Raw genomic sequence first — 110,132 nt, forward strand, 5'->3', positions numbered from 1 at the left:
CGATATCAGCACCCTGACCAGAATGGAACAGAGCCTTCATTAGTATCATTGGTAACACCTGTGAAGGAAGTAAGACGAGGCCCAATTTCTTTCCAATATGGCTGCTGTGCATAGAGCCTATTGCCATCTTCATTGCAGGGACAAAGAAATATATCTTTTTTTTCTTCTCTTCTCTCCAAATGTTTTGGCTTTTGGCATGGAGAAAAGCTGCTGAATGGCTGGCTGCCTGAGTAGCACTGCAGCTGTTGCCCTTGCGGTCTTGTTTCGGTGGCTGGCAGGCAGGTGCGTGTCAATATCCAATCCATAACGTCACTTGATGGGATGAGACAATCCCATATAGCCAAGGAGTTGCATCAGCACTTTTATGCTGTCAGGTCCTACCTCATTGGTTTACTGCATGCAGCATGCTGGGGGCTTGAACACTCACGCACATTGCCCATGTCCCCCCTTCCGCACGCATGCACTCCCACACACACACACACACACACACACACACGCACGCACGCGCGCGCGCGCGCGCACGCACACACACACACACACACACACACACACACACACACACACACACACACACACACACACACACACATACACACTCTCTCTCTCTCTCTCTCTCTCTCTCTCTCTCTCTCTCTCTTTATTCAGGTTGAACTTTACTCCACTGAGGCCCCAGCAAAATCAATTTGCTGTAATTTTTCTGATGCACTGGAGGGGTTGGACCAAAGAGGGTGTGTGTGTGGGGGGGTGGGACCACTGTGTGTTGAACAAAATATGTGAAGATTCACACTCCAGGGAGTCTTAGCGCACTAACTATCTTCAGTGTTAATATACTATATGGTAGTTTTGTGTTAATCTCAGTATGGCAATTTTGATTTAGTTAGCCTACGTAGTGCAGAGTAGAGAAGCAGAAATCCAAAAGGCAGAGAGAAGGTATTACAGGCAAAACACATGCTCCTATAAGCAGGAATTACATTTGGAAAGTTACCATTAAATGGTCAGCTATCAAACCTGTCCTGCTTCCAACAAACCACTGTAGCCTAAGCCTATGGTAATTCAATGATGGAAGCTTTATCTTGATACTGAGATTGAGGTTGTACCATGGGGAAGTACCCATGGGGATCAACAGTTCCTAAGCCATGTTTCCCATAGGTCAGGAGCCTATCTCCTGTTTCCCATAGGTCAGGAGCCTATCTCCTGCTTCCTTAATGTGTGAGGCATGCAGCTTGATGTAGGCTTGGCTGATTGCCAAGCAGAGAGGCATTGGACATTTGTATAGTCCATGGCAGTGGTGGAAAAAGCACAATTATTTTTCACTTCAGTAAAAGTATCAATACTGCAATGTAGAAATACTCCGTTACAAGTAAAAGTCTGGAATGCAAAATGTACTTGAGTAAAGCTACAAAAGTATTGGTAATGGTATAAAAATATACTTAAAGTACAAAAGTAAAAGTACTCATAATGCAGAATGCCCCATTTCACAAGTTTTCAAAAATATAAAATGTATAAAAATATTTTGAAAATAGCTCACAATGCGATGCGACGCATTGTGAGCTTGTAGATCATCTATTTTCAAATGGCTGAAATGTATACAGAGCTGAAGTGGTTAATGTATCTTTTGTAATAATAAAATTATCAAAATCTAGAAAGTAACTAGTACCTAAAGTTGTCAAATAATTTTGCCTCTGAGATGTAGTGGAGTAGAAGTAAAAGTACTGTAATTGGAAATACTCCAGTAAAGTAAAAGTACCTCAAATGTGTACTTAAATACAGTACTTGAGTACATGTACTTAGTTACTTTACACCACTGGTATTTGGTATGGACAGGGACTGGACCCTGTCCTCCCAGTCTCAGGGCAGACACTCTAACCACAAGGCCACTGGGCTGGTACCTTGTACCATGTACAGTAGGCTAAGGAATTTAATTGTACAGGGGAAATTCAGGCGCTAGAGACAGCACAGCAGTAAAGGTTACAGATACAGGGCATAGAAGTACAGTACTGTACAGTAGGACTAGGTACACTAGAGTAAAATCTGAGACTTCAAATATTTTGAAAGGCAGATGTGAAATGTACAGTGTTACAAGGGTGTTTTAATAGCCTGGTAAACCCCCTCCGGAAATCGCATTTGTATTTGATTTATTCCTGAAATCAAATGCAAATGAGATTTCCGGAAGAGGGGGGTTAACAGGCTAGTATTTTAATGCATTGATCTCATTTAATTAAAGGCCTTTTTCCTCTTCAAACTGCCTTGACCTGGATTTTTTTAATGCCCATCTGGTCATGACCTTTCCATTTTCCTGAATATTATTACCTTCCATGATGAAGGTAATCATGAATGTTTGATGGATACCATTAACTAACAATAATAAAAACTAATTGAAATGTTCCTGTATTTTGCTACCTTGCTACTTATTTGGAAATAGTTTGCATACAGTATGATTTGTCAGATTACCTTCACTCTATACTGCTTACCACTATGCTACATTATCTTCTTTTATTAGCCATAGGCAATGAGGATTCATCTGTTGTGAATTCAGCAAGCTAACCACTGCCCTCTAGTGGGAAATATTAATCTTGCGCCCATACTCACACCACAAAGCAATGTCAGGCAATGTTTTATTTTATTTAACTATTGAATGATGATATATATAATCGTTTACGTTCATCAATCATAGCCTATAGTTTGTGCATTATAGCCTAGTTTGTGCATTATTTTTCAGAAAGTAGGTAGACTTTAGATGCTGGAATAGTTCATAGCTTATGTTCATATAGTTTATGTTAATTTGCTGGATAAGAGAGTAGTGTTTTCATCACTTGACAGGCTACATTCCCAAATGGTATTCAATGGATTGATTTAATGACAAAGGGAAGTATGGGTGTAAACCATGTTCCTAGTATTGTGTTATATACCTTACAATATGGTGCAATGCCATGTACTGTAGCTTATTGGCCATGGTTGTCATTTAACAATAAATCACTCTCTATTTGATTACAATCACCTGTTTTTGTACAAAGGTGCACTCAGTAGGCTAGAGTGCAAATCTCTGCCAGGGAGCATGCCCTCCCTCTGTCTATCTTCCTGTGTGTGTGTGTGTGTGTGTGTGTGTGTGTGTGTGTGTGTGTGTGTGTGTGTGTGTGTGTGTGTGTGTGTGTGTGTGTGTGTGTGTGTGTGTGTGTGTGTGTGTGTGTGTGTGTGTGTGTGTGGTACATGCATGTGATGACAATGTTGTGGGGAGGAGCCATGTATATGTAGCCTACCATATTATGTGAAAAGGCACAGGGCAATGTGGTCAAGGGCTATGATAAAGAATGCCCATTTTTTGGCACATTGTATCAGTTATGTCTGTACAGGGGCAGACTGGGAACTCAAATCGACCCAGGAGTTTAAATGTTAGCGGCCCCCATACAGTATGTGTCTAAATTCACATAAATAATAAAGTACTTAGGTCATGCTGCAGCCAAAGTATATCAACTCGCTGATCAGTCAGTGTAAGAAAGTAATACAAACTAAAGGGACCAGCATGACAGGACAAGTCGTCTATGTGTGTTTTGGTGTATGACACAACTTAAGAGATCAGAGAGGAGAGGAGGTGAAGGGAGTGAGCAGTTGTCATGCATTAACAAAAAACTATTTCTCATGCCTTTAGAGCAGGAGTCTTCAACGTTTTTCAGGCCAAGGACCCCCTAATTGAGAGAAAGATGAAGCAGGAACCCCCATATATTGTTTAAAATTGTGTTGCAGATTTTTGTCATAGATTTCATAGATAGCTTCATAGAATTGATTCATCCATCAGTGTTGGATTCACGTTAATGTGTATTTTCAGACATAACTTGACCTCTGTGCTCTGTACTTGGTTTGCTCTTTTTTCCTGTCTACACCAAACTATGATGCGATGTAGATCTGCTATTTTCGGCAAATGGTCCCACCAAAATGGCAGAATAGGGATGCTAGAGTTCAAGTAGTTAATACATTTGTATTATTTCTTGTTATCACACAAATATTTGGTGGCCCCCCTGTAGTAGCTCTGAGGACCCCCTAGGGGTCCCGGACTCCCTGTTGAAGACCCATGCCAGACAATGTTAGACAATATTGTATCGATGGAGAGACCTTGAAAGTTGGCAAAGCACTCCTGTTCTATGAAAGAGCCCTTGTTCAAAAAGGAGTACGCTGCCCGTCTCCAGATAAAAATGTTCTTTTTCACTTTTTAATGATCTAAATGTCCTCTAAAGGCTACATTCAAGGTTGTATACTCTCTCTCAGGAGACCTAAACTCCAAGAGAAACTTGGCCACATTGTGTGTATTGGTTTTATGTCAAATAAGTGTCTCATGGTGTAAGATTGTTTGTATTAATTGAGTTGTATCACTGCGTTCTCAAATAAAGTAATGGCATGGCAAAATGATCAGTAGGTCTTTCCCCTACATAATAACACAATAATGACAACATTTTCTACTGTTACAGTATATGCTGACATCTAACATACTGTATACAGCTGTTTAAAGGCTTTGGAGGATTATTTAAAAACTTCACTTAATCAGTTTATTATCACTCTATTCTGATAACTAACAGAAATGACTGCCAATGCCCAGTAACAATAATCAAAATAAATAATGAATAATGTATAAAATAACGTCCTTAATTAATTTATACTAAAAAAGTGAAAATAGCCACAATGCAACTTGTTGTGGGCACGTGAATGGGGGGAGGGTGGGCTGAGGGGGCTTGAGCACCTGCCCCTTTGCTCTTGATGCCCAAAGTGTCCTTTAAAATAAAATACAGAAGTTTTGTTGTTGTTGGACACTTGTGGTCCTTATCTAGAAGGACATTTGACAGTTAATAATAATTTCACTATTATTTATTATCATATAAATAAATTGAGCTTTTTATCTGATGCAGCGATGTGCCCTCCCACGTCCTTATGCTTTGTGCTGATTCACTGATTGATACTCCCTCCCCCATCCATCCATCCACTGTTGCTTTTATTGCAGATTACACAAATGAGATATGTGTTCATTTAATTTGTGAGCTTTTGTTAGCTTTGTACAGAATTAGGCTAATTGATTTATATTCAAATGTACATTATTGTATAAATGGGGGACCAAATAAACATATTTTTGACAATTAAGGCCTACACTTAGGCTAGGTGTTACCATTGATACTAATTAAAACTCTATTCCCTTCAGGTCAAACAGGGTGCTGCCTGGTGCTGCTAATTGTGCATGTTGTCTCACTGGACAGGCTGCTACTCTTAATGGAACTGAGCCTTAATTAATTAGTATCATTGGAAACAAACAAGGAAGTAAGGAAGCAGTCCAATGTCTCAAACTTGTTAGACTTCACTACCCTTTCCCTGATTTCTGAATCCAAATAACCCATTTACCCGACTACATTTTGCTTTAAAAATATTTACATCAAAAGACCAGTTTTTGTCAATATGTGCAAAATAAAACAGCATAATGGCAAATAAGTATTGCTTTCTATTCAATAGGTTGTGCTAATCAAGTTTGAGTGTTTTTTCTTTATTTATTTTTTGCGTATGCCTTGCACAATCAAATTATGTTCTGTAGGTAATTAAGACTCTATTCCATTTAGAGTAGCACAGTAGGAGGTGATCAATGATTAATAACAATGCAAAAGTGTTACATCTGCAATGATATGCCTGCGTAAGGAATATATTTATATTGTGTGTGTGTGTGTGTGTGTGTGTGTGTGTGTGTGTGTGTGTGTGTGTGTGTGTGTGTGTGTGTGTGTGTGTGTGTGTGTGTGTGTGCGTGTGCGTGTGCGTGTGTTACGATTACTCATTGCTAGTATAGAGTGTTTGTTCAGTAACATTAAACAGAAAATGCATTTTCAGGTCGGGATACCACTTTTATCCAATCAGGATAGAGAACTCAGACAGGATACAGATTAAACAAGTGATTAAGTGATTACACAAAGAAATTAGCAGACAAAATAGGAACTGGAACACCATAAAAATTAAACTGATAAATGGGTACTCTCTCCTGATTGGCTGAAATTTTGCAACCCACCTGAAAATGTATTTTCTGTTTATTAAAGAGCTGGAGAGATGGGGAGACCCCTGTTACTGAGCAAACACTCTATAGCAATGAATACTATCAGAATATAGTGCTTTAACCTTTTAACACAAACAAAGTTGTGTTTTAACCAAAACATATCACTTACCCACCTTCAGCTAGTGAGCATTCATTAAAATGTCTACTCCTAATCTAACCTGGTCTCCCATCATCCACATCCAACCATGCACATTTACTAAACGTTTACTACAAAACAAGCACGTTAACCAGCAGTCTGATGTTACCCTCGAGGACACATTAGAATAGCCAGTAGGGAAAGGACTGTGAAAACATATCCACTCATGCACAAATTCCTGCACGTGCCACAAGCACAACAAACTGACATTAACATAAACATGCACGCAGATATCCCCCTGCACAGATGTGCACGCACAAAGGCAGGTACTGTACGTAAGCTCCCGTGGGACAGCTCATGACAGATGCAGTGACTCTTTGGGCGGGTAGCGCATCCTCGTAGGCTATTGGATGATGGCAGAACACAGTACTGAAACTGGGCAGTGTCTGCAGTGGTGGAAAAAGTACTCAAATGTTTTACTTAAGTAAAAGTATCAATACTGCAATGTAGAAGTACTCTGCTACAAGTCAAAGTCCGGAATTAAAAATGGACTTGAGTAAAAGTACAAAAGTATTGGTATGAAAATACCAATAGTAAAAGTACTAAAATGTTTGAAAATAGCAGATCTACAAGCTCACAACGCGTCGCGATGCGACGCGTTGTGATCTTGTAGATCGGCTATGTTCAAATAGCCTAGGTATAAAATAGGGCTGAAGTGGTTAATGTATGTTTTATAATGTAATAATGTATATCCGCAAAGTAACTAAGTTTTCAAATAATTGTAGTGGAGTAAAAGTACAATATTTGCCTCTGAGATGTAGTGGAGTAGAAGCAAAAGTATAGACAATTGGAAATACTCCAGTAAAGTAAAAGTACCTCAAAATTGTACTTGAGTACATTACTTGAGTAAATGCACTTAGTTACTTCACACCACTGAGTATCTGTGTGCAGGTGTGGAGAGTCGTAAGACAGAAGGCCTTGAAGAAGTGGGCCACTTCAACAGACGAGGGAGGGAGTGGGGATGGAGGGGGCTAGGTAGAATAGTGTGTGTGTAAGGGGGATTCAAAGCAAGGTAAATCATGTGAGATAGTACAAAACAGAGAGGGAGAGAGCAAGAGACAAGCAAGAGTCTTTGTTCGGTCCCGAGATGAAGACATATACAACATGCGTCGACCACTACTGGTTGTTTGGAAGCTCTCCCAGGTTTATATCCTGTCCATTTGGTGACAATTAAGGGACAGACGCGACAGACGACAGAGTTTATCATGGTCCAGAGTGGCTCGCTGACCTGCCCCTGTGGGGTCAGGCAGGGCTGTCATCTGCTGCGAGTGTCCTCTCTCAGAAGAAGACTGGCCTTTCACAGAGGAGACAAGTGAGTCAATTAACCTGACGTTTATTTCCAGCAAAACGTGAGCCGTTAGAGCTATTGTATAGGCTGGCAGTTGATGTTTGTTTTGTTTTGTTTCTATTGGGTTTAGTTGCCTTGAAAATAGATTCTCTGTGTCTCCTTAAACATTATCTATTGTCTACTGCCAATTTGCTTTGGCTACACGGGAGGTATTAAATAGATGTAGACTATAGATATTTTTGCTGATTTACACCATTATGATATGGTTGCATGAAATGCATTTCTACAATGCACTAAATATTTTATGGTTGGCAGTAATGTAGCACAATAATAAGTCCACGTAAACACATGCACGCACAAACACGCACGCATGCACGCGCACACACACACACACACACACACACACACACACACACACACACACACACACACACACACACACACACACACACACACACACACACACACACACACACACACTGTATATAATATTTTCCCATGAACTCTAATAGCCTACATAATATCCCTTTCTTTCCCTTCCAGGTCTGAAGGTGTGGCAGGAAGGCTGAGGTGAGAACACTAATTACTGTATCTAACAAGCACACTGCATGCTGACATTGCAAGATAAGAAGATTAAACACAATCTGGAGAGAGGAGAGGACCTTCCGGCACCTTTAGCTCATTTCGCTGTAAGACATCTCGAGAAGTACTTTAGCGTCCCGGGAGAGGAACATGCCTCTGTTTATGCACTGTTTATTGTGCTGTTAAAATGTTATTTAGTTGTTCTTTCTGGGGAATGTGTTGGGGGGCTCAACGTGTTATGTTGTTTTATGTTGTATCGTTAGCATGCGTGTTATGTGGAGAAACCCTGAGTTCCATGGGTAATGGTATATGACAGGGGTAGTTAGCCTGGGACCAGACGAATCTGCCAGTGCTAAAAAAAAAAATGCCCTCAGCGATTTGGGTCTGGCACCACTCCGTTGTGAATCCATTTCCTGCTCCTGAAGTCTGGGGTGACCAATCAGGGCCCGGTATTCAAATATGGGAGACTGTAATTCGTAGTTGGTTGTAGGTCTAACCAATTGCGTCCAGAGCCATTCTTTTGATCTGGTATATGACAGGTATATGACAGGGGTAGTGGCATATGACAGGGGTGTAGTGGCATATATTATTATTATTATTATTATTATTATTATAAGGGCATGTGAGTTGTGTGTGTGCCTTACTGTCACAAATATAACATGTTTCTATATGAGAGAAGTTGTCAGTCTGCTTGAATATCATCAGTCATTACAGTACTTTCTCTAGAAACATAGTTTTGCCCTCTAATTTACAAAGTAAACCCCCAGGAAGTATTTATAATCTCAGTGCATTTAATTAACATTAGTGTATTTGCATCTACTGTTGATGTGACACAAAAAAAGAAGTGTTTTCACAGCTTCTCCTCTCCCGTAGCAGCAGCAGCAGCAGCATCAGCAGTAGCACACCAAACATCCCTCAGAGAATAGTGGAGCATCTAATTTATGTCAAACATGTTTTGAGTTTACACAAACATAAACAAAACATGTTGCTCAGATAACTTCTATTATGTCTATATCTCTCTTTGTTTTGCATCGCTCCCCATCCAGTCTTGCCTATGACGTCATTCATTCAAAGCGAGGTGCACATGCATATCGTTGCTGTCGGGCAGAAATCTTGCATCTCCATATTTCAACTTTTTATAGTTTTTCGTCGCACAGCAGTGTCCCGCAAAGGTAGCGAAAATAGCAAACATTTCGAAGCTGACAGTGAAAGTGCAAGTGTCTGTGGGTTTTATAAATATTGAACCAATGAAAAGTATTACAAATAGTTTGTGAACTTTTCCTGAAAAGTTTGGACATATTAGGTTTCCACCCAACAGAGACGATATAATGGATGTTTCATATCATGAAATTGAATTTCCACATCATATAATTGTGTGAATTGTAATGCTTTCCGTTGTTTCAGTAGCATGAAATGTACAGTATGTTGTTTGTTACAACAGTTAGGTGAATGAGTTTGACCACATCACACACGTCGCAGCACAAGAATGCTAAAAAAGGATTAGCTATTGCAATTTATCCCTTCCTAACTCTGTGAGTGTACAAATGGAACCGGTCCATTTCATTTGTACCATTTGAACACTTTGAACACTTTTACAGACGCTAACCAAGCCTGACAAAACATACCCTGTCACCTCTCATCGCAGGCCAACCAAGGTCATGTGGTCTGTGTGTAAAAATACCAAATAGGGTAGTAGAGGACTGGAGAGGTCAGTAAGCCTCTGGGCCCTGGACCTGTGGAAGTGAAATATGCGTTTGTGCGTGCGTTCGTGCGTGCATTCGTGCGTGCGTGCGTGCGTGCGTGCGTCGACTGGTATGTTTTCTTTTAAGCCCCACTAGCTGTCAGGATGGAAATGTCATCCACCTGTATGTCCACCACCACCACTTTATAATATATCTCAAAAACTAATGTCTGGATTCTCTACATGTTCTGCAGAGAATGAACCCTACTTTTTTTGAGGCCTTGGCCTTTCCTCCATCGCCATCTTTGGGTCAAAATTGGAGGATAAACCCTACTGATTTTGTGACAGCACAGGGCTATAATTGTGCCAGTGTTGGACGGTTCAAAACACTTGTGTCTGGTTGGGTTAAGGAGCAGCATTGCCATAGGAGCTGATAGCAGGCCTTTAAGTAATGGTCTTTTTTTTTTACTTAAGTAAAAGTAAAACACTGCAGTGTAGAAATACTTTGTTGCAAGTGCAAGACCAGTAATCAAAATTTACTTGAGTAAAAGCACAAAAGTATTGGCATCAAAATATACTTAAAGTACCAAAAGTAAAAGTACTCACTACGCAGAATGTCCCGTGTTACAAATGTATCTTAAAATGTATTAAATTCTTTTGAAAATAGCAGATCTACAAGCTCACAACGCGTCGCATCTAGCCTCGTGTGGCCAGACAATATCACACGACACTGCCGAGGGCTAAAGTGCGATACAATTTTGCAAAGGCAGATTCGTCTGGAACCAGGCTACGTCGCATCATGACACGTTGTGAGCTTGTAGATCGGCTATTTTCAAATAGCCAAAGTTTAAATAGGGCTGAAGTGGTTACGGTATATTTTGAAATAATAATTCAAATCTAAAAAGTAACTACTAAAGTTTTCAAGTAATTGAAGTGGAGTAGAAGTAAAAGTATTGAAAATTGGAAATGCTCCAGTAAAGTAAAAGTACCTCAAAATTGTACTTGAGTAATGTACTTGAGTAATTAGTTACTTTCCACCACTGGCTTTAATTCTTTGGGCCTTATTTTTCACCTGCCGCTAAATGACGCTAGGCACATTATGACAACTGTGCTAGTTTACAACAAACACAGTTGTGTTTTTCACAGCCAGCACTCACATGGTATAAATACCAAATGTACTGTACTTGGCTCTTCTTTGCACTGATGGCCGTTGGTGGACTTAAAACAAAGTGTGGTTTGGTATCAGAATTCAACACAGCACTCAAGTTCAACATGGTAGATAGATAACATTGCAGAGAGACTTTGAGGTTCCAACATGAATTAATGATCTGGGCCAAATTATCCATAATATTGCATAATAATAATAATTACTCTGTTTGTCTTTTGGAGAGAGAAGGGGGGAGAGGGAGATCAAAAGTGTATTGCAGTTTATTTCAATAACTAGCCTATATTATTGCTGATAAATATGTTCAAATACTTCTTGTCGTGTAAGAATGTCATGAATAGCTTCCTGACTGTCTTCAGTCTCTGTACAGAAGGTCATCAGCATGCGTGTGTGTGCATGTGCGTGTGTGCGGATGTGTGCGTGTGCGTGCGTGCGTGCATGTGTGTGTATATAGTACACACGTGCAAGTTTGCATGTAAGAAGAGCTCATACATATGTGAGCCGAGGCCCAGAGGTCCCAGCAGGAAATCATCCAGGCAAGCATCTCTACAGCTACAATTACACTGACCAGTCACCTTGCCAGGCAATGCAGGCATGACTCTCCATTCACTAAAGTCCTTCCGCCTTCAAGGAAGTTGAATGTGCAGAGCTCCCGCTTAAAGTGGTGCAGTGTAGCGTTTCGTCTCTGTCGGGTAGAAACCTCATATGTCCAAAACTGTTACTTTTCAGGATTCAAATAAGAAAATGGAGCTTGTGGATCTGCTACGAACAAAACACAAAAAGGTAGAATATGGAGATGAGAGGTTTCTGCCCGACAGCAACGATACATTCCCTTTTAACCTTCAGAGATCATTGTGGATACTGTGTCCAAAATCCCAGAGGAGACATAAAATAGCGCTATTGACCTGTGCTGGGGATAACACGTAACTATGACGTAATGTTACTTTTGTGAGTAGCACTATAGCAAAGTAAATGTTTCATCATGACATTAGAATTTAGGTAGCTTAACAACCGTGTTTTCACTACAGTGCCAGTATATTACCGGCACAAACATTATAGCATAACTTGCTGGAATGGCAATGGGAGAGACCGTTTTCACATGCCCTCCTTGGCAGAAAAAGTGCTGTTAATGCCTGGTATGGGACCGTTTTCATTATAGTCTCATTTCTAACGACATAGTGAGAGGTGACAGTATAAGCACGTAAGATTCCCATCTGCAGGCGTACAGGCTTGTAACTTCAATCCTTTGAAAGAACAGAGGAGAAGCAAATGGTTTTCTCATTCTTTTTTTTGCTCTCTATCAATTTTGATAGATTGAATATTTTATTAGTCAGAAATGTAAACAGCCCGTGGTACAGTAAGACATTAAGGCTAAAAGGATAACACATAAAAGTCCTAGGGACTTGTTTCCATTGTGATCCTACTGTATGTATTCAATTAATCAGCATAAAACATGTACACAATGCTACATGTCATCAACAAATACAAACACTATACAAAAGAGATGGGAAAATTACATTTACCTCCCGTGAGGTCCCATGATTAAAAAAATGTCAGGACAATTTTGAAACCAGTGGATGGATGATGTCAGGGCATTCCACATTTTGGTGGCAGAGTATAGTAAGAATGAGAACTTTCCCATGTCGGTTAAATTTGGGTGGTACCAGATGCATGGTTGCTCCCTCTAGCGTTGTGGCTGTGGGTGTCTCACTTTGGAGAAGTAGTTTGACAGGTATGAGAGTATTGAGGGCTCTGTCTCTTTGATTATCTTAAATACCAATCGATTCCCATTGATATTTGCTTAACCCTGTCTTCTACCTTGAGCTAACCCAAACTAGCAATGTGTGTTGGAATTAGATAGGTAATGAGCTTAGGGCCATTCATTCATTATCACAGGGACAGGTGGAGTTGACAGTTTTGCTTCTACACTAAAATCTCATGTCCAAGATAGACGACATATCTTGAAATGTCAACTTAATCGATCGTATTAAATCATATTAAAGACAGATGTGCTCTGCTGCACTTCTGTGTGCCTCTCTCTTTTTCTCTCTATCGCCCAAACTTTGTTAGTTCCATAGATCCAAGCTGGAATAACATAACATAAAATAAAACATAAAAACTCAGAAAATGCACATGGCCCACCCATCTGAGCAGATCGGACGGGCGGATGGGTGGGCCACAAACACTTTCAATATTTTGGATGTGGGCCCTGGTCCAGAAAAGGTTGAGAACCTCTCTGCTACAGCTATAAATCACAACTGGTTCCTCCATATAGTGGCCACTTTGGCCCCACGCGTGTACAACAGAGGTCTTCAACGTTTTTCAGCCCAACGACCCCTTAGCTGAGAAAGAGATGAAGCAGGGACCCCCACTACATATTGTATAAAATTCTGTTGCAGTGTCAGGGACCGAGTTGGTCGGAAGGAGAGACACAGGGAAAACTTTGTTGGTTTTAAAATATTGTTCTCTTTTTTTCCTTGGTTGCAAATAAATGATTTCATTGATAACAAAAACAAATGTGCTCAACACAAAGAAATTAAACTAAATAACTAAACAGAAAGCTGGACTAAACAACACAACTGAACTGAAAACTGAACTAACTAGAATGACACAGGAGGTGGACATATATAGGGACGGGTCAGACCACTGTTAACAAAAAAGGGGGAAAAGACAAAGACTACTATTAAACACACACACTCAAAACCCCTGCCCCACCCCATGGTACAGAGGGACTGTGGTGCAGTCCAATTGTCCAGATTAGCTGCAGATCTGGAGCAGCTGATCCCCATTCCTTTAGCCAGCCCATAATGTCCAGATTAAACTTTTTCATAGATTTCATAGATGGCTGGATTCATGTTGTGTGTAAAAAAAGAAGTATTTTCAGATAGTTAACCTTTAAACCCTTGATCTGCTCTTTTTCCCTCTACGCCGACTCTCCGAAAATAGCCGATCTACAAGCTCACAACGCCTCGCAGCGCGAGGCGGTGTGAGCTTGTGGATCTGCTATTTTCAACTAATGTCCCCCACCAAACAAAGATTTGGCTATAGTAACTCTGTAGTAACTCTGAGGACCCCCTAGGGGTCCTGGACCCCCCGCTTAAGGCCCCATGTGTGTACACAGAAGCCCCACAGCATCTAGGAGGTTTCCATGGCAACAGACTCAGGGCTGCATCACGCAAGGCCCCCCATTGCAATGCATTGTGGGCGATGTGACTCAGCACAAAATGTGTGTCCATTGGGGGACAAAGGGGAGGAATCCAAACGCGCGAGAGAGAGAGAGAGCACTAGAATGAATCAATATGCTGGGGCAGTGTAATACCACTGCACACAGCGTGTGGGCGGGAGGACTGACAGGAATTGTTTTTTTTTGCTCAAGGTGCAACTACAGTACATATATCATAAAGTAAGACGAAAATAACCTCAACAAACAAACGAAGGGAACCCCCGCACTTGACGAAATGTTTACATGTACAGTATAAAGTATAAGAGCAGTGATTCCACACTAGCATTTATGTTAAAGAAACATATCGTTGCAGTCGGGCAGAAACCTCTTATCTCTTATGTCTTATTTAGACTTTTTTTTTCATAAATGAATGCCTAACATGATCATACTATACAGCGTCACATAAAAGCATCAAAAGTAGCAGATCCGCAAGCTTTTGAGCTTGTAGATCTGCTACCTATGCTGTTTTTGAATTTGAATCCTGAAAAGTAACAGTTTTGGACACATGAGGTTCGACCCGACAGAGACGATATGCAGCCTCCTAACATTATGTTGATTGAGCCTGCAGTTCCTATGGCCTTCTTGACTGAACCTCCTGATCAAACCTCATACATGATGAGAGCATTAAGCATGATTTTAACGTGTTCTATTTTAGGCAGTTTTTTAGTTCTTCTGATGTGTTGTTGTGGGAGCTCCACACCATCTTAATATAGGATCAGATAAGACACACCTTGTGTCATAGCAGGGACAGCAGAAAGATTGAAACACAAGAGAGGTGCAGTTATGAAACTAAACCAAGTAAAACTAAATCTGTATGTATTATATTAAAATAGTAAGCTTAGATATTCTCTCCCTATTGAGTCCCTTGACTATCTCCATTTGCAGAGCTTCTCCTAGACGTTTAAGGCTCACAGAGAGAGGAACATTTATTTTGACATTAATAGTCCCACAGAGCGAAGGCAACATAAAAAATGAATGTCCATATTCTGCTAATTCAGTTCCATAACTGACACCCATACAGTTGAATACAGCACCTACTTAAGGTACTTCTACTAGTATTTTGCATGTCTCTCTCTCTCTCTCTCTCTCTCTCTCTCTCTCTCTCTCTCTCTCTCTCTCTCTCTCTCTCTCTCTCTCTCTCTCTCTCTCTCACACACACACACACACACACACACACACACACACACACACACACACACACACACACACACACACACACACACACACACACACACACACACACACACACACAGGAGATTATAGGGCCAGCTGCTAGTGTTGCTTAACACAAATACACACTCCTGCGCTAAGCCCCTCAGAGCACAGTATAGATTGTTTGGACCTTGATCATCCCCAGTAACTGTATGAGAGAGAAAAGGGTGGGGGGGTTGGAGAGGGGGGGGGGGGGGGCTTGATAGGATGATGGTGCTGTGTTCTATTAAGCAGGGGGAGGTCTTTGGGCTGAAGGGAATTGTAGGATTGGATGGGAGAGAAACAGAGCATGCTCAGTAGCTCTTTTTGCCTAGGCAAGAAGCTCAGCTCAGCTCAGTTTCATCTGCAGAGAGAGAGAGAGAGAGAGACATAGAGAGAGAGAGAGAGAGAGAGAGAGAGGAGAGAAGGAGAGAGGGAGAGAGAGAGACTGCTGCATATGGGAGAGTGCATGTGAGCAGTTGCCCCTGCTGTATTCTCTCTCACTCACACAAACTCACCTAGGCAGATAGGCATGCGCACCAACCCAATAGACTACCTCACACACTCTAACGCATGAGACCGAACGCGGCTGGGAGAGGCTGCCCCAGCAGAGCTTAGGTTTTAGCAGCATCCGAGCGAACGTGAGTGTTGGCTGGCAGCTACATACAGCCCTCTGTCCTCCTAACCGGAGCTGGGACCCCGAGGCTGTCCCTCCTCTCACTCTGCCTGCTCTAATGGGTCCTGCTGCAAGGCCCCAGGCCCCAGGAATTACCCCACTTAACACACAGCAACACAACATGCCAAGACGGACTAACCGGCCGGCTGATGGGGGAGACCTTGCTATGGGCATCGGACAGCACTTCCTGCACTAATGAAAGGCTTCAAGCTTGCCTGGTAAGACTGCAGATATACACAGTATGCATGCACACACACACGCACACACGAGCGTGCAAGCGCACATGCAGTAGGCCTACTGTATGCACATTTACATGAGACTGACAGTATACTATACACCATTCTTTTGATGCCATCAATATGTTGGTTGGTGTTTCTGTCTGTCTGTCTCTCTCTCTTTCACTCTAATGCCATCTGTTCACCACCTCACCCCACCCCACCCCACCCCCAATACTGTGTATTGCTACAGTGTGAGCTCTCATCATCTCCTCTGTGGAGTTAAAACCCTGCATCCGGTCCTTGTCATTCCCATGCACCTTCTTTCCTGAGCTTTCCCCTCTCTTTTTACTCCCAATTCATGTCTCCTCTTCCCTTCCCCTTTCTCCCCATTTTCTCCTTTTTTTGTTTTACTGTCTGTCTGTCTGTCTCTTGTTACTGTAAAGGTACAGCATTTGCCTTGTTTACATGTCATTGCACTGAATGGCATTGAATGCAGCATCGACAAGTGATCGGACTAGTTTGAGTAGCTACATGCGTGTGAATCTAGGGGTGACAAGTCCACGGTGTGTGTGTGCGTGTGTGTGTGTGCGTGTGCGTGTGCGTGTGCGTGTGCGTGTGCGTGTGCGTGTGTGTGTGTGTGTGTGTGTGTGTGTGTGTGAGAGAGAGAGAGAGAGACCTGCTGTCTACATTCTTTGTATATTAGAGTGTTCATTCATGGCAGCCGGCATTCAAGCTCCAGTAGCAACAGGCAGTGTTGGGGAGTATTAAACCACATGTAAACTACATTCATATTTTCAGAGTGGTTACATTACTTTTGATTCGATTTTTTTCCTTTTTGGTGTAACTCCTGAAACGACAAACAATTGTTGGACACAAAAGGAAATATATTATTATTATATTTATTATTTTATTTGTGTTTCTTCTCTACTGTATCCATTTGACCAGCCCAGTTGGGGATCTGAATAGTTCCAAGTTAAATATTTGTTTTCTTTACTGTTTTACTAATAATAATGTAAAATGTTAGCTTAAAACAAAAATATAACATTCCTTACAATTTTGTCCTTGTGAAAATCCCAGATGGGATAGTTTTGTTTAAAACAGTTTTAATACAGACTGTATTCCAAAAAGCTGGATTGTCACCTAACCTTAGATTTTTTTTGGCTATAGTTTTGAATGCTTTAAAACATTTGCTATGTATTAACAAATGTTAAGAGATGTTGCATTCTATTTTAGAAGTTACCAGGCTAACTAATTAATCCTGCTTGATGCAATACCCCACCTGGACTCTAGGTTCTGGAAGTTTGTTTGCCTGACCCGTGAACAAGTGCACTTTTTGCAATAAACTCAACTGCTCAACATTTGTTGCCGGCAATAAACAGTACAGTACATTCTGAATTTGATCTTTTTTTTTGTGTAGTTTGTCAAAATAGATTTCTCCCTGTAGGGTAGCTTTGCTGTAGTTCAAACTTATCCAGTGTGAAGTAACTGGTAGCTTGCAATAGCTTCCCCAACACTGGCAATAGTGGCACATAGGCCTATACTACCACCCTATGGCTTCGGCTTACTGTCATTTACATTTGAGTCTATATTTACTTACAGTAGCCTACTACATCAAGTGCAAATGCAGACAATGCTTTACCACGTTTAACTGCGCTAGGTCAAATTCAAAAAACGTTTCTCTCATAATAGTGGCCATGTGCTTAAGAGAATAAGTAGGTTGTTAATTATCTAAGAAGAGGAAGAGGTGGTGTGAGGTACTTTTTTTAGTTTTGACTTTCAAACTGAGGATTGACTGTCACTCTGACACTAGGGGACTGACAGGCTACTGTTGCATGTTGCTAACTGTTGAGTACAATGATCAGCAATGTGGTGGCATTCCAATCATGATGGCCTAACGTACGCTGGCAGCAGTGCAATCGTTACACATTATTTACAATTTGAAGGATAAGCTTGCTTGCAGACAGCTAGTGAGAAAGTTAATCCGTCTGAATTGGTCCACTCAGTGCCATTTAACGCTGTAGAAGATTAGTCCTACAAAGTTCTGTGCTGAGGGTCCTATGTTGTGATCACAATCTCTAATGCCAGTGGAAGCTGTAACTTACCCCTAGCAGAAGCCTAAGGGGGCTAAAGGGCGGCCAGCTGTCCAACATAATTTGGCAGGACACTATGCTATGTCCAGCTCTATTTTGGATACACCTTGCCTGGCTTTGATAGGATAAATAAAAATGCATGTTACAGACCAACAATTTGTATTCATTTGCTGAAGACATGCAAATACTTCTTTCTTTCTTTCTTTCTTTTTTGTAACACACATTAGAGTGTATTTCTCAGCAGTGGCTATAACTTTTACGCTGGATGCCAGTATGCACTAGCCTCGTAACCCTCCACTGCAATTTGATTTCACAAGGGAGTCTGGCCCCTTCCCCTGTGTGGGCGGGAGTAGTAGTGTTGACAGACAACCCCTTCAGCCAATCAGCGCAAGAAAACAAGTGACGTCATCTCAACGCACTGTTAGCGTCACTAGCAAGTAGCAACATTAGCAACTGCAAACAAACTAGCAAAGTACCGTATCCATTATTCGTTATGGCTGAATCTGAATTGTTTAATTGCTGTTATTTCTGCAATAACTTCACTAATGGCTGTTTTTATACTAACGTTAATGTTACCGCCAGTTAGTTAGCTCTGCCATGTTTGTTATGATAAAGGGTCGCCCAGTAGTCACGTCATCAACTACACCAGTCGGTCCCTGGTTGGCCAACGTGCGCTGTCAATCACAGAGCCCTGAACGCGGACGCTGATAGGCTTGGCAACGTTTTGAAGACGGCGGAACGCCCAGACAGGGCTTGAGACCAGACCCCCTTGTGAAATGGAAATGCATGTGATCTTCCGGGGGGGGGGGGGGGGGGGGGGGGGGGTACTAGGCACACAGCTAAAGTCAACGCAGTGGCTGTCGCGTGAACTCCACTCTCAAGCAGTGAAGAGCAAAACCTCAGCTATAGAGCTTGATTACATTTTCCCCCACACATGTCAACATGAAGAATGCCACTTAATGAGGATGAGGAGTGAACTATTGCCCTATGAGAGTGAACCACATACATGATAAATGTCACGCCAATTATGTTTAGGTGCTACTTTGATACCAGCGGCAAAGGAAAGGGTGTTGTACAAAGCAATATGACCTTTTCCACACATGGGTAAACTGGGGATTGACACAGATGAAGGTACTGTTAATATAGCATGAATTCGAATATGAAATCCACTGGCTGAACAATAGATGTTTTGTTTTCACCGCAGGAGACTTTAGATTCAGACGGACTCAGGTGGTTACATATCGTAGGCTACTATGCTATGCAGTAACACGGTAAATTAAACACACCCATAAATAATGTTATTACCTCTTCAGCATTAAAAAAGGTCCATACACAGCAAAATGGCTGTGTTAGTGTTGGATATACCCACTCAATCTACCCCGTCATGATGTCCTCCCAGGGGTCCACACAGGGTATGGAGGGGACATGTCCACCGCAATTCTTCTTTCTGTACACTCTGTCCCCCAAACTTTTTTTTTTACAAAATTCAAACTAATTTTGTGACAACTCACACTGTCAAAGTAGATAGTTTTGATAACCTGAAAAAAGGCACATGCTGACACCAATTCCAGCCAATCTGAAGGGGCTACACTGAGTGACATGGAGCAATGAGACACCTGGCCACAACATCTCTGTGGCATCTCCACTAGGCCTGCTTGTAACTTATAATTGTTCCTTGCTGTGACAGCTTTAGTGGTCTTCGGAGGTTAAAAACCTAGTGTCGAAGCACAATGACAGTTTTGGGCACTCTAGGCTCAAGAGTGTTGCTGTGTGTCATATCCACAAAGACAACCTGGACAACCTAGATACTGTGGGAGACTGATTGCTCAGTGATTCTTTGCAACAAACAAACAGCACAGACACATTTGGGTGCTTTACTTAGGCTAGATATAGGCCATTATGCTCAAATAATACAGGTTGTAGACTTTAGTTTGTTTACTTTGTTATGATGAATAGGCCTATAAAACGATGTAATTATCCCCGCCAGGCCGGAACAGTCAAAGGCTGTTCCGGATAAGTGTATAATGAGTGTTTGTGTGGATCTCACACTTCATGTGGCCAGTCTCTGACGTCAGTCATCTTTGACGTGTCTAATGTATGATGTATGACTCTCATTAAATGACTTGCCTCCTACAGAGCCAAGCTGTAAACTGGTCTTATCCCTGAACAATCACTCCTGAAATAATGGCTACGCCAAAGTTGAAATACAGATCACCTTTTACAAACAATTATTTTTTGAAGCCATGCATGTGGTCACCGCAGATGTGAGCCTGCTAGTTCCAAATGCGTTTGTTGTGTTTTGTGCCTGATACTGTATACAGTATGCAGTAGTTCAGCTCTGAGCCTAAAGCCTGACTCATACTTACAGTATGCGACGGCGACGCGTTATGACCTTGTACATCTGCTGTTTTTGCCATACACACCGTCGTATGACGAAGTATACAGTAACCAGCTCCTCTTTAATAGCTTGCATGGTCAGCAACCGAGACAGGAGGATGCTTGTGAAAGCACAGTCTCTTACAGCAGGGGTTCCCAAACCTCTCCATGCCAATACCTTCAAGTAGCCGTAACATCCCTATTGCAGCATCCCCATTGCAAAATGGCTCAAAAAACAGAAACAATAACAACAAAACGACCACGGCAAATCTACAAGCTCGCTACACTAGCTGCTATTTTCACTATTTGCTATTATAAATAACAAAATAACACATGCCCAAAATAGGGATGTTGCTTAAAAGTGGTTAAACTGGCACAATAATCGTTGTGCCAAGTTTAATTGACCGAAGTAGATATTAGGCTTTTGGTCTGCATGCAGGGCAGTACAAAAGTGTGAAAATCCTCACTCTGAAAGTGTAAAAATGTACCCTCATAGGTTTATTTTTACAGTTTCAAATTAACACTGCATGGAATCAACTTGCATTATGTTGTGGTTCGAGACCACAAAAGGATATTGACATGCTCATAACTCAAGGAGAATGGATTAATCTGCTGAAGCCAATTTGCTACAGTGTACTACAGTATGTGGTCCAATAGACTGATTCTATCAATACTCGAAGCTCTTGCCTTGGAGTTGTAACTCCATTACAACTCCACATGCAGCTACAGTACATAGCAACCTGTGTACGTATAAACTGTAAAAAGTCTGCTAACAGAGAGTGTGTGGGAGGGAATGCGATGCATGTATAAAAAATAACGATGCCATGATTTCTAATTAAGAACGCATCTGCTGGTACAACTGCTCATCATTGCACTTCTGCAGCAATCGGAAAAAAGTAGAGCTGAGATACTTGAGAATTGACTGTGTAGTGTAGTGAGTGTAATGGAAAAAGGCTGGGCTATTATAAAGCCGGCATATATGCAATGTTATGGGGGGAAAGAACGAGGAATATATCGTCTCTGTCGGGTGGAAACCTCATAACGTCCAAAACTGTTACTTTTCAGGATTCAAATTCAAAAGTAGCAGATCGACAAGCCCGAAACAAGACTTTTCTGTAGAATGATCAGCAGTGGCTGTGGAATGTAGAACGGCCGTCGGAATCTGAAGGTTCCAGGTTCTATCCCCGGCTCCTCCTGGCTATGTGTCGAAGTGTCCTTGAGCAAGACACTGACTGAACCCTTAACTGCTCCCGGTGAGCAGGTATAGGTGCCTTGCATGGTTTCCTCCGCCATCGGTGTGTGAATGGGTGAATGTGAAACACATTGTAAAGCGCTTTGGAGAAAAGCACTGTAAAAATGCAGTCCATGTACCATTTACCATCAAGGGCATACATGTTCTAAAAAACTGTTTGAATAAGGAGATAGGAGGTTTCTGCCCGACAGAAGGCTACATCTGCATGATACAGCCACCGACTGTACATGTGTCCCTCTTTTTTTCAAGCTGATAACTAGAGCAGGTGAAACGTGCCTGATGAACCGTGAAGCTCATCTACGAGTTCTTTAACCCTAACTTAATGATCAGATAACATCTGCTGCAGCGCTGACACACGTTGGCCTAATGGGTGCTGATGGAAGGCTTTTGTAGCAACCAGGAAGACATTATATATATATCGATACATCTTCAGAACCTGCCATGCTCTATAGCAGAAAATCTACAGCTTATTTCTCATGACTTTGAAACCAATTTCTATGTACTTAACTTAAAACGAAAATTGGCTGGGTGGTTTATAACATAATCCTGTGGTCAGACAAAAATGTAATACATAATCGTGTTTATACTAGGCTAGGGTACTTGAACTTCCTGGTTGCGGGATCTTTCTTTTCTTTCTTTTTTTTTTACAAAATATGTTTATTGATTTGAATAAACATACAAAATATAAACATAGAAACAAAGAACAACAAAACAGCTCAGACACAACATTATAAATTGAAAAAAAGAAGTAAATGGTAAAATGGTAAATGGTGCATTTATATAGCGCTTCTATCCAAAGCGCTTTACATTGATTGTGCAATTAACCCATTCACACACACTTTCATACACTGATGGCGGAGGAAACCATGCAAGGCACCAACCTGCTCATCGGGAGCAATTAGGGGTTCAGCATCTTGCTCAAGGACACTTCGACACTAACTCTAGGGGAGCGCCCCAGCCCGGGATCGAACTGGGAACCTTGCGGTTTTCCAGTTCACTCTACTCAGCCACTCTACCCCTGAGCCACTGCCGCCCCACTACCCCTGAGCCACTGCTGAAGTGTACAGAGACAGAAAGAATACAAACCAAGGAATCACCTCTTGGACATTGATAGCCTCTTAACAAAAAAGGATAGACACCATGTAGATTAAAATAGCCGTTACCAGTAGCACGAAGACATTAGTAAGACAGAATGCTGGCATACAGGGAGGCTAAGGTTGGTATGGAAATCCCCCAAGCACAGTGGCGGACAGCGAAAGGTCCAATATAGACTAAACATGGATCCCAGATCTTATAGAAAGTGTCCGACTTGGAATGCAACATGCATGTAATGTATTCACAAGGGATACAGTCCATTATAATATTATGCCACAATCTTTTGGATGGACCAACGTCCTTGATCCAGAACAGAAGAATATTCTTTCTGGCTGCAAACGTTAGCAAGTTGAATAACCTTTTTATGTTTGACATTTACAATGTGACCAGGGGAGACCAAGTAGAAGACACATGGGATTTAACTCGATAGGAACACCAAAGATAACAGAAAGTTCAGTTACAATATCAGACCAATAGTTCAGAAGCTTCACACATGGGACAATGGGAACGCACCGGCATCCATTTTATTTTTGAGAGCAGGAATTAAATGTATACGGTCACGGTGTCTGTTTACAGAGTCTTTAATGTATAGCAGGTACCAAGGTGCAATGCTTTATAATCACTCTTGCATTGTTGCTGTTGCAGGAGAGTAGCCTATTAGCATCCATACAGAGAGTGATCACAGACGCTGACATTTCAGCGCTTCTGCATAAACACTGTGCAGCGATAAATGTTTCATTGCCATAGATGGGGGTCCTGGGACCACCGCTTGCATGTTAGAGGAAGAGGAAGAACACGCTACATGGTGCCAGCAGGAAAGGGAGGACCAAAATGTCATGTGTATACATGCTGTACACCCGTACGGATGTGTTGGATGCATTACCATGCATATCGTCTCTGTCGGGTGGAAACCTCATTATGTCCAAAACTGTTACTTTTCAGGATTCAAATTCAAAAGCAGCAAAAGTAGCAGATCTACAAGCTCGAAACTTGCTCTGGCTTGCGGATCTGCTACTTTTGATGCTTTTGTGTGACGCTGTAGTATGATCAAGTAGGGCGTTAATTTACGGGGAAAAAAACACAAAAAGTTAGATAATGGAGATAAGAGGTTTCTGCCCGACAGCAACGATATACAATTCTGTGAACTGATACCAACGGTCCATTCTAGGAAATAACTGACAGCTGTTGAAAAGGGGTTAGATAAGGGTTTGAAAATGTACAGTAGATCTGAGAGAAGAAAAATCTCTAATTAAATAACTAATGTACTTTCACTCAAATACTATTATTTAAACGAGAGCCCGCCTTGTAATGCCCAGCAAGCGCCATTGACGTTATGATGACGTTATGATGACGCCCGGTCATCACCCCGGTGACGTTCAGGACTTGGCCAGATCACAGCCCATATGGGGCTGTGATCATTTACAGGACGTCATCACCGGGACATCATATGGACATTTGGACAGCAATTTTGGGTGATGAGAATGTGTTTAGATGACGTCCTGGAAGTGACGTTTTTGTGGTCAGGATTAATTTAGGTTGAAATCAGGTGATATTCTGGGCCAGATCTGACTTGTCTTGGTTTGACTTGATCTAGTAGCCCCAATCGAGACGTCACTGATTGGTCCGGGTCCTGACTGTGCTTGCTGGGTGGGCTTCACGCCACCAACTATAATGTGGGCTATGTACATCTGCTATTTCTGTAATTTTTGGAAAAATATCGAAAATGTTTGGAACATTTTGAATCATTTTGATTTTGTTTTTTAACACAAGTTATCTCTTCTGGTGGTCCCTGGCACAAAACATTTTCAGATGGGGGGTCCGCGGCCATTGGCCAAGTACATTCAGGGATCCTTCACATGAAAAGGTTTGAGAACCATTGGGCTATAGGGCTGTAAAGTGGGGGTGGAGGGGGGTCAATGGCCACTTCCCTACTTCCTACACACCCCTACTTCCTAGGGTACCCCTACTTCCTATGTACCCATACTTCCTACGTACCCCTACTTCCTTTGTACCCCTACTTCCTACGTACCCCTACTTCCTACGTACCCCTACTTCCTACGTACCCCTACTTCCTACGTACCCCTACTTCCTACTTACCCCTACTTCCTACTTACCCCTACTTCCTATGTACCCCTACTTCCTATGTACCCCTACTTCCGGCACTCCTTCATTGATCGCAAAAACACACCTGTACATGATCGTCACTGCATCTTGAACGTTTGTGATGCTGTCCTCACAGTCAGCATTTTTTTAATAAAAAAAAATTGCGCGAATAGCCGATCAGATTGTATATTTTTGCTATTCAACGTACAATAATTATAACTATAAGTATATAAGGCTTAAAAAGTGTGTGTGTGTGTGTGTGTGTGTGTGTGTGTGTGTGTGTGTGTGTGTGTGTGTGTGTGTGTGTGTGTGTGTGTGTGTGTGTGTGTGTGCACATGTGTGGGTGGTCTCAGCTTGTGTCAGTAAGAAGGGGTGCTCCAAGAACAAAAGGTTGTGAACCACTGTTTTAAACATCTGGCTACAGCGGCCACATTTTGCCATGATGATGCGCGTGATGATGCGCACGCACACACACACACACACACACACACACACACACACACACACACACACACACACACACACACACACACACACACACACACACACACACACACACACACACACACACACACACACACACACACACACACAGTTGTCAGTTCTATTCCTCTTTTTCCCCTTTGTTTTCTCAAGAATTTTAAATGGGGGAAATCATCTCTTTAAAAGTATGACCATGAACAGGCCCATATAGAATTGCTGCATGTAGAAAGGGCTCTGTCTGCACCGTACACATTACCATTTTGTACATCATAATCACCTTCATCATATTCACTAACGGCAACCTCCACTGGCTGCATCCTGGATGCTCTGTGATTGGCCGCTGCCTGGCACAGTGGGCTGTGCGCTGCGTGCAGATTGGCTGCTGCTGTCTCAGGCCATATCATAAGAACCTGTCCCAGGGGGGTTGGAAATCTGGGTTAGTCGACAGAATGGGATACACTGCATGCAAGGGATGGATCAGAGGGAACAGGGGGGAGAGAGAGAGAGAGAGAGAGAGAGAGAGATAGAGAGAGATAGCATTATCAAATGTATTGGTATTTGGACAATGGTTCATTAGGTTGCCTCTGTAATAGATAATAGGATGCCATGGCATGAAATTAAGAGAATAAAAATGGTATACCACCCAATACAAAAAGCCTTTTCCCCACCACAGAGCTGTCAGCTAAACAGCCATAAGAGTATCAGCAGCATCAGGGTCAAGATGTTAGGCTATTCAGCTGTAAAATCAGCTTTTTGGTTAGCAGTTTTTCACACATACTGTATAGCTGTTTTTTATACAGTACTAACTTCTATAATGCATTATTGTATTCTGTACTGTACTGTGTATTCTGACCTTAATTGTGTTGAATATAATGCATGGTGGTATATCAGTAAGTGAATAATATTTTTCTGAAGTCAGCAGAATACTATTTGTTTTTTTTTGTACAGTGGTATTAGTTAAATGAAGTCAAATCCACTTAAATACTAGATGTGTACTGCTTCAGGTTTCTTTTATAATACAATTTAATTTAATCAAATGTTTATAGAGACTTTTTAACTTAGCTATTAGATGTGGCTGACTGAAAACTTGGTGAATATAGAATTTGGTCAATATAGCCTACGTATATTGAGACAATATCACAATTAGCTGATAGCTGATATCACAATTGTGTGTATTGCCAAAACCTTTATTTGTTATCTCTGCCAGGCCAGGGAGGCAGAGTTTTTGCCCGTTTGTCCGTGCGCCTGTCCGTGTGTCTGTGTGTCTGTGTGTCTGTGTGTCTGTGTGTGTGTCTGTCTGTCTGTCTGTCTGTCTGTCTGTCTGTGCACCACTAGATTGATCAGCATAAAAAAATGTCATGCGAGTGCTACAGCAAATCTTTCAAATTGGCCTCATGGTAGCCTATAATACAAATAGTTGTCTATTATATATATATATATATATATATATATATATATATATATATATATATATATATATATATATATATATATATATATATATATATATATATATCACAACAGCCAATCAACCCCAAATTGGAAGTTGAGGGACCTCTACAGAGTGCACCTCCAAAAGCATTACTACAAATGTGAAAAGTTGCACCGTATGTCGTGGATACTATTTCCCCCGGCAGCTTCCTTGGGTCCTGACAGCTGTAACACACGACTTACACAGCTCTTGCTAGGCAGCCCAGCCTGGTGGAGATGTGCACTCTGTGTAGTGCCCCTAGTTTATTTATTTGTTTAGTACTGTGTTACACTGATACAGTACAGTAATCTCTGCAGTTCCATTGTGTTCCATATGGTCTCTGTCAGGTGGAAACCATTATGTCCAAAACTGTTACTTTTCAGGATCAATTACAAAAATAGCAGATCTACAAGCTCAAAACTCGCCGCTTGGCGCCATGTTTTGAGCTTGTATATCTGCTACTTTTGATGCTTTTGTGTGACGCTGTAGTGTGATCAAGTAGGGCATTAATACACAAAAAAACTCAAAAAGTGAAAACCTGGCGATAAGAGTTTTTTTCCCGACAGCAACGATATGGCAATTGACTTTAAGAAGAAATCCATACTTTCATCTGTAGCCTACCCCCTTATTACCAATATTCATTTAGTGGAGAGTGTCTTGGTGTCTTCTATAGATTGCTAGTCTACTCATAACTCATCGTCAGGCACATGACTTTGTTCATTCACCGTTCTTTAGTTGCTGTGCACTGCACATAGAGTTATGATATATGGCACTGCAGTATGTTGTTTCTTGTGAAAAATGCATTTCCGTGTGTTTTATTCCATAGGATAGAACAGCCTTGAAGTTAAATGAACCAGCACATAGAGAAGGTCACCAGGCATTGTAGAATAAACTCAAGGCCGACAAGCAGTGGTGGAAAAAGTACTCAAATGTTTTACTTGAGTAAAAGTATCCAAAAGTGAGCTCGCATTGTGAGCCTGTAGATCAGCTATTACAAATAGCCGAAGTGTATATAGGCTCAAGTGGCTAATGTATGTTTTGTAATAATCAAAATCTATAAGTAACAAGTAACGTTTTCAAATAATTGTAGTGGAGTAAAAGTACAATATTTGCCTCTGAGATGTAGTGAAGTAGAAGTAAAAGTATTGGCAATTGGAAATGCTCCAGTAAAGTGAAAGTACCTCAACATTGTACTTGAGTACATGTACTGTACTTAGTTACTTTACACCACTGCCAACGAGGCCAGTGTAGAGGTGTGTAGTTGAGCTCACCGCCACATGACCTCAGTGTCCTAAATTAATGTTATTGAAAGGATTTGGATGAATGGTCAGCAATGCCATCAGTCTTACCCTTCTATGAATAGTTCCGCACGATAATGCATTAATCAATGGTTGACCTTTGGCCACAGCATGCACCGTACAGTATGTCAGATATCGACTGAGAGATATATGACGTTTCAAGGCCTTCCTTGTGTTGTTAATGAAGATACATTGTTTTTACTCATTGCAGGCAGTTATATACTGTAGCCTACTGCACATACAGATGTATGTTCAGCTAATTATTAGAACCAAATACACAAAGAACTATGCATTTCACACAGTTAAAAGTTTATCAAAAGTAGGAATAGTTCTTGTAAATACTACTGAAAAGTACTGTGTAATGGACTAAAAGTGATTGATTGAATACTTTATTTTGCAATTTGCAAATAGTACAGTGGTATATACAATCATGCTAAAAGGATAACACAAAAACCCCTAAGGGCTTGTTTCCATTGTGGTCCTGTGTTCTCAATTCATTAAGTGCAAGGTATAATGTGACAGATGTTTAGAAGAGTCAATATTATTGAAAGGACAATTAGATGCAACACAATAGTATAGTATTTGTATCATTTGTCTTGTTCCACACATTGAATCAGTGGTTCTCAAAATGTTTCATGTCAGTGAATGTATTTGCCTCGGACCCCCATCTGAAAGTATTTTTGTGCCAGGGATCCCAAGATTTGTTTCAAATGATACTGGAAAAATGTAAGGTGTAATGTGAAGTACATAGTTAAAAGTACGGTAAGTGATTTTCTTTGGTTAAAATAGGTGTTAAATAGCTATATATTCTGATAGTACTCATTGCTATAGAGTGTTTGCTCAGTAACAGGAGTCTCCATGTCTCTCCAGCTCTTTTAAACAGAAAATGCATTTTCAGGTCGGGATACCAATTTTATCCAATCAGGATAGAGAACTCAGACAGGATACAGATTACACAAGTGAAATTGGAAGTGATGACACAAAGAAATGAGCAGACATTTTTTTTAACTGGAACACTGATAAATGGGTACTCTCTCCTGATTGGCAGACATTTTGTCACCCACCTGAAAATGTATTTTTCTGTTTATTAAAGATCTGGAGAGACATGGAGACTCCTGTTACTGAACAAACACTCTATAGCAATGATTACTATCAGAATATAGTGATCTAACCTTTTAACAAAAAAACGTTTTGTTTTAAACCAAAAATATCACTTACCCTACCTTTAATATTATTGAAAGGCCAATGTGATTAGATGTAACAAAATAGCAGTATTTGTCTCATTAGTCTTGTTTCACACATTAAATCACCCATCTGATCTGTTGGTGTTTCTGGTTAATTGCCTTAACCCTTAATCACCACACTTTCTCTCATCATCATGTCCCTCTGGCCAAAGTGAACAACATGTCATCATGGGAAGAAAGGAAGGAAGGAAGGGAGGAAGGGAGGAAGGAAAGAGGAAGAGAAAGCAGGTCATCTGTGCTCTGATGCGTCTCTCTATTTAAAAGATCCAGCTGTGTTTGCAAATCCATGTGTGCATGTCTGGGTGTGCATGATGCGCCCGTGCTCTTTGTTCGTGGGATCCATGACTAAAGAAACAATGCTTCACCCTCAGGCCTCACAGGCCTGACATGTAAAGGCCCAGCTGGCTATACAGTGTTTATGATCGAATACTGACTGGTGTTATTGAGAAACCTTGTCCTGAACCACTTTCAACCACGGCTTCCCTATTTTGGGGCATGTCATTATATAAAATGATATAAAACATTATATAAACATTATATAAAAATAGCGAAATAGCTAACTACAAGCTTGTAGACCAGCCATTTCCGCATTAAACTGTAGTACAAGAAGTAGTAGAAAATGGGGCTTAAATGGTATTTTATTTTATTTTGATTTAATTCATATGATTTCATGTAATAGCAATAATTTCCACACATAATGTCTGGAAATAATATTAGCTAATAATAATGATAATAATAATATCTACAGTTATTAAGGTTGCCATCTCTTGTCAACCCCAGGTCTACAGTACATTGTATTCCAGCACTCGACTTTTTCCCACCACACATTTGCAATTACAGTAACACAGGCTTTTGTACTATTTGTCTGATATCTATTGTACCATACAGCCTAATGCAGCGGTTCTCAAAGTGGGGTCAGGGGCCCAGCATAATGAGTTAATATCGCATCAAAATCAATCTAATCACTTTACCCTATACACATCGGCTCTTTGAAAATAGCGGACTTACAGTACAAGATCACAATGCTTCGCGTTGTGACCTTGTAGATCTTCAAAATCTCTCACCCAGCGTGAGAGATTTCTCACCCAAAACATCCTTCTTTCACCTCAGAAACATCTCAAAACTTACCACACTCACGCTAGCAGATTCAGAAAAACTCGTCCACGCCTTTGTCTCCTCCAGGTTGGACAATTGCAACGCACTTCTCATCGGGATCCCTAGCAAGAGCCTTCAAAGGCTCCAGTATATTCAGAACAGCGATGCTAGGGTCCTGATGACGGCCAAACACATTCATTTGGGGGTCCTTGACATGAAAATGTTTGAGAACCACTGGCCCTAAATCAAATGTACGTGCTGCAATGTGTCGTTGCGCTCTTTTGTGAGACCTTTATGTCCATGTGCTTTGAGGTTCGCTTTTCTTTAATGATTATGATGGGCTGTCACTGCAGTGAGCGTCAAAGGGAATGCCTCGTGTCATGCTCATACTTGGCAAAATGAAGAGTGTCTGAGTTTAATTTCATGCAGTCATCAGCCTCATATATGGAATATGAGAATACAACATGACGCGCATCAAAACACTGATAGAGTATGTGTCTATTTATTTGCCAGACGAACACAGAGCTTAAGGGCTAATCTGGTTACAATATACATCAACTCATCAAATACGTTTAATTAGAATCAAGGAACCGTTGGTTCATGTGTTTTCACAAGGGATAATAGGCTCATGTTACAGGTTACAGGGAAAAGACTCGCTTGACACGATTAAAGACACAAGTAAAGCAGGACATACAGTAGGGGACAAGAAAGGGGGACGTATACTGTGATATAGGAGAGTTCACCCTAATGTACATCTTATGCGAGACAGGAAAAGGAAGCCAAAAACAAGGACAAGGAAGGATGGACAGTGGGGGACAATGCGTGTGTGTGTGTGTGTGTGTGTGTGTGTGTGTGTGTGTGTGTGTGTGTGTGTGTGTGTGTGTGTGTGTGTGTGTGTGTGTGTGTGTGTGTGTGTGTGTGTGTGTGTGTGTGTGTGTGGGGGGGGGGGTGTGGGGGGGTGGGGGTGTGTGTGTGTGTATGCGCGTGTGTGTGGGGGGTCTGTGTGAGGGGGAGGAGCATTAATCATGGTGTGACTGTGAGGGTTAACTGACGTCAATAGCTTTCATTCATGAACACCATATTTCACCTAGTAAAGGGAAGGGGTGGTCTCTCTCTCTCTCTTTCTCTCCCACACACACACACACACGCTCCATCTGTACGAAGCGATATCCATTATGCAAAACGGCAACAGGAGCAGACACCTCCACACTGCTCTGTGTTGGCATCCAATCACAGCAGTGGATGTGTGGTGGCCGAGAGAGGAAAGGAAGAGGAGATAGAGAGAGAGAGAGAGAGAGAGAGAGAGAGAGAGAGAGAGAGAGAGAGAGAGAGAGAGAGAGAAAGAGAGAGAGAGGGGCTGTGTGCAGCAACAGCACCAGATGTAACGCATGTCTGAATCACCCTGCAGAACCACAGAGGGACACACAGACAGACACAGAGAGAGAGAGAGACACAGAGAGACAGAGAGAGAGAGAGAGGAGGGTGATGGAAGAGGCATGAACCGGTGAATTCCACTCTACCACTGAAGATGAATTGGGTCGCTAGCTGTCTGCTAACATCTGACCTCTTGAACGGAGCGGCTGTCAAGGATTTTTAGGGGCGGGTCTCCCTATCCTCCCTCCTCTTCTTGCCTGCTTCGTCTGATCCATCCATCCATCCATCCAGCATCCTCCTCCTCCTCCTCCTCCTCCTCTACTCCTCCTCCTCTTCCGCTGTTGCTGTCTGAATGAATGGATGAATGAAGCAGGTAGAATCTGACGCTGTGGTCTTCCATGGCTGCCAGCAGGTTGGTTGGCATCACTCCTTTTGAAAGGTCTCTTCCAGTGTTTTGCTTTTTTGTGCTGTTTTTAGTGTCTGTGTTATTCTGATGCTGTGGTCATATGATGTGGCATCAACCTTGCACCATTTTAGATTCCCGGCATGTCAGAATGCTGTGATTAGCGTTAGCATGGCTTGGGTTAATTAGTCTCAATGTAATGTTAAACACAACTGTTCATTTTCTCTGTATACTGTGCAGCATCATCGCAGTGTTTCTGAGCATCCATCGCTGCATTTAATGCAGTTAAGGAGGACAATAGGTGATGTCTTGACCTGACTATAGTCAGAGACTGAAGGACTTAATTACTCTGTTTTGATATGGTTTCAGTGTGATAACTGGTTTAATTCGGACTATGGCGTTTTCAATTCCTGTATTTTGATTTGTACATTTTACTCTGTTATTGTTATGATTTAAAAAGGAAAAACCTCCTTTGTTAAAAATTAGCACATGTGCTAAAACACTGAAGCAAAGCATCTGGTCTGTCCGTCCGATGTGATCGTGATGTGTTAAACACAACAGTGAGTGTGTATATCCTATCAGCCGTGCAGATGGGACACTAATGTGAAGAAAACTATAATTTCTAGATGGCAAGAATGTGATGATTTTTAACCACATGAACCCTCTATTCTTAGTAAAAACGTACCTGAGATAAAAATGTACTTGGACCACTTATTTTTTCCATCTACACCAAATCTCTTTGCCAAAAATAGTAAGCTCACAGCATGTGAGCTTGTAGATCGGCGAACGTTCTCCCAATAGGGATGCTGGGGTTCAAAAGGTTAAGGAAACAACATCCCTCTAGGTGGGCTGCATGGTGTTTCTACTCTGCATGTCGTGCAGTGGTGTCATTCATTCATTAACGTGCGCCACAAGTCATGACGACGTTTGCCAATGCCAGTCAATCAGTTCTATGTAACAGACGTCAGTAGCCATGGGATGTCACCTCATGAAGACCAGGAGTGACTCATCATGTGATTCATGATGTCATTTGACCTTTGATTGAAGGGTGCAGGCTGACACACGACCTCTCTGTATAATTACCAATCCCACCCAGCTCTCTAGGCTGTGGACACTGGGCCGGGTCAACCATACATACAGTACAGTGTGAAGCGCTGGGATTGGACAGTCGGTGATGCTCACATAGCACGAGGCACTGGGATTGGATGATTGACGATGCTGTGATGGATCGATTTGATTCTCCGAGGAGGATTGGGTTTGACAGATCTGCCAATACATGCTGCCACTATCTGACATTAGCTGCCTTTTATGTATCCCTATATCTTATTAGAATAGTTGTTCATAGTTAACAATGCAGTGATATTATATGGCATAAGCAACAGTGGGCCTCAGAGGCAAATCACATACTTCACTGACTAACAAAATGAAACTTAGAGAAATCGTACATCACATGAGAATTATTTGTTTAAAAGAGTGCATCGTCAGTGCATCCTCACTCATGCTTTCATTTATCCATAATGCTTATTTGTTGCTATCAGAATTGCCAACGATACATTACATAGCTGTTGCATTGCTTTTGGGATAACACCTCAAAATGGCAGCTGTATCTATTCATCCTCAACTAGGTCAGGTGAAGGCAGTGCGTATTTTTCATTCAAACTATATTATACAAGTCTTTTACAGACGATATTCTTAACAAAATAGAGTATTTGCTGGTAAATGAGCAATCTATACTGTATAAACAAACACCTTTTAAATGAACTTATATGCCAAATAATAATGTTAATTTAGATGTATTCATCAGGGTCGATGGAGTAAATTGACCACTTTTAACATTTTCACAAACCCTTAACAAACAATAAAAGTAATAATGTTTTACCAACATTTTTTACCAAAGTAATCGTCTCTACCTGAAAGTAAAAAGCAGCTAGAAGGGGGAGAGGTGTAGACAACAGGTTAGCTTTATTCTCAAATTATTAGGGATGAGATTAGTTCACAACATGTCGCATTGGAACACATTGTGAGCTTGTAGATCTGCTATTTTTGAATAGCCAAAATATAAAATAGAGCGTAAGTGTTTAAACGGTTCCTTATTTTACGCAATAGCATGTTTTGATAGTTTGTGAAACTAAGTTCAGTGTTTTGTTTTGTGGATCAGTTATAGTACCTGTGGGGTGTACATGCTGTGTTTATGCTGTAAAAAGGTACTGTATACCAGTGTTCATTTTTACAGCAAATTCTGATTTAGTCTTAGTCTTAGTCTTTTGAATAACACACCATTTAGTTTTCTCCTATTTTAGTCTTCTGAAATTGGCTAGTCTTAGTCTAGTCGACTAAATATCGAAATCTTAGTCTTTTAGTATTTTAGGCTTAACAAAATGAACACTGCTGTATACTCCTTGATGAAATGTGACATGTTAGTCGGACTCTGATGCTATGCATAATTTGAGAATAATTTGTCTGCCAAAATTGTACCTAAATCGTTTGGGTTTGTAATGGTGTTATCCTATTTTATAATCATAACAGTCTTGGCTTTCATGATCTTTTTGTCATAATGCCAAATGAAGAGTAAAATGTTTTAAAGAGGCTTTTTTACATAGCAGCAGTGTTCTCCGCTGCTTTTGATTGCTTTTTCTAATCATGGCATGGATGATTTAAGAACAGTGTGTCTCTGTCCGCAGTGCCTGCTGTGTGTAGTGATATATTTATTACTGCACGTTATAAATGTATCCCCCATGTGCAAAAATGCACCTCCCACTACAGCAACTTAAAACGACTTCCCACAGCCCTGTGTACATGTCATGAAGTTTAGAACAGCAGGTGTTTACATGTTCTTCAGAATAGCATCAATAATGCAGATGTTTACATAAATGTGCTGCTATGAGGCGAGGTTAAAAAGGTAGCTGCAGTGGCGTGTTCAGGGTTCTTAAAGGAGTAGTTCACCCAAAAAATGACCTATTTTCTATCAATTACACACCGGCGGAAAGATTCTCTGGACGGATTTCAAATTATTGGCTTAGGAATGCAACAAAAACTAATTCAAGGTTTCATGCGGTGTGTAATTGAAAGACAAATAAATATTTTTTTGGGTGAACTACTCCTTTAAGGGGCAGTTCACTAGGCCAGTATGTGCCGCAAGGAAAGCTAAAGTAAAGACCACATAGCTTGCATAGGTACACGTGCATCAGGTAAGGAAAAGTATTCCACAGCGGCCGGCCAGTCCGGTGACAGGCGGTGTTCAGGCCTTAATGCTCAAGAGTCTGGTGGTAGCTGGGTAGAAACTGTTCACAAATCGGGCATTCAGGCGCTTGATACTGGCAGTAGAGCTTGTCTGACCGTTGTCGCAGAAGTGGTGCGAACAGACTCTGGCTGGGGTGGTGATTGTCCTTGATGGTGGTCGGCAGTGGTGGACAGTAACGGAGTAAATGTACTTGAGTACAGGTTCTGAGGATCAGTACTTTACTTGAGTATTAGATTTTTTTGATCCTTAGTACTCCTACTTGAGTACATTTCCAAGACAAATATTTTACTTTTACTCAAGTACATTTGTAGGAAGGCTGAAAAGTACTGAATACTTTTAAGCCCACTCCACATCCACACCAATGATTCGCCATGCAACTCCTTGCAACATGCAACTACTTGCAACCACTTGCAACCATTATCCCCAATGGCAGTTGCAAGGAGTTGCATTGGTGCGGTTGACCTTAAAACGGTTTTGTTGCAAGGAGTTATGACTAGTTGCATTGGTGAGGTTTTGCCTTTAGGTTGGCAATTTCTTTTTCTTCCCTAAAATGCAACTGGCCTAACTTCTGCTCTCACACTAGTGTTTAACTTCTGCTCTCACACTAGTGTTTAACTTCTGCTCTCACACTAGTGTTTAACTTCTGCTCTCACACTAGTGTTTAACTTCTGCTCTCACACTAGCCGTGTTTCTGGCTTCCCCCTCCGCTCGCCTCTTTGTTACAGTACATCTTGTATAGGTGTAAAGGAGTGAAAGTATTTAGTTCTGGTTCCTCAGTCAAAGTCGAGTACTTTGTCCACCTCTGGTGGTCGGCTACGCTGAGCATTGACCATGCACCACTTCTCCTATAATTTCTGGAAGGAGGGAAGCTGACCTCCCCTTGACATAATGGTGTAATAGTTTACCATTTGAGCATTTGGGCCATGCTTGGAGGCGCATAGGCTACACCGTTTGCATTCTGAAATCAAAGAAAGAGCGACAGACACTGGGGGACTCCCTGGCATTGTTGAAAAGCAACAACTATATTTCTGTCTCCACACAGCACTGCCAGTAACTCGACTCGGAGCTCCCCTGCTTGCTCGCCGGTCCTGCGTCAGCGGTCGCGCTCCTCCACCCCGCAGCTGAGGCTGAGCCCGGAGAGCGAGAGCGGTGCCATGGTGGAGAAGGAGAAGGGCCCCTCAGCAGACCAAGCCCCAGACAAGTCGCCCGGCACCCCTGAACAGCAGCAGCACCCCCATCGCACCTACTCCCTGTCCGGACACCCCTCCTCCAACACCCGCAGCAGCGGCAAGAACTCCAAGGTGAGCGGGCGACAAACTAACTCTTGGCCACACATTAGACCAGTGGTTCTCGAACTTTTTCATGCCAAGGGCCTCCTCAAATTAACGTGTTTTTTGGCCGCAGACCCCGATCTGAAGATATTTTGTGCCACGACACCTATACAAGATTTGTGTTGTTAAAATGTCATTTTTTTCAAGATATAAACAAGCTAACAGTACAGGCTCACAACGTTGTGAGGCTTGTAACATTGGCTATTTTCGAATAGCCGGTGTGCATAGGGTTAAAGTGATGAATCTGGTTTTGATGCTCCATTCACTCTCTTTAGCTGGGAACCCCTTCAAGGACTCCTAGGGGTCTCTGGACCCCACTTTGAGAACCACTGCACAATGTGAATCGTTCCATGTATGGGCACTGATGCATCACCGCGGTAATCATTGCGCTCAGTACAGCAACCTAGTTGGACCCTTTTTTTTTGTTGATACAAGCGGCCCGCTTGTTGAGAACAGTCAGCACCAGTGAGACAGAACACTCGGCCTGCTTGTTGAGAAAAGACAACCCCTTATATTAAGTTGGTGAGAACAGACTTTATATTATGTTAGGAACTTGTTAGGCAAAAACACTTAGAACTGAAGTGGACTTTCGAGCCATGAGAGGCACCGCCAAGCGAGCTCAGGAGAGCGAGTTGCTGTGCCGAACGTTTCAGCCGACTCAGCGCCGTTCGAGCTATGACAGAATCGTAAATCATGGCTGCCAGATTTGATCAGGTCCAACTAGGTTGTTGTCCAGAGTCTTCTTGTATTCGTCACCGCCGTACGCATCAAAATCAGTTTAACCACTTTAACCCTATACGTATAGGCTAATTACAGCAGATCTACAAGTTCATTATGCAAAATAGCTGCTCATAAAAAGAGCAGCACATAGCAAAAATAACAGATCTACAAGCTCACAACACGTTGTAAGCTTGTAGATCTGCAATTTTCTTTTTGAAAAATTAATAATTTGGAATATTTTTGATACCCCATATACAACACAAATGTTGTATGGGGGTCCTTTGGCGCAAAATATGTTCAGAAGGGGGTACGTGGCCAAATACATAATTAATATTTAATGATAATTAATTTGGGGGTCCTTGACAAGAAAAGGTTTGAGAACCAATGCACTAGGGGCCTTTGGGAACTGACATGACAAATAAATTGTGAGGAAAAAAAGGGGAGTAAAGACCATAAGAATAGGGGAGGAAAAAGAGAATAATGTAGACCAGTGGTTCTCAACCTGTGGGTCGAGACCCCCATGCTTTTGGGGGGGTCCCCAGATGACAGTAAAATGACAATTTAAGGACTTTTAAGGCCTGATTAATACCAACAAAAAATATAAATAAAACTAAAGAAATGAAATGAAAAAAGACCATTACTGCATCAAAAGTAATCAACACACTATACTATAGAAACTGGTCAAACATTGGCCAAATTGTCAAATAATATAAGAAGAAAATTGTGAAATTAGCTGATGTACATGCTCCGAGTTTGTAGATCGGCTAGTTTCACCGATATGACCGAATATGAACCGAGTCCGAAAAATGTACTTGAATGCCTCAACTCCTACAATTCCAAGTGCTTGTCAGGGTGGGGGGTCCCCATGTCAAATATGATTATTTTGGGGGGTTACGGCCTGAAAAGGTTGAGAGCCACCGATGCAGACGACCAGAGACTATAGTGCTCTGCTCCAGATAGAATAACACCCACACTATAGTTTTCACTATACAAATTACACTTGATGATGTAATATCCTGGCCAGTATACCAGTATCCATCATCAAATGGTATTTTGTTACCTGTGCCACTTGTCGCTATACTATTCCATACATCAAAGCACTCAGTCACTGAAGAAGCTTGAGTATACTCATACTCATTGTCCTAACTCCATTCCATGCTAATGCTGTTGTTTTCCTTCTACAGGCAATTATTTTGTGAGTCGTTTACATGACATGTCACCTATATCTTTCATTTCGCCTTTCTTTTGTTATCTGTTGAGACATTGGCTGTTATACATTAGGTTCAGCGCCGATCACAGTCCGACAAGTCAAAAAAACTCATGTGGATAATTTTGTTTCTTCATTTTTGTACTTTTGCAGTTTATTTGGTTTGTGATTCTGATTTCTTTCTTCTTTCTCATGCATGCAATAGTCTCACAAGCGACATACGAAAGTAAGCATCACTCTTCTTTGTGGATCTTTCTCTTTCTTATTAAATTTGATGCTGTCTGCGACGGAAGCCTTATTATTCTACTATTTTGAGCTGCCCTATAGCCTGTTCCTACACTGTGCTATCTGCTGCCTCAATTAACTCAATCAGAATAGCATCCACCAATCCACCATAAATTCCCAAAGCAATTACTCTGCGAGCTGATGAGGTTACTGTTTTAAAAAGAACTTGCTATATAAAACGTGTACTAAAAAGTGATTTGAGGATTTTTAAGAACTTAATGAACAAATTATTAGGAGAATCTAACAAAAACTCTAAATAGGTCTTTCTTCTTTCCAACTGTACCCGACAGCACTGTTTCTAAACGTCCCAATTTCCGGTGACAACCAGGGCCCAAAATAGATCCTTCTGGGTCTGTAAGAGTGTACAAATGGAACCAAATTGACCATTTGGACACTCTCAGAGTTAAATGAACACTGAGGAAGTTACAGTGTACACTGGGGTTCCATTTGTACACTCTCAAGAGTTACAGGCCCCGTAAGGGTCCATTTGGACCGCAAGGTGGTCCCCGGACCAGACGTTGAGAACCAGTGCCCTATAGCCCCGCCCCACAATCCAACAATTGTCCCTTTTGTTTACGTTGTCATTTTAACCTGCACGTGTGACTGTCCATATCAACTCCTGGGTGTGGTTTCATGCGGCATGTGAACCTAACTATTCTGGTGACATCATGGCCTTTCCACTGGTTGGCTAGTGCGGGGGTTTTCAACTGGTGGTCCGTGGACCACTGGTAGTCCATGAAGTTTTTTTTTAAAAGCGTACTTTTTCATCATTTTGTTTTATTTTGCAGACATTTTACACCACAGCTGTTGATATTTCAGTGATAATAAGGACTGTGGAATTAAATCGTTATCATTCCAAAAGCACTTCAAGCTTAACTATACTACAGAAGAGGATCAGCTCATTAAAATCATTAGGGTCAGGATTGGGGAGTTTAGAACAACAACAACGTGATTGTTATTTATTTAGTATAATTTAGAGTAGTCAATAATTTGTACCCCTATTTCTCCCCAATTTAGTCATTAAGCCAATTATTTCCTCCCGACACTGTGGTTGTACCCTACTGGCTCACCTGTCTGTGAGGAGCCCCAACCGGGAGGACGCAGCGCCTCTGTCCCACTCCTCCCGCCCAACACGTGCAGTGATAAATATCAGCCAATTGTGTTTCTTTTTCTTGTTATATACATTTTTTTTTTACCTTTTGCAACTCCATATCTCTGACATACAGTACCTGAAGAAGCTTTAAGCCAGAACATTTTATGAGTCCCTGTCCACCACTAAGAATAGATATCTCTGCTGTCAGGCAGAAACCAGCTAACTCCAAAATGTTTATTTTTCAGAAAATGTAAATGAAAAAACAAAACAAAAAGTGGAGTTAGGAGGTTTCGTTTATCATTGATAAGAACAGCTAAATGGACCTCCAAGCTCACAATGAGGATGGAGGTCAAAAGGGGGTGGAGCCTAGAGTCAGCAAAACCAGCTAACTCCACCCCCCTTTGGGGGAAGTTTGAGGATCCAATGGAGTTAGCTGGTTTTGTCAGAAGTGCTTTTTAATACTTTTCATTGGTTCAAATTTTTTTTACCAACACACAGACGTAAATGGTGTTCAATAGCACTGATTTATGGAAAAAAATGCAAAAGCGTCAAAATGGAGTTAGCTGGATTCTGCCCGACAGCAACGATACATACTCTATAGTATATAGAATATAAAAAATCCTAATCTTGTAACAAACGTTCTATAGTTAGAGCTCATTGTAGTGCTAAGTGTGAATGGCCCTTTAACCCACATCTCTACCCGACACAACAGTGGTCCCAGGTTGATTCGTTGTCAGGGTGGTGGTCTCTGGTTCACAATCAGTTGAAAACCCCTGGGCTAAAGTATAAATGCCATACGGTAATATATAATAGCCCCTTGTACACAGGAGGGGCTATTGGATAGGTAACAGGATAGGTGAGCACCAAGGCAGAGTGGGCACCTCTGTGTTAAATTGCCTATTATTTTTCCAAAATGTTAAAAAATTTAATATTTTTAAAAATGTTTTTAAGTAAAGTAAAGTAGCATGATTAGAACATGCTTAAACATTCGATCATTAAGGTCTAATATTTCTTCACTTGCTACAAATTGCTGCAAAACCTGTTTAACCAGTCATTTTGAGGCATAAACAAGAAGTTAATAAAATTAAGTCTGATAATGATGTACCGTGCATGTTCACATCATGTACACTTAACACTACTTAATATTAATTTAATAATTTAACATTTTGGACAAAATAGCCAATTTCACATTGAGGTGCCCAGATGTCCCTAGTGCCCACCTATCCTGTATCGATTTGGTCTGGTTAGGTGTAAGGAGCAGCACAGCCACTAGGGGCCGCCAGCGGCTCTTTAATATTGTCCTGTTCTCCTTCCTTTCAGAAAGATTTGTCTTTATGTATGTTTGTTTACCTCATCCTCACATCTTGCATGATCCATTTTGTCTCTCTGTTTGGATTTTCCTTCCAGTACAAGCTTAAAGTAAGCACTCATCTTTCCTTTCTTCTATACTTTCAATCAAACATATTCAGTCTTACTTAAAACTCAAGAGTATAAAAATCGGCCCTTATGGGGCCACTTTTACACTCTCCGAATTCACAAGGGAATGCTATCATTACTGCAGATGCATTTGATTTATTTTCTGATTCATCCCATGCACCCACTCTTTTCAGTGCACTCCATTCATTATTCTGTGCACGGTACAAAAGATTGGTCATTTGTATTTGAAACTGGGATTGTGATATCTGTTATTCTTCCAAGTGTCTGCATCTAAGAGATATGAAGCTCATTCATTACCTTGAAATGTTTTAGAATGGAGGTTACATCTCTCTCTCTCTCTCTCTCTCTCTCTCTCTGTCGTAATTTATCCTACTGTAAAAACCCTGGAGCTCTCAGAGATACAGTAATTCGATACTGTGTGTACTGCAGATGCACACCACTCTGATGTTTGCATAAAGAATCAGAAAACCCTTGGTAACTTATTTTATTTCTGTGAGGTAACACTGCCACTTCCTGGCAAGTGTGAGTAATGCCTGCTATTTCTTTAAAGGCAGACAGCTCTTGATTCTTTGAACTGTAACCAACCTGTGGTCCGCGGCACACTGGTGGGCCGAGATATCAGCGAATTTAATTGGCAAAACACTAAGATTTTAATGATAATGTGGTATTAATATTTAAAAAGATAATGGTAAAAGAAAATTACATGGTATTTTTTCTTTAAAACCTTGAAAAAAAAACAGGTTTTCATTATGTTACTGATAAATAGAAACTTAAAATATACTATGATATTTCCATTGATGCAATAAAATGATCATTAAAATGTTCCTTTTCAAGTGGGCCCTGAATCAGAACGGAAGGTTTTTGGTCATGGCTCAAATTATGAACTTCTGCCTTTCAAATACTTTCATCTCAAATTCAATATTGTGCCTTTAAAGTATGACCTACAGATAACAGCAGTCTGTATGCAGGGCACTGCTAAAGTTGTATTCTTAATTGACTATTTGTTTTCCAATATCTAACATTTGTCTTGGTCATTGTTTCCTCCCCTTCTCACCTTGATCAAATCTACTCTTCAACCTGACAACAGAAGAGCCAGAGCTGGTACAACGTAAGTTCATATTTATTTTCTATCTCCTCCAAGTACTTCAATAAAATGAGGTGACATATCTAGAGTTATATTTAGACTTACAGTATATACTTGCAAACCACTATGGTACCGATTTGTCACGCTGACATTGGCTATTGTGTCCAATGTGTATTGTAGTTTTGTCAACTTTTGACAAACTATTTCTTTCACACATATCTGCTGAAAATGTGAGTGTTAGGCCCTGAGATGTGCAGTCTTCTGCCTGCAAAGGAATACAGCTGTTAACTACAAACTCTGTTTATAACTAGTTTCAGTGGCATAAGACAGCATGGAAATCCTTTTCACTTCAGTGGTATTAATAACACTTTTGCGACAAACACAAAACACAACCTTGAACAGTGACATTTTCTTTGGTGTAATACACTGAAATGCTTTCAAAGTAAAACCCATTCTGGCATCTGCCTCTCTCTAAAGCCATGAATGTAGGGAGGAGGATTTGGGGAGGTCTATGCGTTTCTGTTGGTGCATATTCTGTGGGTTTGTATACGTGATCACACATATTGTCATGCTTCCTGCAGCCTGGGTTTGGGGTGCAGCAGATAAACAGGAGGAAACTCTTTGTGTAGAATGTGTAGCACCAGCAACTGTAGCTGACTGGGAAGAAAGGCTAAATACTTCTGCCCACTTACTCTGTGTCACTGTCTGTCAGTCTCTCTCTCTCTCTCTCTCTCTCTCTCTCTCTCTCTCTCTCTCTCTCTCTCTCTCTCTCTCTCTCTCTCTCTCTCTCTCTCTCTCTCTCTCTCTCTCTCTCTCTCTCTCTCTCTCTCTCTCTCTCTCTCTCTCTCTCTCTCTCTCTCTCTCTCTCTCTATATATATATATATATATATATTTTTTTTTGTTATGACAACTTCTTGTGACAACTTAAAGCTTCCCTTATGTCCATGGCAGTCATAGTTATGACAATGTCATGTCAGTCTTATGCACACACCTACACATGTGTATATGTCTGCAAAAGTGTTTGCAGACATACACAGAGGTAGAGGAGTACACCCATAACCTCCCATAGACAAATTCAGAGCAGAGATTCCTAACCTGTGGACCGCGAGGATATTGCAGGTGGGCCCCCAAATAATTGGCAAAACACTAAGATGTTAATGATAATATAATGAAGGCATGATATTTTAACTTAAAACCTTGAAAAATTAGTTTTCATTGTAATACTGATAAAAGTAACTTAATAATACTAAGGTAGTCCCATTGATCCAAGCTGGAAGACAATCGATTGATTGATCATTCAAATAAACCACGATCCCTGGTGGTGTTCAGGGTGCTTGTTCGGCTTAGACGGTATCTAGCAGAGAGAAGTGTCTGTCAGTGACCACCGCAGTGAGCGTCAGTGACCACCGCAGTAGGGAATTGGCAATGACTAAATTGTGGGGAAAAAGGGAATGAAAGGCAAAAGAGCAGAAGAAGTGGTGAAAGGAATAGTAGGACATGTCAGAGCCATCATTATGGTTTTCAGTCACAAAAAGCCCAAAACCTGGCATTGCATGGCAGCATGTTGTGAGCTTGTAGACCGGCTATCCTATTCTTCTGCCTACACATACGTCATGTCCTAGTATGAGCCAATAGGCATGATCTAGTCACGTGATTCCCTTGTATGACCCGGCAAAAACTCGGATGTGTCTCAAAGAATATGATTATTGGCAGAATCGCAGAAAGTTTAGAATATGTGGCGGCCCTGTTTAAAATTTTCACAAGATCGGTGGTTGTTGCAATGACACTACTACACTACAATAATTCACCATATGTTGCGCTATGACGAAATAAACCCATAAAATGTAACAATGTGTGCGTTCCGTAATGCAATTCGAATGGTGAAAACCGTGTTGTTTCACCCGGTTAAGGAATGGCGGATTCGGCCACGCCCCAAAATAATAAAATTAGCGAATTAATGATATATTAGACATGCCAATATATGGGCATATACCGATGGCATCAGGGATCTCCATATATGGGCATAAAAGGGACAAAGACTGACAGATACAGAGATCTCCATATATGGGCACAAAAGGGACACAGACAGATGGGTACAATGGTTACCCTGATAAAGCCCCAACAATGATTTATAATATATCGGATCGGCGGTGCGAACAGTGTTGCCAGATTCTGTGAGAGAAACAAGCAACCAGGTCTAGGGCCACATGAGCACTTTAACATATACATCAGCTATAGCCGATCTAAAAGCTCACAACGCGTCGCGATGCAACACGTTGTGAGCTTGTAGATCGGCTATTTTCAAATAAAATCTTGCGGGGAAATTATAATAAGCAGATCTGGCAACCCTGGGTGCGAACCCCTAGTTTTCATTTTTTGGGGGAACATTTTGAAAAGCTGTTGAATATCTTTTTCAATGCAAACCTTGTATGGAGGTCCCTGGCACAACATCCTTTCAGTTGGAGGTCTGCAGCCCAATACATATTAATGTGTGGGTGTCCTTGACATGAAAATGTTTCAGAGCCACTGAATGCATACCAAACTGGGTGGGGGGGGGGGACGTCCTTGAAATGACAACGTTTGAGAAGCACTGGCAGAGAGGTTTTGGTTCAGATGAGGTCAAGTCGTGTTGTACATTGTCTTTGTGTGGTTCTGAGAGTCAGACCCTCCCACGCCTGTTCCTCTGACCTCAGCGGCTCTGTTGCTATAGCAACACGTACCCCACGACAACAGAGAGAGAGAGAGAGATCAGGAGTCAGCGACGTGCAAGATAATGTGGATAAGAAGTAAGAGAGAGGGGGGGAGAGAGACATAGAGAGAGAGAGAGAGAGATAGAAAGTATACAGTGGATGGAGAGAGGAGACAGAGAAAGGGAGGAACCGAGAAGCGGGCGGGGGGCGTTGTCCTTGGCAATGAAACCTTGTTTACATCTAGAACCCCACTTTTTGACACACGCACGCACGCACGCACGCACGCACGCACACACACACACACACACACACACACACACACACACACACACACACACACACACACACACACACACACACACACACACACACACACACACACACTCACGTACACACACACTCACGTACACACACTCAAACAATGGCTCTCTGTGCGGCTCTATCGCTGCAGACGAAACCTCAACATTCAATATTTGCCTTTTTCGTGGAAAACCAATGGATCCACAATAGCTGTGAGGGGGGAATAGGTTCACAGAACTTCTGCGTGTACACACACACACACACACACACACACACACACACACACACACACACACACACACACACACACACACAGAGTACTGTATAAAGAGGTTAACTCAGGTCATTGAGGAGGCAGAGGGAGATGGCTTCTTCTCCGGGAAGTCGATTGGTTCCTGAACTTCCTTGTGTTGTTTTGGTCTCCAGTTCCCCTCTCTGACAGCGGAGAGAAAGAAAGACTGGCCAGATAGGAGGAGAGAGAAAGAACGCAATAGTGGAGAGGTTGTAGAGGGGCGTCCATAATAGTGACCCCCCCCACACACACACACACACACACACACACACACACACACACACACACACACACACACACACACACACACACACACACACACACACACACACACACACACACACACACACACACACACACACACACACACACACACACACACATATCGTTGCTGTCGGGCAGAAACCTCTCATAAATTAATGCCCTACTTGATCATACGACAGTGTCACACTAAAGTATATTAAATAGCAGATCTGCAAGCACCAAACGCTGCGCAAAGAGAGGCATTTTGAGCTTGTTTATCTGCAGTTTTGGGCATATGAAGTTGAGAGATGATACAGCAATACTTTCTTATTGCTATACCTGTGAGGACATCAGCATTTTAGGATGGCGATATTACGAAAGCTGTGTCTTTTATATTTTGTCATTTTTAGCCCTAACCCCTAGCATTGTGAGCTTGTAGATCTGATTTTTTTTTTTTGGCGTATGACACTGGCATGCAACTAAGTATAAATCAGACATAACTCCAACCCTAACCACCAAACCTAATCTCTAAATTCCTCATCTTAACCCTTACCCCAACCTGACCTTTTTCCCTAAATGTAAGCCTAACTCTAAAATTCGAAGAAGAAAAACCATAAATCAAACATTTCTCGTGTGAGGACCAGGAAAACTGTTCTCACAAAGTATATTTCTCAAATTATACTATAGTTGTGAGGACGTATGGTCCTCGCAAGTATACACAATACAAGTACACACACACAAGTACTGCTGAACTCTAGTAAACCCAGTCTCCCCCTCCCTACTTTCTCTCTTCTCTCCCTACCCACAAAAACACTCTCGCTCCTCCCATTCCACTATCCTGGTAGAGCTGTTGTCAAACAATCTGGGCAGCCAGTGTGTGTGAGAGAGAGAGAGAGAGAGAGAGAGAGAGAGAGAGAGAGAGAGAGAGAGAGAGAGCGAGAGCACACCATCTCCACGTTTACACTGCAAACTTCTCAAATAAGTCACCACAACTTGGTCCACTTATCGTTCAACTGGAGGCATGCTGCTGCTGAATGCAGTGCTGAATGAAGTGGACCTTTTGGGTCTGGCTGTCTGGGGACATCTGGAATAATGCTGTGTGTTGGGAGCACTTTATCTGAGCTGATAATGGTGCTATTTGTGGATAATTGAACTATTTGTGGATAATTGTGCTATTTGTGGAATGACACAATGAAGAGTTTTCTCCCTAAATGAATGCCTTTTTGTTGTTGTTGCTATTTTTAAGGTATTTTTTAAGTATTCCTTGGATTGGATGGAAGAGGACTACAGTTTGATATAATGGAGCTGGTTTTGTGGGAGTCTGCTTCAGCATGATAACGCTGCAAGAACTCCACCTGTGTTGAGAGGGGACTTATGATTCTTAAGCAAATATTTTGTATTTCAAAACACTAGAAGTGTTCTTTTACCCCCACAATTTCCTGTGGAATATTTTACTGAATGCATATCTCTCAACGTTTCTTCACCAGTTTTTCATCTGGTTGCTCCCTAGCTTGAATCAAGAATGTTTCCTAAGCTCATTCCAACTCCAACACACCTTTCCATCTAAGAGCAAGATCCTACATGGTCATCAGTCCATCAGTTCTGTGCACACTGTCAATTTACAGCTGTCCTTAAGTATCCTTCAGATAAACAGTAGAGGGTCTACTAATATTAGTAGATGGTCCCATAATATTCAGCGTGTGTACTTCTTCTGAACAGGTATCTCATCATTATCTGTTTTAACGTCTGGAGACTCGCATCCAGGACAGGCTTCAGACTTCTCCTGCTGGAGATTTGGTTCAGATCTGAACCCATTTGAGTTGGCATTATAGGAACCCGTTGCAACCGCATGCCCTTCCTGATGTCGAATATGGTTTGAATACATGACCTTCTGCATGAAAGGTGTAATCTCTAACCGATACACTAGTCTATTTATCCTCAATCCTGTTACTCCAGTTCCCCATGGTTTTTGTGCGAGTGTGTGGACAGGGACGTATCTGTTTGTGTGAATGTTCAGCGATGACATGAGCTAGAATGAGAAATAGGGAGAGCACAAGTAGATATACTGCAGGGCACAAGAAGAGACCAATAAAATCAAGAGAGGAGATAAGAGGAAGGACAAAAGAAGACACATTAACAGACATGGGAAGTCAGAATGAAAGTAAAGCAGCGGCAGCCTTGGACACAGAGGGAGATGCAGACAGTTTGTGCGACTGGGAGACAGTGGACATATTACCGCCTCAACGCCAACAGCTGAGCCTCTGGGAGGGCTGGGACTGGGACTGGGAGGAGGTCCCCGCTGTAAGTCTCCTCCGTTTGGGTTAGGTATGGGCTAGCGGTGGCAGGAAATAGCATTTCAATTAATCTTATTTTAGTGTGAAGGCAGGAATTGTGTGTTTAGAAAATAATAATAATACTGTGCAACTTAAAACTTATTTTGGAATAATTTTGTAATTTGTTTTGACACAAATCTTCTCTTTTGGGGGTCCCTGGCACTAAACATTTTCAGATGGTGGTCTGCGGCCAAATACATACTGTAGTTTGTGGGTCCTTGGCATGAGAACGTTTGAGAACTGCTGATGTAAGGATCTTGGTTTGACAGTATTTTGGAGAAGTGGAGTGATAACAGTGGAAGTGGCCCCAACTTTGTTATACTGTGGAGTGTGGACATTCTCTAAAGGGATATGGGTTATAGCCTCTAACATGACTTTTCAAACACCCCTAAGAGGTGCAAAATGAGAGTGGGTTTATTATATTTTTAAACTGTTAGGCATGAATAGTAATTTAACCACTTAAACCCCTCATTTTCTTCCCTCTGCACCATTTTTTTGCAGAAAATACTCGATCTACAAGCTGTTTTATCACGACATGTTGTGAGCTTGTAGATTGGCTATTTTTGCCAAATATTTACCCCAGAATAGGGACGCCAGGGTTCCAGTAGTTAAAAGTAAAGTAGTTGAGTAAAATCAATAAAGCCAAAAAACATGTCAAGAGCACATTAACAAAATATGATCCCAATTCTCTCCAGCTTTCAAAGAATCTGGTCTGGTATTCATCATCATTAACGTTTTCATCCCCTGCTTGGAAAATGACTGATGATAAATCCACCCTAATCTGCATATTATGAGAATTTCTCATTGAGAAATGCTTGGGTGGATTGACCACACAGTGAGTAATATTGTATTTATACATGGCTGTTTCTCCTCTATAGGTATTGAGTCCCACATACAAGCAACGCAATGAAGACTTCAGGAAGCTCTTCAAGCAGCTACCGGATACGGAGCGGCTCATTGTGGGTGAGTCCAAACAAGACGAGTAGCCTAGTGATCAAACAAAGTGCTGATCTTCAGCAGTTCATGAGCAAGTGTCAAGTCTTGTATTCACTTCTCATTCACGGCCTGCCAACTCCATTCATTGCCTCGGCAGAAACTTTCAATTGGATCTGTCTCATCTAGCACTCCTAGGCTTCCAAAGTGAATCCAAATGACTCCAGTGCTAAGAGTTATCTCTTTACTGCAACAGTGACATTAGTGCCAATGTGTAATTTAACTGTGAACATGGGCAAAGAAAAGGATTGATTGATTGAATACTTAATTAGTCAGAAATGTAAACAGCACAAGGTACAGTACAGTCAGACAGACATCAAGGCTAAAAGGATAACACAAACTAGAAAAAGTGGTCCTCGGAGCACAGGTCTCCGCCAGGTCAGGTAGGTTATGTTGTTCCAGCAATTTTCGGAATTCGACAATCAGGATGGAATATGAAAAATTGGACAGATCCGTCTTGATTACCTGACTATAGAGATAATGTTGGACAAAATATGTTTGGACAACATTTGTTGGAGTAATATAAAAAACATGTTTTGCAAATTCGGCCTCCTGGTGGCGCTATAACAGGGCAATGTGAAAAGGGTGGTATTTCTTCCACGCCTAGCCACTCCTGAAAACTTTAGATGGCAATCTTAACCAATCAGGATGGAACATGAAAAATCTGATTGATCCGTCTTGATCACATGACTATAGAGATACTGTGTACCGATTTGCGTGATGTTTGGACAAAATCTGTAGGAGCTATATAAATAATTGTGTTGTACAAACATCGGCCTCCTGGTGGTGCTATAACAGGCCGATCTGAACAAAATTAAGCAGAGGTTCTGCTCTGGCATCCAAGGAGTGTGTGTGCACAGTGCCGGAGATTAGCTGCTCACAAACAAACACACACGTACACACGGACGGACAGACAGGGTGCAAAACATAGTCTCGGCAAAGCCTTCGGTCTGGCGGAGACAAAAAGTCCTTGGGACTTGTTCCCATTTGGGTCCTATGTATTCAATTCATCAACATAGCATAAAATATTAGGACAATAATACATGTCATCAACATAATATACAAAACACTATACTGTATGTACAAAGGAGAAAAAAGGAAAAACCTGGAGAGCTGAAACAGCCGTATAGCCTCGTTCCCAGCCTTACTCATCTGCGAAGAGAAAAGCCTGGTCACGACTTAAAGCAGAGAGTGTCTATAGTGGCGGGACTTCCGTCGTACGGAAACACTCGTTTCATTCACAGAGAATGTAAACAAATTTGTAAAGCGTCAACGTCATTTCCTTGGGTGGTACTTCTGCCAAATTCCGGTACTTCCGTTTTGACATTCAACCGGCTAGGTCTTGCCCAGTGTGATAGCCGTATAGTATGACGTCTCTGTCGGGTGGAAACCTCATATGTCCAAAACTGTTACTTTTCAGGATTCAAATTCAAAGCTTGTGGATCAGCTACTTTCGATACTTTTGTGTGACGATGTAGTATGAACAAGTAGGGCGTTCATTTTCCAGAAAACATACAAAAAGTTTGAATATGGAGATAAGAGGTTTCTGCCCGACAGCGACGAGAAGCATGTGATCCCATGGAAACAGTTGTCATTTTGTTGACCTTTCCAAACCTCTGCCCCCCACCAGACTACTCCTGTGTTGTTGACCTTTCCTAACCTTTGACCCCCCACCAGACTACTCCTGTGCTCTGCAGAGGGACATCCTCCTGCAGGGTCGCCTCTACCTCTCCGAGAACTGGATCTGTTTCTATAGCAACATCTTCCGATGGGAAACCTTGGTGAGGACACAGTTTGATGTCGGTGGTTCTCAACGTTTTTCGTGTCAAGGACCCCCATCTCAAAAAAATTGTTGTGCCAGGCACCTCCAAAGAAACGATTTGAGTTCAAAATGTTTGCTTAAAAATGATGTATTATTGTATATTCAATATTTGCACACATTTACGATTTCTCAAAAATAGAAAATAGTGCGTCACTTTGTGTAGTTTTGAATAGCCAAAGTATAAAATATGGTTAAAGTGGTTAAAATGAGTGGTTAAAACGGTTTTGTTGGGGATCCCCTGGGGATCTGGGGACCCCACTTTGAGAACCAATGAGTCATATAACTAAAATACCAATATTTTGTGGACTCTTGCAAGTAAAACCCATACTGCTAAATGGCATTAGTTAATCTGCTTAGCACATATGTATACAAGACAACCGAAGCATTCTAAATAGCTTTTGCTATTTGTGAGATCAAATTAATTGAATTCGCTCACGCTAATTTTCAGTTGAACATACTGCATAACGATGCTCCTCAAGCTCCTGAACTGACAAAATCCTGTCTCTTTTTCTCTGTAGCTGATGGTTAAATTAAAGGACATTTGCTCCATGACCAAGGAGAAGACGGCTCGCCTCATCCCCAATGCCATCCAGCTGAGCACTGACAATGACAAGGTGAGCAGCTCGTATGTATTTACCAACTTTGGGCATGTCATTATAGGCGATTTTAAAATTTTATCGCTGATTTACCTAAAATAAATTACTGATCTACAAGCTCACAACATGTTGCTATTTTGACCACACAACACAGCACACACACACTAGGTTTCAGGTGGTTAAACCGTCCTCCTGTCATCATTTCAGCACTTTTTCACCTCATTTGGAGCGAGGGACCGGACATACATGATGATGTTCAGACTCTGGCAGAACGCCCTGCTGGAAAAGGTGAGATCGATACACTGTCAATCACTTACAGACATTCATGTTGAAATGATTATATTTAAGTTTCAGTGTGTCATTTAATTTCCAATTTTGTGTATTTAACCCCATTAATCATAGTTTATACTTTGGCTATTCAAAATTAGCAGATATACAAGCTCAAAGCTTGTATACATGCACACATTAAAGAAAATGTGTGCAAAATCTTGAATAAGTTTTGATATTATAATGTTTAGACTGATTATAGGTTATTGGTTTACCTATGATCATAGAGAGGCATATACACTGTCTGTATGCGTTTGATGTAGACCTTGTGTTTACCTTTCTTACTTTAAGTCGCTTTGGATTAAGAGCGTCTGCTAAATGTCTAAATTGTAAATTGTTTATGCAACTCGTCCTCCTTTCCGTCTCCTTCCCTCTATCAGCCTTTATGTCCAAAAGAGCTGTGGCATTTTGTCCACCAGTGTTACGGTAATGAGCTGGGCCTGACCAGTGAGGACGAGGACTATGTCCACCCAGATGATGACTTCAACACCATGGGGTGAGTCTCACCCTCCACAAATATGCCTATCGTTTCTGTCGGGTGGAAATCTCATATGTCCAAAACTGTTACTGTTCAGGGTTCAGATTCTAAAATAGCAAAAGTAGCAGATCTGCAAGATGGAAACGCGACGCTTCGCACCGCATTTTGAACTTGCAGATCTTCTACTTTTGATGTGACGCTGTAGTATGATCAAGTAACGTTAATTTAAATGAATAAGATATACGCAAGGATATACATGTTTCATGTCATAGAAACATGCCACAACCTTTTGTTCAGTCACGGTGTGATGGTGACGTTTTTTTCTTTCTGTGGCAGCGATTTCCAACCTGTGTGCCACTGCCAGGGCCCTCTGGTGGGCCACAAGGGTATTGCAAGTGGGCCCCAATGATTAGCAAACACTAAGATTTTCATGATAATACATTAATATTTAAAACCTTGTGTTTTCATTGTGATACCGATAAATAGGAACCTAGTATACTATTTTAGTTCCATTGTTCCAAGCCAGAACACAACCGACTGATTTTATCATTAAAATAAGCTCTGAAATGAAACACGGCTCTGAAATGAAACACGGCCCACCCATCTGACCACTTAACAAGGCAGCTGACAGACTGCCATGTTAAGTGGTCAGATTCTTAAAGGAGTAGTTCACCCCCAAACAATCTTATTTTCTATCAATTACACCCCCCATGAAGCATTGAATTCATGGAGATTGTTTTGTTTTTGTCCCATTCCTGAGCCAATTATTTGATTGCCGGCGAAAAGATGCTAATGTGTCCGGTAGGAGACTCAATGGAGTGTCTTTGTGTCTCCTACCTGAAATACACCCGATGATCAAATTATTGGCTCAGGAATGCAACAAAAACAAAAAAATCTCAACAAATTCAATGCTTCATGGGGTGCGTAATTGATATAAAATAAATATTTTTTTGGGTGAACTATTCCTTTAAGGCTTACTTACTTCAAGATATTCAAGTGGGCCCTGATCCAGAAAAGGTCGGGAACCACTGGTCTGTAGCGTAGCCAATAGCCATGTTATTGTTGTTGAACCATATAATGCTTGTGTGGCTGGTACGACTGTTTGAACAACACACTTTCAGACAAACAACCATGCGATCTTGAACCCGGTCAGAGAGAAGAAATCATTTGTCAGAATTTTAACAACTGCTGTGTCTTGACTTATGATTCTACCAGTCCAGTAACACATTAGAATCAATCAATGCATTTTGGCATTTTGGCAATCCTGCATTTGCAATTTTATTGTTGGCGGTGGAAAGCTGTGGTTTCATGCGACGCTGCAGAATTTTCTCCTGTATCATTTGGTTGCTGACGGGCAGAAACCTCTTATCTCCATATTCTAACTTTTTGTATTTTTTCGTAAATTAATGCCCCACTTGATCGACATGCTCGAAACGCAGCGCGACAGCGACGATTTACAAGAAGTTATGACATTTGTATTGAAAGCATTGGGGTTCCCACTACAGTGTTGCCCCTGTTGAGATCCACATTTAATCACAGAGGGAACTCTCCCAGCTTCTTCTGAAATGTCAGCTTTTTTTCAGTAGATGATTGCAGAGAGTTTTCACCACACTGAAGTATTTCCTTTATGTTGGCAGCTACTGTGTACTTTATAGTATTAATGTTAGAGACACACAGCCAATCCGATTTTTAAATAGTGCTTACATGTTTAAACTGTTCCCCCCTCAAGGCCCCCTGGGGGTCCCTGGACCCCACTTTTGAGAACCAGTGATCTATGACGCTGGTTCAATTCAATTCAATTCAATTTTATTAAAGTGTCAAATCACAACAAGTTGTCTCAAGACACTTTACATGTAGAGAAGAGACCCGACAATCCCACCTTGAACAAGCAATTTTTGCGACAGTGGCAACGAAAAACTCCCTCTTAACAGGAAGAAACGTCAGGCAGACACTAGGTTCTAGGGTGGCGGCCTTCTGCCTCGACCGTGTCGGGGGAAAGAGGAGGTTCACAAACGTCAGGTCGGGAGACTACCAGAGGTCCAGGGTGGGCCCTCACAGGTCTATAACTCTCAGAGTTAAATTAGCACTGAGGATGTGGGTCCCATGCAGAGATAAATAATGATATCAATTGGGGGTCCATGGCCTAATCTGCATATCTAACTGGGGGTCCTTGAAATTAAAAAAGGTTGAGAAATCAAGTTCTCAGTTGCGACGACTGATTCCAGTCATTTGGATTCCACTGAAGCCAGCGTGTCTTGTATGGAAGCGAAAATAGACGATCTACAAGCTCTCAATGCGATCAACAATATTAGGCTACTAAAACATCATAATTTTACATATTGTGTTAATTGTTTAGGAATCAGCGCTAGTGTAGGGGGGCTCCTTTCACACTGTTTCATAAATCGCACATTAGGCCTTAGTCATACAACCTTTTCAGTCGTGACTTGCTTTAAAACATGCATGCTCTTTGAGTCATGTACATGACGCTTTAGAAACAAGACTGACATGAAATGTCATTTACAGCTTGGCTACCAATGTAAAGAAAACAAGTGCATCTGTGTCTCCGCATTAGGGTTTCAGATGATAGAATCATCTGAAAGCGAGGACGCTGATAGGAGAGTTCATGTTATGAACCCCGGAGAAACGCCCAGACAGGCCTGCGGGCCAGACTCCTTCTTGAAATCAAATGCAAATGAGATTTCCGGAAGGGGGGCGTTTACCAGGCTAAGAATCACATGCAGTAGCGTTTTCAATGTGTCAAAGTGTTGCAATCCCAGATTTGGCCACCAGGCGGCGGCAGCTTCACTGTTACCACGGGTCTGGGGGCTTGGTTCAGATTATGGGAAGCCATTGGTGACCCTTCATAGGCTGGCCTTTAGCTAATAAGGAGAAAAGTGAGAAAGTGAGAAAATTTGAAAGTGACGACTAGTTGCAGCGTCTGTTTATTGACAGCTTGTAAAAAAAAAAAGCAGCTGTAAACCTTTTTAAACCCACACAGCCAAACATGATTGATTGATTGAATACTTTATTAACAGTTTGCCCAAAAAAAAGCACAGGAAAGTAGGATTTTAAACTATGGCTTGTTTCCATTGGGGTCCTTTGTACTGAATTAATCGAAACATTTAACGACAGACAAATATACAATACTGTGCAAAACATCATATAAACAGTTAGAAATCAAAAAGAAAAATATGTACAGTAAACCCACACATGATACAGACACCGCCTCCCCCCACGCCCATGGGTGCAGTGCGGTGCGGTGCAGTGCAGTGCGGTGCAGTGCGGTGCAGTGCAGCCCAGTGTTGTACGCATCACGCTGGTAACCTTGACCTACAGCTGCTGTCCTTCTCCGTGGTGCAGGTACTGTGAGGAGCTGCCCGTGGAGGACGCCAGCGCTGAGCATAACGCTGAGGTTCTGCTGGCCAAGAGCCTGGAGGCCTCCAGGCCTGACATCAGCCCCTTGCATCCCCTCATCAAGACCTTCCCCTCTGACGCCCTGCTCGACCTGCCCGGCACTGAGCCTACGCTCCCCGTGAGTATATCAGCACCTGTCACAATCCATCTGGTTTCCTTTAAAACAAGCCTGACAATCCACTTGTCAGGAGACCAAAGGGGGAGATAAATTATCACTTCTCCCTTAGAAAGGTGATCACACCCCCCCCCCCCTCCCCTCCTTCTTTACCCCCATCACCCCCTTTTTTCTAATCTGTATATATAGTGTTTTATATTTGTGACGATATTGATTTTTTTGGTGTTATTGGTGAATTGAATATATAGGACCCCAATGGAAAAAGACGAGTATGACTGCTGTTTGCATTTCTGTGTAATAGAAATGTCAATCAATCAATCACAATTATTTTTCATAATCAGAATAATCACCTTTAGCAAAGACTTTTTGTTTTAACCAAAGCATAACGCAGAACAGCACCGTTAAGAGGTTTTCTATACAGTATTCTGCCTGGCGAGAATTTCAACATTAAATACAATATTCCTTTTAGATTCAGATTCATTACAAGCTCGGAACCCTTCATTCAGTGTTAACAAAACATGCTCAACAGTGAATTATATTATATACTCTTTACTTCTCCCATAAGGCCAGAAAATAACTCTCTTTCTAAGATGGCCGACCAGGTCTGGACATTATCAAAGTTGTTATTCACTTTTTGACAACTTGTTTTAGTCACTTGGAGACTCTTTTTTTTTTCAATGACCCCCCCCCCCCCCCTCCATAACTCTGAGAGTATATAAATGGAACCAAATGGACTCGACAAGGTCCATTTGGTTCCATTTGTACACTCTCAAAGTTACAGACCTGTAAGGGTCCATTTTGAATACCCCCCCCCCCTCCACAGAACCCTGAGGGTCCCTGGACTCCACTTTGAGATCCACTGTTGTATTTGATTGCATGTTACACATCGTCTCTGTCAGGTGGAAACTTCATAAATGTCCAAAACTGTTACTTTTCAATTTCAAAAGCATCAAAAGTAGAAGATCCAATCTGCTACTTTTGATGCTTTTGTGTGACGCTGTAGCGTGATCTAATAGGACATTAGTTTATGAACACAAAAAGGTAGAATACGGAGATTAGAGGTTTCTGCCCGACAGCATTGATATGTACAGTATATGGCAATAATATAATGTGTGGTTCCCAGGGCACACCTGGGAACCACAAACGTGTGCCTCAGCACACAGTTTGGGAACCTCTGCTCTAAAGTTTTAAACAGCTATTATGCATTTTATTTAACTTTTGTGTGAGAATATTTTGTTGCTGTCAGGCAGAAACCTTGTGTCTTCACATTTCAACTTTTATTGTAAATTAAGGTCCTACAAAAGTAGCAAAAATAGAGCTGTGCAAGCCTATTTGGCTATTTTAGAAACCTAGTGAAAGTGGAAGTGCTTAAGAGTGTCTGTGTGGGTTTTATTAATATTGAACCAATGAAAAGTATTTACAGGAGCTTGTGGTTAAAAGATAATAACTACATTGGAACAATTTTGTTCCATTTCCTGAAAATGAACGGTTTTGGACACACAAAAGGGTTTCCACTCCCGAGTCCTGACAGTCAGGATTTACAGGGTTAGTGTGATGTTTTCTAGCTAACTAAACCCTTCCTTTCTTTCCGCAGTGTGACCTGTCCCCAGAAGAGTATTTTGCCGCCTCTGTCCCAGATGACCTGTTGAGCCTTCCCTCACTTGATAACCTTAGCGGTCTCGCCCCTTCGCCCTCATTGGACCTGAACGACAACGAGGACCTGCCCACCGAGCTCAGCGATTCGTCCGAAACGCACGACGAAGGTGTGTCACCGTCGAGAGGCAGACACACGCACGCACGCCCACGCACACACACACATTTATATGTTTTTCATACAATTTCCATGTTGAAAAATTGCCATTTATTTTCAAACATTTAAAAAAATAGTGGAAATAGCTGATGTACAAGCTCAATTTTGAGCTTGTACATCAGCTATTTCCACTATTCATGTTGAGCATAACGTTATTAAATTATGTAAGTCATATCTGCCCTGTGCACTTTTTGTTTACAAAGCGTAAAAGGCCAAACAGAAATGTAATTTTCATTCATAATGTTCCAATGTTCGACGACAGAAAAGGCCATTAAATCGTTAATCGCAATTATTTGAGCTACAATTAAGCGTCAAGTGAAATGTCATAATCGCGACAGCCCTATTAATACACGTGCGTCTTGGTTCAAGAAGGTGAGATCGACCCATTCCACGAGGACTTGAGCGGTCGCCAGTACATCAACGAAGTGTACAAGTTCAGCGTGGACAAGATGTACAGCATGCTGTTCACAGAGTCCCAGTTCATGAGGGACTTTCTGGAACGGCGCAGGTTCTCAGGTACAATTCATAGACCGTGTAGCTCATATCGTTGCTGTCGGGCAGAAACCTCTTATCTCCATATTTTAACCTTTTTGTGTTTTTTTTTTTGTAAATTAACGCCCTACTTGTTCATATTACAGCGTCACACAAAAGCATCAAAAGTAGCGGATCCGCAAGCTCGTTTTGAGCTTGTAGATCTCTTACTTTTGCTATTTTTGAAAAGTATCAGTTTTGGACATACAGTATGAGGTTTCCACCCGACAAAAACAATATACAGTAGTCTTCTACATAGTAATATCTCAATGTTTATTTAACTCATTAAAACCGGGAAAGCATCTGTCATTTTAGATTTTAGCTATATATAGCGACGTATGTTTTTTCAGAAAACTCTTTTAGAACAGCGGTTTAGAACTGTGGATCTCAAAAATAGCAGATATACAAGCTCACAGCTTGTATACTGTAGATGTAAATTTTGATTGGCTGTTCACATGCAGACGTGGTGTATCACCCATGGAAGAAGGAGCACGATGGAGACCAGACCAGAGACATCATGTACACCATCTCCCTCACCAATCCCCTGGCTCCCAAATCAGCCACCGTCACTGAGACACAGGTAGGTCCCCCTGGTGGCTGTCAGTGGCAGTGCTGCCATGTCTGCTTATTATTATAAGCGACTTTGGACTTGTTTTTTAATTAGGCTTTAGTATTTCCATTTTCCAGTGATGTAAAGTGACTAAGTACATTTACTCAAGTAATGAAATAAAGTAAATTTTTGAGGTATTTTTTACTTTACTGGAATATTTCCAATTTTCAGTACTTTTACTTCTACTCCACTACATCTCAGAGTAAAATCTTTTACTTTTACTCCACTACAATTATATTAAAACTTTAGTTACTAGTTGCTTTATAGATTTGGATTATTATTACAAAACACACTAACCACTTCAGCCCTATGTATATTTCGGATATTTGAAAATAGCAGATCTACAAGCTCACAATGTGACGCACTGTAGATCGGCTATTTTCAAAGTATTTTGAATACATTTTGAACTTGTGAAATGGGACATTCTGCACAATGAGTACTTTTGCTTTTGGTAGTTTAAGTACATTTTGACACCAATACTTTTGTACTTTTACTCAAGTACATTTTGAATTCCGGACTTTTACTTCTTTTACTTAAGTAAAGAGTGTTAGTACTTTTACCACCACTGTCATTTTGAGTGTAGCTGTATTTCCGGTACTTGTGTGTAGACTCTCTACAAGGCCAGCCAGGAGAACGAGTGCTACATCATCGATGCGGAGGTGATCGCCCACGATGTTCCATACCACGACTACTTCTATACACTCAACCGCTACATGCTCACCAGGGTGGCCAAGAACAGGTGCCGGCTCAGGTGAGGGGCCGATATTATTCTAATCTCTCGTATACTTTAGGAATGTTATTAATAGGTTAATTTATTACATTTTAAAAAATCTTTGTCCATCTGTTAAAGCTGCCCTCCGGGAACTTATTTGTTAAGCGTTATTTAATCATTCTTTATGGTAGAGTATGTTAATACAAAATAACTAACATCTGCAGTGTTTGGAGGCGATCTCCCTACTCTTTCATTTAGAAATGTATAGACCATTGTTACTAGTACTGCCTCATAAGTAAAATATCAAGCGGTAGAAACGTTGGTCTCTCGTGCTTGAGACCCAGGTTCAAATCTCAGGTTGGACATGGAAGTTATACAGTTTTCAGCCTTAACAAAACAAAACAAAAAAAGTGGTAGGATGACTACAAGGCAAATGCTTAAAAACACTGAGGTGCAAAATAGCTAGACAAAAACAAATGAATAATAATTTGTGCCTTGAGCTGCACTATGTCAAACTAAAGGCCTCTTCCCGCATTGTAAACAGAAGGCTAATGAGTTTTCCATACTGTACATGGTGTTGTGTACGTGCAGGGTATCCACAGAGCTGCGGTACAGGAAGCAACCCTGGGGTCTCATCAAGGGCTTCATTGAAAGAAACTTCTGGAGTGGTCTGGACGAGTACTTCAGACACTTAGGTATGTGAAGTATTACTATGTAACCAAAGAGAGACATTGTAATAAGATACTTTAACATTTTATCGCTTTCCATATTATAACTTGTTGTGTTTTTTCATAAATTAATACTACAGCTTCACAGATAAAAAAGCAAGAGATCACGCAAAAAACAAAAGCGTAAAAATGTGTCAAAGCATGCTATCCTGATCTAGCCTACCTGACACTCTGAAATAATCAGAAAATGGAGAAACCGTAGCATTTTTAAGAATGTCTTCTAGTATAAACTCTGCAAAAGCATAGAATGAATGAACTGTAACTCACTTTCAATTGGAGGTGCGTCTTATTCAGCACATTGCACATAGTGAAATCCTTCAGTGTTTGTTTAACCCCGAGAGTTAATCACTTTAACCCTGGCAAGTTTTGAAAAGATTTCAGCAAATTATTTTAAACATTATCAAAAATGGCGGAAAATCTACCGACCAACAAGCGTGTGCTTGTAGATTAACAATGTATTGCTATTACGCCAAAGTATATTGTCTCTGTCGGGTGGAAACCTCTTTTGTCCAAAACTGTTGGTAGGGTGTTAATTTACACACAAAAAAATACAAAAAGTTAGAAAATGGAGATACCGTAAGAGGTTTCTACCCGTCAGCAACGATATAAGGGCTTAAGTGCTCAATTTTGTCACCCTTATGACCAGATATGGAACTGACCAAGGTGGAAGCGGCTCTGATGGACCCCAGCAAACAGTCTCCCAAGTCCAAGGCGTTGAGGACGGGGGCGGCGCGGAGGAGGAAGCGAGCTCTGGTTCACCTGAGACCCCTGGACGAGATGCTGAGCGCCGTCTCTACCCCCGAGGACGAGGAGGAAGTCAGCCACCACATCAAACATGTGGCAGGTCAGGTTCAATAACCCCCCCAAAACAAAGTTTTATTTACCTCTCCCAGTCCCAGACGGAGTAACAGACGCGTTTGAACCTAACATGTCTTCCTCAGCATTGTGTCTACGTTGTCAGACTATCAGAGATCTCCACTTATATGGGCTAAAACAGCTGTGAGAATGGTCACTAACAAACCTATACACCCACTGCTGTCGGCTCTCAGGTGCATTCAGCAACTTTGTTTTCACACCTTCCAACCGACTGATCTCCCGACTTCATTCGACTGCCAGTCTGTAGTAATCTGTAGTAGTCCGTTTGGTGGAGAGCTACCTTAAGAGGTTTCTGGCCGACAGCAACAGTTTAAATGTCACCAGACGTGTCAGTAGGTGGAGATCTCTGATCATCTGGCTAGGTGAGACTTCATTTTGCCCTGGCAAGAAGGACCTGTTGACAGTCTGGTTTTGGGTGTGACACCTTACATCAGTGGTCCATGTGAAATAATCATGTCTTACGTGGTTCAGAATATCCTGTCTGATCTAGGGCTGCAACTATCCATTTGTTTCTTAGCAATTACTCTGTTGCTTTTCGATTAATCGAATAATCGAGAAGCAGAATTGTTCAGTTTTTTTACTTTTCGCCTATCATACCGAACATACCGAAACATACCGAGTAGAACATACCGGAAATATTGATTTGCTCAATTAACTGTTGCACCGCTAGTCTGATGGAAGTTTTGAATTGAAGGTGTTGATTGATTGACTGAACAATAGACGGGTTTCATGTTTGTAAACATTGAGAGGATATGACCGCGCAGAGGAGGGGGAAGCCTATAGAGGGCGCCATTACCCGCAGCAGCTCTGGTCAAATGTCCATTCATAAAATAAATGATCTTCACCGGGTTTAATGAAAGTAGATTAAATTATGCAGTTTGTAATACCTTGTTTACTCAATAAAAATGATTTGTCGAAAGTTGGATCTGTTTGTATATAATAGCAGCATTATGCCTATTATGCCTATAATAGCAGAATTATGGCTATCAAACTCCCGAACACAACAACAGAGTGAACAGCGCTCGTTTTCGTTTCCCCCGAGCATGCGCAGATTGCGCATTCTGCTCTGTGATGACGTCGCGCGGAAATCCGTCTATGTATTAACAGTTTGCTAAAAGTACAGAGGTACAGTTATACAATAATGCTAAAAGGATAACACAAAAAGCCCAGAGGGCGTAATAAAAGTAAATTTACAGAAAAACAGTGGACAAGCTAGAACACTTGCCTAAGTCCAGTTGCAAATTGCAGACAGGTGCTCTTTTATGGCGGTTTTGAAGGAGGCTAGGGAGGGAGTCGCATTTTTCAATGACTGGTGGTGGTAGGGCATTCCATATTTTGGTGGCATAACAGTATATTGTATAATGAATTCATGCCCATGTTTGTGCCGAATCTGGGGGGGGAATAAGATCAGTGGAGCTCCCTCTGGTGTTGTCCCCGTGGGCGTTTCTCTCTCTTTTGAAGTAGTCTGACGTTGTCCTGTTCTCGTCTACAGGTTCCACCCAGACCAGGCACATACCTGACCACGCCCCCGGAGGCCTGGCTCTCTACAGTGTCTCTAAGCTGCTGCTCCTCATCAGCCTTGTGTGAGTAGGAATACTGTACTTTTACATGTATTTTTTTTTTACCTCATTTGTGTATTTGAGAGGGACAGAGTATATGAATGAACAAGGCATTCAAATGCAGTACAGTTGTGAAAGCAATGTAAATATAAAAGGAGTTTCATCCTCTCGGTCCCTGACATATACGTAGCAAAAGAAAACGAGATACCACAGAATGTAAAACAAATTGTATTAAAAATATTAGGTATATTACGGGCCCTCTGTATTAGGAGCTGTTAATCCATGAATGGAAATGGGTCCAATAATTATATCAAGCCTAGTCATACAGTATTGTACATGTGAACTTTACAAAATACATATATATTTCAGTGTGTAGCACACATGCAATGTTCATTTTAGTTTGATGTTATTTTGTTATATTTATTTTGGTACACAGTATTAAAGCGGCACAATGTCACTTTTTTTTGATGGCTGGTGGTGGTAGGGGTTGTATTTTGTCTCCCTACTCTTCTACTGAGACATTTAGATCGTGTCAAAGGTCATGTCTCACCTAGACACAGCATCTGACACGAATTTTGACCTGATGGTCAAGATTCAATTTATCCCAAGAGCAAGCACGCCGGCTCTATTAGCTCACTGATAAAAATGTCAGCACTTGCGCAGTGTGTTATGTTACATAGTGCACCTTTAATTTTGAAGCTGATAAGTCTCTTCTTTTTTTATATATATTAATCTGGATACTGGTAACTCTTTGTATTTCTGTTTCATTCTGTGACACCTAACATCACATGATGAAGTCTCTTTGTCCCCCTTGCTCATTCCTTCCTCACACACTGTCCTATTCTGTCAACTCACTCAGTGGTTTTCAACCCTTTTCATATCAAGGTCCATTATTTATTCGGCATTTGAGCCACGGATCCATCACCGTTTGATGAGATTTAGCCTTACAGACCCAAAACTTTGAATATTTTGTTATCGTTGGATACGATTTTGTCCACAATTCCATGCTGTATTGATGTTGGCACCATGTGAGAGATAACAGGCAAAAGTAATGCAGATGTTTAACAATAATTTAACTCTTGAGAGCGTAAAATGAAACCAAATGGACCCGTAAGGGTTTCATTTTACGCTCTCAAGAGTTAAAGATCTATAAGGGTCCATTTGGTTACCAACTCTCCATCATTTAGCTGGGGACCACCTGGAACCCCCTCAAGGACCACTGCTGGTCCCCGGACCACTGGTTGAGAACCACTGAACTAACTGAATGTGATTTGGAGGCCTTTGTCTTCGTTCCTCTGTTTTAGTGTTGTAATCTGCAATCTCATTTCTCTCTCTCTCTCTGTTCCTCTTTCCTTGTCTTCAACCGCATTCCATAGGATCTGTATAAGGTATTCAACTCTTTCATTTCATCTCACCATAGCCATAATGTTTTTCTTTTTTGTTTTGTTTTTGACATGGACTTGATTCACCAAGTTAAGCCTGATTGAGGATGGGAGTATAAAGCCAGTGATTCCCAAACTGTCCTCACGCTGCGCCGTCAGGATATTGCAAGTGCCCCCCCCCCCCCCAAATAATTGGCAAAACACTAAGATTTTTTTGAGAATATAAAATTAATTTTAAAATGTATAAAACACAAATCGATCGTTTGATCTTTAAATTAATCATGCACACGGCCCACCCATCCGACCAGTGGTCAGATGGGTGAACCGCTGACGCTTTCAAGATTGTCAGAGTATTGGAGGCCCTGATCCAGACGTTCAAAGGTTGGGGACGGCTGAATTAAGCAATAACACAAAATGTGCAGAATTGACACTTTGAACGTAGCTGTACTTGACCATCCTATCTCATCCCCTCTAGTCTGGTTCTGCTGGTGTTCTTGAACACCATGCTGTTCTACAAGCTGTGGATGTTGGAGTACACCACACAGAGTCTCACCTCCTGGCAAGAACTGCAACCGCACGAAAGGTACCGTACTAGCATGTAGGGCTGCTGCAACGAGCAATGCAATGCTGCCGGGGGGAGAAACCTCTTATCTTCATATTCTCTAAATGTGGCGCCAAGTGATGCGTTTTGAGCTTGTTGATCTGCTATTTTTTGGTATTTGTCAATTTGAACCCCCGAAAAGTAACAGTTTTTGGACATATGAGGTTTCCACCCGATAGCGATTAATTACTTTCTAGTGATTATTCTATTAATTACTTTCTAGTGATTATTCTATTAATTACTTTCTAGTGATTATTCTATTAATTACTTTCTAGTGATTATTCTATTAATCACTTTCTAGTGATTATTCTATTAATTACTTTCTAGTCATTATTCTATTTATTACTTTCTAGTCATTATTCTATTAATTACTTTTCCAATTATTCAAATAATCAAGAAGCATGTTTTTGTGTGTGTGTGTGTGTGTGTGTGCGTGTGCGTGTGCGTGTGCGTGTGCGTGTGCGTGTGCGTGTGCGTGTGCGTGTGTGTGTGTGTGTGTGTGTGTGTGTGTGTGTGTGTGTGTCCTCAGTAAACTTCCTCAGACCCAGTTGGAGTGGACACAGTTCTTGGAGTCGCAGCAGCGTTACCATGACGACGAGGTCCAAAAGTGGAAGGAGATCATCAAAAGTTCTGTGGTGCTCTTAGACGAGGTGAGACGTCACGGCAGCTCAGTTTATATTATAGACCAACGCATCATGACATCACCACAACCAAATATCGCTGTTGTCGGGGAGAAACCTCCTATCTCCATATTTTAACTTTTTGAGTTTTTTTTCTTAATCTTTCTTCTTGATCATTCTACAGTGTCACACACAAGCATCTGATCTGGTCTATTCAGTCTGCTGCAGTGTTTTACAAACAATGGGTCCTGATCTATTTGGGCTCACAGACCCATTTTTATTTTCTGTCTTCTCACTGTGTGTGTGTCATTGGTGGGCTATGGACAGTTCAGAAACCTGCCTACCAATGACATCATTTGATTTGATCTATTTAGCACAATGTAAAAACAATTTGAAAAACAAACAAAAAGAACAGTACACAGAATATAAAAAGAAAAGTGCCAGGAGGAGGCAAGAAGCCCAGATTCCAACTAATCGAAAGTACAACCTTTCTCTTCCTAGAAGGTTATCATGCTGACATAGAAGTCATTGTTCTTGCATACATAAATACAAATAATTACCAAACCTGTCTACCAATGATGACACTGGTAGGCAGGTTTCTGCACGGTATCTTATCAAGAGCATTAGTGAGGACCAATTACATGAAAATAAGGTTGAAAATGGGTGAAGTGCTCCTTTAGCAGTTGTGTATATTGTCTCTGTCGGGTGGAAACCTCATATGCCAAAACTGTTACTTTTCAGGATTCAAATTCAAAAGCAGCAAAAGTATCAGATCTACAGGCTCAAAACACGTCGCTTCGTGACACATTTCGAGACGCGTTTCGAGCTTGTAGATCTGCTACTTTTGATGCTTTTGTGTGACACTGTAGTATGATCAAGTAGGACGTTAATTTACAACAAAAAAAGACACAAAAACGTGTAGATATGAAATATGGAGATAAGATGTTTCTGCCCAACGACATATGAGTAACACACTTCTCCCCTCCACTCCCCTCCCCTCCAGATGAAGGACTCATTACTAAATCTCCAGAAAGGCGTCAGCCTCAGGGACCACGACTCCGAGTCAGAGGAGAAAAGCAATCGATATCAATGACTGATCATTTAACGAGGCATGTGCAATATGAAAAAAAAAAGAAGTAATAAAATCGTTTATGAAAGGTAGTGGATGTAGAGGAAAGGGCAGGGGCTAAGTATCTAGTTATTTAACCACTTTCAACCGTCCCTATTTTGGGCATGTCAATGTAGGCGAAACTTTTCAAAAGCTGTCCAAAATAGTCAGACATAGCTAAAATAGCCTATCTACGAGCTCACAACGCTTTGTAGATTGACTATTTCCGCTATTCGGCATACGGCAAAGTACATACTGTAGGGCTTTAAGTGGTTAAGGGGCTGTGATACTGTTCCCACACAAGCGACCTCTGACAAGCAGTGACCTCATCAACACAGGCCAGAGCACTACAATGCATCCAGGGAGAGGAAACGAATGCCAGAACTCATCAGCGTATATTATTCACCAAACCCGGTCCAAGCTCTGCATCCCTCCTTTTCAGAGAATGTTCAAATGCAAAGTTTTTATTATTATAATTATTGTTATTAAATGTGAATATCGTTTGCCAACATACTGTACAAGGCAAAAGCTATAAGATCAACGCACTGAACTCAAAGCATGCCATTGTTTTCTCGTCTTCACAATTTCCTCAAGTAAAGGTGCACAGTCACACTGTTCAAATGTGCACGCTCACTGTAAAAAGGAGCGAAAGAGTTCAAATGTTGTGCAAAATGTATTCCACCAGCTCCTTTGTGGAATGTGAAGAGCTGCAGTATATAACTTTTTACACTTATTTTAAAATTGCAAGAAGACTTATATGACTCCACAATCAGCTTGCAGTAGGCCTATATTTCAACGCATTTTGGTTGGAATAAACCCACAAAGGATTCAAATCTAAACAGATAAAGTAGGTGTGTTTGTGTGTGCGGGATACGTGTGGGATGTGAGTATGTGTGTGTGCGTGTGGACTATATATATATATAGTATACAGTATATATATATATATATATATATATATATATATATATATATATAGTATATACAGTATATGGGATTTTTAAGCAGAACTTTATGGCAGTCAGGGCTACTTTCTACCAAGCATATAGTGAATCAGGGCTGGTTTCCCTGAGGGCTTATGCCACGGTTTTGAGTTTCAATGTTATATTGAGTGTTTATGTTTTCTATGGCAAAAAGTATTCTATATATTGCTCTTCCCTTTTGATTTAGCAACATGCAGATAAAGAATGCTTGTTTTGCATTAAGCCTGATTTATACGTAATCGTATGACGTGTCAAGAGCAAATCACGCGACACCGTCATACAACTGAGTGTAAATTAAGCGGAATGGTAGCGCAAGCATGCTTAGCAGAAGATAGCACAAGCCCAAGCTTCCAATGTTTTGACAAAGAAGGAGACAAGAAACTTGTTCACAGCTAACCATGAATATTGTTTCAATTATGTTTATGTTTAGACACCTTCACTATTCCATTGCTGCCAATATTTGTGTGTCAACAACTAATATTGCATCTTTATCCTATTTTGGATACTTATCCTTATTTTAGCCACTTTTGTGTTGTATCAATTCATGTGTGGCTTCACGTGTTGGTATAAAAGAAAACAAAAAAACAATGTTGTGTTAACAGTACTGTAGGCCAATGATTTGGCCCTTAACTAAAACAACAGATGCAATGAATTTGAATGTGTGTATTATTATTTTACCCCGTGTTCTTGAAATACCATTTATGTGTGTTCTGTTTTGTTACTGTTTCTGTTACAGTACTTAGCAGCTGAAATAATTGTCGTAGAGCTTAAAGGGAAAGCCCTAACACGGATTTTTTTTTTTTTTTTAAGTGACTGTGGAATGTTTGTTTGATCTTTTCCATCCAAATGAATTAATTTCTTTGCAGTTCAATATTACAAACCATCTCAATATAACACTGTGTGCAGAATGTTTGTTCAATGAGTTGTGCTTCATGGACTTGGTTTCAGGCTTCAACAGCAAATTGATTCTGTTCAGATCAACACTGAACTGTCCAAGTTGGATAGACTAACAAATTGTCCTAATTATACCTTTTTAAACTTTGACAGCTGATCGTGTAGTTTAGAAACATTTCCGTAAGACTACCATGAAGCCAAAGCCTTGAATAAGCATTGTAAAATAGCAGAAATGCATGGACGGCAATGTTCAAATTCCAAATATCTGAAGTTCTTGAAATGTTGGCTTTCTGGAGAAAAGAAATGTGCTATGTAACTTCTGTGTGGGCGGAACAGCATTCTAAAATGTCTACCCATTTGGATAATGTGTGCTAAGTTAGAACGACATAATTATGGAAACCAAATTCACGAAAGCTGGCCATACTGTACTTTGACAATGTATTTGAAATAATGTCAACTTTTCTGTATGTTATTTGTTGAAGACAGAAAATAGTAAACATGCGCAGAATTCAAGAGGAGAACATTATTTTTTGTTAATGGAGTATATATATGAGAAAAGGCATTTATCATCTGTAACCTAAAAGGACATCTGTTATTTGTTCTGTATTCATTCAACACAGCTCACCAATGTGACCATTCTATTGTGAATGTGTAAGAATAATAATGAGAATTGGTGTACTCTTCTTGTTCAACAACAGTTGTCCACACTCCACCTGTCCTCTCATATGCCAATTCAAGCTTCTTACAGTACAATTGGTTCTTGTGATAAGTTTGGAGACATAAACCCTGTCATAAGGTAGTTTATTGAGAACCTAAAGATCATGAGAAAAAGGGTTACATGTTTTTTATTATTATTATTATTAATATTAGTATTATTAGTATTGATCAAATAATAATAATACATTATAAACTAAGTTGAATTTGCAGTTGGTGCTGTGATGAGAAATTTACTTTTATTTTTTTACTTGTGAATTACTTTTTATTACCTAGTGCAAACATCTATATAACACCAGTGAAAGCATTTAAATATTTTCCACCTGACTGCTTTATGTAGATTGCATGGCATTCCTATAAGTGCATATTATTTCAAATGTCATATAATATACATTGTTGTTGTTTTTTTTTGTGTGTGTGCATGGTGCTAGACAGCACGACATAACAGAAACTGAAGGGACATCCATATTCATGTCTGATTAGAACACTGCAATGCATTCAGACGCAGTTATGAAATGTGTGCTACTTAAAGAAAACACATATTTTATGGTGTGTGACCATTCAAAAACGACGCACAAATTCAACAGCTAATCTGAATGTCAACATGTCAGATATAATCATACACACATCATGAGTGGGTGCAAGAGAAATAGTGTTTATCAAGGGATTGGAGCGCAAAAGGTGTTATATTTTCAGAATTTTACAGGAGAGCAAAAAATAACGTTTAATTGATTGTAATTATTTAATCAAAAACAACATATTTAAGCAATCTATACTTTTATACAGATGTGGTCATACTGACATGATACTGACCATGATACTGATATGATACTGACCAAGATACTGACATGATACTGACCATGATACTGACAATGATACTGACCATGATACTGACCATGATACTGACCATGGTACTGACCATGATACTGACCAAGATACTGACAATGATACTGACCATGGTACTGACCATGATACTGACCATGGTACTGACCATGATACTGACCATGATACTGACAATGATACTGACCATGATACTGACCATGATACTGACAATGATACTGACCATGATACTGACCATGATACTGACCATGATACTGACATGATACTGACCATGATACCATGTTACTGACCATGATACTGACATGATACTGACATGATACTGACCATGATACTGACCATGATACTAACAAGATACTGGCCATGACACTGACCATGATACTGACCATGATACTGACAAGATACTGACAAGATACTGGCCATGATACTGACAAGATACTGACCATGATACTGACAAGATACTGACCATGATACTGACATGATACTGACCATGCCTTTGTTTAAAAAGTAAAAATTGTAATGACCATATTCTTTAACCATCTGATAGAGCTCATAGAGACCTTAAAAATTATATAAAAGTCAGTTCTGACGAAAATTTCACATACGCTCTATGTGCTCCAGCCCTCGTTATTTTGTCCAATCTAGCACATACACACACACACGCGCGCACGCACGCGCACGCACACACACACACACACACACACACACACACACACACACACACACACACACACACACACACACACACACACACACACACACACACACACACACACACACACACACACACACACACACACACACACACACACACACACACACACACACACACACACACACACACACACACACACACACAGGGCAGGGGATAACTATTACAGTTTAGCATTATTCCAACATACTAACATTGTATATTATATTATATTCTGTGCATAGACAATACCTGACTGACTTTTGAAATGTATTTTTTTCTCTGCATATAATGGGTCTGAACTATTTATACAGATATGATACTGTCATGTAAATGCTGTGTATAGTTGTAGTGCAAACAGACTGCAAAAGTCTCAAACCATGCAGGCAGTGGGTTGAGGCAAAACATATTTTAAAAGAAAAAAAATGCTCTAAAAGGCTTAACAAATGACAAACCGGGCACAAGAACAAAGGACAAATAAATGAGTGTAGTGTGTGTGTCATTTGCTGACTCATATTTGACTCTCATCCCTACAATGATGCTGCTGTCAACATGACCCTGTTTTTAATTTAACCCCTAGAGCATTTCCCTTTTCCATCTGTTATACTAACATGTTGTCATTCGCTGATGTTGCTCAAAGATGGTGCCTTTGTTCTGCGCCATAAAGTGGCCAAGAACTTAGCTCTGGGCAAGCTTAGGGAGGTCATGGACTTGTAAAACTCTTGCAAGTAGGCCTGTCTATACAAAAACAAAGGCCAGGTTTAAAACAATGTATTCTATTCTAAATAAAGGTTCACTGGGGGTTTTAAACATTGTTATTGACATGCAAATTGTTTTTTTGTGGTGCAGAAAAATATGACTTTATTCTTTGTTGAAAATGAAGGGTATCTACCGCCTCAAAAGCTTTCCCCATTACCTCTATTGTTATTTTTCAACCACTATGGCGTTCATAATCACAACCACCAGGTGGCGCATTGACCCCTAGGCCAGTGTTGCCATGTCGGCTTGTGTTGTTAGAATGTTTCAAAAACATTATTCCAAATACAACACCTTTTAATGCAAGAGTTTTCAAAAATAGCAGATCTACAAGCAAAAATAGCAGATCTACAAGCTCACAGCGCGTTACATCGCGACACGTTGTGAGCTTGTAGATCTGCCATTTTCAAATAGCCGATATATTATGTTTAAAGTACAAGTCGCTTCTTTTGGGCTTGTTTTCCTAGACCTAGTTGCTTGTTTCTCTCATAGAATCTGGCAACGCTGCCTTAGGCTTACATTGGTCTATCTATATCAAACAATAAATCTATACAGCCTGCTGTAACTGTTTCCTCTCCAGTCTTATCAGTGGAGACGCAGACAGTTACAGTACCTACACCCCAAAGTCCTGCATTTATATTATCGTTTCTTCAAAGGACTTTTTTGCGGGGGGCTCTTGACTTTTTCTCTGGAAGCAAATTCCCCGATCACACACAGCCAGTGGTGTAAAAGTAATAAGTACGTTTACTCACGTACTGTACTTATAAGTATAATTTTGAGGCATTTGTACTTTAATGGTGTATTTTCAATTTCCAATTATTTTACTTCTACTCCACTACATCTTGGATCCACATATTGTACTTTTACTCCACTACAATTATTTGAACACTTAAGTTACTTTAGTTAGTTTGTAAATCTTGATTATTATTACAAAACCTGCATTAAATCACTTCAGCCCATACATTTCTACGAGCTACAAGCTCACAATGCGTCCTGACTGAGACACATTGTGAGCTTGTAGATCTGCTATTTTCAAAATATTTGTATACATTTTATACATTTGAAAACTTGTGGAATGGGACATTCTGCATAATGAGTACTTATAAGTAGCCTACTAAAAGTAGAATGTTTTACTTTTGGTATACTAGCCTACTTCTAAATTTAGAATTCGAGACTTTTACTTGTAACAGAGTATCTCATACATTGCAGTGTTGATGCTTTTACTTAAGTAAAAGATGTGAGTACTTTTACCACCACGTACTGTTCTTTCTTTCTCTGGGAGCAAATTCCCCGATCACGCACAGCACAGCGGATGCCATTATTACTACATGGACGCACTAGGAGAGAGAGAAGGAGACTAACAGCTGTGTGTGCGTGTGAGTGAGAGAGAGAGAGAGAGAGGCTGCACACACGCACGCACGCACGCACGCACGCACACACACACACACACACACACACACACACACACACACACACACACACACACACACACACACACACACACACACACACACACACACACACACACACACAGCGCAGTCTTCAGTCTCCAGTCGTTCAGGAGGAATGGGTCCGACAATGTTGGGCTTCACAGCTGAAGAGCCGCTGCCACCACTATGGAAACCCAAAGAACAGGCTAATATCACTGAATAGAGTCCAATTTACCTCCGTTTTAAATCGCAAAGGAAAAAAACAAAACAAAGAGAGAGAGAAAAAACAAAAAAAAACTTGCGCTATTAAGAATAAAGAACTAAAAGAAGAACACAACCTTTCAGAGAATAATAATGTTTCGAGCGCTCGCGTTGCCAGTGATCAAAGCGGAACGCAGCCGGACCAAGGAGCGTCTGGAGGCCAGCCTGGCCGGGCTGTGTGAGCTGGAGCTGCTGAAGCAGAGGCAGGAATGTCTGGTGTTGGGAGCGCTGTGCCTCGGGGACCTCTCCGTGGGGCCGGGGGGGACCGGCGGCTGCACGGCGTGGGGAGAGCTGTGCCTGATGATCGGCGGGGACCGGGACTCCGGATCCGTGGGGACGGGGACAGGCTCTGGTTGCACCGCCACGGCGTGGGGCGGAGGAGAGCTGCGGACCTCGGGGCGCTCGGACGCACAGAGCCACGACGGAGCGTCGTCTGCGGACGATAATGGGTTCCTGAGGCGTCAGCCGGTAAGAAGAAAAGCGCAATGGAATTAATGTAATGTGTAGAGTGTTAGTAGTAGACCAAGGGTTCCCAAACTTTTGTTTGTTTTTGTTTTTTTTGTTGATTTGTTTGTTTGTTTTATTCCTTATTTTTTTATTTTGTTTTTTTTCTCTCCATAATAATCATATTTGAACGGAGTTAATTTGAACGGGGACCCCGACACCCTGACAAGCACTTTGCATTTGTAGGAGTTGAGGCATTACATTTTGTTTGACTCGGTACCACAGATAGTGAAAATAGCAGATCTACAAGCTCACAATGCTTCGCGTGAGCTTGTAGATCGGCTATGTTCACAACGTTTGCCTCTTTCGTACATACTATTTGACAATTTGGCCATTGCAATTTGGCATTGTAGACTACCACTACCCTGAACTAACGTTACCACTGTTCTGTTGCTGACCTTCTTGGGATGTACTTTGTAAAGATTGGGTACAGCCTTGGGTACAGTGGGCAGTTGTTGTGAGCGCCCTCGTGTTTTCAATTTGTATTCTTCTGTATTCTACTGTAACCGCTTGAGTTACAGATACTAAACAAAAACAAACACTCTCTTGTGTTCACTTAAAAGTAAATTGTGTAAAAGTATCACAAACATGGATCTGGAGTGCACTGCACACAGAGTGTTGTTCTATTTAAAAGGCAACTTTGGTGAATTCAGGGCTTATTTGCGATTCCAGGCTGAGGAAAACGTTGAATGTATGAACAGTGTGGACAGTAGGCTTACTATACAAGCTCACCACCACCACCACCACAGGCCATTTGGCTTCACTGAAGTGAACGTTTATTTTGTGATCATGTCCAACAGGTTTGAGGCCTAAAAACGCCTGATCTATTTGAAACATGACACCCCAAAGCTGATGGCTGACCCTTGGATTCTGAATCAGGGACTTACTTCAGCAGTTTGTTACATTCCTAAACCTTGCCACCAGCAATGACAACACACACACACACACACACACACACACACACACACACACACACACACACACACACACACACACACACACACACACACACACACACACACACACACACACACACACACACACACACACACACACACACACACACACACACACACACACACACACACACGTGCAGGCATTACGCAGTAGTTCAGGGGTTTTAAAACGTTGTCATGGACACCTAATGTCATTAGGTGATTGGCCCCCATTTCTATAGGGACGAAGTAAATTAAAGTAAATCGTCAAAATGTCACAGTTCAATTAAACCAGTGGTTCTTAAAATAGGGTCCAGGGACCCCCAGTGGTCTCTGAGGGGGTTCCAGGGGGTCCCCAGCAAAATCAGTTAATATAGCAAATCAGTTCAACCAATTTAAACCTATTGCTAGTTGCAATAACATCTTGTTTTGAAACATTTTAACAACTCAAATATTGTCCCTGCCTCAAAACATTTTCAGATAGGGGTCCACGGCCAAATATATAATTCATTTGGGGGTCCTTGACATTAAGAAGTTTGATAACCACTATAATATCAAACTACTCATTTGGCAGGGGACCCCTCAAGGCCCCCCGGGGGTCCCTGGAGGACCCCACTGTGAAAAGAAACCCAGTGCAGTAGCTGAGACTCTATCCTTGGCAGACTATTGAGAACAGCTGCAGCTTATGCTGGATTTAAGACACAGACTGTGTGCGTTGCAAGTACAGGGCTATTGTTTCTAAGTTTGTGTGTTGAACATCACAGCTGGTCAAAACTGCCCATAGGCCATGATCTATCCTTGGGGGTGTGTGCGTGTGTGTGTGTGTATGCTTGCACGCTGGCTCGCATACTATGTGTTCTGTACATTGCAAAAGTCAAGAGAGAGTGACAGAGGCTTTCTAGGGGAGTGTGACTCTGTGTGTGTGCGTGCGTGCGTGTGTGCGTGTGCGCGTGCGTGCGTGAGAGAGTCCGTGTGAGTGTCTCTGTCTGTGTCTGTGTGTTTACATGAGTGGGAGAGCCAGACACAAAGAGTTAAATAGACAGAGAGAGAGAGAGATTGGGTTAGAAAGAGTGTTTATTTGTTATTTGCTGCAGCGCGGCTGACAGCCATGTGACAGCAGATAGCAGCTGGAGCAGCACTGTTTCACTGTGGCCTCCAGTCCAGAGGGAACAACAACTCTCTGCTCCCCTGTTGTCTGATGCATTCATTACATTAAACATTCATATCCATGCTGGCAGGCAGAAACCTCTTATCTCCATATTCTAACTTTTTGTGTTTTTTTCCCCCGTAGATTAACGCCCTACCTACTTGATCATACTACACAGTGTCACACAAAAGCATCAAAAGTAGCAGATCCACAAGCTCGAAACGCAGCGCTCTTCGAGCTTGTGGATCTGCTACTTTTGATATTCTTGAATTTGAACCCTGAAAAGTAACACGTTTTGGACATGAGGTTTCCACCTGACAGACTGTATTGATGCTGTCAGGCAGAAACCTTGCGTCTCCATTTTATTTCAACCTTTTATGTTTTTTTGGTAGTGCAAAAAAATAGCCTATACAATCCTATTTAGCATATCATTTTCAAAGTGAAAGTGGTTAAGTGTGTCTGTTGGTTTTATGAATATTTAACCAATGAAAAGTATTAACAAGAGCTTGTGACTAAATAATAACTACACTGGATCCTTTGGAGCACAGATTCATTTTTTTTCCATTTTCTGGAAAATAACAAGTGTTGGACATACAAGGTTTTCACCCGACAGCAACGATATAATAACTCAAATAATAATAATAATAATAATAGTACTAGTAGTAGTTATAATAATCATCATCATAATCATAATGGGTAGTGTGGTTTTGACCTATGGCTCCTTATACTGATTGCTTATAGTGCCATCTGTGAATGTGATGCACAGGCGGGTGTATGTTGTTTATCACTGGTGATACGCAACAATAGACACAGGCAGGGCAGAGTGACAAGTGTCTCTGAGGACAGAGAGGATGACATCTGATAGAGAGAGAGTGAGAGAGAGAGAGCGAGAGAGAGTGAGAGAGAGAGAGAGAGAGAGAGTGAAGGGGTGTGTGTGTGTGTGTGTGTGTGTGTGTGTGTGTGTGTGTGTGTGTGTGTGTGTGTGTGTGTGTGTGTGTGTGTGTGTGTGTGTGTGTGTGTGCGCGCTATCCATAGCTTTGTACTGTAAAAGCCCCCAAAAGGAGATCTTTGCAGCTGTGTATAACCATGATGTGTCACCAGCCTAGCAGTATACACGCACTCACGTTTGCGAGTACACACACACACACACACACACACACACACACACACACACACACACACACACACACACACACACACACACACACACACTTACAAACACACGCACACGTGCGCACGTACGCACACACACACACACACACACACACACTTACAGAGAGAGGGAGAGGGGGGCAACAACTCTAATGTATGTTTCTCTTGTGCCTCACACCTCATTGTGTTGTGTAAACACTCCAGTGTGTTCATAGCCAGTGTGTGTGTGTAAAGACCTAGCAAGAGGAAGAGGACAGGGGGCTTTGTTGACGTTCGCCCCTTGTGGGGTCTCCTCCTGGTCCTGGGCAGAAATGATAGTCAACAACTAGGTTTCTTCTTTTCAGTGCTGAGCAGTGTTGTGGTGCTAGGGGTCTCAAGAATATAAATATGCTCACCAATTGGAAACTGTGATGAAAGGGAATAAGCATGTTTATTTGTTTGTAAACACACAGTGACACAACAGACAGACGCCATAGTCCCCAAAAGACCCTCCTCCTCTGCTGCTAGTGTTTGTCTGAAGTCCCAGAGAGCTAACAGTACACACAACTCTTCACTTTTAACCACTTTAACTTCTCAAACCTTTTCATGTCAAGGACCCCCAAAATGATATGTATTTGGCCGCGAACCCCCTCATCTGAAAAGGTTTTGTGCCAGGGACCCCCAGAAGAGATTTGTATAAAAATAATTCCAAAATTAAGTTTTTCCAAACACTTTCAAGAAATTTCTAAAACGCTCAAAAATAGCAGATGTACAAGCTTGTGTGACACGCTGTGAGCTTGTAGATCTGCTATTTTTGATTTTTTTTGTAATCTGTTATTACCCTTTGATAACAGATTTTGAGAACCACTGACTTTAACCCTCTGTGGGCAGCATTGAGGGCCATACTGACTTCAATGAAGTGATAGAAGGACAAAATTGAAACACATAGCGCCTACTAATTTATATCTTGCTAGTCATCTTACTGTATATGCACCACTGCATATCACTGTCACTAATGAAACACCATTGCATTGTTAAACATTTACTCAAGGCAGACTGTTTAACAATTATAGACATTTGATTATCAAACCAAGTTAATTGAGATGGACAAGGGGCCGGGTCTGGCCCTTGGGGTCGTGGTTTGTATGACTTAAACCCTCTATACTTTGTAAACTAATACTTAGTTGACTGGGGTCGACTTTTCTCCCTCTACACCAAATCCTTTTGGTCCCTAACCCGAAAATAGTTCATCTACAAGCTCACAACGCATCACAAATGTTCACCCCAGAATAGGGATGATGCTACAGTTGATGTGGTTAAACTGATGTCAACCAACTCGTGTTGCTCTCTCCACAAACAGTAATGTAAAATCACAGAATCATACCATTGAAAATATCATTACCAGACGCCCCCCCAGCAAAAACAATCCAGTCCGGATGGGGCTTTACGATACCATGAATTAATAGTGAAAACAGGATGAATACATTGGGATACGTATTGGTGATATCCATGTTGTGTATAGTATTGTTTCGATAGGCCTGTATATCTTTATGGAATGTCTTTGTTTTATCCCTACCATACATACTGGTACAGTAAATACCTCTGTATTGTAGAGGGAGGGAGGAAGAAGTGAGAAGAGAGCATAACAATGGCAGTGAAAATAAAGGTAGCCCCTGCCACTCTCAAAGCCCATATATGGAAGATTGTTTGGGCTTTATCTTGTGGCAATTTTGTCATGTGTGTCATATTGGAGAAAGATATTGTATTGGGATACATATCGCATCATGACTCCAGTACCGGGATACTATTGTGAGTTACCTGCCAATGCCCAGCCCTATAGCTGAGCATGCCATTAATCTAAGTAGGGATGTCCTGAGCAAATTACCCAAAACATGTTATTTTCTATTCTAGACTAGCATGCCCATTTGGCAAATGTACACATCTGTGATTTAAAGCCGCTATTGTATCATATTAGTTTTAGTGTAAGCTCTGTTGGCACTCTAAACTGCAACATCTCATTAGAGTTTGGTAAACAAACAGGAGCATGAGGTCCACCCCTGAACAGCAGGTCCCTGAGGTCAGTTTGTTAAATGAATATGAAATACATGATGTCCAAAATTAGAATTATTTGAGTGCCTAATGTATTTAGCGGCAATTTTCTTGTCAACAGTATTTACAGTTTCTCTAAGTTTATGGCTGGCCTGCTGGTCCAGCCAAAAAAATGGAAGTTTAGGGAAAAGACAGGGCCAAAGGACTTGCACAATAAAATTCAGTCTGTGTGCTTTATAAAAAAAAAGCCTAATCGTCAAGTCAAGTCACTTTTATTTATGTATAGAATGTTTAAAAAGAACAGGAGTTGACCCAAAGTGCTTTCCATTTGAGGCAGGTGGATTAACAATACAAGCACGAATGAAAGGAATGAGGAGTATGAGCTAAAAGCAGGACTAAGAGAACACATAGATAAGAGAAATAAAAGCACAAAAACAGAAAGCCTGATAGGATCAGTATTAAACCCTGTAAACCCCTGTGATTTGTTTCTGCCACAGCCGGTGATGTTTACACACTCTGTCAGTATGCGTCATTCTCTTCCACTACTTGCCAGTTATCAGTTCATCCCGCTTTTGTGTGTCTGCCAGACAGTGCCACAAGCCCCTCTCCCAGTTATTCATTTGTGGGAATTCAACTGTAGCAGGTCATCAGGGAGCAAAATCATCCCCCCCCCCCCCCCCACGTCTGTGGAAGGTCTATTCCTGGGAGAATGGCATGAGCACTTCTATTGTACAAATCCATATATCTTTTGGAGAAGGATCATTCCTTACATAATTGATAGAGGCAAGTATTGTTCTGGCAGAGCCCTACATTGGTGAATGTTCTCAGTAGCAGTCACCAGAGATAAACCACTGCAAATAGAACCTAACTGATGCTAGATTTGTGGGTCTGATGCCGATCCCGATTTGTTCTTAACCACCGATTACCAATGTTATGTGCAACGTGCAAAACTTTCTAATCAATTTCAAAAACGTAGATTTAATTAAAGTTTCTATTTGAGAACATTTAACTTTTAAAAACATAAAAACAAACCCCCAAAAAACGAAATCTTGATAAATAAAAAATAAAACCTTTATTTTTACTACTTAAGAAAAATCTTCTCCAAAATATCCAATCTACAAACTCACAACCCTTCGCATTATTACGCGTTGTGAGCTCTGCTTTTTGGGGGAAAACGTTTGAAAAATTGTGAAGGCTTTTGAAAAATTTCACGTATGATGCCATGTCCAAAATGGGGGCGCCAAAAAAAGTCATTGAGAATCGGGACACATCGGCTGCATTTTTGCCGATAATGTTGTCATAGAGGTTTGGCTCTAGTCTGCAAACAGTTGATTACGTTCTTAAGTCCTCTGTTTTTGTCGCATCAGTTTGCAACCGACAAAAACATCCAATGTTTGCAGCGCCACATGCAGTAACAGCTGTCCATAACCTCAGGGTGAAACCCAAGCAGCCGCTGTAGACGTGTAGGTTTATGACGGGTCATCATCAGAAGGCTCAACATCAAGGACAGTACTCACATTGCAATGGCCCTACAAGCAGAGCCACACAGGGAACCATACTTGGCCAAGTGTACAGTCCCAGTATGGCAGAGGCTGCCGTGTGTGTAGCCTATTGACAGTATTTTCAGAGAGAGAGAGAGAGAGAGAGAGAGAGAGAGAGAGAGAGAGAGAGAGATCCTATCCGAACAGTCAGTAGGGACAGGTAATGGGTTAAATAACTGATTGCAGGAAATAAAGGCAAAGCTCTAAGGGGATTGCCTTAGGAGTCCATTTTCAATCTTACCTTCAATCTTTGTGGTTTTCACTAATTTCAAAGTGTATTTCTTGCCAGCATGGTCTCCCCGCTTTCCAAACTCTCCCCTTTCTAACCCCATATCACTCGTTTCCCATCCATCCTTCACTCTTCTGTATTCCCAAATGTCTCCAAAATGTATGTTTTCATAATGCAGAACAAAGACACAACAGTGAACATGTCTATTAACTGTTACTGACAAGCCGCTGCTCACATCATAATGTATAGGAACATATTTACAGCTGAAAGTAAACAGAAGCAGTCATGTCCAGTCCATGGCTCCACCATAGATTAAAATCAGTCTGTGCAAACACAAAGCTAGTTTCATTAAAAAACGTTTCAATAACACAAAAGACCAAAATCCATTGCATCGACCATTTGTGCTGAATCAAAGCAGTTTTTCCACACCCAGCTGCAAAGGCAGTGCCGTCATGCTGCAATCAGTTATCCTCGCAGGCCTCATTTCACAGAATGTGCAACTGGTGCCGAGAGGCAGGGACATTAAACCCACTGGTTACAAGAAACTGATTATGGTCCAAGATATAATTATGCGACAGAATGAAGTTAGAGAGTCTGTGTTTGTTGACGGAATGCAACCCTCGTCAATTCAGCCTTTGTGTGAGAACGATGGGTCATGTTGTCCCATTGTCATTGTTAAATGTACACAGTGTCATTCAGAGTGTCCATTTCATTCCAATGGCTGCATATCACCACCCCGGGCAGTTCAAACCGGAGTGAATATTATCTTTGTCCGCCCACAAGGGAGAATTGCCCTTTAGTTATGGGCAGCACTAACCACCACCCTGAAAAAAGATGTTTCTTTATGTGCCCTATAATAATCTTTATTTCATTTGATTCTTTCTGTCTTTCTTTCTTTCTTCCATCCATCATTCTGTTAGCTCTCTAGTCCATTATGGTTGACGTTCGTCAAACATTCTGTGCCCGCTACACTACAGACTCCTTGCCAGATGTTGAGTTGAGTTGAACTTGTCGGTGGTCTTGGGAGCGGATCAGCTGAGGGTGTTTATTACGTGGGCCATGTACGCTAGTTGCAAAGCCTTTGTAGACTGATCCCTACAGAACCTCTGATTGTACAGTATAAAGCCTGATTGCAGGGTATAATACTGTACTGTACTGTACAGTACTGTACGACCTAGTCCTAGGGCCTCAATGCTACGGTGATATATATATTATATATATACACGTGTGTGTGTGTGTGTGTGTGTGTGTGTGTGTGTGTGTGTGTACTGTACACTAAAGTACTGTAAGTACGTGTATAGTGGTGTGTGTGTGTGTGTGTGTGTGTGTGTGTGTGTGTGTGTGTGTGTGTGTGTGTGTGTGTGTGTGTGTGTGTGTGTGTGTGTGTGTGCGAGCTTGTGCATGCATGCATGGATTCATGCAGGCGTGCAAGCCTACGTGTGTGTGCTGTGCAGTGGTAGAAAGTAACCAAGTACATGTACTCAAGTACTTAAACAGCAGATCTACAAGCAGATCTACAAGCTCACAATGCGTTGCGATGCGACACATTGTGAGCTTGTAGATCGGCTGTTTTCAAAAGATTTTGTATACATTTTGAAGTGCTTTGAAGTATATTTTGATGCTAATACTTTTGTACTTTTACTCGAGTACATTTTGAATTATGGACTTTTACTTGTAACAGAGCATTTCTACATTGCAGTATTGACACTTTTATTTAAGTAAAACATTTTTTACTTTTTACCACCACTGTGTGTGTGTGTGTGTGTGTGTGTGTGTGTGTGTGTGTGTGTGTGTGTGTGTTTATGTGTTGGGGAAACAAGCCGTCATTCAGGCAGTGTGGTCTCACATAAGTAGCCCCTAAACCCACACACAGGCCCTTTCATCCAGCGCAGGCTTGACATTAGCCAAGTTCAGTTTCAGACACACACATGGATCTCTACACACCCACATGCATGCACACACACACACACACACACACACACACACACACACACACACACACACACACACACACACACACACACACACACACACACACACACACACACACACACACACACACACACACACACACACACACAATAATAAGGCCAGGCTTCCTAATGCATGCTTTTTCCCCCAAGAGTCTTTGTACAGATGTTGCATAATACAGTAGAGGAAAAAGCCAGTTAATTGGATTTGGCCAATTTGTTGACTATCATTCCAATTGAGTTTGAAAATATTCAGTGCTGATGAAAACAGACTTAAGGGAAGCACGTGCGGTGTGGCCATGAAATGCTTCTATTCAGTTATTTGTGTTACTTTGAATCACATTGGCACGCGCGAGCTAAACACAGCCCAGTTGCCGTGGCGTATCCTTTCAACATGACTTACTTTGAATGCGAAGCTGCCCTCAAGGCTGAAGTGCACTTCAACTAAACATTCTCATTCTAGGTTTAACCATTTAAAGCCTAGCGTCGCTTATTCTGGGCATGTCATCATTAGGCGAACATTTGTCTAAAAATAGACAGATGTTTGGCAAAAATAGCCGATCTGCAAGCTCACAACGTTGTAACGTGTTGTGAGCAGTGGTGCACTGGTCGCTTCACACGACACCACGGCGTGGGGGCATTATTTCTTTCACACGCAGGTACGGTACAGATGTGCACGCACGTCCACGCTAGCGTCCCCCATCGATTCATGAGCCACAGACAAGTACCCAAAATGGCTACTTTGCATAACAGGTTTACAAGTTGAGTGCGCAAATGCATCCTCACTCCTCGCATACACGGTAAGCAACACCTTTGGCCACACACCAACACCGAGTTTGAAGTCGATCGGTCGGACGGTTCTGGAGAAACGAGGAGGACACATGAGATCAGGGGATACACGGACAGACACGCAGTGACCCAAAAGACAAGGCATGCTGCTACAGACGCATCATTTCCTTGTTTTCAGAACCGTTTTTCTCTTAAGACCCATTCATCCATGTAATCAACTCTTCTGTGATGTCATCTCATCTACAAGCTTACAACACGTCAGTTTGTGACGCGTTGTAAGCTTGTAGATCTGCTATTTCTGTTTTTTTTTAATATTTAAAAATGTGTGAAAACTTTTCAACATGGAGACGATTATGACGATTATGCAAAAATAAATCGTGATTATCTAAATAATTACAATTAGGCAATTATGTAATAATTGTGACAGGCCTACCAGCAATTGGAGATGCAACAGGCGTGCTCCTATGACCTCAAGCGGTTCATTGAGTGTGCCCAGACTCGAGTACAAACCGAGTACAAACTCTGTGAGGGCTTTAGTGAGGTGCTCAAACAGTGCAGGTTTGCAAATGTATGTCATGAGGGAGAGGAGACCTGGACAAAATGCTGAACTCGACACAATCTACAACATGCAAACATAAATAATAAATTATTATTTATGTTCGTATGTTGTAGATTGTGTCGAGTTCAGCACTGCATTATTAAATTATATTCAGTTCTAATCTTATAATGGACGTCAGTGGAGGTCAGAACAGGCTGAAAACGTGCCCACATAATGGAGAATACTGCCTTCATAGTACTGATGTCACAGTACTGACCTCATACGTGTCTGATGACACAGACACAGGTCACAGGAAGTCCAAGATCCACAGGGAGATTTCACAAATGTATAATAATAATCCATTCCAAATGGATTGCTCCCTTTTGTAGAGTTAATGTGCTGAAAACATCAGCCAATCGGTAGCTCTGTACAGAGGCACCCCGTCTTTGACCCGTAGCATTATGATTACAAAAACCTTTGAGGAACCCGTGGAACGTGGAACACACTCCATGACCATTTCTTAGAAGCAGAAAGAAGAATGTTGTAGCAAGAAAAGACTTGGCGGGAGCCCTGACTAATTGAGGTGAAATATGCAGAGGCCTTGATAATATGGTAATATGTTTGGCACAACACTATTTTGTGGTGATGTATACATTAAGCTTTCTGCTGAATGTGTGGTTACTTCATTATTTCCTTTATATTTGTAATAATAACCAATTACTTTTGTGCCTCCCAGTTTAGTCGTTAAGCCATTTCAACATCCCCACAGATTTCTGTGTTTTGCCACTGCTATTGCACCCTACTGGTTCACCTGCTAGTGAGGAGCCCCCACTGGGAGGACGCACCGTGGCACCTCCTCCTGTTCAACACCCCCCACTGACAGGCACCGCCGAGGCCCATATGGGAGTCGCTAGCGCAGTGACAAAGATCTGCATTCCCTCAACCCAAACACAACCAGTTGTGTTCATGTAAACCTTTTTTCAAACGAGGCCGTATTTGAAATATGCAAATACAAAATCACATACAAATGCATCACATTACAACAATTTTATTTGACTACAGTGCAATATCAATAGTCTTTTGTTGTCAGTGTAGCCAAATGTAAGCCACTCATCTGTGCTGCAAACTTAAAACCAAAAGTCAGCCTTTTTTGCATGAGCAGCATTGCTATTATATTAAAGGGGCTACACCATGAATTTCATTTTTTTTTAGGTTTTTAGTATTTTTTGGGCTCCCCAGTGTCTCTTGTACCCAAAACAATATTTTTTTTTAACATTCAGTCATTCATGCTCATTTCATGGATTTCCTGAATGGGCGTGTCTGAACAGGCCATTTCAGAATGGCTGTGCAAGTGATCACTTGCACAGATTTTGCATTGACGATGGCCAGACAGAGTTGCTCAGTAGCTCCCCCCTGCCCAATAGGATGTTTTGGTATTGCAGCTTAAAAAGCTTGGAATGACAGACAGTTAGATTGTGAGAAAAAATATCTGGATGTTTTTTAGGCTTACAACCTGTTTAAAACGTATTAGGGGGCAATATTTATATATAATATATATATTTTTAATTCATGGTGTAGCCCCTTTAACATACATAAATTGTCTTTCGTTCAAATGACAGTGTAGCCAAATGTAACCAGGTCTGAAAAGGTCTATACAAAAAATGAAACTAAAATAAAAATAGCCTTTCTTTCACATCTTGAGAATGAGACAACAAGGAACAAGTAGTTAGAAATCCTACTGAGAAATATCCCAGGTTAATTTCAATACACTCTGAGCTTTAATTGTATGAATTTCACATAACTACTGGCGGGCCATAAAAATAATACATTTTAAGAAGGAAGCCACGGACCATACAATATCTGCCCTGGTGCCACAATTGGCCCCCAGGCCGGACTTTGGACATATCTGATGTAGACGCTCGGCAAAGCCGGGTGCCCCAAGACTCAGTGGTGGTTAACAGCTACTGTACTTTACCCCTGCGCCATGTCTGGTTACTAAAGAGTCATTCCCCAACCCTGACCGTATCACCGCAGCATAGCAGCTACTGTTACACTGATATCGTTGCTGTTGGGTAGAAACCTTTTATCTCCATATTTTAACTTTTTGTGTTTTTTCGTAAATTAAACCTGATCATACCCCAGTGTCACACAAAAGTATCAGATCCACAAGTTCGAAACACGGCGCGAAGCAACACACCTCAAGCCTGTAGATCTGCTACTTTTGCTATTTTTTTTTTAAATCCTGAGAAGTAACTGTTTTGGACATAATGAGGTCTCCACCCAACAGAGACAATTTGTATAAATATTTTTAAAAAGCGTGGGCCAAACCTGTTCCTTAAAACATACAGTAAAGGTGTTAAAACATACAGTAAAGGTGTTAAAACATACAGTAAAGGTGTTAAAACAAGTATTTCTCTGATATTTTGAGACCTCCATCATCCATGCACACACATGCGTCTGTCTGTGTCCATGCACACACATCCCCACACACCCCTCACACCCACCCTCTCCTTCTAACATGTGTCCGCTTGTTTTGAGTCGTCAGCAGTGGTGTAAAGTAACTAAGTACATTTACTCAAGCACACATACTTAAGTGGAGTATTTCCAATTTACAATACTTTTACTTCTACTCCACTACATCTCGGATCCAAATATTGTGCTTTTACTCCACTTTGATTATTATTTAAAAAAAAAACATGCATTAAACACTTAAGCCCTATATTGCGACCATTAGAAAATAGCCGTTCTACAAGCTCACAATGCATCGCGATGTGACACATTGGGAGCTTGTAGATCTGCCATTTTCAAAAGATGTTTAAACATTTGAAAACTTTAGATGGGACATTCTGCATAATGAGTACTTTTACTCAAGTACATTTTGATTTCCGGACTTCATCTTGTAACAGAGTATTTCTATATTGCAGTATTTATACTTTTACTTAAGTAATGAATGTGAGTACTTTTTCCACCACTGGTCGTCAGTGATTTGCGTTTGTTAGTCTGTGTAGTGTTTGTTGCTCGTGTCTTGTGATTCCTCTCAATGTAGGAAATGCCTCAGCGGACCACCAGCTGCCTGCCATGTTGACACAGTTGATCACGTGACGCAAACTATCTACAGCATGGGTCTTCGACAGGGGCTCCAGGACCCCTAGGGGGCCATATCTCTGAACCATAGAATCCCTATTCTGAGGAAAACTTTAGCCAAAAATAGCCGATCTACAAGTCAAGTCCATTGTATTTCTAGAGCACATTAAAAACAACCAGGGTTGACCCAAGTGCTGCACAGCATATAAACAGAAAAAAACAACCCTGTTACACAAAAAATGTACACAAAATGTACACAACACCACATCAAAAATCACATTTTGGAGGGAGCAAGGAGAGCATGGGGGTTTTAAGAAGCACAAAATAAGAATACAGGCGCTTACTCCATGGAGGCAGTGGGGCACTTGGTTTTTAAAAGGCCAGGGAGAACATATATGTCTTTAGAGAGGATGAAGCCCTAACAGCTATAGCCAGGGTGTTCCATAGATTCGGTGCTGCGACCGAGAAGGCATGGTGGCCTTTTAGTTTCAGTCGTGTGCGCCAAACCTTTAGGGGCATCTGGTCAGCTGAACTGAGTGGCCTAGTGGAGTCGGGAGGCTCGATTAGGTCGGATATGTAGGGTGGTGCCAGGCCATGTAGGGCTTTAAAAAACAAACAGTAGAATGTTCTGAATTGAACTGGCAGCCAATGAAGGGAGGCTAGAACGAGGGTGATGTGATCCCACTTTCGGGTGCCAGTCAGGAGTCTGGCAGCGGCATTTTGGACAAGTTGTAGTCTGGAGAGTGATGAGCTAGCAACTCCTGAGTACAGAGCACACAACGCCTTTGGCAAAGAGGTTTGGTGTAGAGAGGGGAAAAAAGATGAAGTGAAAGGTTGAGTTTACCAAGTATTGAGGGTTTAAGTGGTTAAATGTCTGAAAATACACATTAACATGAATCCAATGCAGATGACAGTGCTGTCCAACAAGTGTATGAAGCTATCATAGAAATTGTAAAATAAATTTGAAAAGAAGAAAAACAAGACATGACATGTCATTTATACCAGCTAGCTGCATGCTTTGTTTTGCCCCGATCCAATTCTTTTTTCTCTCTGTGACCGTGTGTGTGTGTGTGTGTGTGTCTTGTTTTATAGACCTGGTTGCTTATTTCTCTCGCAGAATCTGGCAACACTGTTATGATACCATAGCATGGGAGGACGAGACCGCCGTTCAGAGTATGGGATGTCTCCCCATTGACTAGTGCTCTGTCTCTTCAGAGACCAGCCGCTCTTCGAGCTAGCTGGTAAAAAAAAAAGTAGCGAACATAGCACATCTACAAGCTTGGCTTGCCTTGTAGACTATTTGTTGTAAGAAGTACAAGTGATCCCCCCGTTTTCTTCTACAGATTGAACCCTGCATTCACATCTCTCCATCTCGTAGGCCACTCTCCCTCTGCATTACGTTTACAGTAGAATCAATCACAATGCAGAACAAAATGATGCGTCAATGTCCTCAAAAAGGTCAGTTGTTCCACACAGGAACTGCCACAGAGACAAACAGCCCTTGTGATCACTGAGTCAGTATAAAAGTAAGACCTTGTATAATGGTCATTAGCAGGACACTATTTTCCAGTGTTCTGCACCAACGCACATCCATGGATGACTGTATGCATATCTGGGTCCAAGTGGGGGGATGGAATACTCTCTTAGTCATTGTTACAAGAAGATGAGGAGGGTAAAGGTCACACATTTAGACAGAGTCCAGATGTCAGATGAGTACAGCTGGGAGGGTAGCCCTATTGCAGTGGTTTGCAAACGTTTGCTTTCCGAGGTTCATGGTGACAATAACCGATATACAAGCTCACAATGTGTTGATATTTTCACTATTTCTGAAAATATGTGAATACAATTTAATAAAATATATGATGTACATGTCTATAATGGCATACCCAAAATAGGGATGCCATGTTGAAAGTATAGATCAATATTTGTTGGGGTATAGAATTTGCCTCTGATATAATAAATACAAATAATAATTCATAACGTTTTGTATGATAATATTCAATCTGATTAAATGAATATCAAAATATTGAATCAAGCAACTTAAAAACTGTCTGGGGCCAGGCACACACAAAACTTTGAGTAGACGTGATAATTACCCCAGAAGTACAGTATAATGTTTAAATACAATGAGTTTGCTCATCTTCACAGTCGCAGTAGCATGTATTATTCTTCTGTGTGTAAAAAGCAGATTCTGCCCTTTGAAAAAGGAGCCTAAACCACAATAGCCTGCATGGTAGACCAACCCTGATCGCAGAATTCACATTTCATTTGAATCCTGCGACCAGGATGGTCTACCAGGCTAAGACCACAAGGTTTTGTTGCCAAAGCTCATTTTCTACTGTACAATAAGGATGGTCACAACAACATCTGTTGTAAAGGATTCCGAGTGAAGTAATTATTCATCAGTAGTCCAGTAAAAAGCGGTGGGATGGGATTGCCGGAAGAGTTGTACAACAACTAAATGTCATCCGCCATGCTGTGTTCATTAAACATCATCATTGGTGATGTGCAGCAACTTATAACATTAAAATGGGTTGATTAACGATACAAACATGCCTCAGAGTGTGAGAACAGCATTAGTATAAGCCATTGATATGTGTTGCCTGGCCTGGTTCACATGAACATAAAAGGGAATTATTTTTGAGAATTATTGGCAAAAACACACATAAAAACGTGGAATCAGTCCAAAAACGCAACAAAGAAAGACCCCCCTCTTCCCCCCGCCCGCCCAAGAGAGACAGTCCATTTAGATCATATCGTCTCTGTCAGGTGGAAACCTCATATGTCCAAAACTGTTACTTTTCAAGATTCAAATTCAAAAATAGAAAAGGTAGCAGATCTGCAAGCTCGAAACGCGGCGCGAAGCGACGCGTTTCGAGCTTGCAGATCTGCTACTTTTGATGTTAAACCATGGGAGATGAGAGGTTTCTTGGCCGACAGCGACGATACCCTAATTAGATCCAGGTTCTGCTGGCTCTCCATCAAGCTTTTGTCTGTTCCTACAGTCATGTAAGTAAGTAGGTCTCATCCGTGAAAAGAAACAGCCCTCCTTCCTCTTCTCCATGTTTGGGCACATTTTGGGAATCAGACTTGCGTGCCAAACCTTCATAGTTAAAACGCCAAACCTAATCCTGCCATTTGCCTCACAGGTTATATTCTTTTGTATTCTACGTATTCATACTTGCGTATAGGTTTACAGATACGCTGTAATGACTACAGCTTGAAGCAAAGCCAGTCAAATCTTTTCAAGTAGTTACTAATGGCAACCCCACTATCTAATAATAGTCGATGACTGCCTGGACATATGAGAGAGTTTGTGACTAACCCTGTTAAGAGGCTGATTTATACTCGCTTGCGCATCGTGTCGTGCACTGAAAATAGCCGATCTACAAACTCACAACACTTAGTGCTGCGACGCGTTAAGAGCTTGTAGATCAGCTATTTTTGGTGTATGACACCGTCTCGCGACCAAGCATAACTCGGGCGTAAGAGGTATCCATGGAGAGCCTCAGCACTCTCTTGCTGAAATGTGAAACATGTGAGCTGTTCTGTAGAAATCATCTGACCCACCGTCTGTCACTACAGATGATGGCATGCTGTCTGGGCATTTCTGATATTCTTCACATTCTTCTGTCAGATCTGTCTGTCTGTCTGTCCATCTGTCTGTCTCTATCACATTTCATGTTCATTTGATGGTTCATTTGTTGGTCGATTAGTGTCACATGGATTGAACAATTAGATCAGGAATGGGGAAGGGTTCACTTAAAATCTATTTTGACGCGTCTCCTCTTAAAGCAGCACTATGTAACTTTCACTCTTCTAGCCCGGATTTGAACCCGGTTTCCTGCACAAGCGCTGAATTGTTTTTACCTTTGAGCTAATAGAGCCGGCCTACTTGCTCTGGGGATAAATTGAATCTTGACCTTCAGGTCAAAATTCGTGTCAGATCCTGTGTCTAGGTGAGACATGACCTTTGACACAATCTAAATGTCTCAGTAGAAGAGCAGGGAGACAGAATGCAACCACCCCAATTGTATAAGTTATATTATATTAACATACTCTACCATACAGATTGGACAAAAGTACATTTTATTCATAAAAAAATAAGTTACATAGTGAGGCTTTTAAGGGTATGGCTTGATATTCATACTGCTCAAACTCCCCATAGCTTATATGTTTACTTATTATTATTAGTGGTTTTATCACTTTATTACTATCTTAAAGTTTGTTGTGTATTGTGGTCTTTGTTTCTACAGTAATATTTGCTCATTTTAATAATGTTCATGAAATTCTATTGCTTGTTCTATTCTGTTTAGGTTATTATTATGTGGTTCTTATCTCACCAATTGCAATTGGTCGGTTGGATGGTCGTGTGTGTGTGTGTGTGTGTGTGTGTGTGTGTGTGTGTGTGTGTGTGTGTGTGTGTGTGTGTGTGTGTGTGTGTGTGTGTGAGAGAGAGAGGAATGGTCTGTTATTGTTGCAGTGTTTTGTTAATAAGTGCTTGTAGTCGTATGTGTCTGTGAATGTGAAGGTTGTTAGTCTGTGTGTCTGGCTGCCCCCTGAACCCGGCAGGGACAGCTTTTTTAGAAGCTTTGTGCTCCAGCATTTTCAACGTGAAACATTTTTGCCATGTTTGCAACATCTGCAACTTCACATTGTATATCGTCTCTGGCGGCTGGAAACCTCACATGTCCAAAACTGTTACTTTTCAGGATCCAAATCCAAAGCTTATGGATCTGCTACTTTTGATGCTTTTGACGCTGTAGTATGATCACACACAGGGCATTCATTTACGAAAAAACACAAAAAGTTCAAATATAGATGCAAATATGGGAAGTATGTCCACATTTCAGTTTGTCCTGATGTGGTTGTTGTTTAGGGCTGCAACAGTTAATCAAACTAATCAATTTAATCGATTATATATTTTTTTTAAAGATTAATAATCAGTCCCTATTTTGTCAGGCGAACATCTTAAATCTGTTTGTGACAAAGTATAAAATAGGGCTTAAGTGGTTAATCGATAAGTTTATATAGAATATTTCCTTATTATTAGCTTAATTGAACAGTTATCAATTGAATAATTGTTAGAAAATAATCGCACGCTGGTGTTGCATGCCGTAAATAGCAGATATACAAGCTCACGCGTGGTGAGCTTGTATATCTGCTTACTCTGGATCTGCTTACTGAGCACGACACTGGCACGCAACTAAGTGTAACTGAGGCTTCAAAGTCTCGTTTATCCCATTCAAACCGGGAAAACATCTGTGTCATTTTAGATTTTTGCGTTGGCTATTCAAAAATAGCAGACAGTGCTGCGAGCTTGTACATCTGCTATTTTTGAACAATCTTGAAATGTGAGAACCACTGTTTTGAAGGCATTTGTAGAGTCGGCCTCGGGTCCTTATTCTGAATTCTGATGATGTGATGTGTAAGGAGGACAGCATCCCCACAGAGAATATAATGTCTCTCTCTCCCTCTCTCTCTCTTCCAGAGCAGTCTCCAGTGCACCCCCTGGGGGTTACTGGCCTCTGTGGAGCAGCAGGTGTCAGAGCTGAGGGTGAACGCCGAAACTAAAGCGGTGGAGTGTCCTGCTGAACCAGTCGACAGTCACCTCAGTTCAGGTACGCCTCATAGTGTTTTATATTTATTTATAAGGCCCCTGTGTGGCAAGCTCCCATTGTATTTATCTTCATTTTTATAAACAAAAGCTACGGGATATCAAACACGCTCACAGACACACATTATAGGCTTATCACTCCACGAATGAACAGTGAACAAGGAAAGACTGCTTTCATCTTTATGCCCCAGACAAATGGAATAACTCCAGGACTCCCTGAAGCTGGATCAATTGGTCTCTATAGAGACATTTAGGGTACTACTTGAGGACATGCATTACATAGGGACTGCACCTGCTTTGTGTATAGCCCTTATGTGTGTGCAATATGATGAATAAATAAATGTCAATCAATCATTGAGGGTCGTTACCCAGGTGAACATTCGGTGACAATAGCCGATATCTCAGCCCCACTTTTCCCTCCCCAGGACATAATATTGAAAATACAAAAGAAACACTGTTTAAAAAGAAATACATTATTACAAACAAGTTGGGGCCATCAGATATTTTTATGGTTTGTGTGTTCTTTTTGAAATATTTAATTATTTAACGGAAATCAAAGGGGCTCGGAATTGGCGTCATCTGGTGTCATTGGAGTCATTATTTATTTTTGCTTTATGTTACTCCAAAGCACTTACATGTACCCGACTCAAATCAATCGAAAATCTGACCTTGTGTTTTTGAATGTGTTTTTTGTCTCTGCTGTATCTATGAGCAGCACTACATGGCTTTGTCTTGATCAACACTAAGTAACGGATGATGTACAGTAAGCCGTTCATTATTGAAACATAAAAGCTGACACGGTGATGCAGGACCGACGCAGAGCAGAGGTCCCGTTACACCCTGAAGGGCTTTATTTTCCAATAATGACCGGCTCACTGTACCATATCACGCTTTATTACACTGGTGCTCACAAACAAAGTCAATATTTTGAAACAAAATATTCATCATTTATTTTTTATTAGCTTAGAGCTTCGAGATGCACGCTTCTGCTGCCGTAGCAACGTAAACAGAGGCAGAGCAGCCGTCTGTTATTCAGAGCAGCAGTCTGTTGTTCAGAAATAACAGACCGCAGAATATGCCTCGACAAATCAGAGCTGTGTAATAATTGAACTAATGCATTTGTGAAAACGGAATGCGGTGTCCACCCCGGAGACTGAGGGAGCCGTAGTGATCCTATGCTCCAGTTGCACCCGAACGCTAAGCCATCTGACTCACAGTTGCTATGAAGACCAAACATTGTTTTTAGATCAGCGGGGATGTGGTTTGGTGCCTGGCAGGAGCAAAAGCAGTGAAACAAATTCATTCCGTGTCTTTAAAGGCCAAAGAGCCCTCTTTATCACTGCAAACTTTGCAGTTTAATACAAGTCTTATCCTTTCCCAGGCCATACTTCACGTTTATGTTGCTGCGGAGGCACAAAATGGTACGCCTTGTCAAGACAGTATCACATTTTTCACACACACACACTGGAGGAGGTTACTAGAAATATTTGAAGCTATATAGAGCTATCGCAGATTGTTCACTGGTGCCTCTCTGCTATAGGTGAAAATTCAACCAATCATGCCACAGAACTGACAGTTTTGTTAAACCAATGTTTGCTTAGATTTCTTTTTTTATTTTTTTCAATTTGTCCGATGAAAAACCTGGACTTAACTGTATGTATGTATATCTGCTCTTTTAAATGGACCGAAAATAAAAAAGTTTAATTACTACTTGAATTTACTACTTTACTACTACCCAATGTAGATGATGCAATGCAACTTTGCACAACCATAATTACACCACATGGTGCAGTAAGACCAGCAATGCGTTGATGATAGATCAAGGAGTACAAGGGAACGAAATGCATTGTGTACTGTATGCTTTGAATCATGAGTGGGCTTGAACCGAAAAAATACCTACAAAACCTAAACCTATATATCGTCTCTGTCGGGTGGAAACCTTACCTCATATGTCCATATATGTTACTTTTCAGGATTCAAATTCCAAAACAGCAAAAGCAGCAAAAGGATCTACTACTTTTGATGCTTTCGTGTGACGCTGTAGTATGATCAAGTAGTAGCAGATAAGAGGTTTCTGCCCGACAGCAATGATACGTGTTTTTATCTGAGATCTGGGTCATACCAAACTCATTGGAAAGACCACCACAACGCGGGGTGAGCTTGTGGGTCGGCTATCTTGTGGGTGACTATCGTGCAACCAAGTATGAATCAGGCTTATAGGTGCCAAGTGTTAATTCTAGGATATCTGCCAAAATGTCAGCCCCAAACATTCCATTCCATATAAATCCCCTTTTAATGACATTCTTCTGGGGGAAAGACAAAGAACCGAGTTTAGTGATATTTGCAGTTTCGGGCCAAATACCAAATTCATACTGCAATACAGAAAGGAAGATCATTTAAATATAGAACCATTCGATTTCTGTCCCTCCTTCCCCTGACCACATTCCCCATTTTGTGGAGTCATGCAAAATTATCACCATACAGTACGCACACGCACACACACACACACACACACACACACACACACACACACACACACACACACCCAACTGTTTACATTTTGAGGAGGTGGCAGCTGAGTAGCAAAGAAAACTGTCTTCAAGCTGGCTTTCTTGGTGGCACATTGATTTATGATGCATATCATCTGTAGCATGTTTCACTGTATTTACAAGCAATGTCATTGAAGTTAACATCGCAGTCGTGCCAAAACACCACTCACTCCACATTCCTTTTTCCACTATGGTTTGATCTTTTGACGGAACTTCTCGGCAGGAATAGAGATACAAATCTGCCACTTTAACCACATGAACCCCACTGTCCCTATTCTGGGCATGTCCTAATAGGCGAACATTTGTCGAAAATAGCAGATGTGAGCTTGTAGATATGCTTTTTTTGGCAAAGAGATATGGCGTAGAGGGGCGTAGTATAGACCACTGTTTCCCAAACAGTGGGTCGGGACCCATGTTTGGGTCGCGGACCAATTTTTATGGGTCGCAAGAAAATATTGTCTGTCTTCCATAAAACATGGAAGAAATGGATTTTTTTCAAGTTTAATAAAAAGAAAACCACAACTTCATCAATTAAATGAATTCCGACATTTAAAAAGTAAAACAAATAATGTCCATACATAAAAATAAATGTTTAAGAAGTAGTGAAAATAGCAGATCTACAAGCTTGTAGATCTGCTATTTTCACCAGTTTGGGTCCCAAGCAAACGTCTAATTTCTCTTTTGGGTCTTGAGCTAAAATGTTTGGGAACCACTGGTTGACCATGGTCAATGAAGCTTTATAGTATGGTTAAGTGATCCTTAGGGGTAGCAGGTCATCCTGCCATTCATGTCAATGTCTAGTTCATTGTTTAGTAGACAATGTCCTCACTCAAATAACTTTATGTCTGTAGTGAACTTTTTCTTGGTTCAGGGTAAGGAATCCACAGTCTATAAGCACAGCTTTGTCTGTGAGACACAGCCACAAAAGAAGGCAGCAAAACCATTTTATGGGTCTATTCTATTGTACATAATCATGAACATGTTAAATAAACACTGAGATAACTGAATCGTGTAGTAGCCTATAGTTATACTTGAATATAAGCCAACAAAGTAAGCTTGTGTTGGCATAGTATTAACAGATCTTCAGAAAGCAATTCATTTTCATGGTTCATGGTTCATGGTTCAGCTACCTTGACTATGTAGGCGAGCAATAATTTGCAGCCGGTACTTAACTGTCCTAGAGCAAGGCAGGGTTCCCGAACTTTTCAGGCCGTGACCCCACCAAATAATCATATTTGAATTACATTTTGTTTGACTCGGGTCCACAGATAGATATTGTGAAAATAGCCAAACTACAAGCTCACAACGAGTTATGAAACTCATAACTTATCTCTATTTAATAGAAATAATTTCAGTGGTTTGATGCACTCCTTGAATAACACAAGACCCCATAAGTATTAGATGCCTACACCACTAATATAAGCTTCTTCACTAGAGAAGCCATTCATATACCGGTATTTGCATAAAATGTGAACAGTTGAGTTGTGATCTATATTTGACGTTCTGTATATCGTACTAATAATTTTTCTTCATCTTCCAGAGGAATGCGTGTCCAGGCGAGATGGAGCTCCTGAAACCTGTCACCGCTCGGCGCTTCCTCATCCCCCCTCAGCCACCTGCCGCTCCCCAGAAGCCATCGCTGAAGCAGTAGGGGACGCAAAGGCAGGGGAAACCTTGCCCTGGGACGCTAACCTGACGGCTGACGGCAAAGCCAAGCTGGTGGACACCGAAAGCACAGAACCCACAGAGGAGGACTATCAACAAGCCCAACGGATAGAAGTGTATATATCGGGATTAATCCACCGCCGTGTCGTACCCCAACGCCCCTCTAAGCCCCGCACCAGCCTGGCGCACGACACCCGAGCCATCAATGTGACCAGGCAGAGCAGCTTATGCCGCAAGGATCTGGACATCCAGCATCCACCTGTGCAGGCGTCCAGCCAATTGATGCCCGAGCTGCACGCTGCACCCCAAGGTTCAGAAGCACCCCTCCCTCAGGCTTGCCACAGCCTGGATCAGGAGCGTTATCTGGGGGCAGGCTTTCCCGAAGACCCCCCTGTGCCCTACCACCATGTTCAGCATCAGCCAGGCCTCTACCCCAGGCCCAGGCAGCCTTCCATGGCTAGCACTCAATGCTCAACCCCCCTGGACTATCCGTCGTGTAGAGTCCTGCAGGATTCCAGCAACAGTGAGCCCGACTCTCCCCAGCACTTCCACCTCTACCCTTCAGCTCCGCCCCATCCACTGCCGTACACGCCGCCGTCATCTGAAGAGCAGCTGGTCAACGCCGAGTACATCCCCGCCCAGCCGTGCCGGGCCTCCACCAGATCGTCCGCCCATCCCCATTCCAACTCCCTCAGGGGCTCCGGTGGGCTCAAGCCCAGCTCCAGCAGAAGCACGTACTCTCCAGAGAGGGGCGGCCACCATCACGACCAGCAGCCGCCCGCAGCCGCACAGGTCCAGCACTCCAGCAGATCCAGAGGCGGCCCCAAGAAGTGTCGCGCCAGCGAAGACAGAGGAGGCGCCACCAGGAAGCCAGGGAAGAAGGCCTGTCGCTCCCAGTCGGAGAACAGCCTCCAAAGAGTCCCGGAGCGGAAGTACAACACGGTGGAGAGAGACGGCGGCGGGAGTGGCAGCGGCGGAGGGGGGACCCGGGGGAGTCAGCCCCGGGGGAAGAAGCCGCCGCAGGGGAGCGGAAGCTACCGGCGCTGGAGGTCAACCCTGGAGCTCAGCCAAGACGAGGCTGACCAGCCCCCCGCGCATGCTCAACCGCCGCCCGCTTCGGCTCCCAACCAAAGGGACCATGGGGCCCGGCGTACGCGCAAATCTCGCCCCGCGCCGCCTCCGTCGTACGCCTACCCCCACGGCAACCACCACCACCCCCACTACCACCAGCACATTGAATATCAGCTGGAGAGGGACCAGGTGCCGCCGTGTCAGCCTGACGACAGCTACGCTCACCTCGGACAGGGCGAGTCCGAGTCCAGCCTGAGCGAGGCGGACTCCCCGGATTCCAGCTCCTTGTCCAGTGACTCGGATGAGAGCGGGGGTCTGGTTTGGCCCCAGCAGCTGCCTCCCCAGCTCTCACTTCCTGCACCCCCATCCCAAGCCTCCGGGGCCCCACTGCAGCCCAAGGCTTTTGTCAAGATTAAGGCCTCACATGCCCTCAAAAAGAAGATCCTGCGCTTTCGCACTGGCTCCCTGAAAGTAATGACCACTGTATAGAAGTTGAGTATCGGTACGACAGGAGACCTTGTGGTACGAAGGAGGATTATGGGTTTTATTGCTTCTGTGGGCCCCATTCTAAATGGCTTACATCATGGACAAGTAGTAGAGCTGCTGTAATGAGTGAACAGTGAATGCTATTTGTATATAAAATAATTTGTACATATAAAGTAAATACTATGATCCAAGTCTACAGCGTCCCCAGGATGATTGTGTCCGTAAATGGAAGCCTTTTTGCTGGTTAAGGCAAACGTTGATGTTGTGGTAAAATAATACTATAATAATAATGTACACACGGTAACGATTGAAGCTAAAGGTACCATGTTGATTACTGCTATTTTGGCAGGAGGTCCCCTATAATGGCATTATTGACCCCCTGAAGTGCCCTCGTTGTCAGTATTAGCTACACCCCCCCCCTTTTCACACCCCTCAACCTGCTACATATCCCAGACCCTGATGCAGTGGTGGAAGAAGTAGTCAAATATCTTACTTAAGTAAAAGTATCAATAACGCAATGTAAACATACTCTGTTAGAAGTAATGGTCCTGTATTCCAAATTTACCTGAGTAAAAGTACAAAAGTACTGGCAACGAAATATACTTAGAATACCAAAAGTACTAGTTATGCGGAATGTCCCATTTCACACGTTTTCAAATGTATAAAATTTGCAAAAACCAAATCCTTTGAAAATAGACACGTTGTGAGCTTGTAGAAAAGTATATATAGGGCTGAAGTGGTTAATGTATGTTTTGTAATAATAATCAAAATCTACAAAGTAACTAGTAACTCAAGTTTAAAAAAAATTACAGCGGAGTAAAAGTATAATATTTGCCTCTGAGATGTAGTGGAGTAGAAGTAAAAGTATTGGAAATTGGAAATTCTTTAGTAGAGTAAAAGTAACATCAAAATTGTACTTAAGTACTGCACTTGAGTAAATGTACTTACTTTTACTTACTTACTTACTTTCCACCACTGCCCTGATGACATCATCATCAGAGGAACACACAGGAGCAGCTGGGACAATTATAAGCTTCTTTATTTAAGGTGCTGAGCAGTAAGACTGACGTTTCGATGCTCCTGCATCTTGCTCTTGAGGAATGCAGATGCAGTGAAACGTCAGTCTTACACTGCTTATACTTAGCACCTTAATAAAGAGGCTTATTATTCCGCCAGCTGCTCCCGTGGGTTCTTCTGATGGTGCTGCTGTGTGTCCTACTCCTGTGGCACAGCGGACCAATTTAAAAAATTGCAGATGTGAGCTTGTACATCTGCTATTTTTGAATAGCCAGCTGAAAAATGTAAAACGACACAGATGCTTTCCCAGTTTTAATGGGTTTACCCCCTGTCAATCTCGGGGTCCCTATTTTGGTCATGTCAAGGGAAATCATTCAAAAGAAAAAATGGCAAAAATGTCAGATCTATTTGCTTCTAGCGCGTGTCGCCTTGTATGATGGTCTATGTTTGCTATTCATCGTACGATGAAGTATAGGCCTATTAGGACTTAAGTGGTTAATGTTACTGTGAACTATGTGACTCACTATTTTATTTGTTACTTAAATATGATGTCATCTTTAAAAGACAGTGATCAATTTACCCATCTAATGGACAATCCAATCTAATCTAGGACTGCCTTTTGTATTATTATTATTATTATTATTGAACAGCCCTTTAACGAGTATGGTCTGCCACCCACACTGGTGGGACCAAACTCATATATTTATGAATGTAGTCTGTACATTGAAGAAAGTGCAGGAGAGTTTGTGTTGGTCTCTCCATCAATATACAGCTTGTAACAGTAGTCTGAGCAGTGGAAATAAATGCATGGTTAAATCATTGAGACCCTGGGCTGATTCTACAAAGGCCTTCTAAACCAGTAGTTCTCATACTTTCAAGATTTTTCAAAAATAGCAGATGTACAAGCTCGCAACGCGGCACGAAGTGATGCTCTGTGAGCTTGTATATCTGCTATTTTTGAATAGCCAACACCAACAACCTGGTTTTAAAACGGAGTAAGACAAGTGTGACTGGTTGGTTTTCACGTGGTAACACAACTAGTAAAAGCTTCAGCAAAAGATGTGATTATACGTTAGCAGTATTCATACCATCCTTTAACAAGGTCAAAACATACACACAATGGACTTGAGTGTATGTATATCGTGTATACGGTGTAGACAGTTATTCCACAAATTACTGTGTTTTTCCACTGTTCCTTTGCTTTGTCTTCATGTTTGTAAAACTGTACACGTGTGTGGACTAACAAGTTAATTACTTGTTTAAAGAATTTATTTAATTTTACATGGTCACTTTCATTAACTGACAGTATTACGGTGCACAAGCCAACTTTACAGTTAGCTTCTCTTTTATACAAGTTTTGCCTGTCCAAATGCAGCATAAAATGTTTTGATTCAATAAAAATGCCAAAGACTTGCTTTTCTTAAACTTTGTTTCTTAAAAATTACAATCTATGCCATTTATCTACATTGAACCAAATCAAGTTGTGTTAAGTACAAATGTAAGGCAAGCAACATCTCATTTTGTATATTTGAGAAAATGTACCTGTAAGGTAGCTGGTAATCAAAAGCCTGACATCCCTGTGACAGGACTGTGACAGGCCCTGTCACAGGGATACCAGGCCATGTCACAGCCCTGTGACATGAAACTGACATCATCAGTGGCATGGTCAGTATATTTATGTATCATGTCAATATATTGTCAGTATTATGTTAGTATCATGGTCAGTATCATGTCAGTTATTTGTATAGTGCATTTCATACCAGGTGAACTCAGTGTGCTACACATTAAAAAGCAACAAAGAATCATTACAGACAGATATTCAGTACACCCACACTAAGTATTTATAAACCCCACCCATCCACGATTAACAAATGTCTAGTTTCCAAATAGGTTTCCATTTACATACAATATACTGAATATTAACATAGTACTTACTATCCATTTATTATGGATACTTTACTACTAATAACTATTACCATCCAGTTTCTTTGTAGGTTTCCATGTACTTAAAATTACTCACTCCATTTCTTATCCACTTGAACCCTACATCCCTATTCGGAGGCTAATATTCTGGGGCGGACCTAGTATAGAGCCCTTGGTAATCCGATCAAATAAGTATAGGGTTTAAGGGTACTTTAACTAGTAAATACTTTTGATTTGCGTCTTACTTTCCTGTTAAATTCAGGGGACTGTAAGTTAGCAATCAACCATGGAGGAAACTGCCTTATACGAATGCCAGTGTTTCTGTAGCTTTTTCATTTCAAACCCCCAGATGGATAGGCATTTGGCCATTTGTTAGCTTTTTTTTATTTTTATTTCTGGGAACCCAATCTGTACTGTATAAGTCAATTATGTTAATTTAACTCTGTCAGTGTACGAATGGAACCAAATGGACCTGTAAAGGGTCCATATGGTTCCATTCGTACAGAGTTACAGACCCGTAACGGTCCGTTTTGGACCCCTTGGTGGTCCCTGTCTGGACCAGACGCTGAGAAACAGTGTTATTATATGCCATCCAAGGTGTTACCAAGTGGCAATCCCAGGCGCTGTCCCCACACGGGCACACCAGAGAGACCACACACAGTGACACCGGGCAGGGGAACGCACACAGCAGTAGCTAGAAGTGTTGATGATGGTGTTGAGTGAGTATGGGCAAGACAAGAGAGTTGGGGATGGGGGATGAGGAGGAGGGTGTGTGTGTGTGTGTGCGTGTGCGTGTGCGTGTGTGTGTGTGTGTGTGTGTGTGTTTAGTTTCTACTCCCATGTGACTGACTGACTGACAGTGTGACTGAGTTCTTGTTGTCCTAGTCTAGTCTTCTTTGTCTTGTCCTATGTTTTTCTTTTTTTCAATAAGAGGAGGTGGGATTACGGCGGTGTTGTCACAGTCAGATCCGTTCCGGCAATGTCACCAATGAGGCAGCCACCACCCTGAGCCATGCATCATTCACATGGAGCTGTTCATACATTCAACTGGCATCCCTATTTTGAGTATGTCATTATTGGCAAAGGTTTTCAAAAACCTTTAAAAAATTTTACATTTTGAAAAAAAAAAATAATAATTGTGAAAATCGCAGACCTACAAGCTCGCTCGTCGCGATGCATGAGTTGTGAGCTTGTAGGTCAGCTATTTTCACAAAACACCGCCATACGGTAATGCATAAACAGGGCTTATGTGGTTAAAATTCGCCATCACCTGAACCAATTACCTTTAAATCCTCAGTTGAGGTACATTTGAATGGAGACTAATGGTCTGCAGTCTGCATATTTTGTTGGTTTAGTCATAGTGTGTGTGTGTGTGTGTGTGTGTGTGTGTGTGTGTGTGTGTGTGTGTGTGTGTGTGTGTGTGTGTGTGTGTGTGTGTGTGTGTGTGTGTGTGTGTGTGTGTGTGTGTGTGTGTGTGTGTGTGCTTTCTTAGAGGAAATCAGTGCCAGGGTCATGAATTACAAACGGTGGTTACATATTTATGGAGGAGATACCAATGAAAACCAAATGAGCAATTCATTGGTCTGAATCTGCAGGTACTATACACCCTCATATTTCTCTTGGCCTGCAACACTACCAGTAATAATAATAAAAAAAAGAATAATAATAGGGGTGCCTTGTGGCTCAGCCACTTAATGAACAGACCATATGCTCCTAGTGAGCGTGAGGACTCGGGTTCAATGCCAAAAATAAATCTAGAAATTGACCCACAATTGAGAGGAATCTTGAGTGGGCCTGCTACAAGGATGCGACATGGTGATATTTGAGATTAGGTTACTGTGTATGACATAAATATTCACTTTCATCTGTTTATTAAAGCAGAAAAGGGAAGGGAAAAAAAGAAACTAGCAGAAAAGGAGGGTATGAATGGATTATTATGTGAGACACGTTTAAAAGAGGGCTTGAAGGATGAGATCCACCCTGTAGCCGCCTTACTGTCTAGCTCTTTGTGACCTTTGAGAGAGAGCGAGAGAGAGAGAAATGCATGTGAATTGAAGAAAGAAGTCTCTTTCATGGTCATACTTTTCGGTCTCTCTTTCTTTCTTCCTTTCTTTCTTTGAGTCTGTCTGTATCTTGCATTTCCCCAGCCTCCATCCACTCCCTGGCTGTCTCCGTCGACCTCCCTCCCTCCCTCCCTCCTCATCCCTCCATCTGTTAGCAGTTAGAAAGAAACATGTTCGCTTCAGGGCCAGGAACCTAGAGTATTTCCTGCTTGCCAGCGAGAAGGAAAGAAAGAGAAGAGAGGAGCGGAGAGGAGAGTGGGAGAGAGGAGGAGAGGGTAGGGGAAGGGGGGGTCTCGGAGAAGCACTGAGGCCAAGGAGGAAACCCGCACCGAGAAAGAGAAACAGAGAATCGACTGAGAGGGGGTGAAAGAAAAAAAAAAGCAGGCTGAATGAAGGCCTCGTGCGCACACATCTGGCTTTGATTAGACCGAGGGAGACGGTGATGTTGAGAGAAGCAGGCTGAGAGGGGAGACAGAGGAGCTTTTATTTTTGGCACTTGGGGGATATACAGTGATTGCCCTATTTTTTCCCCTCCGTCTTCTCTGATATTTTTTTTTTATTGGGACTCAGTTTCCCCTCACATTCCTCTTTGGATGCACCCACTTTCACTCGTGTCCTCACAAAGCAACAGGCCTTTTATAGGCGCGGCCCTATGTTCCCCGTACATTTTCTGGCTGCTCTTTCTCTTTGTTCTCACAGTTTCCCAGTCTACCACTGTCCACTTCTCATAGTCTATTGGAGAAAGTATGGCATAGAGAGACAGCACAGGACATAAAGTACACTTCTGATGCTGTCTGTCCATACATCAGTCAATGTGTCCACATAGCACACACTTTCAAAATATTATCGTTTGCATATTTCCAGGACTGTCTGCTTAAAGATTGCTCTAAAAAAACGATTCTCCAGCTGAATAGTGTAATTTGATGACTTTATCAACCAATCCTTGAATAATATGAAATATGCAGAAAGGATAGATATAAATATCCAGTTAACACAAAAGTAATTTCCTAGCTCATTCATTTCTAAGAAACGTTAGCAACGAACTATTCAGAAGAGTTCAAAAAGCGTTCATGGTTATATTCTAGACAAGACAGCACAATATTATTTACGAGGATAGCTGTCCTCATCTTCTCATCTTGATTGATAGCTTGGGAATATTACGGCCTGTTGCAATTACATTTCTTCTCAGTAGTTGCTCATACTGACTAGCATTATCTTGCTAATGTAACAGCCAAATCAATAAACTAATAATACCACCACGAACATCTATTAACTGCTTTGCGAGTTCTAAGTATTCTTAAGTATTTGTAATGTAAAAATGAAATATGACTCATTTCAAGTTGAAAATGGACAAAATGTCTCAAAGCATATTATTAAAGCAGTTACTTTAAATCAATAGTAACAATATTTGCAAAAAAGGAAGGAGACCAAGGCACTCTTGTAGAAAAATAATAATAATCATAGTTTTAAATACCTTGCTTTAGTGACATAAACAATATTCCCACCTTTAAACCTTAACTCGAGAACAGGCACAAAACTGTCAGCAACATAGGTCTATCCAATCATCATGAAAAACAGAACAAATGATTGTGAAAAATATGATTAATAGAAACCTGTGGAGGAACAATGAAAAAGGCTTCTATGAGTCTGATGTCTGAATAATGGAACAGATGCCAGTGTCATGCAGTAATGCTGAAAGACAGACAAACAGACATCAGAGGACACAGAGGGAGAGCCTGGGAGCCTGGGAGGCTCACCATGGTTCGCCAGTCCCTGGGAAACATCACCCGCTCCCTGACAGCTGCCCACGTTCAGGGCCTTTACAGAATCATGAAATTAAAGGAGTAGTTCACCCACAAAACGACTTATTTTCTATCAATTACAGACCCCATGAAACCTTGAATTTGTGGAGATTTTTTTGTTTTTGTCGCATTCCTAAGCCAATAATTTGATGACCGGCAGAGACTCGAGTCTAGTAGGAGTCTAGTCTAGACCGATGATGACCAGGTCATCCAACTATTGGCTCAGGAATGTGACAAAAATACAAAAAGAAATCTCTATGAATTCAAGGCTTCATGGGGTGTGTAATTGATGGAAAATAAGACCTTTTTTGGGTGAACTACACCTTTAAGCTGCACTTACTCTGTTGTAGGCATCATTCAAATGAATTAACTTATGATGACTGCAACTCATCTATAACTGACTAATTCATTGATCAACAACCAGAAAGCTTAAAGAATGCCCAAAAAAAAGGCCAAATAAAGTGTGCCATGCCATGCCATATGAAGCCAAACTCCTTCCACAGGAGTTGAGTGGTGCTGTGTTTGATCATTGTGCTCCCTGGAGGACATGGACTGTAATTACAAGTAACCTGATATGCCATGTCTTTGTTAGTTTATAGCTACATCGTTTAAGGCCTCAGTGGAATTAATAGCCATGGACTTGTTAGACATGTCAAGCCATCAATCACCACAAACAAGAGAAGTGAGCCAAGTCAATAGTCCGAAAAGTGTTCCAGTTTCATGGACGATTACAGTGTTGAATATCACAAGTCTTCTCTGTCACCAATTAATGCCTACACTGGTCATTTTTTTAATCTTATTTTGCATGTGAATACATCTTATTTGAATTCATGTTGAAGCGGTACTAAAGCAGCCCAGACAGCCAATATTGAGCTTGAAGTTCCTGCTCAAAATATGCCTTCTGTTGCTTTTGTCTTGGTTGCACGTGGCCTGATTCCTATGGTATATGTGCAAGGCAGGAATTTCAGGGAGGCCACGAAGGTCATGGCCAACGTTGCCCCTCAGTTTGGCCTTGTGCCCCTCAAAGAAATGGCATGCCCTGAGGCCACAGTGGCTTTAATGGCCCAGCTGACTGTACCACTTTCTCCTCTGTCTCTTTCTTATTAATATGTAGACACCAGTGTCTCTTTCTTGTCAATATGTAGACACCAGTGTCTCTTTCTTGTAATGTAGACACCAATGTCTTTTGTTGAGATTCTGAATTCTTAACTCCCCTGAGTCCCCATCTTTGGCCTTGGCCCTAAAATGACAAAATTCCAGGCCTGGTGCAGAGAGTCTATTTCTCTTTGTCAGGTGCGTATGAAAATGATACCACCTACATATTTGCTAAGATAGAAGTGTCCTCATGTCCTCACTGTATTGTCGGATTCACCGCCTTTTGCGATTATTTTAATGTTGTTTTATGCATCTGCTTTTCTTTTTTGCTTTATTGTCAAAGTTGTGACATTGTAATGTGATTCAAATGTTTGTTATCAGGGCGTCCTTGAAAAAGAGAGCTTGCTCTCAATGGGTTTCCCTGAATAAATAAAGGAAAAAGAAAGAAAGAAAGAAAGAAAGAAGTCAGCTAGTGGAAACGTCTAGCGGCAAGACAAAATCCATCTGTGTATTTCATATCTCGCTGTCTAATAATGACTCATGATGTTGTTTAATGAAAGGAAGACATCTGTGTATGAGCTACTCAGGAAGTGAGGCAGTCAAAAAACAAAGGATAAGCAAGGAGATGAAGCAGAGTGCAGTGGAAATAATTATAGCTTTATTCTTTAAGAAGAGCATAACTCATCCAATCTGACTGAATTTCACCATTGAAATAATAATTTTAGATTTTAAACAAGGTATCAAGTTTTGCCAGAACACAAGGCTGATAACTTTCATTTACATTTGACCATCATAGATTGGTCTAGCTCTTATTATTCTACATATCAAAATTATGATGCTTTTAAGTATGCTTGAAATTATTGCTGTCACATAAAAAATTATAAATTATACAACACATCTGTGGAGAAATAATTGTTCATTGAATTTATGCTTTTTGAGAGGACCATAAATGTTCTTTTCCCCGCCAAAGGCATGCATATCATCCTATATTTAGCGCTTCAAACAACTGTGCTCCCACAGACATTTTTAAAATGGCTGCAGGCACCAATCAACATTGATGTTCACTGTAAACAGTCCCATGGCATACAATATCACATAATATATACAAAGTGTCCTCCTAACTAATTATTCATTGCCTTTGTCTTATAGCAAACTACAACTGTAACGTCTCTCTCTGTGTTAATGGAGAGGCTCTCGTCTCAGTAAAGCCCGGTAACATTGTGACCTTCTTGTTCCATGACACAGATGGGACTAGCATTTTGCTAATAGCCATAACAGATATTTTGGGCCCGGGCCAGACTGAGATGCTCCTGTTTAGTAAACGGGGCCTGATTCTCGTTCATCAATGTTCATTTGCTAAGGGGCAACAAGTGCGTCATAAAGGAAAGAATTCACGGTGGGAAGTCTTGTGCATCTCTTGCTAGTTTCCACGTTAGCCGTACATCTGTACTTTGAGAACTATGGGTCGTATCGCCACATTGTATTTCCTTTTTTACAAACAGCCCCATAAAGATAAGACAGCTCTTTTCTTTAAAGAAAAGAAAAGAAAATAACGATTTGTTAGACTTTCTGAAGGGATATTTGATCATTATTTTCCTATGCAAACGTCAGGTTTCTTTACACTCTCTGCCATGTCTTTGGCATAGTCAGATGTGAAAGGATTAAGCCTGATTTACACTTAGTTGCACGCTGGTGTTGCATGCCGTAAATAGCAGATATGGCGTGACACGTTCTGCTTGTAGATCTGCTATTTGCTGAGCATGACACCGGCACGCAGCTAAGTATAACTCAGGCTTTTACAGAGATACTGTCCGATGCTGTGTTTCTCCCGGCTCAGCTCTTCCAGGGTGGGAAGGTTTCCACAGACGTTGGAGAAGCGGGCGGTGTCAGCCGTACGAATGCCAGCTGTTTCTGTGCTGGTCCCAGAGAACCCTTCCTGACACTGGAGCTGGAGAAAAGACATAGGGAGCCTGTTGGGATGCCAGCGCCACATACAGTACACACTGCATACAGTACATACTCAGCCAGTATGGACAACGTAACGCTCCAACGTAACTGTCGAGCATACTGCTGAATAAATATGTTCATATTGAAGTATTAGGCCTACTCACATAGCAGCGTACATCACCTGACTCAAACAGTACCGGTTTGCGATGGCATGTTACTTTAAAATGTATTTGTTGAGTATTGTAAATGCAGACTGTAGCTTTTTCTTCTTTTTTTTTTTACTTCTTGAAATAATGAATGAATGAATGTCTTTTTCATGGACCCATGGTCTATAGAAACACATACAATTACAAACCAACGTTGACCAAACCAAATGGCGTTCTCCTCGGGATAACAATGTTAGTTCACTCAAAAAATTACTCATTTTCTATCAATTACACACCCCATGAAGCCTTGAATTCATGGAGATTTTTCAGTTTTTGCCGCATTCCTAAGCCAACAATTTGATAACCGGGGGAGACTCAAAGAGTCTCCTACTGACCGATGACCCGGTCATCAAATGATTGGCTTAGGAATGCGACAAAAACTAAAAAAGCTCAAAGCTCAAGGGGGTGGGGTGTGTAATTGATAGAAAACAAGTAATTTTTTGGGTGAACTACTCCTTTAATGTTATCTGAGCCCCTAAAATAATAGTATGCACCGACTTGGTTCAAATTGTAAACATGCACTCTAAATTGGACGAAGAAGCCATTAACTGCCCAGTCAGGGCCTATCAATGTAAAAATATGCTTTGGCTGCAAAGTTAAATCCAACCGTTCCCTTGGTTATTATCTGCTGTTTGCCCGATAGCTCACTCAGGATGTGGATATGAGCCTTGAGTCATTTGAATCATCACATTTGAATTTGACATTTAGAGGAGCGGGACAGCCAGCTCTATGAAACATTGGTTCTTTAAGTGGGGTCCAGGGACCATCTGGGTTCTTTGAGGGGGTTCCAAATGGACCCTTACAGATCTGTAACTGAGAGCGCACAAATGGTTCCATTTGTGCACTCTCAGAGCTATGGTTGGTCCTTGAAATTAAAAAAGATTCAGAACCACTGCCCTAAAAGCTAACAGTTGCTGTTTGCCAAATCTTAGGTTCATGGGTCTACATTATATCAAAATCCGACTCTTGTGACCCTTGCATACATGAACACTCATGATTTTGCAATGAGGTTCTTACCTTTGATCCCCTCCCGCCTCGCCCTGCTGTTCCCCCCCCAAAGAGTCTTGTGTCTGGTCCGAGGACCTCTCAGCCCCATCGTCTTGTCCCATGTGGCACTGGGGCCACCGCGGGTCCTCTCCCTCTTTCTGGTCGGTC

The 110,132-nt window shown here is 41.5% G+C and overlaps 2 protein-coding genes across 2 annotated transcripts; both read left to right on the top strand.

Annotated features, from left to right (window-relative positions):
- The first annotated feature begins 16,156 nt into the window (after positions 1–16,156).
- Positions 16,157–67,920, top strand: LOC311057477 (protein Aster-B-like). Its single transcript, XM_084074435.1, has 19 exons — positions 16,157–16,233; positions 36,801–37,059; positions 42,919–42,939; positions 49,653–49,737; positions 51,445–51,548; positions 52,108–52,203; positions 52,393–52,473; positions 52,893–53,008; positions 56,351–56,522; positions 58,114–58,282; positions 58,702–58,845; positions 59,322–59,440; positions 60,079–60,221; positions 60,774–60,877; positions 61,557–61,754; positions 63,279–63,369; positions 65,203–65,310; positions 65,858–65,978; positions 66,952–67,920. The coding sequence occupies exons 1-19, from the start codon at positions 16,211–16,213 to the stop codon at positions 67,039–67,041; spliced, it is 2,244 nt and encodes a 747-aa protein (XP_083930561.1). The 5' UTR covers positions 16,157–16,210; the 3' UTR covers positions 67,042–67,920.
- Positions 67,921–73,484: 5,564 nt separating this feature from the next.
- LOC311057557 (uncharacterized protein) lies at positions 73,485–99,842 on the top strand. Its single transcript, XM_084074542.1, has 3 exons — positions 73,485–74,087; positions 93,028–93,157; positions 97,243–99,842. The coding sequence occupies exons 1-3, from the start codon at positions 73,713–73,715 to the stop codon at positions 98,925–98,927; spliced, it is 2,190 nt and encodes a 729-aa protein (XP_083930668.1). The 5' UTR covers positions 73,485–73,712; the 3' UTR covers positions 98,928–99,842.
- The last annotated feature ends 10,290 nt before the right edge of the window (positions 99,843–110,132 follow it).

The sequence above is a fragment of the Gymnoscopelus microlampas genome (genome assembly GCF_963454915.1).
Source record: "Gymnoscopelus microlampas genome assembly, chromosome: 12".
Lineage (NCBI taxonomy): Eukaryota > Metazoa > Chordata > Actinopteri > Myctophiformes > Myctophidae > Gymnoscopelus > Gymnoscopelus microlampas.

Excerpts from the sequence above, each read along its gene's own strand:
- LOC311057477 (XM_084074435.1), top strand. The coding sequence starts at position 16,211 with ATGAAAGGCTTCAAGCTTGCCTG. Across the intron at positions 42,940-49,652 it reads AGAGCCAGAGCTGGTACAAC|GTATTGAGTCCCACATACAA; the intron begins GTAAGTTCATAT and ends TCTCCTCTATAG. Across the intron at positions 51,549-52,107 it reads TCTTCCGATGGGAAACCTTG|CTGATGGTTAAATTAAAGGA; the intron begins GTGAGGACACAG and ends TTTTCTCTGTAG.
- LOC311057557 (XM_084074542.1), top strand. The coding sequence starts at position 73,713 with ATGTTTCGAGCGCTCGCGTTGCCAGTGATCAAAGCGGAACGCAGCCGG. Across the intron at positions 74,088-93,027 it reads GGTTCCTGAGGCGTCAGCCG|AGCAGTCTCCAGTGCACCCC; the intron begins GTAAGAAGAAAA and ends TCTCTCTTCCAG. Across the intron at positions 93,158-97,242 it reads CGACAGTCACCTCAGTTCAG|AGGAATGCGTGTCCAGGCGA; the intron begins GTACGCCTCATA and ends TTCATCTTCCAG.